At 45.3% G+C, this 144179-nt stretch overlaps 2 protein-coding genes across 4 annotated transcripts; one reads left to right on the top strand and one right to left on the bottom strand.

The window, feature by feature from the left end:
• The first annotated feature begins 17964 nt into the window (after positions 1–17964).
• On the top strand, positions 17965–76122 carry tnpo3 (transportin 3). Its single transcript, XM_084330830.1, has 23 exons — positions 17965–18223; positions 20406–20606; positions 26977–27050; positions 29567–29723; positions 31982–32125; positions 35679–35854; positions 44400–44538; positions 45426–45572; positions 48596–48703; positions 49934–50025; positions 51419–51558; positions 52091–52282; positions 52684–52775; positions 52921–52997; positions 55372–55432; positions 55720–55860; positions 57761–57877; positions 62404–62498; positions 63140–63296; positions 64465–64632; positions 67339–67451; positions 68820–68928; positions 72695–76122. Exons 1-22 carry the CDS (start codon positions 18104–18106, stop codon positions 68878–68880), a joined length of 2772 nt encoding a protein of 923 aa, XP_084186956.1. The 5' UTR covers positions 17965–18103; the 3' UTR covers positions 68881–68928; positions 72695–76122.
• Positions 76123–76170: 48 nt separating this feature from the next.
• irf5 (interferon regulatory factor 5) lies at positions 76171–100912 on the bottom strand. 3 transcript variants are annotated; one of them, XM_084330831.1, is made up of 9 exons: positions 100639–100912; positions 97108–97423; positions 81251–81443; positions 81025–81050; positions 80904–80931; positions 80306–80743; positions 78470–78859; positions 77525–77643; positions 76171–76368 (listed from the first exon to the last, which is right to left on the bottom strand). In XM_084330831.1, exons 2-9 carry the CDS (start codon positions 97279–97281, stop codon positions 76180–76182), a joined length of 1557 nt encoding a protein of 518 aa, XP_084186957.1. In that variant the 5' UTR covers positions 97282–97423; positions 100639–100912; the 3' UTR covers positions 76171–76179. The 3 variants fall into 3 exon arrangements, with proteins under 3 accessions (XP_084186957.1, XP_084186958.1, XP_084186959.1); XM_084330833.1 differs by having other exon boundaries at positions 76207–76368; positions 77493–77643; XM_084330832.1 differs by lacking the exons at positions 97108–97423; positions 100639–100912 and adding an exon at positions 83867–83968.
• Between the last annotated feature and the right edge of the window lie 43267 nt (positions 100913–144179).

Genomic DNA, 144179 nt, shown 5'->3' on the forward strand with positions numbered 1-144179 from the left:
GGGGTAGCGGAGCCCAATCGCAAACAACAGGAGAGAGAATGGAGCGGTTTAGGTTTCTTTAATTGTATCTTCCCCAAACAGACAGAGTAACATCAGGAATGTGCAACAGACATGGGTTAGAATTGTTCTTGGGGGAGAATGGGGACAGGTGCACTCCCAGTGCAGCTGTAGGCAGAGGACACCGGTCTTATGTCGAGAGAGAGAATGGGAACAGGTGCACTCCCAGTGCAGCCATAGGCAGAGGACACCGGTCTTGTGTCGAGAGAGACTGAGAGCAGGGGTACTCCTTGTGCGGCACGAGACGTCCCGGCAGGGAGGGCGCTGGAGCGGGAGTCCTGGGCACAAGAGAGACAAGATTAGGAGAGGAATAATCACAGAGCAGGTCTAGCAGTCTTCAGGTAGAGTCGTCGTACCTAGGTAGGCAGTTTAACACTGCGACGAGGAACGACAGGATCTGCCAGATGATATAGGGACCGCCTGATGATGTAATCGCTCACAGCCGCGCTGATTGAAGTCCCTCTGGCAGCGTGGGAATGCTTCAGCAGGAAGCTGCCTGTATATGGGCATGGCAGGATGAGGGCAGAGGAAGGCACGAGCCCTGATCGTGACAGGACCCCCCCCTCTACGGGCGCCTCCTGGCGGTTCTCCAGGCCTGTCCGGATTGTCCCGATAGAAGTCCCGGATGAGGTCAGGATCCAGGATCATCCCGCGGGAGACCCAGCTGCGCTCTTCCGGGCCGTAGCCCTCCCAGTCCACAAGGTACTGAAACCCGCGGCCGCGAGGATGCACGTTCAGCAGCCGCCGGACGATGTAGGCCGGGTGGTCGTCGATGACCAGCGGAGGAGGAGGCTCCGGAGCTGGAGGAGACAGGGTACTGGAGACCACCGGCTTCAACTGTGAGACATGGAAGGAGGGGTGAATGCGCATGATGGAGGGGAGCTGGAGTTTGACGACTGAGGGGTTGATAATGGACAAGATCTTATAGGGACCAACAAAACGGGGGGTGAGTTTGCGGGACAAAGACTTGAGTGGCAGGTCTCGGGACGAGAGCCAAACCATCTGACCTGGTTGGTAGTCGGGAGCCGGGGTCCGGTGGCGTTCGGCGAAACGACGGTTCTGCTCAGCGGAGCGGAGCAGCGCAGCCCTCGTGTCCTCCCATATCCTCCTGCAGCGGCGAAGGTGGTCCTGCACAGACGGGACGGCGATCTCCTCCTCCTGTGCAGGGAACAGCAGGGGTTGGTAGCCCAGAAAGGACTCAAAGGGGGAATGACCTGTGGCCGCGGAGGACAGTGAGTTGTGGGCGTACTCAATCCACGGCAGGAAAGTACTCCAGCCGGAGGGGTCCCGGGTCGTAACGCAGCGGAGGGCGGAACCCAGGTCCTGGTTGGCCCGCTCCGACTGGCCGTTGGTCTGCGGGTGGTACCCGGAGGAGAGACTGACCGTGGCCCCCAGGGCCCGACAGAAGGCCTTCCAGACTTGGGAGATGAATTGCGGGCCCCTGTCGGAGACAATGTCCACCGGGATCCCGTGGAGGCGGAAGACATGGAGCACCATCAGGTCCGCGTTTTTTTTTTTTTTTGATATTTTTGTACAAATCTTCCCATTATTTACAGCATATCTTTTCACAGCATAATATGCAACATCCAAGATTCGCCTTTTTCATTTTTGTGACAACATACAAAACATGCAAGAGACTCATACAAATACACTAATAACTGACATGGAAATTAAAGAAGCACTTACAAAAAAAAAAACATACTATACATTGTGCATATACATCCCTGATATATATATATATACATACATCATACGTTACATGTAGACCGATCTACCTGCAAGCAGGTATGTGCTGCATCTTTTTTTTTTTTTCTTTTTTTTTTTTTTCCTTTTTTTTTTTTTTACGTTTCAGCTATGTATGTGTGTGTCTCCTATATACTTGTGTATCCCCCTATGTGTCAGTGAAAGCCTATATCTCAACTATGTGTATATGTAGGTGTATGTATGTCTATTTCCTATACATGAGTATGTGCATGTATGTGTGCCCCTGACGTGTATACCTTATCCTTGTGTATATGAGTGCGTGTAAGCCTATTATGTACACATATGAATATGTGTATCCTAGATACTTGTATGTGGCTATATCTGCGCACATGTGAGTGTGATAGAGACAGTGACCGTTCCATAGACACACCATCCGGACATAAAATATATGTACATATATACATAATATATTATAGAGCACAAGTACCATCAGATCAAATCCCCTTTTTCATATTCATCCTTGATAATATTGTAATCCCATCTTACTCATTTGTCCTCAGATCGTTCAGTCAGGTGTAGAAAACTGTCCCATATCTCAGCGAAAATATCCTCTCTCCCTGCGACTCTATACGTCACCCTTTCATATGATGCTGTCCGAAACATTAGTTCCATCCATTCTTTAAAAGTAATATCAACAGGTGATTTCCAATGTCGTAATGCAATTCTACATCCTGATATCATGGCCATTCTATACCACATTCCCCGGTATTTAGGCAGCTTAATCCCTTTCGGTACCATACCCAAAACACATGCCATTGGGGTGTTATTTATCTTCACATTCAGGACCTTACTTAGGAATATCACAATTTGATCCCACATTTTCCGGACCTTCTCACATTCGTACAACATGTGCAGTAAAGTCTCCTTCTCACAACATGTGCAGTAAAGTCTCCTTCTCACATCTCCAGCAGATGTCACTGTCCCTTAATTTCAGTCTGGCCAGTTTACTAGGCGTCAGTACTTTGTAAAAAATAAGTTGTGATTGCGCCTCCCTAGAGAATTTACTCCATTTGGATACCAGTTTCTCCCACATTTCCTCAGTAATATCCTCATGTACATCGTTCTCCCAGCTCAATCTCAGACCCGCCAATTTGGGTGCATTGTATTCTCTTATAACATCATAAAATCTTGACGCACCGCCTTTCCTGCGCCATCCTTTATAGAATATTTCTTGAATTGCAGTAATTGGGCCGCACTTTGGTCCTCCTATTGATGACGATATACAATGTCTAATCTGTAGGAATTTATAAAAGTTTTTATTATCTATATCAAAATCCTCCTTAATATCCTCAAAAGGCAAAACCCCATCCTCCCCGGCTATATCACCTAGTACATGTATCCCCCTTTTAACCCAATCGTCCCATATGACTGATTTCTTCCCAATCTTTAGTTTCTTATTATACCATATAGAGGCTCTCGTAGTTAAGTATGGGCTATCACCAGTCATTTTGTGCGATTGATTCCAAGTTTCCCTGATAAATGCCATCAAAGGGTTTTTAAGAGGTATAGGTCTGTCTGATTGTGTCAGGAAGGATTCCAGAGATGAGGGATATATCATTTCCTCCTCCATCTTGACCCAAGCAGGTGCCTCCTCAGACGAGTGATTCAGTTTGGAGAGCTGGGAGAGCGAGAATGCATAGTGATACCAGTCTAGTTTAGGCAGGGATAAACCGCCATTTTCCTTTGCTGCATACATTTTGGCCCGTCCAAATAGCGGCCTTTTGCCCCCCCACAGATATACATTAATGACTTTGTCATACTGTTTGAGTAACTGGGTCGGGAGAGTCAGCAGCAACATATATAGGATATAATTTAATTTGGGAGCTAGTATCATTTTCACTAGGTTTATCTTTCCCAGGAGGGACATATTCATTTTGGCCCAATTCTGGGTCAGAGCACTAATGTGTTCGATTATAGGGGCAATATTGGCTTGCATCAACTCTTTCAGACCTGGGATCAGCTTTATTCCTAGGTATATCAGCCCTGACGGCATCCATCTGTATTGCCACCCCCTTCTGATATCAGGGGGACAGCATTTAGAGAGAGGCATTGCTTCTGACTTGCTCCAGTTGATTGTGTACCCAGATATTTCGGAGAAGGACTCGATAACATTTCCAATGATCCCAACTGCTGTTCGGGGGTTGCTGGATACCAATAAGATATCGTCCGCATATAAAAATAATTTATGTTCTACCTGCCCCGCTATTATCCCTTTGATGTCCTGATTAGTCCTCAGTGCGATAGCAAGTGGTTCGAGGAAAAGCGCAAACATTTGGGGAGAAAGCGGAGAACCTTGCCTCGTCCCCCGCCCTAGGTTAAAGGGCGAGGACACGATCCCGTTGGTCAATACTGATGAACCTTGCCTCGTCCCCCGCCCTAGGTTAAAGGGCGAGGACACGATCCCGTTGGTCAATACTGATGCCATCGGATTTGTGTATAACAGTTTTACCCACCCAGTAAACGATGGACCGAACCCGAAGCGCTCTAGCGTATGAAATAAGAATGCAAATTCCACCTTATCAAAGGCCTTTTCGGCATCCAATGAGAAGGCCACTGTAGGTTCTATATCATTCCTTACCTTCCACATTATGTGTAGGAGTCTGCGGATATTATCAGCTGAGTTTCTCCCCTTCACAAAGCCCACTTGATCTGAATGCACCAAAGTTGGTAGTACATCTTCTATTCTATTCGCAAGTATCTTTGCCAATACTTTTTCTTCCAAATTGCTCAGGGATATAGGTCTATAGCTTCCACAGCATTGAGGGTCTTTGCCCTTTTTCTGTAGTAATGTAATAGTGGCAGATCTCAAGCTAGTGGGCAATCCCCCCTTTAGGTCCGCGGTTTCTGAAGCAGAGGGGAGTTTGGGGAGAGCAACAAAATGCACTGCCTTCGAGAAACGGTCAACGATGGTGAGAATGACGGTGTTACCGTGTGAGGAGGCAGACCGGTGACGAAGTCCAGGGCGACGTGCGACCAGGCCCGACCGGGAACAGGGAGCGGACAGAGGAGCCCAGCGGGTGGTTGGTGGGAAGCCTTCCCACGAGCACAGACGGTGCATGCAAGGACGAAGGCGCAGGTGTCTTCCCTCATGGTGACCCACCAGAAGTGCCGCCTCAGCAGGGACAGGGTACGGTTGATCCCAGGATGACAGGCGAACCGGGAGGCGTGGACCCACTGGAGCACCTGGGAGCGGACAAGGTCGGGGACAAAAAGCCGGTTAGGGGGGCCGTTACCTGGATCAGGCTGGACAAGCTGGGCCTCTCGGACGACGGGCTGGATCTCCCAGGTGGCGGTGGCTACCAGGCAGGAGGAGGGGAGGATAACTGCAGGGAGAGGGCGCCTGGCTTGGTATTCTTGGAGCCAGGCCTGTAGGTCAAGGTGAAATTGAACCTGGCGAAGAACAGTGCCCAGTGTGCCTGGCGGGAGTTCAGGCGCTTGGCCGTCTGGACGTAGGCGAGGTTCTTGTGGTCAGTCCAGACCAGGAAGGGGATCTCTGAGCCCTCCAGCCAGTGCCTCCATTCCTCCAAGGCCAGTTTGACTGCCAGGAGCTCCAGGTTCCCGATATCGTAGTTGACCTCCGCTGGGGTCAGGCGGCGAGAGAAGAAGGCGCAGGGATGCAGTCTCTGGTCGAGAGCGGAGCGTTGGGAGAGGACCGCCCCTACACCGGTACTCGAGGCATCAACCTCCACCACGAACTGGCGGGACGCGTCCGGCTGGACGAGGATGGGCGCGGAGGTGAAGCGCCAACGCAGCTCGGCGAAGGCGGAGTCCACTCTGTCTGACCAGACGAAGGGCACGGAAGGCGAGGTGAGTTGGGTGAGGGGTGCAGCGACCCGGCTGTAGTTCCTGATGAAACGCCGGTAGAAGTTGGCAAACCCCAGGAAGCGTTGGAGCTGCTTGACGTTGGTGGGACGAGGCCAGTCGGACACCGCCTTAATCTTCTCGGGGTCCGCCCGGATCTTGCCACCCTCGATGATGTAGCCGAGGAACCCGATGGAGGAGACGTGGAACTCACACTTCTCCGCCTTGACGAACAATTTGTTCTCCAGTAGGCGTTGGAGGACCCGGCGGACATGCTGGATGTGCTCTTCCATAGAGCGGGAAAATATCAGAATGTCGTCCAGATAAACAAAGACAGAGCGGTTAAGGACATCACAGAAAACGTCATTGACAAGGGCCTGGAAGACAACAGGGGCGTTGGTCAACCCAAAAGGCATTACCTTGTACTCGAAGTGACCGAGCGGGGTCTTAAAGGCCGTCTTCCACTCGTCTCTCTCTTGGACGCGGACAAGGTGATAGGCATTTCTGAGGTCCAACTTCGAGAAAATGGTGGCACCTTGCAGGGGTTCGAAAGCAGAGTTAATCAATGGCAGGGGGTACTTGTTCTTGACCGTGATGTTATTGAGACCCCGGTAGTCAATACAGGGGCGAAGGGAGCCATCCTTCTTGGACACAAAAAAGAACCCCGCGCCGACAGGAGAGGAGGAGGGGGTAATAATGCCCGAGGCCAGGGACTTGTGGACGTATTTCTCCATAGACTCCCTCTCTGGGCGTGAGAGGTTAAACAGGCGACTAGCGGGCAGCGTAGCTCCTGGGAGCAGATCAATAGCACAGTCGTACTGGCGATGAGGTGGCAGGGAGAGGGCCTGTTGTTTGCTAAACACAGCCTCTAGATCGTGATAAATTGGAGGAACAGTCGAAAGGTCAATAGTTTCGTTGGGAACGGGAGAACACGTTGGGACCGCGCCGACCATAGACAGGAGGTGTGGCAGTGAGCACTCCAGCTCGTGACTGAGCCCGTTGGCCAATTTATTACAGGGTTGTGTAGCTTTAGCCAAGGCATGCCTAGAACGATGGGGTTATGGGGGGAATTAGTAACGTGGAAACGGATCTCCTCGCTATGATTCCCGGAGAGTCGAAGGCGGAGAGGCGTGGTGTGGCGGGTTATTCACGAGAGGAACCTCCCATTTAGACCCTGAGCATCGTGGGGAATTGGCAAGGCGTCGGTGGCAATGTGGTAGTGGGACACTACCCCAGCGTCAATGAGATTCTCGCCTGCGCCTGAGTCGACCAGCGCGGACAGAGGGAGCGATTGACCGTTGTGAAAAAGCGTGGGACTGAATTGTATATTTGGACCGGAGCTGGGAGCAAAATTAGGGCTTGTACATGCGCCCAGCATCACTGTCGAGCCTCGTCGTTTGGGCGAACCGAACATGAAGCGATGGAGTGGCCGAGTTGCCCGCAGTACAGACATGCCCCTGTCCTGAGTTTGTGACGGCGTTCGCGGAGATGGAGGCGAGAGCGGTCGAGTTCAATAGGCTCCGAGTCGTCGGTTCTGCGGCGGCACACTATTACCGGTGCGCTCCGGGTCGGCGGCTCTGCAGCGGAACACTGTTGACGGCGCTGGCTTTTTCATGGCGGCGTTCCCGAAGACGCGTGTCCAAGTCTCTGGCTAAGTTGATCAACTCGTCGAGGGAAGTTGGCTTCACCTTAGACGGCAATTAGTCTTTTAGGATGTCGCTGAGGCCCTGGCGAAAAGCCCCTCGTAACGGTGCGTCGTTCCACTGGGAACCAGCTGCCAGGATCCGAAATTCAATAGCGTACTCGCTCACGCTGCGATGGCATTGGCGGATGGTGAACAAGGCGGCCGTACTATCTGAACCACCGGGGGGATGGTCGAAAACTTTTCGCATGTCGCCGATCTAATCGGAGTACGAATCGCAGAGGGGAGAATTACTGAAGTGGAGGGCGGTTGCCCATTCTAACGCGGGGCCCGTGAGCAAACCAGACAGGTAAGAGATCTTGGATTTGTCGCTCTGGAAGGTTAGTGGTTGTTGCCCGAAAACTAAAGAGCATTGGAACAGAAAGGCACGACACTTGGAAACGTTTCCGTCGTAACGCTCTGGCGCGGGTACATGGGGATGCTACAGGTGGGGATACCACGGGTGGAGAGACAACAGGTGGAATTAGCTGGGCTGCTACATATGCATCGAAACGCTCAAATTGTCTGTCTCGCTCCGCGGAGCTGAGCGTGAGAGCGCCGAGTCGGGTAATGGTTTCGTCCAGTAGTCGTGAGTGTTGATTTACCAGAACGGCGTGTCCGTTGACAGCGGCCTGGATGTTGTCGCTCCATTCAGTGGCGTCCTGTGTTGCTGAGTCCGACATCATGGTCGCAGTGTTCTGTGAGGGTAGGGGGGTAGCGGAGCCCAATCGCAAACAACAGGAGGAGAGAGAATGGAGCGGTTTAGGTTTCTTTAATTGTATCTTCCCCAAACAGACAGAGTAACATCAGGAATGTGCAACAGACATGGGTTAGAATTGTTTTTGGGGGAGAATGGGGACAGGTGCACTCCCAGTGCAGCTGTAGGCAGAGGACACCGGTCTTATGTCGAGAGAGACTGAGAGCAGGGGTACTCCTTGTGCGGCACGAGACGTCCCGGCAGGGAGGGCGCTGGAGCGGGAGTCCTGGGCACAAGAGAGACAAGATTAGGAGAGGAATAATCACAGAGCAGGTTTAGCAGTCTTCAGGTAGAGTAGTCGTACCTAGGTAGGCAGTTTAACACTGCGACGAGGAACGACAGGATCTGCCAGATGATATAGGGACCGCCTGATGATGTAATCGCTCACAGCCGCGCTGATTGAAGTCCCTCTGGCAGCGTGGGAACGCTTCAGCAGGAAGCTGCCCGTATATGGGCACGGCAGGATGAGGGCAGAGGAAGGCACGAGCCCTGATCGTGACAGAAGGTGTAATCTGTAATGTGTGACCTCTAGGCAACAGAGCTCTGCTTGGTATTGTGCTTTGTTTATCTTTTTACTGATGTGTGGGTTGGAGTTGTTGAATGAATGAATGAATGAATGAATGAATGAATGAATGAAAACTTTATTTAACAGATTGCAGAATGGGTACAATACAGTACGGCTCAATACACACAATTGTTAAGGGGATGCAGACCAGAGAAAGACGTTTGTCTTGTTTACATCAGGGTCCCCCATTTTCAATTCATAGTGACATTTATGACATACACAACATACATGACATTTATGGCATAGGGACATACAGGTATTTAGTACTGATATATTTGTGACATAAACCGTATTCAAATATACAGTACTGTTACCCATAGATCCTGACAGAGTATATACATATGATGGGAAGGGGACTGTACATTTGGAGGGGGTGGGTGGGTGGGAGAGAAATATACATACGGTGGGGAGGAGACTGTACATTTGGAGGGGGTGGGTGGGTGGGAGAGAAATATACATACGGTGGGGAGAGAATATGCGGTGGGGAGGAGACTGTCTATTAGGAGGGGGTGGGGGGTTTGGACATTTACGGTGGCCAGTTTCGAATTGCAGCCTCCCGTAAGTGCTCTTTAAGAGCGGTTTTGAATGTGGGTAGTGATTCACATTCCTTTACAGCTTTGGGTAGGGCGTTCCACATTGATGTGGCATAATTGCGAAACGTGTTTAGTCCCTTGTTTGAGCCGAATCTGGGTTTAACATGATTTGTTGAGCTTCCTCTGGTGTAGTGGTCGTGGTATTCACTGACCTTTGGGAAGTATTTTGACATGTACATGGGTACCTTAGTCGTATAGTGTATCTTGTAGACCAGGCCCATTGCAAGTTGCTGTACTCTGTCGTCTACTCTAAGCCATCCTAGGTTGTCAAAGTGGGCACTGAGGTGGGTTCTAGGGGTAAGGTCAAGTAGTAGTCTGACCAGTTTGTTTTGTGATGTTTGTAATCTTGTTTTTAGCGCCTTTGAGGTGCTTTGGTACCATGAAGTGCAAGCATAGTCGTAGTACCCTTGAATGAGTGCTCCTGCCAGAGTCTTCAGGGTATTCTTGTTTACCAGAGAGGAGATCCGGTACAAGAATCTAGTTCGTTGGTTGACTTTTTTTTATTACATTGGATGCCATTTTGTCACAGGAAAGACTTGCCTCTAGGATGGAACCCAGGTAGGTAATTTCATCTTTCCTTGTGACAATATTGTCACCCACTGTAACTGAGAAGCCGTCGGTCTTGCTGAGTTTGTTATTTGAACCGAAGAGAATGGACTCTGTTTTTCCCATGTGTAATGATAGTTTGTTATCAGCGAGCCATATGCAGATTTTGCCTAGTTCCGAGCTGAGGGTTTTTTCAACCTGCAACTTGTTCTTGTCAGAGACCAGCAGGGCTGAGTCGTCCGCAAACAGGAACAAGTTGCAGTCACAGGCTGACGACATGTCATTTGCATAAATTAGGAACAGTAGCGGTCCTAGTATGCTTCCTTGTGGAACACCACAGGAGGGGGGAGGGATAGAGTACCGTTTACCTCCACCATCTGTTCTCTCCCCTCCAGGTAGGATTGCATCCAGCTCACTGATAAACTATCAAAACTAGGGATGCTCGATATTGGCTTTTTTACCGATACCGATATTCCGATATTGTCCAACTCTTAATTTCCGATACCGATATCAACCGATATCAACCGATACCGATATATGCAGGGTTTCCCCGTCCAAAAAACTGAATAATTTCAGGTAACTAATAATTTCACTGGATATATATATAACAAATATTGTTATTGTTTTTTTTTGTTTTTAAACCGATACCGATATTTTCCGATATCACATTTTACTGCCGATATCGGCCGATAATATCGGTCGGCCGATAATATCGGACATCCCTAATCAAAACCAATTGCTTTTAGCTTGTCAATCAGAATGGAGTGATTGACAGTGTCGAAGGCCTTTTGTAGGTCCAGCATGACCATACCGCAGTATTTGCCCGCGTCCACCTCTTGTTTGTTCTGGTCGTTCAAATAGAGAAGGCATGTGTCAGTGGAGTGGGACATTCTGAAGCCAGATTGGAATTCGTAGATTAGATTTTTTCCCGCCAGGTACTTTTCGACCTGTTCGTAGACTATTTTCTCCATGACTTTCGAGATGGAGGTAAGAATAGAAACAGGGCGGTAGTTGCCTGGGTCTAATTTGCTGCCCTTTTTGTGCAGAGGGGTCACTCTTGCAATTTTGAAGTCAAGTCAAGTCAAGTCAAGAGTTTTAATTGTCACGGCATACAGGTATACAATGAAATGCGGGTGGTCTTGCCCGCAACGATGTGCAATACTTAAGCATTACATCACACGCAGGAGTGGTTTGTGACCAATAAACCATGCCTAGGGGTGGTCGTTAGACCCCCCTAGGCATGGTTTATTGGTCACAAATCACGACTGCACGTGGTGTAAAGCTTTTATACAACTGCCAGATTCATCCAACCTTATTTCAATACAATAAACACACATTAATCGAAGATTTATTGAAAAAACCATCCGCCAGAAAAAGTAGTTCCCACAACTACAAAAAAGACAAGTTGCCTCCATGTGGAAGCAGCTTGAAGTGCATCCAACCAAACTAACACATCCAACTGTGTATTATTGGAATGATTGAGAGAAGTTGCCTCATGTGGAAGCAGCTTGAAGTGCATCCAACCAACTAACACATCCAACTGTGTATTATTGGAATGATTGATTGAAAATTTTATTACCAGATGCAGAATGGGTACAATACAGTACGGCTCAATACACACAATTGTTAAGGGAATGCAGACCTACTTTCCATAGAACTTCATTCTTAGATGCTTCTATATAAAGTAGGTAAAACAAATTAAAACGTTTTCTTTGCCCTATAGGAAAAAAACGTTTTCTTCGCCCTATTTTTTTATTTATTTCTTTTAGCCTAAACTTAACCAGTTGGAAACCAGGGGTACAGTAATAAAATTAGCAATCAACCAATCAATCAATTCAATAGACCATGCTCACTTAAAACAGCGCTGCTTCTCTCTCAGTCTGACTCCCCCGCTGTTGCAGACAGGAGTGTGTGTGTGTGTGTGTGTGTGTGTGCGTGTGTGTGTGTGTCACAGTGTGTGCGTGTGTGTGCGTGCGTGTGTGTGTGTATGTGTGTGTGTGTGTGTGTGTGTGTGTGTGTGTGTGTGTGTGTGTATGTGTGTGTGTGTGTTTGTGGGTACGCCAGCGTCGGACAGTGTGAGAGAGAACGCTGCAGTCAGTAGAAAGTAGGAAGGAAGAAATTTAAATCAATCAATTAATCTATCAATCAAACCGCGATTTTTCTTTTGTTCTAGATTGACTCAAGACCCATCAATTACATCATCCAACATTGTTTAAAGGACTAACACATTCCCCTTGACAGAATCGCTTCATATTTAGTCGTTATGGTGCTTTCAACATAACCATTTGTTGTCCGCGATCTTGTTTTCTCCCGGAGTGAGCCGGGGAGGGTTATGTGATTCGGTTGTGGGCGGGTCCTGAGCCCAGGACCGTGGATTGTTGCCAATAAAGACGTGTGAATGGCCAATCAGAATCGAGAAATTTGCATGCCGTTGTATAAAGTGGTACATATAATAGAATCAAAGAAGAAAACAACATTGTGCAGGAACAGGTAACAGGTAACATGGAGTGACATCTCGGTATCTGTACATAGTTATTTACAGAGCATATGGGACATGCTAGTTAGCTTTGGTAGTGCAATACACTGTTCCTGTTATTCTAATTTAAAGTGTCCTTTCCTTTGGCCATAAGTGTGCGTGTGTGCGACATGAGTGTGTGCCCGCTCATGTTAAAGTGTTAAGTGGCTGCTCGTCCTTGGGGACGTGTCCCTGTTTTATGGAGAGGTTTATTATGTGTGTGATGACTGGGGTGATGGCGGCTGCTGAGTCTCTGAGGAATTTGGAGGGGATGTTGTCATGGCCAGTGGCCTTGTTAGGTTGGAGGGCGCTACATTTTTTTGAGTACCTCATCAGTTGTTACCATTTCTAGTTTGAAGTCGTCTTTGCGGACCCCTAGGTTTTTGTAGTATGCTACTATGTGTTCTACCCCATAATGCCCTGAGTGGGAGGGTAGTTTGTTTACCAGTGTTGTGGCTATGTTTGTGAAGAAGATGTTTAAGTAATTGGCTACATCCAGCTTGTCTGTGATGAGCGTGTTGTCCGTCTTTATGTTTATGTTTGAGAATCTGGTTTTAAGTTTTTTACTGCAGCCTAGTTGATTATTGAGTAATTTCCAAAGTTCACGTGGTTTGTTTTTGTTTTCCTCAGTTTTGTCATTGATGAAATATTTTTTTGCGGTTTTGATCATGGTGTTATGTCATTTCTTAGTCTGTTTATTTGAATTTTTTGTTCAACCACGTGGACTTGGAGTTCACTGTTTGAGCTTTCGGAAAGCTTTGTCTGACTTTTATGAAGTTCAGAGCATTTTTTGTCTCTGGTTTTCATAGCGGCCAATACAGTACGGCTCAATATATAACCCTGATTTGTTCATTGCCAAACATTATCAAATTTGTGGACAATAGAAAATATGTTACATATCGTCGCCCTCTTAAAATAGTGGCCTAAGTCATAATTTCTCGTTTTTCAGGAAACATAATAAACTGAACCATATATAGAATATATTATATTTATTAATAATTTCACACAAAAATGTTATGACAATAGAAGACAATTAACATAAAAATAACGATGTCTATCAATTATGTAACATAAAAGGAATAAATGACTTAGGCCAATTTACGAACATGCCGTTGTGATTTGAGCCATTTTAAACCTGACTTAGGCCAAATTACTTCTTGAGTAAGTGACTTGGGCAAAACGTGTCACTTCTTTTATTCCCATTTCTTTGACAGACAATGGGGAAGGATAAGCCACACTAGCAGGGCACACAGAGACTCAGGAGACAGAGGGCAGTTTGGCCGTGGTTGGCCCTTTAAATTCAATAAAGCAAACTCAACAGTTACAACTCAAATCACTTATGAGGGCCGACGTTCCACTCTACTGGTTAAAGTTGCTTACTCGTGAGTAGTACGTTCGTTGATAAAGAAAAATACTGTCCACAGCCGCTCCAGTGTAAAACAAAGATATCCAAATGGTTTATTTCTCTTCCACAGCGAAGTCTTTCTTTACAGAAGTGGTCCTAAAGCTATTTTCCTAAATATTCACGTTACTACTACAAGGTAAGAAAACTGTCATCAGCTCGTTTGGCACCTGGACCCTCTGTGGCAGTGCTTCCCATGAGTTCTCTGAGAAGGATAGCTTGTAATGGACCTTGCCATCACTGCTAAACTGAAGAGCCCGCAAATTATGTACAGTCGGATCTCCAGCTTTTTTGCCTGGTCTGATGCTGAGGATGTAAGAGCCATTCAATTTCAGGATTTCATCATGCTTGACCACCTTCACATGGTAGGGTGATGGTCTGATTCTTGCAGTCAGGATCACGTAGTCTCTCGGGGTGATGATATCCGTAATAATTTTACGTTCAATGGTACTATGCATGCTGTCACACTCCATTTGTATGTGTTCAGCAACAAGGTACTTCTGTGTTATTAGTACCCCATATTTCCTGGCAAGCTCAGAAAATGCATTCGCCACATTTGCATTGCGGTTCTGATAACCACAATCATCGCTCCACACTACTATCTCCTTGATTTCTGGATGATCTTTGATCAAACCTTCAAAATGGCAATAATGAAGGTGTGCGAATACTTCGCTACTGAGATCGCCCTGAGTCTCGTCCCACATGTAGCAGTACCCTTCCTTTGATTTCAAGTCATAGAGGGTAAAGTTATGGACCTGCAGTTTTGTTTTATAATACAGGCAGCTGGCTTGGGTTTTTGGACACAGCAGCACGGCTTGCAAGTCCATTGTCCAAACGGCTTCTCATTGTTTGCAGAATCCTTGTTGTGTGATTTCTCTTGTCTTGCTTCATCTTTTGCCATCACATGTGCATCATATTTGGCCTTACTGATATTACCATGCTTGAATGAAACACAAACATCACACTGATCTTTTCGAGGAATGAATACGGAATACTTTCCTTCATGGAACACATCTGTAAAATGCCGTATCCTAACGGCCCTCACTCCAGCAGTTGCAGCTGCTTGTTGATATTCCCGATGTAGTTGGGAGATGGTTGTGCCTGGGTGAAGGAACTTCTTGTCTTTGTAGGTCGCTGTGCTTCTGCAGTAATGCGAATCAACAGTGGGCAGGTCCTTCAACCAGTCCTTAAGGAAATCTGTGACGTCAGTTTCCAGCTTTGCATGCTTGCCACTCTTAGGTCCAGATTTAGTTGGCAGGGCTGCTGCTTGTCTGTCATGGTCGATGGTGTCTTCATTCAGCCAGTGTCTAATGGTTCTTTCATGGAGACCAAGTGTAGAAGAAAAAAGTGCCTGGCACACTTTATAACTCGTTCCATCCTGAAGTTTAAGTTGGTAGGACAATGACACATTGCGCCTGGATTCTTCAGCAACTTTCCTTTGCTTTATGGCGACCTTTGTGACCAAAGTTTTGATGTATAACCGACGTTCTTCCCAGGTGTTCATCGACCAAACATTCTGAAATATCCACTGCCTCTGTTCTTCTGTAATGGATTGGCAGTTTCGAGTCTTGACTTGTTGACAACTTTGAATTGCAGGGAGGACACTTAGCCTTCGCAGGTATTTTGTTGCCACCTTTGCCCTTGTACGGCATTCCTTTGAGACGTTTTTTTTTGGATTCATTCACTATTTTGTGTTTAATTACCGTACTTTTCGGACTATAAGCCGCGGCTTTTCCCCCCATTTTTCGACCCTGCGGCTTATATAACGGTGCGGCTTATATGTGACTCGACGTGACCAAACCCGAAAATGTAAAAATAAATATTGCTTTTTTGACTGCATTGAAATGTTATTTATCTGTTCCCTTATTTGCTAAACTTAATACAACTTGTAAATGAGTTAATTCTTGTTATTTGTCCGACAGTATTGTGTCCCAATGCTAATTACATAGGTAATTAAACATTAAAACACCTGCGGTTTATAGTCCAGTGCGGCTTATATATGTACACATCGTTCAATTTAGCTGCTGCGGCTTATAGTCAGGTGCGGCTTATAGTGCGAAAAGTACGGTAAACTATAATTTGTGACAGTAAAAGACTAAATAACTACACATGTATAGCCTGGCCTATATTATAGTAAACCTTATCACTTACCAATAGTGATGTGACGTTTGAAGCGAGGCTCCGGAGCTTGTGTCGAGCAATCCATCTTTTTTTAAGTGGAGCCTGTATCGAAGCGCGTATCAGGTGACGTACTGATGACGTCCGAAGCCTCGGTCCGGGGGGTACCGCCCCCGAAGCCCCACTCCGGGGGGTACCGCCCCCGAAGCCTCACTCCGCGTCACTGATTCAGGAAATGGCTTCGGGGTTGGTGCGCAACGCGTCTCCAACACGGGATCATCCCTATGTTCCCCGGAACATCCCCGCAACACAAGTGTCGACATAGGAATTCATTACGAGTTTCTTTGCGTTGGAGAATCCTGTGGAGTACTGGGAAAGACAAATAAATGTGTATCCTAATAATCCCAACATATATATAACAGATGGTAGCGCGAGGCACTGTCAGTCACGATGGACTTCAAGCGTTGTGAAGTGACTGGCGAGTAGCGGTACTGCGAGTTAAACTCACTCCACTTAAAAAGACACACTTTACACGTCATGAAGAGTGAATTCACCTTGGTGTAGCGGTCTGTGCTGTCACCTGTCGCCCGTGTCACGGCAGACCAGGGTTCTAAACTCCCTCGGGGCATCGAAGAAAGTTAAACACAACGCAAAAAAGGTGACCATATGATATCATCTCCGTTAAATATAAACTTGCTGTAATGTCTAACTTGCTGTGCCTAATCTGATCACATCTGTATGATCCAAATGCAGGATGGCATGTCGATTTTGAGTTGCTTTTTCTGAATAAAAATGAATGAAGCAAGCACTTGTCCCTGCCATCATTCTGTTAGAAAAACACACTATATTAAATTATAGAATGTTGTAGTAACACAAGCACTTTCTCCTCTGTCCCTGCCATCATTCTGTTAGAAAAACAGACACATTCTTATTTGTTTATTGGCATCATCATCACTCTGCCTGTTCTACATTTATTGTCCACTTGATGGCATAGTAGAGCAAATGCACCATGAAGCTTCGACACATGTGTGGTACTATTGGATGGAAAGCCTCAATGCTTCATGAAGCTTCATCTCGCCATCACTACTTACCAATAGGGGACGAGACCTGAATCATGGAAATTACTTCATCCAGACTGTAGCTTTTCTTGCTTCTCGAAGCATCTGCCATCTTGAAAAGTTGTAAAATTGCCTAAAGTCGCATGTCTTGTGACTTTAGGCAAAAGATAAAACTGCCTAAGTCACACTCTTGACATAGGCAAAATTCTTCCAGGGTAGAAACAGCATGATCCTTTCAATTAAGGATGTAGGCGATTGTACCAGAGGGTGGCCAGCATCATGAAGATATGAATTAGGCAACAAAAAAATATCAAAAAAATGACTTAGGCCATTATTTTAAGAGGGTGACGATATTATGCGTTGTGTAAACAATATTCGGCTTTAAAAAGGGATACAAAAAACCCATTATGAATGATTTGTTAAACATTTAACTGGAAATCTGAAACAAATGTGAATTAGCCTACTGATCGTGCATATTGATAATGCTAGCTACATTATAACTTAGCATTTTGCAAGGTAACGTTAGCTAGGATGTGTCTACTTTCATTTTTTTTTAAATCGTACTTTATTTACAATGTCTGATGAATATGAAGCATTGTATCAAACAGCCCCATCCCGTATGCAACTCCATTAACACTTTCACTGCCGCACTACCAAAACGGTTAACCCTTTCACTGTGACTGATTGATTGAACACTTTATTAACAAATTGCAGAATGGGTACTGTACAGCTCAATACATACAATTGTTAAGGGGATGCAGACCAGAGAAAGACTTTCGTCTTGTTTACATCAGGGTCCCCCATTTTCAATTCACCCTTTCACTGCCACACGACAGAAGGTTAACCGTTCTTTACTACCACACAACCGACGACGACGGCGACGGTCGGTAGTGTCATAGTAAAGAAGGGTTAACCTTCTGTCGTGTGGGCAGTGAAAGGGTTAATGTCATTGTTGTGACGTCTGACGTGTCCCTTGGTCAACAGTCCGTGCATTCCGCGACGACACACGTAGGACTGTTTTAAGTCAACCGTGGCGAAGCAAGAAAGGTTCCTACCCAATATTCCACACGGAAGAATGTTGTCGGTTGCACGCGGGAAAACCCTGCGCGAGATGGCGGTGAGAGACTCCAGCAGGACCGACTAGATCTCTCTCTCTCCGGCTGAACAACACACCCAACGTTACAGTTATTATCATTACCGTATTCACCTTTAGAACTCGAACCCGCGACATAGCGTCGGCGCTACTATGGAAGGGGGCAAACCCACCCTCGTGCTGGTGTACCAGGCGGTGCAGGCTCTGTACCACGACCCGGACCCGGCCGGCAAGGAGCGCGCCTCTGTGTGGTTGGGCGAGCTGCAGAGATCGGTGAGGAGGCGCAGGAGAGGCCGGGGACCGGGAGGGGCCTGTGGGGGCTAGGGGTGTTGTTGATACTAAACTACTGATGATACACGAAACTAACCAGCTCGCCACCGCGGAGCAGCATGATTACAACACGTCCCGTGGGATCGAGACCCGATACATATCGTCTCTCGTGATGATGACCACCACGAATGAATGAATCAAAACAAACAGCTAGCTAGCAGCGTTAGCTTCACATTTCACGCTATAACTCAGGGGATCTAACGTTAGAGCGACATGATGATGGAAGCACACGGTCATCAGTTATTATGCAGCCTTTTGTAATAATGGGGAGAGCTTTTGCCTCGGCTCTCTTAACTAGAGAGAGGGAGGACTGTGGGCTCTGGGGGTTTAGGGCCCATAGCCCGTTAGCTTTAAGAGCTACAATGCAAAGGACTAGGAGCTAAACGCTGCTCTCCTGTACCGGGGCCACCGGCTTTTGTCCATTTCTTTCATGCATAATATTTCCTGCTTTACGATTTCGTTGAACACGGACTATAGCTAATGTGCATTATTATTTAGTGATGTTTTTGTAACTAACGACTAGATCCCTCGAATGACATGATCGTCTATATATAGTCCTCATACAATTTGGTCAACTAGTTGCGAGTTTTACTAGCTTTCACGTTTAATTGAATAATAACACTTTATTTGTATAGCACTTTTCAGACAGAAGTTGCAGTTCAAAGTGCTTCACAACAGTAAAAAATATAGGCATAAGCGAGCCTGAGCAAGGTAAGGTAAATCTCTGTTTCACATTTTAGGACCTAGTATCCCAATAGGTTCTCTGTTTACAGTTTCATTCAGTAATACAAATGACAAAAATAGTGTTTATATTTTGCTAACTCGCCGCTTGTTGATTATTTCCATATCCCAATACTAACACAGTGGCTTGTTCAGCAGATTCTAAATCTAGGCTCCTTGGTAACTTGAGACCCTGCACGCCAGTTGACCCTATGCCACCCAAACTCATGGCTGAAGTCCCTCGCCGGTGGTTCTGTGCAGTGGCCCAATGTGCATCTTCGGTGTTGCTGTCGTGGCCGACACGTTCGCATTAACGTCATTTGTGGATTATTAATTATGGCCGTCATGGACATAAGCTACCTGGCAAAGTCGAGTGCATTGATTTGTATCTCCCTCATTAAGGGTTGCAGTGCAATGAAAAGTTTATTTAACAGATTGCAGAATGGGTACAATACAGTACGGCTCAATACACACACAATTGTTAAGGGGATGCAGACCAGAGAAATACGTTTGTCTTGTTTACATCAGGGCCCCCCCATTTTCAATTCATAGTGACATTTATGACATTCATGACATACAGGTATATAGTACTGTTACATTTGTGACATATATGATATGCAAATATATAATGGAGCTGTACATGCCCACATCACAGACATACAGGGTAGCGTCTAGGGGTGGGAATCGCCAGAGACCTCACGATACTATCGGATACTTGCGTCACGATAGTATCGCAATACTAAATATATCGCGATACGCTGAGTATCAAATTTTATTTATTACCTTTTTTCAACTGCAAAGTAAGACTTTGTCAACATGTTTTATCTAATAAAATAAAGTTCAGTCTGTTCATCTCACTTCAATAATTTTTATTGCCGAACATGGTATTTTCTCAAGCAGACAGATGTCAACACTGTAATCAGTGTTGCATGTACCTGACAAACTGAACTGTTTGTATTACAGTCATATTCCAACTAAACTGAATCCAATGCACATGTGTGTGTGGACTACTGTACTATTACAGGTATTGAATTTGATTGATTTTTTATGAATAATTAAATATCGATACTTGGCGTCCCTGTATCGATACAGTATCGCCACGCAAAGTATTGCAATACTACGTATCGATTCCCCCCCCCACCCTTAGTAGCGTCTGTGTCCTGTCTGTACCTAACTCAAAACACACCCTGTGCAGTGATAAAGCAGATGCATTTCTGTCTGATGTTTTTGTTCTGTAAGCAGGTTTTGTGGAGCAGTGACATGCGTATTGGCCTTCTGCCAACTCTTCACAGAAAGTGAATACCTTGGATTTTGATATAGAGAGAGAGTAGAGGAGGTGGTAGCTGACTAACAGCCGTCTCGCTCCCTGTCTGTCTGGTGGTGGTGGTGCTGTCCTCCCTCCTAGATGTACGCATGGGAGATATCAGACCAGCTTCTCCAGATGAAGCAGGACGTGGAGTCCTGCTACTTCGCGGCCCAGACGATGAAGATGAAGATCCAGACGTCGTTCTTCGAGCTCCCGCCTGAGACCCACATCGCCCTGCGTGACTCGCTGCTCTCCCACATACAGACCCTCAAAGACCTCTCGCCCATCATCGTCACCCAGGTAACACATACAGACCCTCAAAGACCTCTCGCCCATCATCGTCACCCAGGTAACACATACAGACCCTCAAAGACCTCTCGCCCATCATCGTCACCCAGGTAACACATACAGACCCTCAAAGACCTCTCTCGCCCATCATCGTCACCCAGGTAACACATACAGACCCTCAAAGACCTCTCGCCCATCATCGTCACCCAGGTAACATACAGACCCTCAAAGACCTCTCGCCCATCATCGTTACCCAGGTAACACGGGCCGCCGCCTGCCGCGCGCTCTCCTTGCTGTCACCCAGGGACCCTGCCCCGTAGGGGTGGGAATCGCCAGAGGCCTCACGATACGATACTATTGCGATACTTGCGTCACAATACGATAGTATCGCGATACTAAATATATTGCGATACGCTGAGTATTGCAAATTCTTTTTTAAATTAATTTTTTATCACATTTCATTTATTACCTTTTTTCAACTGCAAAGTAAAACTTTGTCAACATGTTTTATCTAATAAAATAAAGTTCAGTCTGTTCCATCTCACTTCAATAATTTTTATTGCAGAACATGGTATTTTCTCAAGCAGACAGATGTCAACACTGTAATCTGTGTTGCATGTACCTGACAAACTGAACTGTATTACAGTCATATTCCAACTTAACTGAATGCACATGTGTGTGTGGATTACTGTATTATTACAGGTATTGAAATGAACAACGCAACTTCCTTATACAATTTTATTATTTTATTTTTTAATTCATAATTAAATATCGATACTTGCCGTCCCTGTATCGATACAAAGTATCGCAATACTACGTATAGATCCCCCACCCCTATCACCCAGGGACCCCGCCCCGGTGCCCCCCACGGCAGTAACGCAAACACTCTGGGATATTAATTTGATCGGTTCTCTTCCAGATTTCTATCTTTTTTTGTCAACGCTGCCGCATGTTAACTTCTAATGAAGGTTATGCTTGTTTCTTTTCACCGATTTTACCCTCTTATTTCCTGCTTTTGTTGTTGATGTTTTTTTTTTACGCTGTCCTCATCACACCCTTGAATCATGTCCCGAACAGACGGATTGTAATTAGAGCCAATCATGGCACTTTCATTGATCAGTATTTGCTCAATTAAGCCAGATCAAATTCAGGTCCTTTTTTGTTAACAAATAAATGAGAACCATTAAGGGAAAGCTGTGATTTAGGGTCTTATTTTCTTTAAGCAGAGCTATTCCATTGCCAAGCATTGGATTGGTTTTACTATCTTTAATATAGTGTGCACCATGCTGCTGTATTAAGGAAAATACAAATATCGGATCGGGACTCAGTAGAAACTGAAACGGGGGCAAGGCGGCTTGATCGGGACATCCCTACCCTCGAACCCACCCTCAGGCACCGCCCGCTTACTTACGATGTTAAAACATGTAGGGCGTGTTGGGCATGGGCCCCAATTTACCTATTTCAAACCCCACCCCTCCAATCACAGCCGTTGCCTCCCTCGGGACAAACTTTGTTTCGCATCACAAGTGGGCGGGCACTGCCTGAGGTCTGGGTTCAAGGGTGTGATAAGGACAACGTAAAATAAATTAAAAAGGAGATAAAAGCTTAAAATTCCTGTCATTGTCCTCCAGGTATTAGTGTCTTTGTGGAAGGCACCTGTCAATCAAAGCACCTTTCCTCGTATCTTGTGCGCTTTCTGAACCCCCTCCTCCTCCAAACTATCTAGGAATTTACCACCATCTAGCAACATGTCCCAGTGCTTTACCACCTTTGGTGCTTGGTCTTGTTTGTTAACCCTTTCACTACCACACTACAGAAGGTTAACCTTTCACTACCACACTACAGAAGGTTAACCTTTCACTACCACACTACAGATGGTTAACCATCTGTAGTGTGGTAGTGCCTTCTGTCGTGTGGTTGTGAAAGGGTTAACCCTGTCGTGTGGCAGTGAAAGTGTTAATGCAGAGAAGTAATGATGATTGCATGAGAACAAACTAGCATGCACAAGCTAGTATTGGGGCTAATGACATGCAAACTATGTTGTATTGGAATTTTGATATGAAGTGCAACATCACTTACTAAAGTGAAAAAAAAAAATTACGCTCTAGTTTTTACTTTAGAATCGACAATTGGAATATTGCAGGAATACATTTACCTCCTGCTTCAGCCCGACTTCTCAATCTCATTTATAATGCCTATGTTACAGTCTTCACAATATGGATATTATGGTTTGTTCATATTGCAATATGAATGCGATACATGGTGGCCCCATTTATATGTTTGTGTACCTGAGTTAAGGGCGTAGCCACAGTCATCCATCACAGAGAGAAAACAGAAGTTGGCTATAGTCCGTTGGTTTGTTTTGAAATGAGAACCGATGTAATTGTGCGTTTATAAAGACAACAGTTCAAGTGTCCTCATAGCGATTGGCCAAACAAGACTATGTAATCCATCAATCCACAGATTTGGCTAAATCGGCACGTCGTCCAAAAGGACATCCTTTGTTGAAAGGCGATTAGAAACAGCTGTAGATGGACAGACACAACAGATCAGGCCTAAAAGAAAAAATGGTTTGGTTCCGGTTGCCGACCGACCCTGCCGATTTAGGTGCGACCCAATTTATTTTATGAGTTAAAAAATATATATATTTTTTAATTTTTTTTAATAAAGTTTCATAAAAATCTTAGTCAAACCTTTAGTATTATGGATATTAAACATGCTGGCAGAGTACATGCATCCATGTTGTCGTGAACATTTTAATTAAATAAAGAAATTCCCAATCCATAGTCGCCGTGGGAAAAAATATAAAATAAAATAAATTCCCTAACTACCTGACAACCAACGGGAACCAAACAATATTTTCTTTTATGCCTCAGCATGTCCGCCTCCTAAAAAGGCAAATAGGCAATAGTGTGTGTAATCCAACAATACGCGACCACTAATAAAAACGTAACTGGGTCATTGACGGATAAGACTTTTCAATAGGCCAATTTTAAAATACAAAAAATACGGATATATTTGGCCATTTTTCAAACATTTGGAATGTAGTGTATACATGCATTTATGAAAAAAAAACAAATTAAGAGATGTTAGTGTTTTTAAAGTTGAATTAATAGGACATGGCCTTAATAAAAGTAATTTGGGGCGACCGTAATTTATCTCAAAATTAATATATTTCCTTAACATTACTAATATTTTAACAGGTATCAGTAATTAGATATACATCTTAAGAAAGACAGGCTTGTGTGCCCTTTAATTTTTTGTAAACCATGATTTCACAAGTTTATTCTATAATGGCAGTGTCTCCCTCGTAATGCAGTTACAATACCCATATTTGCTCTAAAACCCATAAAACTGATTTAAAATGTGTACAGATAGTATCCACTTAAGCATAGTATACCAGTGATGAATATTTGAGCCAAAACTGATGGATATTCTATTTTGAATTTAGTACAGTTATTGACAATCATTGGTTACCCCGCATGACAAATGGTCGCCCCAAATGATGAGAGTAGTTAAAAGTCTATTTAAAATGTTACACAATTCAGTTCAGACAAAAGAAAACTGAACAATGTTTTTATTACAATCTTTTCAAGTGGTCAACAAAAATATTCTTCAATTCATTCAAATATCACAAAAGTAAAACATGTTAACATGCGAGGGCCCACATGTGAACCTAGAATAAGAAGCACACCAAAAAACAAAACACTGATATTCTTTACATTTAGTTAAATTATTAACGTTCGGTTATGACATCATACGGTGACATCATGAATGTTCCAGAACGTTCGATCATGCCATCATACTGTGACATCAGAAATGTTCTAGAACGTTCGGTCATGACATCATACTGTGACATCACAAATGTTCCAGAATGTTCGATCATGACATACTGTGACATCACAAATGTTCTAGAACGTTCGGTCATGACATCATACTGTGACATCACAAATGTTCTAGAATGTTCTATTATGACAAATAAGCCGGTTCAATGACTATCTAAATCCAATCAATATTCCTAATGCCGTTTCAATGTAAGGTTATAAAAATAAACATATAAACATTCATACAATACAATATAGCTTTGGCTCCTACTGTCAACATTCCCCAAAGATATATCAAACACGAAACAAACTCTGATCAGATTATAATGGAGATGTTGCACAGTGCAATCCACTGAATATTTATTGTTGAAATATGTCACTGTTGATCATGAGCTGGATATATAACCTATGGTTTCAAGGGATGTTAAACCTACTGTAGAATCAAAGTAAATGTTAGTGATTCAAATCCTCATTTAGAGGTAGGGGATCCACCACAGCTTGCCCTGCTGCTCTTCTCTACTTCTACACCAGCCAGAACTGGTGGAGTGTTCTCCATGGATGGTGGTGTCAGGTTCAGCATCGCCTTTTCCATCTTTTTCCTTCTCCCTGTAACCTCTGGATGCAGCCTTCTCCCTCTCCGATAGCTCATCTGACTTCACATGGAATCTTGCCCTGTTGTTTTCTTCTCGCTGAAACAATAGTGTATAATGTGATACTAATTCTGGTGGGCTAAATTACATACAAACTTAAGTTCAAGATATTACAGAAAAGGTCATTCCTAATCCTACTAACATGACAGTTTGAAATACACCAGAGAAAGATATACTGCATGTTACCTATAGTTTTATTTTACCTCTCTCTTTTCCTGGCAAGATAGTCTACATTGACCCGCTGTCTGTAGTGAGTGTCTGTTTGCTTGTTTGTGCCATCTAGAAAATAGGTTAAACTAGTTAAACATGACTAATACATGTACAATTACCTAAATGGAATGTCATGCTATACCGTTTTAAAAATGTTCTCATAAGATGGTACAATACTCAAAAAGAAACGTTAATTCCTAAATAGGAATGAAAAATGACAGAAATGTTGAAAAATATATGTTAAAGTATACAAAGAGTTATGCTAAAACAAAGAACTTTATGTATATAAAACATGAATAAAATATAAATATACAGAAACTACAAATACAGGACATATATCTATCATCTAAAACACTCAGCAGTGGTCGCCCCACATGATACTCGGTCGCCCAGATGATGTTTTTAAGGTCAGTCAAATATTACAGGCTAACCATTAGCTACAGAAACCAAACTAGCTAGCTCTTACCACATGTCACTATCAAATTCATCATCAAAATATAGATTTTCAGATAAAACGTATTATTCACAGTTTTGGGGCGGTCGTCCCACAAGACATCCAAAAGTGGCAATTACATTACAGCAGTTAAAAAAGAGATTTATTTGCCAATATGAAAGAGACTTACTAACCTGCTAGTTGTTTCTCTGGGTCCCTCACATGTGACTGGCTGATGCAACATCCTGTCCTTGAGGTGGTTTCAAAATAAAAGTCCCACAATTGTGTTTTCTTGATGGTCGCCCCAGATGATATTTCATAAAATGAACATATGCGGACAACATTTGTTTGTATATTATGATGGAAGTATATGTGCAAATGCTTCATAATTTTGTCAATGAATGCAAAACATGTTTGAAATTATGCCAGGGCAAGGGAAATATTTAAATAGATTTAAAGTGATTTAAATCCGGTTGTCCAAATAGAAGTCAATGCTGGACGGTCGCCCCACATGGACATTTGACACTTCAGATAGCAATTACCAATAACTCGAATGTTTGGAGGAGTTAGAGTGGGTCTGTATATGGGGAAGGTATTAGAGATACATGTAATCTTTTTATGAATTTTAATGTTTTTTTTAAGGTAAGAAATTCAGTGGGACAGAAAAAATAGGCGTCACATCATTGACCCAACCCTACACTAACGTTATGAGAGCTAACATTGCTACCTACTGTACAAGTGCATTGGTTTAGTGCATTTCCTACTTCCGGTTGCTACTGAACGGACATGTTTGTGCGGACCTGTTCTCCCAAACTGGTCAGCAAATGACTTTTCATTTTTACGTTATTATTATTTAAACATTGATCTTAACTGATCACTGTGACTTTATTGCTTTTATCGTTATATATGCCTGTTTGTGTACAGCACTTTGAGCTACATGGCATGTATGAAAGGTGCTTTATAAATACTTACTTACTTACTCATCTCAGAGGTATCTCAGGTGAGGTAACGTTAAAAAAACGAAAAGATTTAACAGAGGTTACACAATTCTTAGTATTTGATCGCAGACAGATTGGTCGCAAACAACAGGTGATTGTTATTAATGACCATTGTGGCCAATTAGCCGTGGCCTGCTGGCACCATATTGTATGGCAAAATAATGTCATGAGAACTATAAATATAGTCCAGTTTCACATACATCTGCTCCTTTCTTCTCTTCCTCTTATGCAATGTCTAATATCTCTCTCTTCCCTTTCTTCTTTCAGCTGGCTCTGGCCATCGCAGACCTTGCTCTTCAGATGGCCTCTTGGAAGGGTTGTGTTCACACACTCATTGAAAAGTAAGACTTCCCACTAGGGATGTCCCGATCACGTTTTTCTGCTCCTGATCCAATCCAGATCATGTGATTTTGAGTATCTATCTACCGATACCGATCTTTCCCGATCCGATCAAAAAAAAGTTATATTTTTTTATTTAACACTTTAATCGCCGGAAACGCCGAAACTCGTCATTGCCCGCCATGCTCATTCTGCCGAAGACGCCGTAACACGTCTTTGATATCAATATTTCAAAAATCTGTGATCGAAATCATATTTCTCCTCCGGGGACCTGAGATATACTGCTGATCTCCACTTAACTCTCTAACGGTTCAAGAGCGCCATCTGGTGGCCGATCGGCAGATCGCCCAACAGGAAGTGACGCGCCAAACAGGAATATGTTCACCCATATTTCGTCCGGGCACTCGCGATCGTTAGCAGGACTCCATCTCGACACACTGGATAATCAATCGCTCGCCCTAACACCCCTTCCTGACAGGCAGCGACGCGAGCGAGCGTGATTGCGAAAATGATTAAAATGTATTCGTTTCAATCAGGCTATCCTGACCTGCCGTGAGCGACAGCGAACTGAGCGGCGATGTCGTCCCCCCCTCAAATATTCGCTCGCTGTGTCTCTAGTTGAGCGATTACGCGGCCGAGTCCCGCCCCTAAACACTTTTTATTGGTCAAGAATCGCAGGCTGCTTTCCCCCCGTGTGCTTCCAGGTAAACACACACACAGACACACTCGGACACGCGCCGCGTCATATCAGGACAGTGTCGCGCGCGATTTAATCTCCAGTTCGCTCGCTCGCTGCCTGTCGGGAACCGGTGTAACTCAATAAACAACGTTATTTGGACGTATATAGTATTATACAACCTGGAAATGGTTCATCTAGTGGTTGAAATTTTTTATCTGGCACCGATCGCTACCAAACTGTATTTGATCATCAATATAATGCATTTGGGGCTATAAATCAAGTTCTGGAGAAAGCTGCAGAAAACGATAAAAACGTACTTATACTTTAGACCGTATTTTAGTATGAATATGTGAATGAAAAAGTATAACGTTGCTACACCCTGAACAATAGATATAGGACATTGAATGGGCCATAATAATGTCAATTTAGCAATAGAATTTAAAAAGTTATAGCCCTGCAAAGAAGGGGAACTTCTCCATAGACAAATAGAGCTGGCTAGGGATGGTAAATTATGAATTTAACCATGGCGATCAAAGTGTTAAATTGTTTACATTTTTTTTTATTCAACAAACATGACCATGTTCACGTCTTAAACTCATACTGACGCCTTAGTTTTGGTTTTAAATTGCATATCATCATTCATTTATTTATTGTCACACAGAGCAGAAGAATTTTGCCAAAACAAACCAATAGTATCCAGCTGCAGAACGGCAGACCAGCCACACTCGGACCCAAACGCATTTCCTTTGATTTAATTATACATCAAATGATTTATGTCAAGGATTGCAATGCCTCGTTTGAATGAAGTTAACTTTTCACCTGGATAACGTCAACATTCAGGGTGAATGTAATGTGAGAAATTGGGATAAAAAAAAATATATATATTTGGGTCCGAGAGTGTGGCTGGTCTGCCGTTCTGCAGCTGGATACTATTGATACTATGTAAATGAATGATATGCAATTTTAAACCAAAACTAAGGCCTCAGTATGAGTTTAAGACGTGAACATGGTCATGTTTGTTGAATAAAAAAATTAAAGTTAAAAAAAAAATCCTGTTTTTTTTATTAATTATTTTTGCCGATCCCGATCTTCGGAAAATCACGTGACCGGATCGGGACATCCCTACTTCCCACCTTCCGTCAACCGCATATGTCCACTACTCACAAACGCTTTGGTGTCGGTTGAAAGGATCGCCAAAACCACCCAGCTGGGCGAGGCATCAGCTGACACTTTATTGTTTTGCAGTTGATGTGATCTAGCCTTGATCAACGTCTCCGGTGTAGCAACTCTCAGCTTCTCCGGGAAATGTCCTTTCTTCTAGAAGTGCACCAGTAGTATCTTTTAGTGTCAGGAATGCTACCAATCCAGCTCCCAAGTACTCATGCTTGTATTCGTAAATGAAACGTGTCTTGATAGCCATTCTTTAATAACACTTTTGAAAATGGGTCCAATACTGGTCGACATGAAAGACCGTCAATTGAGAAGTTTCAAGTTTTGTTTTATTTGTCTCATAAGGTACATAGTGAAATGTTTGGTTCTGTATGAGCCTCCTAAGATTGTGCTTCATACAGTTTAAGTAAAGACCAAATAAATAGATAAAATATGGTATAAGTGCGTGGCTCTGTAGTGTACTCTCATTTGCCACCCGCTCCAAAAAGCACTATGTACTCTTATGAGTTCTGGATAACAGGAGCACTTGTTACCCCCCCCCAATGTACTCACGGTAACTAGGGCTGGGCGATATGGCCTAACATTTTTATCATTAAAATAATTTAACCTAAATTAAATCGATTAATCGCCCAGCCCTAACTCATGGTAACCTTCTCCCTGCGCCACCAGGTACAACAACGACGTCAGCTCCATGACGTTCCTGATAGAGATCCTGACGGTGCTTCCAGAGGAGGTCCACAGCCGCTCGTTACGCATCGGAGCCAATCGCAGGACGGAGATCATCGAGGATCTAGCCTACTATTCCAGCACCGTGGTCACCCTATTGGTTAGAGATCTTCCTCTCTCTTGTCTTGTCTTCTGGTTCGCTTGCTCTCTCTCTGTCACTGTTCACGTCGGCAGATTGTTTTAAGGTTTAGGTCTTAGTCGATGTAAAAGTCTAATGTTTTAGTTTTAGCTTGAATCGTGTCTTGTCAATTTGTCGATCTTGGATAAAGTCGGACATTGTAAAAAGGTTGGAACTTGTAGTAGCAGCTAGGGTTGGGTACCGTACCGGTCACATTTGAACCGATACTGGTACCTAGAAACAGTGCAACGCGTGAGAGGAGTTCACACAGGGCTGAAGAGCTAGATGTCATAGCTTTTAAAATTGAAGGTCCTTGCTGGTCTGTGTCTATTATAAAATGACAATTGCGTGTCATTGGAATTCAGATTATTTTCTACCTGGGCTGCTCTTAATCTACCTGCTCTCAAGGTACCGAAAGGTGGCACTGATTTGATCTAATGTGAATCGGTACACGGTAGGACCGACATAAAGCACTGAGTGTCGGGGGGGGGGGGGGGGGTATGAGTGTGGCTGAACGTGCTTCTCATCTTGACTAGCTCGTCGTAGAGGGGGTGGGAGGGATTATCCAGGATAGCAGCCAGCTTCCTTCTCATCCCCCTCTCTGCCATCACCTCTAGTCTGACCAGCAGAGGCCCCCCCGATTCCATCACCATCCGAGGGGAGGAGGTTGAGGTGGTGGAGTCATATAAGTTCCTTGGGGTGCACCTGAACAATAAACGGGACTGGTCGGACAACACTGAGGCCCTCTACAGGAAGGGACAGAGCAGGCTGTGCTTCCTGAGGAGACTCGGGTCCTTCAACGTGTGCAATAGACTGCTGCAGTCATTCTACCAGTCTGTAGTGGCCAGCGTCCTCTTCTATGCTGTGGCATGCTGGGGAGGCTACATTAACTCTAGGGACTCCAACAAGCTCAACAAGCTGGTGAGGAAGGCTAGCTCCGTGGTGGGAGTCGAGCTGGTCAGACTAGAGGTGGTGGCAGAGAGGGGGATGAGAAGGAAGCTGGCTGCTATCCTGGAGAATCCCTCCCACCCCCTCTACGACGAGCTAGTCAAGATGAGAAGCACGTTCAGTCACAGACTCATACCCCCCCGACACTCAACTAACCGCCTCGCACAGTCCTTCATACCAGCGGCCATCAGGCTCCACAACAGTGGGCAGCGACTGCTGCCAGACATCCAACTAGAACTAATAGGAACCCAAGGAGGACAATAATACCACCCTATGCATACTGCACCTTATGTGAATACTGCACCTTATGTGAATACTGTGAATTCTATATATTTCAGTTAGTTAGACAGTAAATTATAACACTACCTTTATGCATGCTGCACCTTATGTGACACTGAATACTAGTTAGTTAGATAGTAAATTATATTGACTTATTTGTTTACACTGCTTTGTGTTGTTTTTACTACCTGTACCCCATCCCCCATGCTGCTATGATGCCTGAATTTCCCCAAGGGGATCAATAAAGGAATATCTTATCTTAAAGCGGTCGGTACCCTTAAAAGTACAGAGTTTGGTACCCAATCCTAGTAGCAGCTGAGTAGCTGGGGGGGGGTTGTGTCTGTCGTCACTACGGCCGGGTATCGTTTTAAAAATGTCGATACCGGTGCTAATAGAATACCTTGGATTCGATACCAAAACTTTTTTCGATACCATACTTTGCTGAGTTACGCGTGTCACGTGTGCTGTGTGAGCCAATCGGAGGCTTTGTTACGTTTTGGATGATTTTCGATTGTGGTTGAACAGAAGAAATGTTATATCTAGGAACAAACACGCTTATTGCCTTATTACTTTACTTTACAGCATTTGTTGATACTTGACAGGGTTGACGCAATTCGAGTTTTAACTCCAAACAGTCAACCCTGTGCTCCAGCCTTTATATGGGTGTTATGGACAATGGTGTTTTCAGTTGCTATGTGGTGACGTTGATTATCAACTGTCAAACTGATTTTGAACAATGGAAATTGTTTTAAATTAGTCGTAGCACCCTTACTACGCAGGGGTAGGTCGTTCCCTCCTCGACGGAGGGCTCACAAACTCTCTATCCAAAATCAAAGTCTTGTCGTTTTCCTAAAGGAACAACCCGAATGCAGCAGTCAAATGATTAGAACTGAACGCCCTCCTCAGCAAACGCCACTCCTCACTCTCGCTCATTTGATGGGCCTTTGGATTTGTTTGAAAGCGGTCTGTAGTGTCTCAGCTTCCTGATGGTGTGTGTGTGTGTGCTCCTCCAGACGACGTGTGTGGAGAAGACTGGCACCGATGAGAAGATGCTGATCAAGGTGTTCAAATGCCTGGGCAGCTGGTTCAACCTGGGCGTCCTGGACACCAACTTCATGGCCAGCAGCCAGCTGCTCATGGTGCTGTTCCAAGTGCTGGTGGGTCTCCCCTCGCCCACCGTCTCTTCCCACTGTCTCAGATCCTGTCTCTCTCCCACTGTCTCACATCCTGTCTCTCTCCCACTGTCTCAGATCCTGTCTCTCTCCCACTGTCTCAGATCCTGTCTCTCTCCCACTGTCTCAGATCCTGTCTCTCTCCCACTGTCTCAGATCCTGTCTCTCTCCCACTGTCTCACATCCTCTCTCTCTCCCACTGTCTCAGATCCTGTCTCTCTCCCACTGTCTCAGATCCTGTCTCTCTCCCACTGTCTCAGATCCTCTTTCTCTCCCACTGTCTCAGATCCTGTCTCTCTCCCACTGTCTCAGATCCTGTCTCTCTCCCACTGTCTCAGATCCTGTCTCTCTCCCACTGTCTCAAGATCCTGTCTCTCTCCCACTGTCTCAGATCCTGTCTCTCTCCCACTGTCTCAGATCCTGTCTCTCTCCCACTGTCTCACATCCTGTCTCTCTCCCACTGTCTCACATCCTCTCTCTCCCACTGTCTCAGATCCTCTCTCTCTCCCACTGTCTCACATCCTCTCTCTCTCCCACTGTCTCAGATCCTGTCTCTCTCCCACTGTCTCAGATCCTCTCTCTCTCCCACTGTCTCAGATCCTGTCTCTCTCCCCCTGTCTCACATCCTCTTTCTCTCCCACTGTCTCAGATCTTCTCTCTCTCCCACTGTCTCAGATCCTGTCTCTCTCCCACTGTCTCAGATCCTCTCTCTCTCCCACTGTCTCAGATCCTCTCTCTCTCACTGTCTCAGATCCTCTCTCTCCCACTGTCTCAGATCCTCTCTCTCTCCCACTGTCTCAGATCCTGTCTCTCTCCCACTGTCTCACATCCTCTCTCTCTCCCACTGTCTCAGATCCTGTCTCTCTCCCACTGTCTCAGATCCTGTCTCTCTCCCCCTGTCTCACATCCTCTTTCTCTCCCACTGTCTCAGATCTTCTCTCTCTCCCACTGTCTCAGATCCTGTCTCTCTCCCACTGTCTCAGATCCTCTCTCTCTCCCACTGTCTCAGATCCTCTCTCTCACTGTCTCAGATCCTCTCTCTCTCCCTCTCTCTCACATCCTGTCTCTCTCCCACTGTCTCAGATCCTCTCTCTCTCACTGTCTCAGATCCTCTCTCTCCCCCTCTCTCTCACATCCTGTCTCTCTCCCACTGTCTCAGATCCTCTCTCTCTCCCACTGTCTCAGATCCTCTCTCTCTCCCACTGTCTCAGATCCTGTCTCTCTCCCACTGTCTCACATCCTCTCTCTCTCCCACTGTCTCAGATCCTCTCTCTCCCACTGTCTCAGATCCTCTCTCTCTCACTGTCTCAGATCCTCTCTCTCTCACTGTCTCAGATCCTCTCTCTCCCCCACTGTCTCACACCCTCTCTCTCTCACATCCTGTCTCTCTCCCACTGTCTCAGATCCTCTCTCTCTCACATCCTCTCTCCCACTGTCTCAGATCCTCTCTCTCACACCATCTCTCCCACTGTCTCACATCCTCTCTCTCACACCATCTCTCCCACTGTCTCACATCCTCTCTCCCACTGTCTCAGATCCTCTCTCTCTCACACCATCTCTCCCACTGTCTCATATCCTCTCTCCCACCATCTCCCCCACTGTCTCACATCCTCTCTCTCCCACCATGTCTCCCACTGTCTCAGACCCCCCCCCCCCACCTACCCCTCTATCTCTCTCACCATCTCAGATCCTCTCTCCCTCTCTCACCATCTCAGATCCTCTCTCCCTCTCTCACCATCTCAGATCCTCTCTCCCTCTCTCTCACCATCTCAGATCCTCTCTCCCTCTCTCTCTCACCATCTCAGATCCTCTCACCCTCTCTCTCTCACCATCTCAGATCCTCTCTCCCTCTCTCTCACCATCTCAGATCCTCTCTCCCTCTCTCTCTCACCATCTCAGATCCTCTCTCCCTCTCTCACCATCTCAGATCCTCTCACCCTCTCTCACCATCTCAGATCCTCTCTCCCTCTCTCACCATCTCAGATCCTCTCTCCCTCTCTCTCTCACCATCTCAGATCCTCTCCCTCTCTCACCATCTCAGATCCTCCCTCTCTCTCACCATCTCAGATCCCCTCTCCCTCTCTCTCTCACCATCTCAGATCCTCTCTCTCTCTCACCATCTCAGATCCTCTCTCCCTCTCTCTCACCATCTCAGATCCTCTCACCCTCTCTCTCACCATCTCAGATCCTCCCTCTCTCACCATCTCAGATCCTCTCACCCTCTCTCTCTCACCATCTCAGATCCTCTCCCTCTCTCTCACCATCTCAGATCCTCTCTACCTCTCTCTCACCATCTCAGATGCTCTCTCCCTCTCTCTCACCATCTCAGATCCTCTCCCTCTCTCTCTCACCATCTCAGATCATCTCTCCCTCTCTCTCTCACCATCTCAGATCTTCTCCCTCTCTCTCACCATCTCAGATCCTCTCCCTCTCTCTCTCACCATCTCAGATCTTCTCCCTCTCTCTCACCATCTCAGATCCTCTCCCTCTCTCTCTCACCATCTCGGATCCTCTCCCTCTCTCTCACCATCTCAGATCCCCTCTCCCTCTCTCTCTCACCATCGCAGATCCTCTCCCTCTCTCTCTCACCATCTCAGATCCTCTCTCCCTCTCTCTCACCATCTCATATCCTCTCCCTCTCTCTCATCATCTCAGATCCCCTCCCTCTCTCTCTCACCATCTCAGATCCTCTCCCTCTCTCTCACCATCTCAGATCCCCTCCCTCTCTCTCTCACCATCTCAGATCCTCTCCCTCTCTCTCTCACCATCTCAGATCCTCTCACCCTCTCTCACCATCTCAGATCCTCTCCCTCTCTCTCTCACCATCTCAGATCCTCTCTCCCTCTCTCTCACCATCTCAGATCCTCTCACCCTCTCTCACCATCTCAGATCCTCTCCCTCTCTCTCTCTCACTATCTCAGATCCTCTCTCTCACCATCTCAGATCCCCTCTCCCTCTCTCTCACCATCTCGGATCCTCTCCCTCTCTCTCTCACCATCTCAGATCCTCTCTCACCCTCTCTCTCTCACCATCTCAGATCCTCTCCCTCTCTCTCACCATCTCAGATCCTCTCTCCCTCTCTCTCTCACCATCTCAGATCCTCTCTCCCTCTCTCACCATCTCAGATCCTCTCCCTCTCTCTCTCTCACCATCTCAGATCCTCTCCCTCTCTCTCTCTCACCATCTCAGATCCTCTCTCCCTCTCTCACCATCTCAGATCCTCTCACCCTCTCTCTCACCATCTCAGATAATCTCTCCCTCTCTCTCTCACCATCTCAGATCCTCTCTCCCTCTCTCACCATCTCAGATCCTCTCTCTCACCATCTCAGATAATCTCTCCCTATAGTTTCTCCTTGTTTTTCTTTCACTTCAGAGTGAAAAGTGTGTTAAATCCCTCATTGACCACGGCCAACGGTTTAAACTTTACACACATACACAACACGCTCTATTATTCATTTCCATTTCCAAGCAATAATGCATGATAATCAACCACGTGAAGCCATCCTCTAATGCACCCCCCCCCCCCCCCCCCCGGCAGCAGAGGGACGAGATCGCCACCAACCTGCACGAGGCGGCGTCGGACTGCGTGTGCTCGGCGCTGTACGCCATCGAGAACGTGGACACCTGCATGGGCCTGGCCCTGCAGCTGTTCCAGGGCGTCCTCACGCTGGAGTCAGCCTACCACATGGCTGTAGCACGGGAGGACCTGGACAAGTGAGGAGGACACTCGCACACACTCTCTCACACTCTCTCTCTCTCACACTCTCTCTCACACACTCTCACACTCTCTCACACACTCACACACACTCTCTCTCTCACACACTACCACATGGCTGTAGCACGGGAGGACCTGGACAAGTGAGGAGGACACTCACACACACACACTCTTATTCTCTCTCACACACTCATACACTCTCTCTCACACACACTCTCTCACACACTCACACTCTCTCACACACGCTCTCACACGCTCTCACATACACACGCTCTCACACACTCGCTCACACTCTCACTCACACTCTCACACTCTCTCACACTCTCACACACACACTCACACACTCTCACTCTCTCACTCTCACACTCACACTCTCACTCTCTCTCACACTCTCACACACACACACACTCTCACACTCTCTCACTCTCTCTCTCTCTCTCTCACACTCACACCATCGAGAACGTGCCCTGCAGCTGTTCCAGGGCGTCCTCATGCTGGAGTCGGCCTACCTCTCACTCACACTCTCTCACACACTCTCAGGCCATGTCCAGACTAAAATGTCGTTTTAGGGAAAGTATTTGATCGTTTGCACTGTTGTGCCACACGGAAATGTGTTCTGGCAGCCTGAAGACGGTACTTTCTGATACCAGCTCCCAGAGTGCACAATTCTGAAGACGCCCCCCCCTCCCACTGCGTCACCATCTTTACAAGCGATACGCGTCTTCTACCGGACCGATGACGCGTATAGCCCACCTCTCCCTTACCCGGATGTGCAAACTTAGCCAAACATCACCAACCACCGTCGACAACAGATTGACATCTCCCTTAACAGTGTTACAGAGCTTGATCGGGCTTTTACAGCTAAATGTACTTTTTCTGAAAACCCAAGTAGTAGCCAAGCATACTGTTCCATAGCATACCGCTTCAGTTGATCATGACAAATTCTCTCTTACCTTGACGATTAAAAAGCCTCGTGGACACCAACAAGGGCCTGGCCCTGGCCCTGAAGCTGTTCCAGAGCATCCTCATGCTGGAGTCGGCCTACCACATGGCTGTAGCACGGGAGGACCTGGACAAGTGAGGAGGGACACTCACACACACACACACACTCTCTCACACTCTCTCTCTCACACTCTCTCACACACTCTCACACTCTCTCTCACACTCTCTCTCACACACTCACACACACTCTCACACTCTCTCTCACACACTACCACATGGCTGTAGCACGGGAGGACCTGGACAAGTGAGGAGGACACTCACACACACACTCACACTTTCTAACCTTAACCCTACCACATGGCTGTAGCACGGGAGGACCTGGACAAGTGATGAGGACACTCACACACACACTCACACTCTCTAACCTTAACCCTACCACATGGCTGTAGCACGGGAGGACCTGGACAAGTGAGGAGGACACTCACACACACACACTCTTATTCTCTCTCTCTCACACACTCATACACTCTTTCTCACACACTCTCACACACTCTCTCACACACTCACACACGCTCTCACATACACACGCTCTCACACACTCGCTCACACTCTCACACTCTCTCTCACACACACACTCACACACTCACTCTCTCACTCTCACACTCTCACACTCTCACACACACACACACACTCTCACACTCTCTCACTCTCTCTCGCTCACACTCACACACACACACTCTCACACTCACACCATCGAGAACGTGCCCTGCAGCTGTTCCAGGGCGTCCTCATGCTGGAGTCGGCCTACCTCTCACTCACACTCTCTTACACACTCTCAGGCCATGTCCAGACTAAAACGTCGTTTTAGGGAAAGTGATCGTTTGCACTGTTGTGCCACACGGAAATGTGTTGTGGCAGCCTGAAGACTGTACTTTCTGATACCAGCTCCCAGAGTGCACAATTCTGACGACGCCCCCCCCCACTGCGTCACCATCTTTACAAGCTATACGCGTCTTCTCCTGAACCGATGACGCGTATAGCCCACCTCTCCCTTACCCGCATGTGCAAACTTAGCCAAACATCACCAACCACCGTCGACAACAGATTGACATCTCCCTTAACAGTGTTACAGAGCTTGATCGGGCTTTTACAGCTAAATGTACTTTTTATGAAAACCCAAGTAGTAGCCAAGCATACTGTTCCATAGCATACCCCTTCAGTTGATCATGACAAATCCTCTCTTACCTTGACGATTAAAAAGCCTCCATAATTTAGTAAATAGTATCCCCATGGCATGGTGTTGAGCTGTAGCCAGCAAGCTATGCTATCAATATTAGCTAAATAATTAGCGTCACATAGCTGGCCTTTTTCTGAAAACCCAAGCACATACTGTTCCATAGCATACGCCTTCAGTTGATCATGACAAATCCTCTCTTACCTTGACGATTAAAAAGCCTCCATAATTTAGTAAATAAAGTTCTAGCCAGCCAGCTAGCATTGATGCTAAATGCTATCCACATTAGCTAACCAACTAAATGCAATAGACAGTGGTATCCTGAGGTAACGTTAAATACAGACAACGTTTGGTAGTCGAAATGACTGGACACACACGGGGACAAGTTAAACATTAATCAATTAATTTATTCCCCCCCCCCCCCCGAGTCATACCGTATACCGGGGTATTATGTCATCAAAATATGACTGTGTGAAAAAAATGATACCGCCCAAGCCTACTCTCTCATACACTCTCTCTCTCTCTTTCTTTCTTTCCTTCCGTGTCGGTCACCTTCATGTGGAGGCCATTCTCTTCCTCATTTAGGTGATCATTAGATTAGATTAAAATGTATTGTCATCATACAGTACAAGGAAAATAAGTTTGGCATCCAACCAGAGTGCAAATGTAACCGTAAAGTGCAACAGCAATATACAATGTACAGGTGATTAAACTGGGTACAAAATATACAAATTGGTACTACTGCTGGGTGTAGTGCTAATCAGATGTATGACTAGAGTTGTAGTATAATACAGTGATACCGGTATAAAGACAGTATGGTAGTAGTCACACTGGCCAGCAGCGTAACTAGTAAGGTCAGCGCCGTAGTCAAAAACTGTTTTTACCACCTCAGACTCCTGGCGAAGACAAAGGCATACCTCTCCCAAAGTAACCTAGAGACGGTGATACATGCCTTTGTCACCACTCGCCTCGACTACTGCAATGCCCTCTACACAGGCATCGACAAATCCCTGCTTTGCCGCCTACAGCTGGTGCAGAACGCAGCTGCACACCTCCTCACCAAAACAAAAAAACATGAGCACATCACAGTTCTGGCCTCGCTCCACTGGCTGCCTGTTCGCTTTAGAATATATTTTAAATTAGCCCTAAATGTTTTTAAATTACTAAATGGCACGGCTCCTCCCTATCTATCCGAGCTCTTACACCCCCCACGATCCCTCAGATCAGCTGCCCAGCTGCTATTGGTGGTGCCTAGAACTAGGCTCAAGACTAGGGGAGACAGAGCCTTCTCCACCGCAGCGCCTAGACTGTGGAACAGCCTCCCCCTCAGTGTACGGGCCGCCCAGACCGCCTGAATACTTTGGGCAGCCGAAGAGTGTTTCCGCGTCTCTGATTGGCCAGGTCATTTCTGGTCATGTGACATGTACGCCCAATCGTGGGACCGCAAGTTTCTACCCTGGTTAAGCTTAGGCGGTCGTTCGAAGTTGGTTAAGGTTAGAGTTTGTCTTAGAGCATGGCGATAGAACGCCTTCCCTGATTCCGACGGTTAAGCTTAGGCACTCTTTCGAAGTTGGTTAAGGTTAGAGTTTGTCTTGGAGCATGGCGATAGAACGCCAGGTAGTTTGCAGGCTGTTGGATCCGGAAATAGGCGCAGAACTTGCTGTCCCACGATTGGCGCACATGTCACATGACCTGGCCAATCGGAGCGCAAAACTCGAACGCGGAAGCACTCTTCGGCTGCCCAAAGTATTCACGCGCCCAGACCGTGCAGGCTTTTAAATCACTTTTAAAAACCTACCTGTTCTCCCTGGCCTTCCCCCCCACTTAATCAGCACTAGACCTCTGGCCCTTCTATCCTCTTTGTTTTACTGTGTTCTACCTGTTTTTATTACATTAATTGTTTTACTGTGTTTTTAATTTTATATCTGGCATCGTATTATTTAGTTTTTTTATCAACCTGCCTGTGAAGCACTTTAGTGCCAGCTGCCGCTGCTTGGAAATGTGCTATACAAATAAAATGTACTTGACTTGACTAGACTAGTAAGAGTAGGATATGTATAGATAATATAGTAAAGGACTATGTCCTCATCTTTTCCATTAAAAGAAAGTCCCACATAAAAGTATCGCAGTGTCACAAAACAAGCCGCCACACTTATTGACCTGTAGACTTTTATGTACTGATCTAATTCAGTGACCTACAGCGCCTCCCAGGGGGCTCCAGCGGTTAAAGGTGCTGAGCAGCGTGAGAGGGCTCCTGAATCTCAATGAGATCAACACCTTGTGTTTCTGCCGCTGAGCCTCTCCTGACACCAGAACAGCAGGCCTCGCGCACCTCTGTGGAACGAGGCCAGAGTGGCCGAACAGCCCCACAGTACGGTCGCTCGATTATGATGAAATCAGAATCACGATTATTTTTTATTGATATTGAAATCGCTGGTTTTATTTTATTTTATTGAAGAGATTCTTTTTTGATATTGAAATCACAATTATTAAATGGTAGGGTTGGGTATGCTTTGGATTTCGGTTCGGGTTCTGCTTATCAAATCTCATTCTAATATTTCTGGTGGGAGAAATAATATTGAGAACCAAAACTATTCTACCTTTCATTCTTGGCAGATTTAGGGGCTGTCCACACGAACTCTGGGTTTAATGTAACCGTGATTGTATGTGCACAGTTGCACTGTTCGCCCACACACAACCGGGGTTTTGCTACACTGCAACCACGGTCTTTGAAAACCGGAGTCCAGGGTGAAGTTTTGCGCGCATCCCGGTTGCAGTGGTTGCGTGTGAGCATAGCAACCGAGGTTATTTCCAGTGTTTACGGCAGAGCTGTCGCAATTATTTCCCATGTTTACGGCAGACTGTCGCAAACAATAGCAAGTTAGCAACTGAACGCGGGGTAGAGATTAGAGCAGAGCCAGCTACACCAGTGTTTACAGCAGAGCTGTCCCAAGTAGCATTATATGAAAATTATTGTAACAAACTTTTGTTCGAAACGTATCGTCTGTGTTGAAGAGTGTTGTGATCGACTGATGATGTCTGTTGTCGCATTCCTGACCTGATGTTCAGAGTAAACCTGAAGCTGCGGCTACCAACTAAGCTCATGTGTGTTGTCAAGTTATTGTTATAAGGAACCCAGTCCCAACTATAACAGTCTGCACATCCTTAGCAATTGTTTGTATTGAGCCGTATTGTATTTGTACCCATCGCATGTAAGCTAACAAAATCTGCGATCTTTTTGTGAGACTAAACTCCGCTCTTGGTGGTAAATTGTGTCGATGTTGGTTGTTTGTTTCATCAACAAATGAGGCAGAACACACAGTGAATGTATCCTTTTTGTTTATTGCACGTTGTTCTAGCTGCAAACTGTAGAATTGTTTGGCTGTGAGCAAGGAGGGATGTTGTGTTCTAGCCAGGCTTCAGGTCAGTTTCCGGTATTAACCCTAAACCCGTCTGGTTGGTTGAAATGACCTTCATGTTTGAACTACATCGCCACCTACTGCTTTGGCATTGTACTACATGTATATACGTCACTCTGTGCAGAGTTTAAACCACGTCGTGTAGACAGAGTTTTTGTTGTTGTTGAATAAATAAATAAAAACCCGGTGTCAAAAATACCCGTGATCGTGTGGACTGGGCTTTAGCTTATAGTCAGTCAATTGTGAACCATGACACACCGGTATCTTTTTCTCTTAACCTGCTGTAACTTAGCCTTTTGTTTTTGTCATCCGTTTCTGATGCATTATGACAGGAATATATCAAAGGAGGCTTATTAAATTAATTAATATAGCTGTTGACTATTATGCCTTTTTCGTATCTATTACCTAATCACTGCACTGTGACATTCATCCACTCCTTCTGTGCTCATCTGTCCCTTCATGGCTAAAATTACGGGTTTCTTTAATAGGGGGGTCTGGGGATGCACTGTGGAAGGGTGCTTTGTGAACTTGCATCGTTCATTTGGATACCTAAAATATATAGAAGACGAATGAGTAAACCAGAGTCTCTGTTCAGTTGACATGACCACGTTAGTTGCAAATGCGAGTGAAGCGTGCGTACTGTTGAGCCCTGCATCATATGATGACAACGTAATTCGGTTGACCTTCTCAACCAAAGGCTGCCTTTCTGTCATATTCTACATGTTACCAAAGACGTTTCAAAATAACTCCCTCCTCCCTCTCGATTTGTTTAACTTACATTTAAATTTTTTAATAACTAGTATTAGTTAAACAATAGTTAATGACAATAGCATAAAACCACAAGTCATTGTAAGTGGTCTACAAATCTGATCCTGGAGATCAGAAAAAAAACTCCAGTGTTATTACATTTCAAAGTCCTTCTAAAGGAAAACGTTATTACATTTCCTGCTGTTACAAGCCTGTACAATGTAAATATATGTAGGCTGCCCATAATATTTGTGATTTTTCTGAGAACGAAAATGAAGTCGGATCTCCTGCTAGCGGCACATATTCAACATTACATTGTGATAAACAAACAAACTACGGTTAACAAAGCGATTGTCGGGGTGGGGGACAACCGTATTCCTGGCGTGTCGGTGAAGGCATCGTGTCAGTGGAGGAACTGGGGGAGAGATGGGGGAGGTGCGGAGCAAGCAGCTGTTTAGGTTACTAACACCTTTGTATTGTTTTATCCACAAAGTTTGCAAACCTTTTGTTCCAGAGACACATGCCACAGAGTGAAGAGTCCTCTGAGCTCTCGCTGAATGAGCGATGTGTGGGGGTGGGGGTGTGTGTGTGTGTGTGTGGGGGGGGGGGGGGGAGGTGGTTATGTGACCGAAACCACCGTGGTAAAGGCTAAACCTATCGTGTAACTAAATTCTAACACTGCAAGTGTCTAAATAACACATCTTTAGGAAAATGCCCAGCTATCCTAGTGGTGACGACTAAGAGCCTTCTCCAGTGGGACACTTGTGCTGCTGAGATGTAGTGCTCTTTTGTTTTGTCATGCACACATTGTGGGAAGTTGAAGAAATGGCTTGTGCTGTTTTGTGGGTTTCCTGTGGGTTTCCTGTATGAATCGCAACTTGCGGTGTCCTTAGATTGCGATCTTGTCTTGGCCACTTCTACAAGGCCATTTGCATATTCTTGCTATCTAGGGACATCTATGGACCTCAGTGAATGTATTCACAGTGTCAGAAATGTTGTGTCTATTACTAGGCTTGCTTAAATTGTGAGGAAACAAAGGAGAATATGAATTATGATTTTTCTTTGCATCTTTGACAGTGAATAACACCATGCTAATAGGGCTGGGCGATTAATATTCCTCAGCTAGTCAGATAGTAAATTATATTGACCATATTGATCAAATTGTTTACACTGCCTGTGTTGTTTTTTTTACTACCTGTATACTGTGTTGTTTTACTACCTGTACCCCTCCCCCCATGCTGCTATGATGCCTGAATTTCCCAAAGGGGATCAATAAAGGAATATCTTATCTTATCTTAATCGATTGAATGTAAGAACTTGTTACAGTCACTCACACAAGGGCTGAGGACTCGTACCCCCCCCCCCCCCCCCCCTCTCTCTCTCTCTCTCTCTCTCTCTCACACACACTCTCCCAGCTCTCTTTCTTTCTTGCCCCTTCCTCATCTCTCACCCCCCTTTCTCTCTATCTCTCTCACACACACACAGTCAGAAACAACATACCGGTAGTATCAATTAGAGTATCAATAATACATCTGAGTGAGAAGTCTAGTAAAAAAAATTATTACAAAAAAGTAAAATATATATTTATAAAAATACTGGCGTTAATAGAATCGGCCGTTAACGTGTTAATAATACCGCGTTAACTTTGACAGCCTTAAATAGAATAGATAATCGAATAGACATGATAAAAAGTATCTCGTCTCACAGCATAGTGTTTGTCAACCTAGTTTAAAGATGAAGGTCCTTTATAGAAAGAGGCCCTGACCGGTTAAACAATGTAGCCGCCAATAACTAATGACCTTGCCGATGGCTTTTCCCAGACTAAAAAATGGCTTCTGTCCATCATTCACGACCCTCAAATGGTTTGTTTTTTTAAATTAACCAAAGCAGGGTGCCACAAATGCCAATGCCAAATGCAGCACATATTTGGCCATAAATCAATTACTTGTTTGTCTTAATCGTCACAAAAGCCTCCCACAAGAACCCTCTGCCATATCTTCCATGGTTAACAACAACATTGAATCGCTTGAGTCTCAAAACTGACACCAATATCTCCGATATCTAATCAAATTCCACAGCGTAATATGTAGCGCAACTCTTCCGGAATGGCATTCTGTAGACCGTATCGATGACTGTCCTCCCATCTGGAGTCTCAGGTTTCACTCTGTCCCCGTCCCCCCTCTCTCTCGTCGTCCTCTCCAGAGTGCTGAATTACTGCAGGATCTTCACGGAGCTGTGCGAGACGTTCCTAGAGACCACTGTGAGGAGTCCAGGCCAGGGCATGGGAGACCTGCGCACCCTAGAGCTGCTCCTCATCTGTGCAGGGCACCCCCAGTATGAGGTACACACACACACACACACACACACACACACTACAGGGCACCCTCAATATGAGGCGCACACACACATTCACATTTAGGGCTGGGTACTTTTTATGAGAATTGCTTTGAAATTTGGCACGGTGTCATTCGATGGCCAAATTGTTAATCTCATGTTTGTTCCAAGATATAACATTTATCCATTGTTAACAATACCCAGCCCTTCCCTCAATGCAATGTACTCAACTTGTAATTTACTTGTATCTTCACTCCACTCCCATAGTAACTATGATTTGAATTTAATATTTTGTGGTGCTATACATCGTGTTTAGGGATGGGTACCTTTCACATTTGAACCGATACCGGTACCGGTACCTGTGAATCGATACCGGTACCCAACGGTACCTTTTTTCGGTACTTTAGTCTCAAGAAATTTTATTTACCTACCTCAGTCGAAGAAAAAAAATCCAAACTTCAAATAACTACAATTTTGACAGTTTTCGGCTTGTCATTGCTCCGACTGCTTTGTTGTTGAATCAAGTCAAATCCTAGGTAAGCATATATTGTGCGTGTGAACGTTGACATGAAAAGAAAAAAGTAAAAAAAAATAAAAGTAAATTTTTTTTTTCTTTTTTTTCCTTCTGTATCTCACTTGATTCGATACTCGGTAGTACCGACGTGTTTCGGTTCGGTACCTCACAAGTACCGAATTCGGTACCCATCCCTAATCGTGTTACATGTTTTATTGTCATTTAACGGAGCCTCGCTTTGCTTCTGCCGTCTTTATGATAGAAGGTGTGGTGAGAAATATTTGACTTGTATTTTAATAGCATTCCGTCACAGGGCTCTCTGTGGAGAATGAAAGAAACAAGCATGATGGAAATGTAACTCTTGTCGTCTCGCATCCCAGGTCGTCGAGATCTCCTTTAACTTCTGGTACCGCCTGGGAGAACACCTGTACAAAACCAACGACCCTGCACTCCACAACATCTTCAGACCTTACATACAGAGACTGCTGCACGGACTGGCCCGGCACTGTCAGCTGGACCCCGACCACGTAAGGCACAAACTCTATGATGACAACGCCACGTGGACATTTACGCTCTGTTACCCCATATGTCTTGTATTCACCCATATGTTTCTAGGCAACAAGGATTCTACTAGCCCCTGTAGATTAGATTAAAGGGGCTATGCATTGCTATTCCTAGCACTATTTGGGCAACTTTACACAATTCCTGTTGGTCTATTGAAGACATTTGTAAGTTTTATTTCAAAAAAATGCATTGTTTTATATTTCTAATCAAGTACTCAAAACCATCATTTTCCAGCCTCAAGAAATCAGGCTGTTATGGCCTGGCTCCGCCCATAAGCACTTTGAGTGACAGTGCCACACAGTCTGCACTGGTAGAGGGAGGGAGAGAGAGAGAGAGAGAGAGAGGGAGAGAGAGAGAGAGGGAGAGGGAGAGAGAGAGAGAAGTCCGCCAGCAGCTTGTGTTTCTTTCAATCTCCCGTTTGCGCGTGTGGCGCGCTGCAGGTCCCCCCCCCCAAGTGCTCTCTATCTCTCTCCCTTTCTCTCCCTCTCAAGTATGAGGCATTTTTTTTTTCTTCTTTCTTTCAATCTCCCGTTTGCGTGTGTGGCGCGCTGCAGGTCCCCCCCCCCCCCCCCCCCCAAGTGCTCTCTCTCCCTCTCTCTTCCTTTCTCTCCCTCTCGAGTATGAGGAAATGGTTTCGCTGTGTACAGTCAGTCTAGGTAGAATGGGGGCGGGCATTAGCTCCAACCACAGAGCCAATCGCATCTCTGTGCGCTACCCACAGCCCGAATGACATGACTCAGGCCTTCAAATCAAAATGACCCGATTTACTAGAGGACGAAAGGGGCTGGGCTGAATCGGAGCAATCCGCCAATATGGTATTTAGACCCTAAAACACATTGATACGAACTCCTATTACTATAATACAATGCTAGAGACTGAAAAATGACATTTATAATATATAGCCCCTTTAACATTTATTGTCATTCGGGCGGCTAGGTGGCGCAGTGGGCAAGGCGCTCGCCACCAACGCAGGAGATGCTGGGTTCGAGCCCAGCTCTCTGCGTTGCTACCAGCTTGGCTGGTCGTTCATACTAATACAATTGGCAGTATTAGGGGGTGGGAAGCTGGTGGGTGGGGATCGGACGTTGTGGACAGCGACTCCTACAAGTCGGTTGGTGCGCCTGCGCAGTAGAATCGGGAAACGACGGGGGCGGCGTGTCCCTCACACGCAGACCCGCGCCGCTGAGAGATCGCGCTGTGCAGGTGAAAAGATGCGACGGCTGCCTCCTCGAGTACCGGAGGGGACACGTGATGCAAGACTTAGTCCACATTGCAGCCGGCTTGTGGGAGGCATGGCCTAACAGCGTTCGAGACAGGGGAGGGTAGAATTGGACTATACGAAATTGGGGAAGGGAGAAGAATAGAAAATGGGGAGAAAAAGTAGATGTAAAAAATACATTTATTGTCATTATACAGCACCAGTACAATACAATGAAAAGAAGTTTAGCATCCAACCAGAGTGCAAATGTAACAGTAAAGTGCAACACTGGGTACAAAATGTACAAATGAGTACTACTGAGTGTAGTGCTAATCAGATGTATGTACAGAGTTGTAATATTAATATGTGATACAGGTGTAAAGACTGATTATGGTAGTAGTCATACTGGCCAGCAGCGTAACTAGTAACAGTAGGATATGTATATAGATATAGTATCTACAGATATGTAAAAGGGAAATACAGACTGGTGTGGATCTATATATGTACACGGTGAGAATAAATATCTATATACAGCATTATTGTACATGCCATCATACAGAGCTATGAGTTATATGCAGGTGTATAAGTAGGTATATAGGTGTAACAAGCTAGTGTGGAGGAACCAGTCTAATCAGTTATGTCATAGACTGATCTTCATTATAAATATAGGTTTAATAGTGAAACGCATGTACAAACAAGTTACATGTGGCCGGGTGGAGTGCTCTCGTCCTGGCCGCGTCTAGTTTTGTACCAACCCATTTCCAGTTCCGTGTTCGCGTTCTGCGATCTGATTGGCCACTGACGTTTCTGGTCGTGTGACATGTGCGGCCAATCGTGTGACGCCTGTTTCTATAACCGGTTAAGCTTAGGCACTCTTTCGAAGTTGGTTAAGGTTAGAGTTTGTCTTAGAGCATGGCGATAGAACACCAGCCCTGATTCCAAACTCTAACCTTAACCAACTTCGAAAGAGTCGCCTAAGCTTAACCAGTGATAAACTAGGCGTTAGGTAGGTTTGCAGGCTGTTCGAGGCGGAAATGGGCAAAGACACTGCTCGTCACGCGATTGGGCGCACATGTCACATGACCAGAACCGTCAGTGGCCAATCAGATCGCACCAGAAACGTCAGTGGCCAATCGGATCGCAGAACGCGAAACTAGAAACTAGACGCGTCCTGGCCAGCTGGGAGACACTGAGGTGCAGTACGGGATCCAGCCCTCTCTAGGTGTACGATTCAAGCTATTGTTGGTACAAAGGGATTCCTCCACACAGGCTAAAAGTTTTGTGCTTAAAGATGCATCATCTATTCTGTTTTCAGGAATATCCACACTGGCTAGCATCATTATCACCAAGTTCAGCTACAGGAAAATGGGTTTTGTTTAGGGATGTTCGATATTGGCTTTTTTTTACCGATATCCGATATACCGATATTGTCCAACTCTTAATTTCCGATACCGATATCAACCGATACCGATATATGTGGGGTTTCCCCCCCAAAAATGGAATAATTTCAGGTAATTAACATTACATATCTCTTGTTGTGGAATTAAGACAACATTATGCATACTTTTGACAATACATAAAATAAGAATTTGTTCTTACATGCTTGTCTGGGTAAATACAAATTTAATAAATGTAAAAGAAATATTCTTTATTTTTTTGATACGATAATTTCCGATATTACATTTTAATGCCAATATCGGCCGATAATATCGGACATCCCTAGTTTTGTTGTCATTTTGTGTTTGCGTCTCTCGTCAGTTGATTTGTGTCTCGTTCCAAACCACACAGGAGGGAATACCGGAAGACACGGACGACTTCGGGGAGTTTCGGATGAGGGTGTCTGATCTCGTCAAGGACGTTATTTTCCTCGTAGGCTCTATGGAATGTTTCTCTCAGGTACATTCTTCCTCTCTGACCGCTGACGTGTACCGGAGTCACAGGCCTGGTTTGTTGATCTGAATCTCATCGGTCTGCCGTGAGGAGAACATGTGATGATAGTCAGAAGTGAAACTCTGCCGCATCACCTCTAGCGAACTGCAGACGAAATGTCCTTAGCTATTTCCGGACTGATTTGCGAGGGCCTGTCCAGTGAACTTTACTTTCTCGTCACACAAAAGATCAATTTGCGCCTCCTGCTCAGACAGTGGGAGGCCTGTTATGTCATGCATAATGAACATATCTAGGATCCAGTTGTCCAAATTGTCCGTGCTCTCCGTGTACTAGTTCCGAAATTGTTCAATGAGCCCTTCTATGTGGCTACAGATCATGGGCTTCAAATAATTATTTGCAACATTCTGTTCCTCCAAAAAGCCATCAAGCTGAGTAAATAACCCCAAATCTCTGCTAATGATCCTGGAGTGCCACAAACGGAATTCCTTAATTTAATCCAGCTCTCCATTTTAGCTGCGAGTCCAAACGGGTCTGTGTCCGGACCTTGTAGTCCCAGATTCAATGCATTGAGGAGGTCAAAGATCTCTGCTAGATATGCCAGCTTTGCCAGCCATTCATTATCAGCACATTTCTCTGCCAATGGGTTGTTTTTGTCTGCAAGGAAAATCCACGTTTCTTCACTCTTCGCGCTTCTGACAACAAACCTATCCAATGCGAGTGTCAAGGTTACACACAAAAGACGAGACATGGTCTCCGCGATTATATTATGCGTAGGATGTAGTGAGAAATGTGTATTGGAATACTGTGTTGCCCTCCGTTGATGAACGGGCGAGCCATGGCAAATACAAACCGCTTCCAGGTGGAAATCTCAATCCCAGTTGGGCTCGTCGTTTTTTTTTTTTGGTTGCCAATGCGCTGTCACCTAGTGGGGTCGCGGCCCGTAGTTTGAGAACCGCTGCAATAGAACAATAGGATTAAGGTAAAAGAAATTGGCAACATTTCTTTTGAATGTAATTTTAGGGCCGTTCTCAACTGATGAAAATCTTTGCTGACTAATGGTTCTAGGATTTATTTACGAGTAATCTATTTAGAAACAAACAATCAGTTGAATATGTCTTCTTGTACGAAGGCCATAGCTGCTGATCATTCTGTTGATCGTCTGTGGTCTCTCTCTCCTCTCTGCTGATGGTCTGTGGTCTCTCTGCTGATGGTCTGGTCTCTCTCTCCTCCTCGCAGCTGTACTCTACTCTAAAAGACGGCAACCCGGCCTGGGAGGTGACGGAGGCCGTTCTCTTCATCATGGCCTCCATCGCGAAAAGTGTCGACCCGTGAGTATCTCCTCCTCGTTAAGTTAGATCATAAAGTACACGTTAGATCATAAAGTACACGTTAGATCATGAAGTACACGTTAGATCATAAAGTACACGTTAGATCATGAAGTACATGTTAGATCATGAAGTACACGTTAGATCATGAAGTACACGTTGGATCATGAAGTACGTGTTAGATAATGAAGTACACGTTAGATCATAAAGTACACGTTAGATCATAAAGTACACGTTAGATCATGAAGTACACGTTAATCAGACCTGGGCAATTACGGCCCACGGGCCACTTCCGGCCCTTTGGGCGTCCGTGTCCGGCCCGCGGGCAATTTTTACAATGGGAGATAATGAATATGGAGCAGAATTAAGTTCAACTTATCATTGGTTCGGCCCTCCAACACAGTTCAGGTTTCTCATGTGGCCCCTTGTAAAAATGAATTGCCCACCCCTACGTTAGATCATGAAGTACGCGTTAGATCATGAAGTACGCGTTAGATCATGAAGTACACATTAGATCATAAAGTACGCGTTAGATCATGAAGTCGTCTCGTTGTTGGGACCGTATTATGGTGAAATTCTGATATTGTCGGAAATTGGCAATTTTACTCCGTGTTGCACTTGGCTGTGCAGTTCAATTCGTTGAACATCAATTGGATTATTTAGCACATGCTTCTTGCATGCATAAGCAGAAATGTCATATATTTATAAGCGGTCTCCCTTCTAGGTTTGTTAGTAAATCCTACCTCATATTTTTTTTATTTTATTTTGATCTTTTTCCCCCTCCTTTTTCCTCCGATTTTCTCCCATCCCAATGTTAGTCGTTATGCCAATTCCCAATCCCTTTCCTGGTCGCTGCGCACTTACCCCCCACAGTCGGTCTGGGAGAGTGGAGGCTATCACATGCTTCCTCCGACACACGTCCAGCCAATCAACCGCTTCTTTTCACCCGGCAGCGCGGACTCTCACTGAGAGGGCGTAGCGTGTGGAAGGATCACACTATCCCACTTAGATCCTATCCGCGCTTAGCAGGCGCCCCGACCGAACTGTAGGAGTCGCTGTTTACAACGACCCGGACCCACCCCGCCAGCTTCTCCCACCCTCTAATTCTGCCAATTGTATTAGTGTGAACGGCCAGCCAAGCTGGTGACAACCCCGGAGCTGTGAGCTGGATTCGAACAGGCGAATCCAGCGTCTCCGGGGTTGGTGACGAACGCAATCTCCGTTACGCCACCTGACCGCCCCTACCTCATATTTTGTGTTGTACGTGGAGTGTAACCTCTAAATCCTTCCCTCTCATATTTTGTGTTGTACGTGGAGTGTAACCTCTAAATCCTTCCCTCTCATATTTTGTGTTGTACGTGGAGTGTAACCTCTAAATCCTTCCCCTCATCGACAGTGAGAATAACCCCACCCTGACGGAGGTGCTGCAGCAGATCGTGATGCTGCCGGAAACTATCCACATCGCTGTGCGCTACACAAGCATCGAGCTGGTGGGAGAGATGAGCGAGGTTGTGGACAGAAACCCCCGCTTCTTAGGTACGCGCTCGTCGGGTAACATTGTGGTTTGTGACAGTGTTTTATTTTTTAAAGTATCAGCCGCTACCCAGTTATTATCGGATCCATTACTTCGGATCCATTACTTCTACTGTGCAGTATTTAATTAGGCCACTCGGGAGTGAGAGATCTATCATCTGTCTATTTACCAAACACACTGAAAATGGTTTTGCTTGGATTTCTGGTAAATGGTAAATGGCTGCTTTTTTATATCGCGCTTTTATCCAAAGCGCTTTACAATTTGTTCCTCACATTTTACCCATTCACTCACACATTCACACAACGATGGTGGAGGCGACCGTGCAAGGTGCCAACCTGCTCATCGGGAGCAATTAGGGGTTAAGTGTCTTGCTCAAGGACACATCGACACGCTGCCCGGGAGGAGTGGGAATCGAACCGGGAACCTCCGGATTGCCAGACGACTGCTCTACCCCCCTAGTCCCCCTGTATCTGTCTGACTCCTGCCTCTCTCTCGCTCTCTCCCGCTTCTCTCTCCTGCCTCTCTCTCTCTCAGACCCTGTTTTGAACTACCTGATGAAGGGGCTGAGGGAGAAGCCTCTGGCCTCAGTGGCAGCCAAGGCCATCCACAACATCTGCTCTGTGTGCAGAGACCACATGGCCCAGCACTTCCAGGGCCTGCTGGACATTGCCCGTGCCCTCGACTCCTTCGCCCTCTCCACAGAGGCAGCCGTCGGCCTGCTCAAAGGTGATCTCTCTCTATCTCTCTCTCTCTCTCTCTCTCTCTCCCCTCCTTGCTCCTTCCCCCTGCCTGATCTGAGTGTCTCTCGCTCGCTCTCTATCTCGCTCTCTCTCTCACTCCCCCCTGTTCCTTCCCCCTTGCCTGATCTGAGGCGCTCTCTCTCCCTCCCCACTCCTTCAACCCTGCCTGATCCGAGGCTATCTCTCTTTCTCATCCCCCCATCCCTGCTCCTTCCCCCCTTGCTTGAACTGAGTCTCTCTCTCTTTGAATGGAGCTCCATGGGTCACGTGTGGCAACATGGAGAATCACATGAAAACGGCCAAAATTGAAGATGAGGTTTTCACCAGCAGCGAATATTCCCACATATCACAGCTTTCTAGTAATACTTGGTCTTTTCTCCCATGCAGGTACAGCGCTTGTCCTCGCCCGTCTACCCCTGGAGAAGATTGCGGAGTGTCTGAGCGACCTGTGTGCTGTGCAGGTCATGGCCCTCAAAAAGGTCATTGCTACTTGAATGGACAGTGGCACCAAGTGTACTTGGTGCCTACTTGTGTTCTTTTAGCCCAGTGCAGTTCAAACTAAAGACACAGCAACAACACAAAGGGGTCTGTCGAGGCTAACGAGTGCTTTTTGTCTCCTCGCAGCTTCTGGCTCACGACCCAAGCACCGGAAAGACTGCTGACCCCACAGTTTGGCTGGACAGACTAGCAGTCATCTTCAGGTAGGGACCACCTGTTGATTGATCAAAGGGTCTATGACCAGGGCTTGAAATTTAACGGCGTCCCCAACAGAAATGGTGTCTGACAGTGAAAAACGGATTTGGTGACTGACTGTCCCTGGATGGTAGATTCAATCATAATACGACCACTTTTATTTATTTTTTTATTTGTGACAGGTTTTTCAGTTTGGGACAAATTAAATAAGCTTGGGAAAGTTCTGAGACACTTGTGACTTCTTAATAAAGCCCCTACATGTAGAATTCTCAACAATAATATATCGTATTTGGTATAATTAACGTAAATAAATGAGACTATTGCCGAAACAATTGCTAACCTTATTCTTACGCTATGACCACATTTACCGTAAACCTGGTTACCTGGTGTTTTGTTCCCTGCATGGGATTTGTTTTGAAGAAGCAAGCAGCGGGTTAACAGCTTGCTAACCGCTAAAGTGAATATTTTTTGGTAAAGCACGTTTTATTTGGAAAGGCTTCCTTTGAGCCATAAAGCAGAACTACCGTAGATCCGCCCCCATAGCTGCCACGCCCCCTATACAATATTAGAGGCTACCAACTAGGGATGAGTTCATAGCTGCCACGCCCCCTATACAATATTACAGGCTACCAACTAGGGATGAGTTCATAGCTGCCACGCCCCCTATACAATATTACAGGCTACCAACTAGGGATGAGTTCATAGCTGCCACGCCCCCTATACAATATTACAGGCTACTAACTAGGGATGAGTTCATAGCTGCCACGCCCCCTATACAATATTACAGGCTACCAACTAGGGATGAGTTCATAGCTGCCACGCCCCCTATACAATATTACAGGCTACCAACTAGGGATGAGTTCATAGCTGCCACGCCCCCTATACAATATTACAGGCTACCAACTAGGGATGAGTTCATAGCTGCCACGCCCCCTATACAATATTACAGGCTACCAACTAGGGATGAGTTCATAGCTGCCATGCCCCCTATACAATATTACAGGCTACCAACTAGGGATGAGTTAGAATGTTAGAATAGTCGTGCCAGTTTCCACATTGAATAGTCGTGCCAGTCTCCACATAGTCGTGCCAGTCTCCACATGTTAGAATAGTCGTGCCAGTCTCCACATTGAATAGTCGTGCCAGTCTCCACATAGTCGTGCCAGTCTCCACATGTTAGAATAGTCGTGCCAGTCTCCACATTGAATAGTCGTGCCAGTCTCCACATGTTAGAATAGTCGTGCCAGTCTCCACATTGAATAGTCGTGCCAGTCTCCACATGTTAGAATAGTCGTGCCAGTCTCCACATTGAATAGTCGTGCCAGTCTCCACATTGAATAGTCGTGCCAGTCTCCACATTGAATAGTCGTGCCAGTCTCCACATAGTCGTGCCAGTCTCCACATGTTAGAATAGTCGTGCCAGTCTCCACATTGAATAGTCGTGCCAGTCTCCACATTGAATAGTCGTGCCAGTCTCCACATTGAATAGTCGTGCCAGTCTCCACATTGAATAGTCGTGCCAGTCTCCACATTGAATAGTCGTGCCAGTCTCCACATTGAATAGTCGTGCCAGTCTCCACATTGGATTTTCATGTCTGAGTCTAAATATATATATATATATATATATATATATATATATATATATATATATATATATATATATATGGGTGGCGTAGCGGAGATTGCGCTCGTCACCAATGCAAGCGACTCCGGTCTCTAATCCCGGTGTCAGCATTGCCTGCGGCTTGTCCCAGTCGTCATACTATCATTTGGCAGAGGTAGCGGGTGGAAGTCGATGGTTGGGGATTGGACGTTGTGGACAGCGACTCCTACAGGTCGGTGGGGTGACGCCTGCACAGCAGAGACAGGAAGTAGCGGGGGCAGCGTGAGCCTCCCACACGTTACACCTCGCAGCTGAGAGTCCGTGCTGGCAGGTGAAAAGATGTGACGGGCTGCCTCCTCGTGTACCGGAGGGGACGCGTGATGCAAGGCTTCTATCCTCACTACAACCGACCAGTGGGGGGCATAGTCTAGCAACGTTCAAGACAGGGGAGGGGAGAATTGGCCATACGAAATTGGGATGGGAGAAAAATAGAAAATAAGGAGAAAAACTGGATAAAAAGAAATATATACCTATATATTTATGATTTTTTTATAAAAAGAAAACATTCTCATTTAATACATTTTTATATTTGGGCAGTCTAATTTCCATAGCCTAATTGACTGACGATGATGGGGCTTTGAGGGTAAAGATGGTAACAGGTCTGTGTGCACTTTTGTGTTTTGTGTATCTTGATGTTTCTATTAAGCAGATGGTGGCAGAAAACGCCACACGCTTTATGTGTGACCTTCGGTCACTGACAATGTTCTTGTTTCTTCTAGACACACAAACCCCATCGTAGAGAACGGACAAACCCACCCCTGTCAGAAAGTCATCCAGGAGGTAAATGACCCGGGCCCATATTTATCAAACTTCTAAAAGAATAGGAGCGCTGATCTAGGCCCAGTATTCGGGTCACACGACCACGTACGCCTCACAATGACCCGTGAGCCAATCTGGTCTGGGATCAGCACTCCCTCCTTTTTAAAGGCACTTGATGAATACAGACCCCCTTGTTTTTGACGACTCGCTCCTTCCCCTTCTATGTTCTGTTTGACCTTCTACATCCACCCGTGTGTGTCGTCCTCGCTGTGTAACGACGAGGCTGTGTTCCCCGTCCTGCCGTCTAGATCTGGCCGGTTCTCTCTGAGACGCTGAACACCCACCAGGCTGACAACCGCATAGTGGAGCGCTGCTGTCGCTGCCTGCGCTTCGCCGTGCGCTGCGTGGGGAAGGGCTCCGCCTCACTACTGCAGCCGCTGGTCACACAGGTGTGTATCTGCTCCAGTGGTGTCGTTACTTTGTTTAGGAATATTGCTGTCTGGTGGAAACCATCTACCATCATCACCGAGAAGGGGTACAAGCATTTCTAAAAATAAAAAAGAAGCACCTAATTTTCAGATGCCTGTGTTTATGAGGGACACTCCTACGCCGAGAGTTGAATGATGTTTCACTAGGGCTGGGCGATATGGCCAAAAACGTTATCGCGATAAAATTATAAAATTATTTTCATATAACTCGATATCGATAATTATCGTCGATATAATTTCTGTCAAGTTTAATTAACTTCTTATGCCCGGCGCCGATGGACGGGCTATTAATAGACTTGTTTTGCTGCTGCGAATGTCTCGAGTTGATGTCGTCATCAGTCCGCGCGGCGCGCACGTTAGCAGTTAGCCAGAGCAAGCGGTGTATCCCATGACAATGTACTAACTATATCACCCTAAATTACTCCGTTCAGCCCCAATACATTGCAACGACGTCCACCGCATACCCCACACTACTCTAACCGTGGCCTCAGAATTCACGCCACACACCCACTCGGCACGCAAACTATAAAATAGTGGCGTGCAAGCTAATTATCCTAGCCAGCCTTGTTTACTACTGGAGTCCTACCTCTCTACCCAGAGGTGCAGCGCGGGTCTCCCTCACTGTCGGCCATCTCCTTCACTGATTGGTTGTTAGTGCGTGTGCTCATATCCAAGCTTGGAAAATCGATATATCGAAACTTTGCGACCACGTTTCATGTTTATTTCGAGGAAATAATTTATCGCAATAGTTATCGTTATCGTTTTATCGCCCAGCCCTATGTTTCACTGGCAAACACTAACCGCTGCTACTTATACTATATATTATTATGTTTCCCATAACATATTGGGTAAATACTATTTTATTAATTGTTCCCACCCATATTTTTTTGTCCTTTTTTTAAAAACAAGAAAAATTATATTATTTTTTTTATTATCTTTTCCCCCCCTCCTTTTTCAGATTTTTCTCCCATCCCACTGTTAGTCGTTATGCCAATTCCCAACCCCCTTCCTGGTTGTTGCGCACTCCCCCCTACTGTTGGTCCGGGAGGCCGGAGACTGTCGCATGCTTTCCTCCGACACATGTGCAGCCAGCCAGCAGCCAGCCTGTCAGCGCAGATTCTCACCGGGAGAGTGTAACGTGTGGAAGGTCACACTACCTCTCTCCAGATCCTTCCCTCGCTGAGCAGGCGCCCCGACCGAACTGTAGGAGTCGCTGTCCACAACGCCCAGGACCCACCCATCAGCTTTCCCACCCCTAACACTGCCAATTGTGTTAGTATGAACGACCAGCCAAGCTGATAGCAACGCCGAGAGCTGGGCTCGAACCCGGCGTTTCCTGCGTTGATGGCGAGCATCTTGCCCACTACACCACCTAGCCGCCCAAGAAAATTAGTTAAAGTTAAATCGTTTAATTTCACGGCGTCTGTGGACCCTTGTTTATTCACCGTGTCCATGGTAACGACTATGAACGCAGCCATAAAAGGTATGGCTTCCTTGTGCAGAAAAGACATGTATTTTTCTGATAAACTACATCACTGCATAACTCATAAATGTTCAAATAAATTATAGTCGCGTTATCTTTAAAAACTAATTTGGTCACGGAGGTCTGTTTTCCTTCCAGTAATGAGGCACGTCAGGGCAGAGCTGTTTGGCAGGCTGTGTGATGCTCTCGGCTCTGCGTAGGAGTGTGTTTCTGAGGTTGCATGTTGGATCTTCAACTGCATGGATAACCATGTAAACTTCAGATTCTAGTAAAAACTTGAAATCGCCCAACATTCAGAGATGTGAGTTTTTCACCTGTTAGCGGCGATATGGATGTTTACAGTTTGCAGTAATCATGTGATGTGTGTGCGTGTCCCAGATGGTGAGTGTGTACCAGGTGTATCCCCACTCCTGCTTCCTGTACCTGGGGAGTATCCTGGTAGATGAGTACGGCATGGAGGACGGCTGCAGACAGGGATTACTGGACATGTTGCAGGTAAACACACTGTTGTGTACGGGGTATCTGTGGGGTATTAACAAGTCTTAAAGTATAAAATTCATAATTCTCTATTTAAGACCTCTTAAAAAAGGTATTACAAAATCTTAAAATTCCATTTGCACACATGCTTTACCCTTGATTTGATTTGATTTTTATTTAGTACATACATTTTATACAAAAGTATAAAAACAAGGGGTACACGGATAACATGTGAAAGTCTGTCGACTTGTTTCCATCATGGTCCCAAGAAGAATACAATAAATCACAAAGAAAGAGTTAAGAAGCTAAGATAGATACAACAAGTAGATAAAATAGACAACACAATTTTCTGAAAGAGCCTCATTACAGCATGTCATGTTCCTGTTCTTCAAGAGTGGTGGCTAAGCACCCACTGCAACCTATTGTTGCAGATGTGGCTTCACACCCCTCTTGAAGACAGCAATAGTGGGGGAGTTTTGGATGGCCCTGGGCAGTTGTTGATTTTCAGTATTTTTTTTATCTTTGGCCCGAGCGCCTGCCCTCCTTGGTTTGCATCATGTGCTGCATATTTCTACTTATCTAGAACATTCATTGTCTATAGAGCAGCTTCAGACTTTATTCTTCATGACATCACGCATTTGAGTCTAGTTAAAAAAAAATTATATTTTTATTAGGAGAGTTTGTTTTCACTAATAATCCTGGACTGTTTTAGACCATAGCAATAACATGAATTGGGTGTACTTCCCCTTTCAAATTTTAAATAAAATCTACATTCGATGTGGTGAAGTGATACAGAAGAACACAAATGGCTCTGTGAACACTGGTTATTTGCATTTGCTGAGCAGTGGTTCTCAAAGTGAGGTCCGGGGACCCCCCAGCGGTCCTTGAAGGGGTTCCAGGGGTTCCCCAGCAAAATTAGCAATAGTTTAATTCCACTAATATTTTCTTCATTAGACCAACAGCTGGACCAGAGCTGAGAAGCCACTTTCACAAAGATAGGTAGTGCAAAAAATAAATAAAAAATTATATATATATATATATATATTTTTTTTTTATATAATTGTTTTTCGATTAGTAGACTAATCGAAAAAATTATCGACAGATTAGTCGACTACCAAAATAGTCATTAGTTGCAGCCCTACTCACGTGTGATGCGTTTACCGCGCAGCTCTCCGTTACCAGCAAGTGATTCAAATATATCATCCCGTTTTAGTGTTATCACCCCATAGGGGACGCTTATAGCTTATCCGCAACAGTAAGTTACTTCCGGGGTAGGCCTGATTGGCCCCGACAGGCACGTGACGCGCAACTTTCTCTGCCGCGCGGCACGCTCCGCGGAGCCGAGCGGCAGAGCTTGCGGAATTACGTAACCGTCCAAATACGCCATGACTTTCATTCGGCGCTTCAGCTCACCTGGCAGAGCAGCGGTCCTGCGATCCTGCGGTCCGTTGTTGGTGAGTTCGAATCCCATCAAATCTTTTTTTTTTAACGTGATTTTTTTTTTAACGTGTATTGTTTCGCCGGTTAAGGTTAGGCATGGTTAAGGTTAAGGTTAGGCATTGTTTCGGAGTTGGTTAAGGTTAGAACGGTTAAGTTTAGGCGCTGTTAAGGAGCTGGTTAAGGTTAGAGTTTGTCTTAGAGAATGGCAATATTCTTTCTATGGTTAAGGTTAGGCATGGTTATGGTTAAGGTTAAGGTTAGGCATTGTTTCGGAGTTGGTTAAGGTTAGAACGGTTAAGTTTAGGCGCTGTTAAGGAGCTGGTTAAGGTTAGAGTTTGTGTTAGAGAATGGCAATAGACAGCCTATTTCCGCGCGACAGCTCTCAGCAGCCTCGTTGCGCGTCCTGAGTTTGCCGCGTCACGTGCCTGTCGGGGCCAATCAGGCCTACCCCGGAAGTCACTTACTGTTGCGGAACAGTTACAGGCATAGGGGACGGGCCATGAGGCGAGGCGTCAGTCATGAGACCATCGCGGTCTAATGGAAGAGGCATGTTGATGACTGGTTCTGGTTGTCTCTCTCTCTCTCTCTCTCTCTCTCACTCTGTATGTTCTGGTTGACTCTCTCTCTCTCTGTATGTTCTGGTTGACTCTCTCTCTCTCTCTCTCTCTCTGTATGTTCTGGTTGTCTCTCTCTCACTCTGTATGTTCTGGTTGACTCTCTCACTCTCTGTATGTTCTGGTTGTCTCTCTCTCTCTGTATGTTCTGGTTGACTATCTCTCTCTCTCTCTCTGTATGTTCTGGTTGACTCTCTCTCTCTCTCTCTCTGTATGTTCTGGTTGTCTCTCTCGCTCTCGCTCTCTCTCTCTCTCACTCTGTATGTTCTGGTTGACTCTCTCTCTCTCTCTCTTAGGGCTGGGTGATATGACGATATTATATAAATATCGGGTACAGTTTATTAACGATACACTTTTTCAACGTATCGTGGATATCGTGATGTTTTGCCCAATAGGATTGTGTCGCGTCAATCTGGTCCACACGTTACTCGTTCATATCTCAGCCCGTGCTGAGATATGCCCATTCCGCGGTCTGTTAATAAAGTTTTCAATCAGACAGATGTATGGAAAGGCTTTTATTATAACATTCGTTGAGGTAAAATCATTATGGCTCATTTAGTCATCCTGTGGAGCACTGGTCTCCTACTAGTCGGTCGCGGGGAGCTAATGTAAGTAGCTTTGTTGATGTGAGCACACAGGACATTCAGGAAGTCAAAAACGAATAGCGCTTGCCGATTGGTGCTAAGAACAGCAGGGCGGGTGCAAGCGGTGTGACGTAATTGGCAGACTGGACTGTCAATCAAAATTATTCTGTTTTCCGTCAGAATGAATGAATGAGAACTTTATTAACAGATTGCAGAATGGGTACAATACAGTACAGGAGGATGAAGACCAGAAAAAGACTTTCGGCTTTTTTACATAAGGGTCCTCCATTTTCAATTCATCAAAACATTTAGAGACATACAAATATACAGTAGTTTCATAAAAATGCTATTGATTGATTGATTGATTGATTGATTTAAAACTTTATTAACATATTGCAGAATGGGTACAGTACAGCTCAATACATACAATTGTTAAGGGGATGCAGACCAGAGAAAGACTTTTGTCTTGTTTACATCAGGGTCCCCCATTTTCAATTCATCATATTTCATATCTAAATCATATAATATCTCATTGCTAAATATATGCAATATATTATAATCCAATAATCTAAATCTAATATATAATATAAAAATGCTAAATGCATGGGTATTTTATTTTGTCTTTAATGTTAGCTTGCAAACTCAAATACTGTCTTGGTAAGCCTCATAATGAATTGTTTGGGGTAAAAAAGAAAAACATTGTGATGTGTATCGTGTATCGCCGAAAGGTCAGAAAATATCGTGATATCATATTTAGGCCATATCGCCCAGCCCAGTCTCTCTCTCTCTCTGTATGTTCTGGTTGTCTCTCTCTCTCTCTCACTCTGTATGTTCTGGTTGACTCTCTCTCTCTCTCTCTCTCTGTATGTTCTGGTTGACTCTCTCTCCTCTCTCTGTATGTTCTGGTTGACCTCTCTCTCTCTCTCTCTCTCTCTCTCTCTCTCTCTCTCTCTCTCTCTCTCTCTCTGTATGTTCTGGTTGTCTCTCTCGCTCTCTCTCTCACTCTGTATGTTCTGGTTGACTCTCTCTCTCTCTCTCTCTCTCTCTCTCTCTCTGTATGTTCTGGTTGACTCTCTCACTCTCTCTCACTCTGTATGTTCTGGTTGTCTCTCTCTCTCTCACTCACTCTGTATGTTCTGGTTGTCTCTCTCTCTCTCTCTCTCTCTCTCTCTGTATGTTCTGGTTGACTCTCTCTCTCTCTCTCACTCTCTCTCACTCTGTATGTTCTGGTTGACTCTCTCTCTCTCTCACTCTGTATGTTCTGGTTGTCTCTCTCTCTCTCTCTCTCTCTCTCTCTCTCTCTCTCTCTCTCTCTCTCTCTCTCTCACACTCTGTATGTTCTGGTTGTCTCTCTCTCTCTCTCACTCTGTATGTTCTGGTTGTCTCTCTCTCTCTCTCTCTCTCTCTCTCACACTGTATGGTCTGGTTGACTCTCTCTCACTCTGTATGTTCTGGTTGACTCTCTCTCTCTCTCTCTCTCTCTGTGTATGTTCTGGTTGTCTCTCTCTCTCTCACTCTGTATGTTCTGGTTGACTCTCTCTCTCTCTGTATGTTCTGCTTGACTCTCTCTCTCTCCTCTGTATGTTCTGGTTGTCTCTCTCTCTCTCTCTCTCTCTGTATGTTCTGGTTGTCTCTCTCTCTCTCTCTCTCACTCTGTATGTTCTGGTTGTCTCTCTCTCTCACTCTGTATGTTCTGGTTGTCTCTCTCTCTCTCTCTCACTCTGTATGTTCTGGTCGTCTCTCTCTCTCTCTCTCTCTCTCTCTCTCTCTCTCTCTCTCTCTCTCTCTCTCTCTCTCTCTGTGTTCTGGTTGTCTCTCTCTCACTCTGTATGTTCTGGTTGTCTCTCTCACTCACTCACTCACTCACTCACTCACTTTGTATGTTCTGGTTGTCTCTCTCTCTCAGGCTCTGTGTATGCCCACCTTCCAGCTGCTGGAGCAGCCTAACGGCCTGAGGAACCACCCCGACACCGTGGACGACCTCTTCCGACTCGCCACTAGGTAGGCGACCGCCCCGCTGGGATGTGTAAAAACAGCGATGGCTTTTGTCCAAAGGGGGCGTGGCTCGCTGTAGTCGTGGGGAAACCCCCGAGAGGTCATGGGATTCGAGGAAAAATGACATGTGTCCAAAGAGGTTTTGGAAATGTGTTTTCATTTGGTGAGAGAATAAATGTGGAGCTTAGCTGCCGATGGATCTAATTTTCTTTCTCTCCACTTACCACCCCCTCTCTCTGTAACTCTCCTCTTACCCCCCCTCTCTCTCTGTAACTTTCCTCCCCCCCTCCCCCTCTCTCTGTAACTCTCCTCCCCCCTCTCTCCCTCCCTCCCCCTCTCTCTGTAACTCTCCTCCCCCCTCCCCCTCTCTGAAACTCCTCCCCCCTCTCCCCCCCCCTCCCCCTCTCTCTGTAACTCTCCTCTCCCCCTCTCTCTGTAACTCTCCTCTCCCCCCTCCCCCTCTCTCTGTAACTCTCCTCCCCCCTCTTTCCCCCCCTCCCCCTCTCTCTGTAACTCTCCTCCCCCTCTCTATAACTCTCCTCTTACCCCCCCTCTCTCTGTAACTCTCCCCCCCCCCCTCTCTCTCCCCCTCCCCCTCTCTAACTCCTCTTACTCCCCCCCCCCCCCCCCCCCCCCCCCCCCTCTAGATTTGTCCAGCGCAGTCCGGTGACCCTCCTCAGTAGCAGCATCATCGTTCACATCATCCAGTGTGGCATCGCCGCCACCACGCTGGACCACCGGGACGCCAACTGCAGTGTCATGAAGTTCATCCGCGACCTCATCCACACCGGAGTCAGCAACGATGTGAGTGACGAGAGTAAAGGTCCAATCTGTAACGCCGTCAAACGGCCACCTCTCCAGGCAAAAGAGACCCTCTTTGTGTTGGGCTTTGTTCAGAGTTCCTTGGTTTTGGTCTGATGAGTGGATGAGTTGAGTGGATGTAAACAAACGGAGGGGCCTCTTTGCCTAGAGGTCGCTGTTCGATGACATCATAGATCTACCTTTTTGAAAACGTCTCTGGCAGGCGGTTACTATTAAGTGTAGTCCTACAACCATGAGCAGGGATGGTACATTTAAAATGACCTGCTACAGATTATCATTAGCTGCTGAAAACTAATTACAATATGTAACCCCCAAGATTTCTCAGGATAATTGATGGAATCTGATTATTATTATTTATTTATTTTTGGATTAATTTGACCCCCATAAATACGGCAAAACAGGTGGCTTATTCCATTTTGCAGGCTGTAATTTGAATGGCCTTATCATAATAATCAACCACTTCAACTACTATTAACTATTATTTAAACAAGCGTGAGAAATTATGTTTATCTATGATCACTATATAATCAAAAGTAAAAATAAATACATAAATAAGTTACTGACTAACTGAATGGATGGAATTACCAATTTTTTGGGATCCGTCACAGGAATTGGATAACAACTGACTACGTCAAACCATTGATTTAATTCCCTCAATATCGGGGTTGGGGAGTAATGGATGACTTGTGACAGGATTACAATTGCCCTATCTCAAGCTCTGCCCTCTTTTATTGATCCTCCAATCACAACTGTTGCTTCCCTCACACAAACAGGGAAGCAGCAGTCCTGATTGGTGGGTCAAGAAAAGGGGGCGAGGCTCGAGATTGTAATCCTGGGCAATTGTAATCCTGTCACTAGGCAGCATCTATCACTCCCCCTGTAGTCAGCCGTTCAATCAATTTCTGCTTGATTAAGTAGATAAGAATAAACTCGACCACAGTTGGTGTTTTCCCAACTGTTAATAGACTGTTATGCTACCTGGCTAGCTAGCTACCTATACCCAGCATGCCATACAGTGGTGTAACATAATACAAAACAATATTTGCATAAACTATTAGATTTTTTAAAAAGATTTAATGATTTGAGTATTTGGAAAAGCGGTGTGCATCGCCCAGCTGTGACGCTCTTCTCCCTCCTGTTGCGTCCGCAGCACGAGGACGACTTTGAGCTGAGGAAGCAGCTGATTGGCCAGGCCATGGAGCAGCACGGCCAGCAGCTGGTCACTCAGCTCATCCACACCTGCTGCTTCTGCCTGCCGCCGTACACGCTGCCCGACGTGGCCGAGGTGCTCTGGGAGGTCATGGTGTTCGACAGGCCGGTGAGTACACGCTGCCCGACGTGGCCGAGGTGCTCTGGGAGGTCATGGTGTTCGACAGGCCGGTGAGTACACGTTGCCCGACGTGGCCTAGGTGCTCTGGGAGGTCATGGTGTTCGACAGGCCGGTGAGTACACGCTGCCCGACGTGGCCGAGGTGCTCTGGGAGGTCATGGTGTTCGACAGGCCGGTGAGTGGAGAGGTGCTCTGGGAGGTCATGGTGTTCAACAGGCCGGTGAGTACACGCTGCCCGACGTGGCCGAGGTGCTCTGGGAGGTCATGGTGTTCGACAGGCCGGTGAGTGGAGAGGTGCTCTGGGAGGTCATGGTGTTCGACAGGCCGGTGAGTGGAGAGGTGCTCTGGGAGGTCATGGTGTTCGACAGGCCGGTGAGTGGAGAGGTGCTCTGGGAGGTCATGGTGTTCGACAGGCCGGTGAGTGGAGAGGTGCTCTGGGAGGTCATGGTGTTCGACAGGCCGGTGAGTACATGCTGCCCGACGTGGCCGAGGTGCTCTGGGAGGTCATGGTGTTCGACAGGCCGGTGAGTACACGCTGCCCGACGTGGCCGAGGTGCTCTGGCAGGTCATGGTGTTCGACCGGCCGGTGAGTGGAGAGCAACACGCAGCTCACAATCACAAAGGTCTTTTGGAACAATTTCCTTTTTAAATCTTTTTTCTTTTAACAATTTCATCTCCAAATCAGCTGTCAAGGATACTATCATGGACATTTATACTGACACCTGCTCCTGAACTAGCACCTGTATCTGCCTGCGGTGGCTGTTTTGTTCCGTTTGTCTTACCATGTTTTAATCTTGTTCTGTATTTCTTTTACCCCCTGCCCCCTATCCCTCAACAGGCTGTGCCTTTTGCCAGGTCGCCATTGTAAATAAGATAATAAATAACATTTGTTCTTAATGAAATACATGGTTAAATAAAAGAAAATAATAATATATAAAAGGTTTATTGCCTTACTACTTATTGCCAAGTAAGCTTGCCCATACAAAGAATTTGTCTTGGTCCTTTGGTGCATCAACATTAACACTTTAATCGCCGGAGACGCTGTTCAGCGTCTTTCCCCGCCATGCTTATTCTGCCGAAGACGCTGGACAGCGTCTTTGATATCAATATTTCAAAAATCTGTGATCGAAATTATATTTCTCCCCCGGAGACATTATATGTACTGGTAAGCCCCTCTCAATTCTCCAACGGTTCAAGAGCGCCATCTGGTGGCCGATCGGCCGCTCGCCCAAACAGGAAGTGATGCGGAAGAAGTGGTGCTCACCCATATTTCGTCCGGGCACTCGCTATCATTAGCAGGACTCCATCTTGACACAATGGATGTCGATCGGTTGCAAATAACTCGATAAACAACATGATTTGGACGTATATACTATTATACAACCTGGAAATGGATCGGATATTTCGACATCCCATAATAGAAAAATTTCTGTTCCACGCTCATCTCCCAACGTCGCGAGGAAGCTACGGTGAGTTTCAGCGTTATTTTTTAATGTCTTCGATACTAACTGCTCTAATGATCATATCACCCACACTAGATGAATGATATAACGTTGCCCACGGAATTATAAACGACCCCCCCCCCCATCCGGTCAACATCAGATCATACGTAGTAACTCCTAGAAGCACGTCCAGTTGAATTTTTTTTTTTGAACAGATTCCTACCAAACTGTATTTGATCATCAATATAATGCATTTAGGGCTATAAATCAAGTTCTGGAGAAAGCTGCAGAAAACGATAAAAACATACTTATACTTTAGACCGTATTTTAGTATGAATATGTGAATGAAAAAGTATAACGTTGCTACACCCTGAACAATAGATATAGGACGTTGAATGGGCCATAGTAATGTCAATTTAGCAATACAATTTAAAAAGGTATAGCCCTGCAAAGAAGGGGAACTTCTCCATGTTAAATAGGGCTGGCGAGGGATGGTAAATTATGAATTTAACCCCGGCGATCAAAGTGTTAACAGACGATTAAAAGTAGAATAAATATTAAATGGAATATAAAAAAAAAAAATAGAATACAAATAGAATACAATATAGGCCAGGGTGATTATTTCAATTTATCACCATATCATGCCCGGGTATGGAAAAATAATACATCATTCATTTTGGACAACAACATTGTATCGCATTAACAAGAAAACCCCATTATATGAAAGGACGGATGAATCAGAATGAATATCTTATGTTGCCCAGCTCCACACACGCACGTCGTTGTGCACCACTAGATGGCAGTCTCTGCATTCCATTCCAGCGGAGAGACCCCTGGCAGTTTTGAACAGAGTTCTGTTGCTAGGGAACAGTTTGAACCCATGTTTATTTCCTGTCTGTTATCAAGGAAACCGTCATTACGTCAGAACACCAGCATTCTATGCTCTGCTTGGTGCCAGTTCTAGTATTGAAGCCTATGGGAGATGCATGGAGAAGCAAAATATACAAGCTATCTGAGGAAATACACATCAACCAATATATCAAGTGTTTGCTAGTTAACAACGTAACAAATTGCAGATGATTCTGACATCCAAGGTAATAACTTGTTTAAATGACTGGTCCTAAACAAGGAGATGGCTGATTCCATTCAACTCAATGTCGGCCGAACTGAAAGTTTCCACACCTATTTAGAATGTTTTACATTGTGGAGATGAAACCGCCTCTAAACATCTGTGAAATGTTTGTCCCCCCCAGACGTTCTGTCGCTGGCTGGAGAGTGCACTGAAGGGGCTCCCCAAGGAGACGGCAGGCGGCGGGATGAGCGTCACACACAAACAGCTCACAGACTTCCACAAGCAGGTCACCAGGTGAGTGACGCACTCCAAAACCCCCAGTTTCACCTAATTAGATGGTACACCTCCAGGACCGCCAGGGTTTTGACACCCGGCTGAGGAGATGAGTGATGCAGATTTAAAAGAACACGCCAACATTTTTGGAAATTATCTTACCGTCTTCTCCAGAGAGAGACAAGAAGATGGATACCGGTTTCCCCTCTGTGCGTTCAGTAGAAAGCTATCTGGCTGCCCGTTAGCCTAGCTTAGCACAATGAATGGAAGCGGACATGACCGGTTAGCCGGGAGAGGTGTTAGTTGGACAATGCCTAGGCTAACCGGTCATGTCCGCTTTCATTCATTGTGCTAAGCTAGGCTACGAACATGCATGTTCTACTGAACGCACAGAGAGGAAACTGGTATCTATCTTCTTGTCTCTCTCTGGAGAAGACTGTAAGCTAATTTCCAAAAATGTTGGCGTGTTCCTTTTTAAGTTTTGTTCCTCCTCGAGGCTTGGATCGGTTCAACCTTTTGGCTCGTTTTGAGCAAGTACTTCAGTCACCGTGAAGTGGAGCTGTGTGGGACCAGGTTTGGGACCAGGCGGGCGAACATGCCCAGGCAGGGTGAAGTGCCCTGTACTGAGGAACGTGGAAGAACTGGAGCGGCAGGGATTCCCTGTGGCGTGTTCAGGCTCGCTCAGGAACCAGCTCCCGTCCTGTACCTCCGTTCCCAATGTTGTACCACCTCAGTACTCCGCCATGTTCACACACCAGCTAGAGCACCGAGGTCATCAGATCAGTCTGGATGTTTTAGAATCTAGGCTCAAATCTAAAGGTGACTGAGCCTTTGGTGTGGCTGCCCCCAACTGTGGAACAGTTTACCTTTACATATTAGATCTGCCCCCCCACCCTAGAGATCTTTTAAGTCTTCTCACTGGCTTTTCATTCAGGTTGAGTCGTACATCCGTGCTTCTATTTTGACTGTGCATTTTATATTGTATTTGTATTGTTATGTGTGTAGTACTGTTTGCAGTACTTTCACTGTTTGTGTAAATTGTGCACAGTGTGTTTCTATTGGTATTGTATTTACAGTACTTTTCTACTTTGTATGCAACAATTTGGCCAACCTCGGTTGTTTTAAAATGTGCTCTATGAATAAATCTCACCTTGACCTCTCCCACTCCGTAGAGAGGCCCGACAGAATGGGTCTTGAGCTCCTAATGTGATTTTATAACAACCAGAACAGACTTGGAAGGATCTCTGTCAAAAAGGCTTTTCTCCTATAAGTTTGGCTTACATTCTTTGGAAAGAGGTTTGTGCAAGTGTGTGTCGTTCCATTCTGCTGTTGACGCCTTCTCTCTCTCTCTCTCTCTCCTCTCTCTCTCTCTCCTTTCCCGTGTTGCAGTGCGGAGGAATGCAAACAGGTGTGTTGGGCCATCCGGGAGTTCACCAGATTGTTCCGATAGCCGCGCCCCTCCCCCCCCCCCCCCCCAGGAGCTCTGCCAGAACACCAGGTAACATATCCGCCGACGCCAAACAACAGGGTTCCTGCGGGGTCGTGAATGTAATGATCAGAATTTTAAGTATTTTTAACCTCCTTAACCCTTTCACTGCCATACTACCAAATGGTTAACCCTTTCACTGCCACACTACAGAAGGTTAACTCTTTACTATCACACTACCAACCGTCGGTAGTGTGATAGTAAATGGTTAACATTCTGTAGTGTGGCAGTGAAAGGGTTAAGCCCTACTGCCCTAGCCATATTTTCAGAAAATTTGCCTAAAAATGCAAAGATTGTAAATGGAAGATTGCTCCACTTCTACAAGGTCCATTTGCAAGTTATTTAGCATCTAGGGACATCTATGGATCTCAGGGAATGTATTCCCAGTGTCAGAGATATTGTGTCTGTTACTAGGCTTGAGTAAATTGTAATGAACCCCCATCTTTGACGGTGAATAACTTTGACCAGACGTGGAAAAATTGCAACTGAGCTCATTCAGCACCTTCTTGAGATCAAGTGTACAAAAAATCTAATTAAATTAATAAATGGCAGATTTACAGTAGATACAGTACTGAATTTTGCCATCCGGACACATGCAATTTGAAATATGAATATAGAATATCAGGTCTATAAATTACCTTATTATGGCCAACTCGCACATCTATGGATTGGGCCAAATCTCCTCCATCCAATGGCAGAGTTCAATCTGGATTTAGTACCACCAGGCGGCCCTACAGGGCAGCAAAAACCATGAATGAAATCTACTGTAAGTACAGTTACTTTTTTGTAATGTAAATTGCACCGCCATTTTTCATCTGATTGAGCCACTGTTTTTTCCAGACATTCACAGAAAGGTAAAGAAACTAACTACGTTCTATTTTATGGCAATAAAGTTTAGGTTTGTTCGACCCGTGACATATGGTCCCCGAAAATGCCGTTGGAAAATAATTTCACGTCAGACGGCTCAAAGTTTGACAGGGGCTGGTGTGAGCTGGGTAGTGTAGTTCTTCGAAATTCGAAAGCCCCCGGTCTCATCTTTCAAAAGACTACTCACTTTTGGCTGTGCCACTTCCTCGCATCAATATGTGCCGGTTTCCGACTCAATGTGCTGAGATTTCTATAAACTCATATTTCACTAATAACACTTAAAACCATTGGTAAACAAACGTAGTGCTGAAAATATACACTTTGACTGCTGATTTGACAGGGTTAGTGTCTTTACTATTGGCTACATTTGAAAAATAAATTCAACATTAATTAATACGTTCTGTATTGATCGATTTATGGCGTGAAATGAATCTCAGCCCTGTACCGGGCCTGTCGGGCTTAACCTCTTAAGTCCGATGGGTCTGGTACCGGACCAAAAATGACATCACGCCATGAATCCATCTCTACAGACTGTATGAATTACTACATTTTGTTTGTAGTCCTATGAGGAGACCCAGGGTTTTCGATGGGTTTTGGAATTTAGAAAAACGGCACTACCCAGCTCAAGCCAGCTCCTGTCAATCATGACTTGTGGATTGACTTTTTTTATTTATCTTTTTTGGAATTATCTGCCACAAACCTGAACGTTATTGGCATAAATTAGAACGTAGTAGTTAGTTTCCCTACCTTTCTGTGAACGTCTAGCAAAAAACGGCATTGCAATCTGATGAAGAATGGCGGAGAAATGTACACAATAAAAAATGTACTGTACTTACAGTAGATTTCATTCACGGTTTGTGAATCACACCTGGTGATACTAAATCCAGATTGAACTCTGCCATTGGAAAGGGGAGATTTGGCCGGATCCATAGATGTGCGACTTGGCTATAATAAGGTAATTTATAGGCCTGATATTCTATATTCTATAATCATATTTCAAATAGCATGTGTCCGGATGGCAGAATTCAGTACTGTATCTACAAAACCTGGGTGACAGACAAAAAAGCTGGGTGACAGTTGCAGGTGTGTGTAAACAACTGTGATGGAGTCCTCAAAAGTAGTGCGGAGTCAATTTGTCCATTTCTAAAGTATTTTGGAAGGAGGCTTGACCAAAGGAAGTGTTAACACGGGGAACATCTAGGTCAGGGGTCGGCAACCTGCGGCTCCGGAGCTGCATGCGGCTCTTTAGCCAATCAGCTGCGGCTCCCTGGCCAAAAAAAATAAAAGAATCTTTTTATTTTTTAACTTTTTTTTCTTATTTTGGAGATCGATGTCATACTGTGACACTGAATGAAAAAATATTTCATCAACTAAAATATTTAGTCAACAAAAATATTTCATCAACTAAGATATACAGTTCGTCACACCCCGCGCCTCTCCCTGCCGTCTGCAAGTGGCTAATCTTGCGTTTCCGACCCCCCAGTAAGCTAACCATGGATAAATCCAAAAAAAGGAAAGTCTGAGGAAAATAGAGGGTTTAATTCAGCGTCGACAGATTAATTTGCTTTCACGACTAACGATGCAGGCTTACCTGTATGCCTGATATCTGGTGCGAAATTTGTGAACAACGAAAAATTAACTTTTTTTTTTTTATAGATTTTCCACAAATAAGGGAAGGACTCAAATAGAGCTGCATAGTTCAGGGTTTTATTTCAAAGTAGGTCTACAGATGCCAGTGTTTTTTCTCCTTTTCTGTGTTTTATTTCAAAGTAGGTCTACACATGGTAGTCTTTTTTCAAAGTGGACTACCGTACTTTTCGGACTATAAGCCGCGGCTTTTTCTCCCATTTTTCGACCCTGCGGCTTATATAACGGTGCGGCTTATATGTGGACAAAACCCGAAAATCTAAATATTGCTTTTTTTACTGCATTGAAATGTTATTTATCTGTTCCCTTATTTGCTAAACTTAATACAAATGAGTTAATTCTTGTTATTTGTCCGACAGTATTGTGTCCCAATGGGAGTCGTTCTCTGTAGAGGTGGGAACTTAAAGCTCAATAAAAGAACGGCCATGCACCACCACCCACAGAATTGAGAAAGAACAATCAATCTGTCAATCCTTTCCGTGTCCGGGCCAGGTGAGGTTTCCCGTGTTGAGTCAAATTAAGCCGCAGGCTCCACTCCTTACATATGGTAATTAAACATTAAAATGCGGCTTATAGTCCAGTGCGGCTTATATATGTACACATCATTCAATTTAGCTGCTGCGGCTTATAGTCCGGTGCGGCTTATAGTGCGAAAAGTCTACACAGCCAATATTCTTTCTCCTTCATAAGAGTTTGAGGTTTTCCTTTGTTATAACAGGTAAAAACGGCAATAAAAAGTGTTGCTTTATAATTCCATTAATGCAACAAACTGTGTGCTATAAGTATAAAGTATAATAAATCGCAAATTACTTTGGGTATGCAATTGTCAGGCGTTGTATGCTAAATGTGGGGTATGCTTGGGGATATATAAAACGTTATACACTGTTATCTTCATTTTAAGGCTAAATAGGTTGTGCGGCTCCCTGAGCATTTTATTTTGTGGGAGGGGGGAAAAGTGGCTCTTTTGATAGTAAAGGTTGCTGACCCCTGGTCTAGTGAGACTGTATGGGGAGCAGCTCTGGTGTTACAGGGAATAGATTACTTATTTCATAGTAAATGTATTCAATGTTGTTTGACCGTATAGCTGTGAAATAGGTAATGCATTCTATTCAAAGTCATCTTAAAAAGTCTCAAGTGTAACTTAAAACCTGCAGGAACCCTGAAACACACATGTCTATGGTTTGTCCCTTACATCCTCCCTCAATTCCCCCGGGAGGAGCGACGTAACAACGTTGTTGACTTGTCCATTCTCCCCCGTCCTCAGGTTAAATCTTTTGTTGGCTAAACGGTTCAGAGGTGACGGCAAAGACGCTGAGGACTGCAGCTGAGAATCTAAAGGGAACTCCTACTGGAAGTGTGTGTGGGCGGGACTTGGCGGCGGAAATGCCAATCGGATGCATCGCGCTGGAATTGGGAGTGACTGGGTGAAACAACGTTTGAGTAGCCTAAGAAGGAGCCCCGCCTACCCCCCTGCCCACCGACCCACCCCTCCCCTTCGGCTCCCTCTCGGCCCCCATGCCTCATTGTCGCCCCTGGCAACATGGCGGCACCTGGGTTGACGGGGGGCGGGGCGGGACAGGTGGGCGGGCCCCAAAGATGAGTGAGAGTGATGCTTCCCGACTCGAAAAAAAAAAAGAAGAGCCGAAACGGATTAGTTGTGCATCAGCTGGATTTCCTACAGGATCCATCTTCAAAAAAAGAACAAAGAAAGAAGGAACGGAAAAAAAGGTTGTGCCTGATTGCAAATCATGCATAAAAAAAAGAAAGACTTGTAAGTTTTTTTTAAAAAAAAAATGAGATGATTTATTTTCATGGACGTGTCTTTAACAGAACTTTAACATGGTCTTGCTGTCTGTGCCATAAGAAACGTGAATAGCAAACCCATGATTGCTCTTCGCAGGACGGCTGCCAGTGCCCCGTGGAGGCATTTAGGAGACAGGACGGGTAATACTTGAGGATTTGGCGTCACCTTTGACCTTTTTAACAATGTTGGCTGGAATTTTACTGTTATTCTTTTGCCAGAAAAAGAGCAAAAGTTGTGACATAGATTGAGTGAACTCTGGCAAATAAAAAAACAAAAACCATAATTTTTTTTTTGTTCTTCCAATTGGTACCATATCCCCTTTCCCCCCCGACCTGGAAGAGACAGAGCCCACGACATCACCAACGATGTAGCCATGTTGTGAACAATTAAAAAGAAAAAACTAAAAACACAACTGAGGAAGAAAACACGCTCGCTAATGCACCGTATTTTGGCTTTCGAGTCCTATTCATATCAACCCTGGAGGTTCTGCTACCACTCTTCACCCATGTTCTCTGAAAGAAACCAGTTGGACAGGGAGGCCCATTGTTGCACAGTAGCCCGTCAGGACCTTGGTAGCATTTTCCCAGTGTTCAGATAGCCGGTGATCATCACCAAGTCTCTTATGTTCAACCGTAGTTCAAGCCCAGTTGAGACCGCAGTTCAAGCCCAGTTGAGACCGTAGTTCAAGCCCAGTTGAGACCGTAGTTCAAGCCCAGTTGAGGAGACCGAAGGTCCGCTCACCGCCGGGCAACGTTGTTCGGCAGAGTTTCGGGGGTGTATTGTTTGGCAAAATGAATAATTTTGAATACTATGTTATTATAGATATACACTTGAGAGACCAGGGCTGTCAATTGTCTCTACGGATACCGTTCGAATACGGTCATGCTGAAATTAAGTGAAAATCCATAACGTGTATATATCGCCACATGGAAGCAAGCGTAAAATACTTGCCTATAACGTCAATTGTGTGTTGTATTTACTAGTATGGGTCGTACCGTAACCATCATTAGGCATGGGGGGGGTGCTTTGCGAACACCCATTTATTGGCTTGTATTACAGGCAAACATTTTCTAAATGAAAAAAATAACTGGTGCTGCGTTTAGTTTTTAGTTGTTTATTCAAATTCACATCGTTTTCAAATTTGAATGACATTTAGAATATTAAATTCATTCCGACAGCCCTACTCAAAGACGACCCAGAGAGAGAGAGCGCGGTGTGGGTGTGCGACTGAGGTCGTAGGAACGTTTGACAGCTCCTGGTTGCACATCATGCTTTCAGCCCTCCTGTAATCCGAGTCCTGTCTCCCCTGAATGTGCTGGTGATGTCACCCCCCCCCCCCCGGGGGCACTCTGGTGTCATAACCACACTCATCATCATCATCACGCTGAGACCCCATTCTGCTGTGTGTTCAAGTCCAACAGGTTCATGTTTGTTTAGTGCTCGTGGAGGTTGCAATCTGATATCCTGAGCTGGAGGGGGGGAATAGAAATACCTCTTCAGCAACCAAGACATGGTGCACCGTGCCAGATGCATGGGCATGGATTAAAGGTGGGGTAGGCAATTAAAGAGAAACTAGCCAGAGTGAGCTTACATGTCTAGCAGAAGCAGAGCAAGCCCTGCGCCGGGAAAGGTTTATTTTTTGTGGAAAAATCTATTTAAAGCTGCTGGTGCCTCTGGGGGTCTGGACATTTCTTTCCAATATGTGACAAAAAAAGAGCTTTCAGTGGGATTTCAAAAGGAAAAAAATCCTTAAGTCTATGACTCTGTTTTATCCATATCCATGAAACCAGCAACACCACTCCCATCTCAATCGTTGTATATTCACATGCCCTTCCCCTCACATTTTCTGGTAAAATTGCTCCCATTCACTACATATGCTTGTTTGTTCTTTTTAAAATCAGGAAAGAGGGTAACACTTATTTGAATGTTTGCATAACTAGTGTTTATTAAAAAAAGAAGAAAAGACATTCCAATACTTGGGACATTGTGCAGCTTTTGTACAAGTAGCATAACATCACTGTCCCAATGTGGAGAGGGAACCAGTAACATTGTATTTTGTTATGGTTGTATGTTGGATGTGGTTGACCGAGGAATTAAGTCAACTGGCAAATGAGGGAAGATGCCTGACCCCATGTAAAAATACTGCTATGGTATTGAAATCCTAAATAACAATTCTAAAAAGGGGTAAGACTTTACGAACAACAATTAAAATACAGTGGTCACAATGTAGGGGGGATACTCAAAACGACATTCCAGTGTTAAGATACGTTATCAAAGAGTTCAGGGGAACAACGGTAATTCTTTGAAAATGTATACTATTGAGAAGGTACAACATGTCAGAAAAAAGCCACGCCTCAAAGCCTTGTGAGGAGAGCATCACCAGGCACCTCAGCGAGGAAATGAATGGAGCACGGAATAAAATAAAACTCCATACAGATTCATTAACAGGCTGACTACCATTTTTATGGACGAGGAAATGTTTGTAAGCTATGACCTGCATTCTTTTGTAACGAGTGGTGCTTAATCTTGACATTTGGAAATCCGGAAGTCATGCTTACAAAATTGCAAAGCGCTATATAAATGCACCATTTACCAGTGTCTTTTAAAAATATTGAAAATATTTGTTTACATGGTGCTCCATGCATATCGTCGTTGAGCTGCCTGGCTACTTCGATGACGCACACTCCCCACAAGGGTTTGCATCATTCCAACAAATGACTGTTCCCCTTTTTAACAATGTTGAGCAACCTCACTTGTTCAGTAAAGGGTCTATTCAAGCTTCCCTCCCACTAGTTATTTACAGCTCAGGGGGAATTTCCCTGAATTATTGTGTGCAGCCGTGATCTGAAACCAGGTGCCCCTCCCAGCCCGCCATTGGTTCGGGGGCATGTTGACGGCCCAGGGCCCCTCGTTCGGGGTACGTTTGAAGACCCATGGCCCCTGGTTCAGGGTACGTTGACAGCCCAGGGCCCCTGGACGTGCTGGCTCTGCAGGAGTCGCTGGAGCTCCTTGAACTGCTCCACCGTGTGGTCCTTCACGTCGGGGTTGGAGATCTGCAGCCGGATGCTGTCCGTGGACCAGCTCAGCTCCCCGGAGAACATCTCCGTCAGAATCCGTGCCACAACGGGGACCACCTGAGGAGAAACGGCTATGAAACATAGAACAAGGGTCTCCCTTCTCTGTGCTGTTGCGGTTTGGTTTTTATGTTTTAAAACGTGGTTCTTACCAGACATAAGCCCCAAGTGATGATGAGAAACTCATTCATGCTTTTTATTTCGCCTTGTTTAGAGTGATATAACACTATACAATAAAATGTTCTCCCCTTTACATGTGGTGTAAATGGAACAGTGAGGTATTTAACCAACTCTTAAAACCCTAATTTTGGCCTCTGTACTGGCTGCCCATCAGTGTTAATATTTAGTTGTCAGACAAGCATCTCTGCTGTTCCAAGATTCAGACTAATGACTACAGGTGGTCGTCCCTCTGGTTGGAAAGCCCTGCCTGAGGAACTGGATTCAATTTACAGTTTATTTTACTATTCAGAAGGTAGAATCTGTAATTCCATCAAATGGTGATCTCTAGGCAAAATAGCCCTGTTTGGTATTGCACTTTGTCTACACTTTTTGCTTTAGTCTGACGTGTGGGTTGAGTAGGGATGGGGGAGGCGTTGCTATTGCCGCCCACAGCTCAAGCACAGCCTATATACTATAGGTAGGTCTTCTAGCTCTGGCTTGTTTACATTCACCATACTATGAGGCTATGCTAAATTACAGGTAATCTCTCAGTGGTATGCGTGCGCAAGTTATATTTTGGGAAGGAGGAAGTTCTGCACCCAAAAAAAGTGATCAGTTAGTGGTTAAAGTATAAGTGTACTGTTACACCCCTAATATATATATATAAATAATATATTGTACAGTAACTTATTATAGTGTGAATTTCTCCAGTCCTCTCTTGGCAGAGCCTGAGGCGTGGCCAGCAATAGCAACCCCTCCCCCCTCAACTCCAACACACGCATCAGACCAAAACAACAAGTGAAGTACCAAGAAGGGGCTCTTTTGCCTAGAGGTTTGACGGCATTACAGATTTGGGGTTTATTTTCCCCATTTATATTTGTTGTTTTAATATTATTGTTAATATTTGAATTTGATGGTTTTATTATTGTATTTGTATTGCATGTATACCACCACCGCTACCACCACTAAACTAAAACCCAAATCTGACCTCAGGCCAGCCAATGTAGGACACAATAATAACCCACCACCCACACACCACAGCAGCAGCAGTGCTGACCTGGACAATGATGAGCTTCTTCTCTTTGGGCTTCCTGTCCGGCCAGTCCTCGCCGAAGCAGAAGTAGAGTTCAAAGGGTGGAGGGTTGGGAGCTTCACCCTTCTGGAACAAGATCAACCCTGAGAGAGGAAGAGCAAGAGCGAGTGTGGCGAGACAAGGATAAAAGATGATAGTTAAGCCACCAAAGCGACTTACAAGTTCTGTACGACAAGTCAGCAGGAAGGGTACAACTCTTTCAGTTTCAGTGTTGAAACTTGGGTGCTGCAGTGTTGGGTGCTGCAGTGTTGAATGCATAGTAGTAGAGACATGTTAGTATAGTAGGCTGTAATATAGACAAGGAAGATTATTTAGTGGAAGAGTGCATGATAGAAGACAGTAGGAAGATAATTTTTCTTTTATTTCATTTCAGATATTGATTGAAGTGTATTTAGAAAGGGGTTGATTCTGAAGGTCCACAGATTAAAATGACAAACATTACATTTAGTCATTTAGCTGATGCTTTTATCCAAAGAGACTTACAGATTGTGAACAACAAGTCAGCAGGAGGGGTGTAAACAAGACGAAAGTCTTTCTCTGGTCTGCATCCCCTTAACAATTGTATGTATTGAGCTGTACTGTACCCATTCTGTTAATAAACTTTTCAATCAATCATCTCTGGCAGTTAAGGTTAAGTGGCGTTGTTCGTCAAATAGTGTCAAAATCGAGTGTTACAGTCTTGAGTGCATAGCAGTATAGACATATTAGCATGATAGGTAGTAGTATAAGTAGTTGCATAGTAGTAGGGTACATATTTAATAGTAAAAAGGCAGTAAGAAGGTTAGTTTTATTTTAGATATTGTTTGAAGAGGGGTGTTTTTAGCCAGGTTTCAGCTGTCCTGACTGGTGGGAAGTGGAGGAGTGAGGACGCTTCGTTTTGATGAACGGTGTCGACCAAAGCCTCCTCACCGTGCAGGAAGTCGTTGAGGCTGAACACCTTGATCTTCTTCTCCCGCTCCATGGGACAGGGCGGGCCCGGCTCCTGCACCCCCGGTCCCGACCAGTACACCTTGCACTGGCACAGGCGCACAGCGTAGATGTCCTGCTCCCAGATCTCCAGGATCAGGCCGCGGTCCATGACGTCCAGCAGGGCCTCCGTGTAGAACTTCTGCTTCTGGTTCTGGACGCCGGCCGCGCTGGGGAACCGGACCTGCTGGAGGGTGACCGGCCCAAACAGGTCCACCTGCTCCGGCGTGGGCTCCAGGTGGCCGTAGTACAGCCGGCAGCCCTGGGGGTTGCTGACGATCATGGAGTCCGCTGTGCGCCCGCGGTACTGGAACCTCAGGTCCAGGTCGGTCACTTAGAGGGGGGGGCATGCAGAGGAGGGAAAGGAGATATAAGACAACCTGGGAGAAATAACAGGCCTATCTTATAACAGCACCAAAAACATTCATGCTAGAACACATTAGGGATGCACCGAATGGGAAATTCTTGGCCGAAACAGATACCGAAAATAGGAAACAGTTGGCCGAAAACCGAATTCTGAAAGGCCGAAAATGATTAATATAAATATATATATAATTTTTTTTTTTCCAGCTACCTGATTATTATGGCAAAATACATGATTATGGCAAAACTTAACTTAAATAATATTAGTAATCACTATTATGGGCCCATAAAACATTTATTCAGCACTTTTGAATGCATTCCAGACTGACTGCTGAAAGATTGTACAATTTAAACATTTTCTCAGCATACAGCAAAATGTGCATTAAAGTCAAGTGCATTTTCTTTTCTCTGTAGGATAACTACAACAAAGTGCATTCAGAACAAAGCCAAGGTGCTTTAAAACTGCATAAAGACACACAGGGGGAGTATAGCAGACTTAATGATGTTACTGTAGTGGCTACTGTATATAATTCACAGCGTTCATACATGGAAGGACTGTTGTATCTCCCATGACTCTTAGCGGGGGATGACGTAGCTTACGAGAGACGGGTCAAAGAGGAATGGAAGCATTGTTAGCTAGCTTAACACTAACGTTAGTTAAAGGTTTTTAACCGCGACGGGCATATAGTAATGGCGAGGATATAAAGCATGTTAAAGACGCATTTATTGAATGCGTTGCTTGCGGAGTTTACATAGAAACAGCGCGACTCCCAAGAGGAGTTAGTTATCACAGGCTGCAGAACGCAGGAAGAGCTGCCAAGCTGCTCACGTTATACGTTGCGCATGCTTCCGGTATGTCTGTAGCCGCATTTTGATTACGTCATCACAACAACACTTTAGGTTACGAACGTTACGTAACCCTGTTCTTTGACATTCAGTGATATATTTTCGGTGCTAAAACCCTTTCGGCCGAAAGCCGAAAGAGCCTTTTTAACCATTTTGGGCCGATAATTTTCGGCGGCCGAATATTCGGTGCATCCCTAGAACACATGCTTCATGTTTGTTTCAGTCAGTGACAATGTATTTTGCTGTGAACCCAACTGCAATCATCTTTTGGCCATAACCTTATCTCTGTGAAACACCAGAGGAAGTGATTTCCTTGTAATCGTGTTTCGATAACGTAACCACAGAACCCGTCCTGCCATGCACCACACCCTCAGACATAATGCCAGAGTGTGCCGGTGGCTGGGCGTGTGACAGACGGGGTATGCAGCCTGTGTAGCAGTGCTACGAACTAGGCCACTAATTCCCCACATAATCCACACAATGAGACGATTAGGCCCCGGCCATTATGAAGCTCTGCACACGCTCGAGCCCTCTTGATGACACGTTGTGATCGCCAGGCCCTGTACTCACGCGGCAGGCTGCTCAGCAGGTCGTACTTCCAGGGCTGAGCCTGCACCTGAGCCTCCCCCTGGATCTGCACCCCCGGCACAGGGCTGGTGTCCATGGAGGCCGGCCCGGAGGGCGCGGGGGGGGGCATGGGCGTCATCTCCGGCAGGGCGGGGGGCGGTACACCCAGCCCGTTGGGGAGCCCGCCGCCGTGAGGCGCGAAGCCCCGCCGCTCCGCGCCGCCGCCCACCAGCCGGACGTGGGCGGGGAACTCCGAGAGAGGATGGTCAGAGGTCATCGGGAGGCCTCTGCTGGGATTGGTCTGCATGGCGTCCGGGTGGAGGAGGGGCATGGGGGCGAGGTGAGGCTGACCGAACTGGTCGCCCGCCGTGGAGCTGAAGTGTGCGACTTCCGAGCGAGCGGGGAACATGGGGAAGGAGGTCGTGTCACCGAGTCTGGAGTCTAGACGAGACGAGAAGGACATTAGTTCATTTAAACTGCAAATTAGAGTGCAAATCCCTTAGTGTTTAGAGAGGGTTGGAATAAAACGTTTTGCATCCACATTTTGGTCTTTTCTATGGTGACACAATAGCCCAGTGCGTCTCTGTGGACATTTACTTACCGATGGAGAGGCCGATGAGATTCGGCATCTGAAAATGTAAGAAAAAGATACGTTTGATAATAGATTTATCTAAAAGACAAGAAACAGGACTTCTAGAGCGTTACACATTCCTTTGTCTCACCTCTTCATCCTCTTCATCAATATTATCTGAAACCGAATTTAAAAAAGAAACACAATCAGACTCCCAATCGAGATGGAAATGCTCAGGATTCATACATGAAGGTTAGATTGAAAAGGTCTGCGTTTTTAAATTCTAGAATCATCCAATTGGATTGGAGTAGGTCAGGTTGAAAAACATAAACAGTCGTTCTCTTCTTCGACACTGGCCGGCGCAGACGGACACCTACCTCCTCCGCTGCTGCCTGGCTGATCGCACACCTCGTAGATTTTGTACGGCTGGACAGGAGTCTCCTTCGTGCCGTCGTACTTGAGTTTGAACTCCCGGCTCTTGTTGAGGGCGCAGCGCAGGTTGGCCTTCCACTTGGCCGGGTCCGGCCCGTCCACCCCTTCCTGATACTTCCCTGTCTCCAGAGCCCAGGCCTGATAGAGAGGGAGAGGGAGAGGGAGAGGGGGTTCACATGGTGGTCTACATCCAAATGAGTGGAAAACAGTGGCTCTGGGGGTAGAACAGTCATCTGGTAATCGGAAGGTTCAATTCCGGCTCCTCCCGGCAGCATGTCGAAGTGTCCTCGAGCAAGACACGTTTTACATTTAGTCATTTAACTAGCGACTTGCTAGTTCTGTACAACAAGTCAGCAGGAAGGGTACAACTCTGGCAGCTAAGGGTCAAGTAACATTGTTTGTCAAACAGTGTTGAACTTGAGTGCTACAGACTTGAGTGCATAATATTAGCATTAGTAGGTCATAATATAGGCAAGGTAGATTCCTTAGTAGCAAAGTGCATATTAGTGACACTTTGCGTGGTCGCCTCTGCCTTCAGTGTGTGAATGAATGGGTGAACTGTATTGGTTGGACTCTTATATTATATTATTACTTATATTATGCACATCGTTGCGGGCAAGACCCCCCGCATTCACTGTATACCTGTATGCCGTGACAAATAAAACTATTGTATCTTGTATGGTTAACAGGAAGAGATACAGCATCACTTCAGTCCATCATCCCAGATGGGAAACGTGGCTTGCAGTCAGGAGTTTAGCTAAAAACACAATGTGCCAAAAAACACCATAAGGACACAATATACTCAAGTACACCCCCGACAGCCAAACAAACCGCCTTGGCCAGTCCTTCGTGCCAGTAGCCATCAGGCTCAACAACCGTGGGCACGGACTGCTGCCAATAGTTGGATAACTTGAGAACTGTTAGGACAGCACAACTCTTATGTAATTACTAAACACGGCACGGACTCTTGACGCAGTGTGCTACTACTATACACCATTATTGATAGAATATACTGTCTTCTATTATCAGGGGTTTAAGCCTGAAGGGCTGGAACCCTATTGTTTGTGACTACTTTTTCTTCTTCAGAAATGTTTGCACAAATTCCTGCGAGATGGTAAATGGTAGCAACATGAAATTTGAGCCATTGATTGGAAGTAGTGTGTAAATAATGTCCCAAGAAATGATGACCCCAATCGGCCTAAAGGGGGCGCTATAATTAAAGGTAACAGTTTTATTTTTATTTTATATATTATAACTCCTACTCTGTAAGTCAGAATTACATTAAACTTGGGACAGTCATCCATCTATCCTCCCTTTACACCATTTCCTCAAAGACCCATAAAGTCGGCCATATTGGATTTTCCACAATCTTGAATTTTATGGGGGGGGAAAAGTTCAAGTTCAAGTTCAAGTTCTTTAATAGTTGTCATACAGAAGTACAGAATACTTTCATACAAAATGCTTCTTACTGTTACGCTCCAGAGACTGTGCTAGACAAGATAGTATCAAATAACATAATAACATAATATAGCATGAATTTAGAAGAAGAAAATGAGGTCACAGTGTTCGGTATAGACATATGTACAATGTTGACATCTCGGGTCCGATTACTACAACATTATCTGTGGATCATTACTGGATCAAGCTTATCAAAAGTTTTATAAGGAAGGATTGTTGATATCTTATTATAATAACACAATCAGACTATATATAAAAAAATTAATTGTCCAATCATTACAAAACGCATAGGACATATTTAATAACACTGCTGAACCATGCGTGTGAACTTATTCTGCATATTGGCTTGAACCCGGGAATTGCCGCTTGTGACTATATTTAATATTAGTAGTAGTATGTTCTATTATATTATTTCTATTATCTTTTTCCTGCCTGTACCTCCCCTCCTGCTATGACACCTGCATTTCCCCAAGGGGATTCATAAAGGAACACTTGACTTGACTTAAGTTACATAAGTGCAAATTAAGCAGGTTTATTGCATATGGAACAAAATAGTTTTTAAACTCCTGCACTTAAACCGGGTGTATTCTGAATCTACAGCCTGAGGGGACAGTGGAGTGTCTACAAACTCAAGAGTGAAGGGGTTGGTCTACGATGCGGTCCAGCATAAACATGGCCTTGCAGAGAACATACTGGTCAAAGATACCCATCAGATGAGTCTGTGGGACACCCGTCACCCTACCAGCCACCTTCACACTATAGCTCAGGTGGATCCGTTTTTTGATGTTCAGGTTACCGTGCCAAAGCAATCATGGAAGTGAGAACAGATTCAATAAATGACGTGTAAAAAGAAAGACATCATTGCCCCATTTACATTAAAAGCAATATTTTTGATTGATTGATTTTATCAAGAATTCACAGCCAGCTCAACCGGTTTTACTGCCGCTTTGAGAACCAAGAACTCAGCTGTGAAACTGGTTGCGTCATTCCATTCGATACCATCACCGCAATAACAAACAAAAAAAAAGAGAAAAAAGCAGAAGACCCCCCCCGCCCCGGTCCTGCTTCAGATCTACAGAGCAGTCTGTGAAAGGCATCCTCACCTCCTCCATCACCGTCTGGTTCCCCTCAGTCTCCAGGCTGCAGTGAGCGATCTGCCATCTATCCATCAAGCCAAGGGACTTTAAACCTTGAGAGCTGGTAGGATGATAGGATCCACTCTCACAACACAAATGGCCTGGTGGGAGATTGAAGGCCACACGCACCAGAATCACACGACATCACGGCGGCTTCTTCCTAGAGGCGGCTTCGCCCGCCGTACTGAACCAAGGCACCCGACGGATCATATGAATTATGCCTCACAGGGCCACAATGACCGAGCCTGCTTATTTATTTATTCATAAATACATAATTCAATGCAAATTAAATGCAAATTCCTTGTATGTGAAAAGTATACTTGGCAATAAAGACCTTTCTGATTCTGATAAAACATGAATATCTTCTCTCATTTATACATAATACTTATATATAATCTAATGCTCATAATTGCACGACATAATTGCATTATGTCGTGTACCCCGTCCTGTTTGAACTGTTAAGATCATTGTATGTGATAGTAGAGCAGATAGTATAGAGCAGGTAACCAAATAAAATTCTGATGTACAGTCAGATCCACAATATTTGAACATTGACACAATTTGTGAACAGTGTAGGAATTACAACAGTTTCTACATGTACCAAAAGTACCGTAATTGGACAAACCAATAATAATCCAACAATCATAAATCAAATTGTACTTGGTTGCAGTCGATGATAGTCTGAAGTCTGGAACTCATAGACGTCACCAGACGCTGGGTTTCGTTCCTGGTGATGCTCTAGTCTACTGCAGCAGTCTTCAGTTCCTGCTTGTTCTTGAGGCATTCTCCCTTCACTTTTGTCTTCAGCAAATTAAATGATGCTCAATTGGATTCAGGTCAGGTGATTGACTTGGCCATTGTACAACATTCCACTTCTTCATGCTGGTGTTTTCCTAGAAGAATGTTCATGAACCGTCCTCATGACCTGAACTCCCTAGAACAACTCTAAAAGGCTCAACTGGAGACTCATAAGAACAAAGCGGGGCTCACAACTCACTTGTAGTTCCAAGGTGATTTTAATAAACAAAAAAGGCAGTAGATGCAATGTTTTTATTCAGAAGGAAAACCATACTCAAAAGTGACAAACAAAAAGAGATCTGAGCCAAACAGAACTAAAGATGGGGAAGCAACTGGGCCCAGCCGTGCCACGGGCCATGTGAACCCAGCTCTTCCCCCTGAACTACCAAAAACTGTGGAAACTACACTAAACCAAAACAAGATCTGATCATTCGACAACCTGTGATCTCCAACCCAAACTACAGAGAAGGCAGGTAAAGAAAGGGAGAAAGGGAGAGAGAGAGAACTAAACACACCCACAACATGTGGGCAATAATGCACACACAGTACAGGACCTTTACCTAGTCACATAAAAACAAATAGCAACGCGACCACATGTCAGCCAGGACATTTTCTTTGCCCCTAACATGCCTGACCTCGATGTTGAAGGCTTACAAAACAAGAGTGCCCAGCGTCTCCGATTAGAATTTAGCATTTCATTTATAAATACAATTGTGGTCAGTATAAACTAAAGTGGCTAGCAGAGCAAACAAACTTCTAAAAATGGTTAAAAGGGCCAAAGCAAGGGCTCAACAGAACGGTGAGCGGAGCCACGACAGCAGAACCTGCCGCCCCCAAGAAACGACGCAGCTCACACGAGAGACGGGAGCAGGATTACGACAGGAGAGCTTCAACCGGCTTGACTTGCCCCCAAACCCAATGCTGAAGTGTAACTGGAGCATTGCGCATGCCAAATGGCATCACCGTACATTATTGCACACAAAAAAAAGCATCATGAGTCAAGAGTCACAATGTCAGAGATCTCTTTTGCCTGGAGGGGTTAGTGGCACCTGCCAATATCCCTTTAACAGGTCATGTTTGGTTACATAGTTTGCACTGCCGACATGATGAACACAGTCCTCTACCCGGGGAAGGCGATCAGCTAAAAAGACACTGGGAACATTTGCACTCTGGTCGGATGCCTAAACTTCTTTTCGTTGTACTGTACTTGTATAATGACTATACATTTGAATCCAATCTAATCTAATCTCCATGAACAAGAGCTAGGCTCTGCAATGCCATTCTCCAGCATGTAGTTCACCTGCAAACAGAGACTCTAGAATTCACTCTGTATACGTGTGTTTTACTGGTGGAGAATCCCCCACACCGACATCATGTTGTTTTACTGGTGGAGAATCCCCCACACCGACATCATGTTGTTTTACTGGTGGAGAATCCCCCACACCGACATGATGTTTTACTGGTGGAGAATCCCCCACACCGACATCATGTTTTACTGGTGGAGAATCCCCCACACCGACATCATGTTTTATTGGTGGAGAATCCCCCACACCGACATGATGTTGTTTTACTGGTGGAGAATCCCCCACACCAACATGATGTTGTTTTACTGGTGGAGAATCCCCCACACCGACATGATGTTGTTTTACTGGTGGAGAATCCCCCACACCGACATGATGTTGTTTTACTGGTGGAGAATCCCCCACACCGACATGATGTTGTTTTACTGGTGGAGAATCCCCCACACCGACATCATGTTGTTTTACTGGTGGAGAATCCCCCACACCGACATCATGTTGTTTTACTGGTGGAGAATCCCCCACACCGACATCATGTTGTTTTACTGGTGGAGAATCCCCCACACCGACATCATGTTGTTTTACTGGTGGAGAATCCCCCACACCGACATCATGTTGTTTTACTGGTGGAGAATCCCCCACACCGACATCATGTTGTAACACGTGGGTGTGGGCCCCATCAATAGGTGTAGCACTGGACAGCGCCAGAGCGGTTTTGACCTCCTCTCTGACGGGAGACGGGACAGATTCTCTATCCAGGTAGGGTTTCAACATATTGATATAAGATAAGATAAGATAAGATAAGATATTCCTTTATTGATCCCCTTGGGGAAATTCAGGCATCATAGCAGCATGGGGGGGGGGGTACAGGTAGTAAAACAACAACACAGTGTACAGGTAGTAAAAACAACACAGGCAGTGTAAACAATTTGGTCAATATGGTCAATATAATTTACTATCTGACTAGCTGAAGAAATATTCACATTATTAACAGTGTCACATAAGGTGCAGTATGCATAAGGTAGTGTTATAATTTACTATCTACTGAGTATACATTATTCACAGTATCACGGTATCCACTGAAATATACATTATTCGCAGTATCACAGTATCCACATAAGGTGCAGTAAGCCTAAGGTAGTGTAGGTTGTCCTCCTTGGGTTCCTATAAGTCCCAGGTCAATGTCTGGTAGCAGTCGCTGTCGCTGCCCCCTGTTGTGGAGCCTGGAGGCTGCTAGTCGCTGCCCACTGTTGTGGAGCCTGATGGCCGCAGGTATAAAGGACTGTCCGAGGCGGTTAGTTGAGTGTCGTGGGGGAATGAGTCTGTGGCTGAACGAGCTTCTCATCTTGACTAGCTCGTCGTAGAGGGGGTGGTAGGGGTTCTCCAAGATGGCAGCCAGCTTCCTTGTCATCCCCCTCTCTGCCATCACCTCATATCATGCACCGATGTGAAAATTGTGGCCGATACCGATAACCGATAATATTGCTGTTCTGGCCGATACCGATATTTACCGATGTCGATATCTCTGCATAGAAAACACTTTATGATAATCAAATAAAGAGCTATTTTCCAAAACGCTTATTTTTTTGTACTTTTGTAACTTATTTTCAGAAATGACTTGATATTTTGAACAGATACAAAAAAATGTATTCTTTTTTATATACTTGTTTTGGCCTTAAATTTTAAGGCCAAAACAAGTACCGGTATATAAAAAAGAATAATTTTTTTTCCCCCGGTTCATATCGGCCCTATCTAGATATCGGGCCGATACCGATGTGTAAAAAAATTGCCATATCGGCCGATATTATATCGGCGGCCGATATATCGTGCATCACTAGATATCACACAACCTACTTTGCTGCTTACACTCACTCTGGTGTGGTGATTATTATGTAGTCTCGGTCGTTCTCCTTTTTCTGAACCATATAGGGACCGCTGTAGCCTGCCTGAAGAGCAGGACCTGGAGTAGACAATAGCACCAACAATTTATCCCCAGGAGTGAAATTCCTGCTTTTTGCATCCTTGTCAAACCATCTCTTCACATTTTTGTTTGAACAACAGGCATTCACACACAAGCACAGTGAAGTTTGAAACGGAAGTTACAGAAAAATATTGAGAAATTAATCAAGCTAGTTTTGCAGCCATTTTTCTTGCAAGAGCTCGAGAGGTTCTCACACCGTGTGCACCAACACCGGCTCTGCCAGACTGAAACATAGGGACTCTTGAAGAACCGCCTCATGAGCAGCAAAGAGGAGGATATGGACCCCCCCCTCATCCCAGTCCTTGCTGGACTCTAGGCAATAAGCCTGAAGCCCAGAACATTTTCACCAACCCCCCCCCCCCCCCCCCTCCAACTCTAGTCTAGGCGGTAAGCTGGTAAGTGATGTCAAATTGTTTCAACTTGTCAAGCTACTGTTGAGCTATTACTGAAAACCACCATATTACTCTAGAAGTGAATTTGGGAACCATGTAAACTAAACTGCAAAACAAGGAAATGGCCCCATGCGAGCCAAGGGTTGAACACAGTTCAGATCATGAGGATGGTTCATGAACATGTTCTAGGAAAACACCAGTGGGAAGACGTGTGAAGAAATGTGAACTGAAACTAATGTAAGCCCCGTCACGTCCACACTCTCCTGGATAAGGAAGTTGGGGCAGTTTCTTCCTAAGGAAGTCTATTTAATATGCCTCTAGCTTTTCTGGCTGCTATATGAAGGTTCAGGTCAGTGCTGCTTTAGAACCCGTTATTGGACGTTGCATGGCTGCTGCTGCTGTGTGGAGTAGAGCACCTGCCCCATGCCACTATCCACTATGCACCACCAACCCACAGGAATATTGCTCCGTCCAGCAATTAGTTGTCGCATGAAGGTGGGATAGAACAAAGGCTTGACCACATAATAATAATAATAATAATAATAATAATAATAATAATAATAATAATAATAATAATAATAATAATAATAATAATAATAAGCTACATGGACTGGACTGCATTTATATAGCGCTTTTATCCAAAGCGTTTTACAATTTGTTCCTCGCATTCACACACAGACGGTGGAGGCAACCATGCAAGGTGCCAACCTGCTCATCGGGAGGAATTAGGGGTTAAGTGTCTTGCTCAATAAAGATGCACCTTTTACCTTAAACACATTGGTTGCCAGCCGGATATGGCGATTTATCGCTTGGATGCCACCACGTTAATGAATGGGAGGACGAGCACATTTGCGAACGCATAAACTATATCTTAAATTATGGCTATATGTCTAATACACCTGTCGCTTATCAATGACTTGCTTGCAGTCAACATGTACGAAACGGATTGTTTTTTCATCGGTACATTTCCGTTTTATACCGTTTTGAATAAGAGTATAGTTTCGGAGAGTTCTAGTAATTTCAGAGAAATTCTGCGAAAATAGCCATTTACTGGAATACACAAAACATGTTTTTTTTTTTTTTTTTTTGGTCTTTTTCCCCCTCCATTTTCCTCCGATTTTCTCCCCATCCCAATGTTAGTCGTATGCCAATTCCCAGTCCCTTCCTGGTCGCTGCGCTTTACCCCCTACAGTCAGATCATATGGGAGAGTGGAGGCTACCACGTGCTTCCTCCGACACACGTCCAGCCAATCACCGCTTCTTTTCACCTGGCAGCGCGGATTCTCACTGAGAGGGCGTAGCGTGTGGGAGGACCACACTATCCCCCTCACGTCCAATCCGCGCTTAGCAGGCGCCCCGACCGAACTGTAGGAGTCGCTGTTTACAACGACCCGGACCCACCCCGCCAGCTTCTCCCACCCTCTGATACAGCCAATCGTATCAGTGCAGACGGCCAGCCAAGCTGGTGACAACCCCGGAGCTGTGAGCTGGATTCGAACAGGCAAATCCAACTCAGCTCCGGGGCTGGTGACGAACGCAATCTCCGCTCGACCACCTAACCGCCCTACACAAAACATGTTGTAATTTTACGGCTGATTTATGAATCGTTTTCAAATAAACGCTAGATCAGGGGTGGCCAACCAGTCAGAGACTAAGAGCCACAAAAATGACTGTGGTACCACAAAGAGCCACACCATATACCAGCGTTTCTCATCCTTTTTTTTTCAGTCACGGCACCCTTCATGTGTTTATAGGTCTCACCCTCTGGCCTCTGAAGTTGCTAATATCTTTTTTATTTGGGCCTCACAGGGTAAAAAGTACCCTGTAAGACCCACGGTTGCAAAATTACAAAATCACTTTTAGCCATTTAAAAAAAGAATGTTTATTTAAAAAAATTTAAGCACATGTATAGTCAAGTGGTCCTGTTGTTCAGGCTCACAATGCTATTTGATAGTAAATGTGTTTATATGTCCCACCCTCTGGCCTCTGAAGTTGCTAATGTCTTTTTAATTTGGGCCTCACAGGGTTAACCTCTTAAGCCCGAGATATACAGTAAAAGTGTATATTTTCAGCATTACGTTTGTTTACCAATTATTTTAACTGTTATTAGTGAAATATAAGATTATAGAAATCTAAGGGCATTGAGTTGGAAACCGGCGCATATTGACAGGTGGAAGTGGCACAGCCAAAAGTGAGTGTAGTCTTTTGAAGGAAGAGACTCAGGACTTTCGAATTTCGAAAAACTACCCTACCCAGCTCACACCAGCCCCTGTCAATCATCTGACTTCTGGATTAACTTTTTTATTTCTCTTATTTTTTGGGATTATGTCCCACAAACCTGAACGTTATTGCCATAAAACAGAACGCAGTTCGTTTCTCTACCTTTCTGTGAACGTCTTGCAAAAAACGGTGTTGCAAGACGATGAAAAATGGTGGAGAAATTTACATTATAAAAAAGATGGCAGAATTCAGTACTGTATCTACAAAACCTTCTGTTTAATCATCTTCCCTTTATTTATTTGCTTCGATTTTTCAGGTCTGGTCAATTTTAGCATGGTTATTCACAGTCAAAGATAATTATTTTTTTTAAATAGAATTGATATTCTCCTTTGGTTCATTACAATTTACTCAAGCCTAGTAACAGACACTATTTCTGACGCTGATCCATATATGTCCCTAGATTCAGATACCAAGAACATGCAAATTAACCATTTGAAGAAAAAAAATTTAAATGTTTATTCTACGTCCTTATGGAATGAGTGACATACAAAAAAAATTTAAAAGTAAAAAAAGAATATATATATATATAATTTTCTTTTTATTATCATTTTTTTTATGGATGGAAGAGCCGCACATTGACGGGCAAAGAGCCGCATGCGGCTCGCGAGCCGCGGGTTGGCCACCCCTGCGCTAGATTATCGAGAGTATTTGTGCTCTTATGCACGATACAAAAGCGGGCTGAAAAATCATTTATTCGTGCCGCGCTCAGCGCCTAACGCCACACACACACTCGCACACACACGTTGTGAAATCTGTGAAAAACAACTCTGATTAACCCAAAACTGGTAACATAGATTCCTTATCTCAGATCAGATGTTCTGCAAAAAGATTAATCAAATTCCTGATCACCATTCCAAATATTGATCGCGTTTATTGATCCAACGTTATAGTCCGAAACGCATGATCCAAGCTGCTTCCAGCCTCGCCAGTGTATCTGGTAACGCAACACTGCTTGCCAGAGGTGGGGAAACCCTGGGGCGGAGTTTTTCCTCTGATGCACTTTTTCACTCAATCCAATCCAATGATGTGCATTACCATCCGGGAGACGATAGGGGGCGGTATTTGCCCTTTTCGAACTCAGAGCCATTCCCAATGATAATGTCAGGCTGGACGGATGAAAAATGAATGGATATCGCTAATAAAAGAAATAACGATTAAATAACGAGAAATCTCATTATTGGCAACCAACGCATCGCGGCCAACAACGAGATTTCTTGTTGTTGGCAACCAATGTGTTAATGAGTTATGGTAAAAAGCTCACGGTAGCCTACATAATCAACGTCAATCCTACACCAGCCTCAAGACAATACAGCAACACTGCATCATCTACTAACTTGACTGTTAAGATGGAGCCTACCTGGGGCAACACTTGTGGCCATATTCTTTGGAGATATTCCTTTAATTTAGACTCCCTGCTTATGATATTCTAAACCAGAAAGTTCAAATTTCAACTCTAATTGCGCACGTTTCAAAAGCCTAGAGAAAGCTCGTCTTAACTCTCATCATGACTTATGCATGTCACATTTATTATATTTATATCACCATTGGAGGTGTGGGATGGCCTATTGTTTTTTTATAAAAATATTTTATATTTAGGCATTTAGCTGACGCCATTATCCAAAGTGACTTACAAGTTCTGTACAACAAGTCAGCAGGAAGGGTACAACTCTGGCAGCTAAGGAAGTAACACTGTTCGTCAGAAAATGTCAAACTTGAGTGCTACAGACTTGAGTGCATATTAGCATAGTAGGTAGTAATAAAGGCAAGGTAGATTACTTAGTAGCAAAGTGCATGATAGTAAAAGACAGTACAAAGGTTAGTATTTATTTAATTTAATATATTTCAGATATTTATTGATGAAGTCTGTAGCACTCAAGTCTGACACTGTTTGACAAACAATGTTACTTACCCTTAGCTGCCAGAGTTGTACCCTTCCTGCTGACTTGTTGTACAGAACTTGCAAGTCGCTTTGGATAAAAGCATCAGCTAAATGACTAAATGTAAAGAAGTGCGTTTTTAGTCAACTTCAAATAAGCCTACAATGTATGAAGGAGTGGAGGTGAAAGTCGTTTCTCTCACCACCAAGCTAATTAGGGAGAAAATAACAAGATACCTGCTAAATACTTGCATGAAGAGCTGAAAATAGATGTGTTATTCTGTGGGGAGTGAGGCGGACCTGCTGATGACTGAGACTAGAAGCTGTTAAAGGATGTGTTTTGACCCACGTGCACGCGTTGAAACGTGAACATTAAATTAAGTAATCACTTTTTAACCATATGCACATAATATGCATGTGCGCTTGGAACAAGATGACACTTCAGCAATCCTCATACACACAATGAAAGTGTGTGTGTGGGGGGGCACACACTAATATGCATCGGTGTAGGATCAGTGAGAATGGTTCAACTCATTGATGGCTGGCTTTATGTTGACCTGAGCTCTGTTACTGTAGATCAGTAAGAATGGTTCAGCTCATTGGTGGCTGGCTTTATGTTGACCCGAGATCTGTTACTGTAGACCAGGCATAAAAAAAATATTGTTTGTTTTGTTTGCATGGGTAGGTAGGGAATTTATTTTATTTTATTTTTTTATTTTATTCTTTCCCAAGGCGACTATGGATAGGGAATTTCTTTATTTAATTAAAATGTTCACAACAACATGGATGCATGTACTCTGCCAGCATGTTTAATATCCATAATACTAAAGGTTTGACTAAGATTTATATGAAACTTTATTAAAAAAAAAAAGAAAAAAAAATTTAAACTCATAAAATATATTGGGTCGCACCTAAATCGGCAGGGTCGTTCGGCAACCGGAAACAAACAATATTTTTTGTTATGCCTCAGTGAGAATGGTTCAGCTCATCGGTGGCTGGCCTTATGCTGGCCTGAGATCTCCTAACTGTACATCAGTCGTTCTCGTTTGATGCAGTGCACCCCTAAGATGGTAAAATTACTTTTCGTGACCCTCAATATGGTCAAGCTCAAGACAGAAATAATAGTGAATTCTGACACCAAAGAATGACCATTAGTTCTCCTTCTCAAGCCATTTCACTTGATTAGTCATTATAAACATGAGGTATCCCGCCCATTTCAGGACCGGAGGCTGACGCGCCGCTTCTATCCACGGTGCATTTGACAGTGTAAACGAGCAAAGCCTGCGGGATGAGCAATATGCGGGATCTCTCATTTAGAAGTGGCTAGAGAGTAAACCACAGTGATCCACTTCAGTGTACCTTATAAAAGACGTACAATGAAATGAAAAATATGTGTGTGCTCCATTATCAAAAAGACAAAGGTCATTATGTGCCCAGCTCCGCTCTGGGATTTTGCCCCTGCACCTCGAGACCGGACGTTACCGGGGGGGGGGGGGGGGGGGGGGGGGGTCACAGAAGAGGAGCGGATCTGCATCTACTGTGGTATCGATATTGAGAATGAATTTAATTTTATGTTTTATTGTCCACTATACTATGAGTTGCGTAAAAAGTTATTCGACAGGTGTCAAAACCTTGAGTTGATGTGGTTTAGTGATGCAGATACTCAAATGGATTTTTGATCACAGGGTTTTTGCACTTGCTGAATATTTAGAGAAAGCTTAGGATAAACGCACGAAAATAACATATATGTGATGTATTTTGGCCTCTGATGATGTGCACGGTGTAGCTTAGAAACCATGGGAGGTGATTGTTATGTTCAATTGTTGTTTTTGGTGTCTTATAATCCCGTAAGGGATGGGTCATCGGACACGAAAATAAAATGTCTTTCATTCATTCATACAATGACCCCGCTAGAAGAAGAGGAACGGCGTGGGAACTAAATATTGTTTACATCTTGAGCCTAAAGGTTTAGTGCCACACATGGCATCTACGATATCGGTAACTCATCCTCAGTAGCTCATCCTCACCTGCATCTCTTCCCATCTATATTTCTAAGTTCAGATCTGCTGCAGAGTAAGCGTGCTCTTTTTCTACCAACACTGCACTCTCACGCAGTTCCATATTACACAGACACCTGGCAGCCGCTCCGTAAAGTCCCAGCCTTCCGTTAAGCCACTAAGCGGCTCCACTGTTGGCCTAATTCAAGAACACACCTGGATAATGATAGGTCAAGCTGGAGTGGCTGCAATGATTATCGTCCACCTCGTCCACCTCGTCCACCCCCTCCTGTTCAGATATGCAGAGGCAGTCTGGGGATGTGCACTCGCGACCTTCTGTTCGCAAGCCCGCTCCTCTGATCTTCCAACTACTATTAATGTACCTTGCGGTACCATGTACAAAATGTTAATAAAGTATGAGGAAAAAACTGTGGAAACGTAATAAATAAAAAGGCAGTGAAACAATAAAATAATAATAATAAAATAATATAATATAATATAATATATATATATAAAATAAATAAATAAAATTAAAATTAAAATAAAATAATAAAACCAAGGAGCTGATCGTGGATTATAGGAGAGGACAGCAGGAGACACACACACCACTGAGGATAAAAGGCGAAGCAGCGCCTCTACCACCTGAGACAGTTAAGGAAGTTCAGAGTATCTGGGAAGATACTCCAGTCCTTCTACTCCGGAGCTGTAGAGAGCATCTTGACTGGAAACATCACTGCCTGGTATGGAAACAGCACGGCACAGGACAAGAAGGCCCTACAGAGAGTGGTGCGCTCAGCCGAGCGTACCACGGGTATTGCACTACCTCCCCTGCAGGTTCTATACAACAAGAGGTGCAAATCCAGAGCCTGCAGAATAATGAAAGACCCTCACCACCCCAACAACAGCCTGTTCCAGCTGCTGAGGTCAGGCAGACGCCTGCGAACCCCAGCTACTAGGACAGAGAGGCTTCGGCTCAGCTTCTTCCCCCAGGCCATCAGAGCCTTGAACACTGAACACTGAACTCTCCACACACAAGCACACATGAGCACACACACGACACGCACGCTGTACACGCTCGCACACTAGCAGCCACTTTAACATGAGCAAGCACACACTCATGCTGCACACGCCCACACTTATGGCCACAAAGGAAAGGTCACTTTAAAAATAGTATAGCAACAGTAACAGTGTATTGCACTACCAAAGGACCTAGCATGTCCTCCATGCTCTGTAAATAACTTATGTACAAATACCGAGATGCCCCACTATGTTACCTGTTTATTGCAATGTTGTTTTATTGGATTCTATTATATGTTGTACTACTGTATTGCACATCGTTGCGGGCAAGACCACCCGCATTTCATTGTATACTTGTATGCCGTGACAAATAAAACTCTTGACTTGACTTGATAATCAAATAAACACCAAAATATATATTATCTCTATTGGAATGGAGACTTCAGCACAGGATAAACTAGGGATGGGCAAAAATAATCCAGATCGATTGATCACATGATGTACTCGAGTACTCGTGGAGGAAAATGCTGTACAAAATAAACGTCTTTTCCGGTGTTTTAGACTTTTATTTTGAAACCCACCCACCCACCCACCGACCGGAGCGGAAGTATTGTTGTTATTATCCTAGCAGCACCTATGAGCGGCCAACTTGTCTCGTCCGGTTCTGTGTTTTTGAGCTAATGATAAAACAAATGTTGAGATTGTTGGTGAACAACTAACTTTAGGTTAGTTTTAACGTTAGCTACTAACGTTAGATGCAGCTACTACAGGCAATCAACGATGAGGAGGAGGAAGCGTCAAAGCCGTATATAATAGAATAGTAGCCCTGTGGTGCGTAGGCACGACTCGAAACTACCTGTTATAATAAATTAATTCATGTTTAACTTGTCCCCGTGTCCAGTCCTTTGACTAGCCCCACCCGTTCATTGTAAACAATGATGCATGTAATTGTATTAACGTTATTCTGTGTTGTAGCTATGCTATACGTTGTATTTCGTTTGTTAGATATTTAGCTAATGTTGATACTTAGCATTGATTAGCATCAACGCTAGATCTTTAATCTTTATTTAGCAGTCCAGTTTCTCCGGGCAGTAGCGAGTAACTACTTGGGTCTAAAAATAGCTACACTACAAAGAACGCTACTTGGTTAAAAGGAGCAACACTATTGAGAAATGTAGTTAAGCTATGTGGTGTTGCTAGTGCCCCACGGCGCTCCCGTGCTGTACTCTGTAGTAAGGCCAGCGGCCCCCCACACGGAGTGTGACTGACAAGGGGTACTGGTTCCGCCTCATTAAAACAAACGCGCAAATAGCAATTAATCGCGCCCGTCAAAATCATTGCATTCATTTTAATTATTGCGCAGATTAATCGATTTATTGCTTATCGCAGCAGGCCTAATGCTGTGTGAATTTATGTGCCATTATTACTGTCAAATGTAATAATTGTGGAATATTCCTATAATGAGGCTGTATGTGTATGTCACAGAATAAAGTATCTATATCTAATAGTGTGGCCACCACGCAATGAAAGCAAAAAACACCTTTTGAAGAGCTCCCTTGGGCGTCTGACCTTAAAGATGGTGTTCTCCTCCTCGGACATGGGCAGGTGGCGCGTGGCGTGTCTCCACGGGATCTGGAAGAGCCGGTGGTCCGGGCTGAGCCACTGCAGGCCCGGGTAGCACCCGCTGTTCACCTGGGCCAGCAGCCAGGGCTTCAGACGGATCCTCCGCGGCTGAATGCTCATGGCGAGAGTCACTCCGGCAGGACCGGCGGTGGGTGACGGGGGCGAGGGGGGTAGAGAGGAGTGGAGTGGGACAGGCAGTGGACTTGTTATTTTGTGTCCTGGAAGGCGGCAGTCCCTGAAGCGGCCCGATATGGACTTGTGCCTGGAAAGCAGAGAAATGGATAAGTGATACCGTGTGTGTGGGGGGGGGGGGGGGGGGGGGGCAGAACAGACAGAGAAAAGTAACACACATACACTTGAATGTCAGTATTTGTGATGGCAACAGGCCTCTATTTAGGGAATGAAGAATTCCTTGGACACGGCAGCTGAAACCAGAACTTTTGAGTTGAGTAATACAAGAGGCACAGTGAATTCTGTTCTGTGGAACACAATGTACCACTGAACAAAACAAATGACGATCAAGCACAGCCTAATATTGAATAACACACTCCTCGTAGATTACATCTCAAAGTGCTACAGGGAAATAAAAACCCAACAGCAGCGATACAGAAAGTTCAATAAAAACACGATATACGATTTCATACAGATAAAAGTACAAAACCGTTCTCCATGTAGCCATGTTAACCTAATATCTGGTAGAAATCCCTCTAGTCATTTCCAATGGATGGACTCTCAGGTACTACACAACACCCTCTCTCACCTAGACCGCCAGAAGGGGGGCTATGTGAGACTGTTGTTCATTGACTATAGCTCAGCGTTCAACACCATTATAGTCCCCACCAGACTGGTGGACAAGCTGATTGAGCTGGGTCTGAGCTCCGCTCTGAGCGCCTGGATACTGGACTTTGAGTGAAAGGCCCCAGGCGGTCAGGGTTAGGGATGGGAATTGATAAGATTTTATCGATACGATTCCATTATCGATTCTGCTTACCGATCCGATTATTTATCGACTCCCTTATCGATTCCTGATACATTTATATTTTAAATAAATTGGAAATGCAACAGAACTAAGCTGGTTAGAATACCAACATGCAACTTGACATTTCTGATTGTCATTTATCATTTATTGTTGAGCCCCCAGGTCAGAAAAATACAAAAACTGTAAAAAATAAATTAACTATACACTTAAATAAAATAATGTATTTGAGAACTAATTTAATCTATTGAGCTGTATAGTTGCATTCAATAGGTCGTTATTGCAAAAGAGAATTTGTTAGCAATAACCTACCTGTATAAATAAAGGCCAGCTCAGTGTTCTCTCTCTGTCTCTCTCTGCAATGAGCATGGCTATTTAGCTAACTAGCGGCTAACGTTACTTTACCATGTAAATGAATGACTAGGATGCAAAGCACTTTCAATTTTCACTGCACACACAAAACAGTAGCAATATCGAGCCCTTTAGGTTTTCCTAGTCAAGGAATCAAAGCAGGACAACAGCAAGATTTTGGTGGGACAAAGTGGGACAGATAGATAATGTAAATTTCTTTATTAGAATAACTCATCTTCACCGAATAGATAAAGGTTAAATCAAAATAAATACAAATTAAATACAGTATTATATCTCTCCACATTCATCTTGGCACTGGCAGCCGGCTTGTTACCACCTAACATCCGTTTTAAATATTCAAACTTTATCACTTGACAGGAATATCTTGTGTTCGATATATTTGTTTTTGCTTCGAAAAGAGGGACATCCTCTCAATATGTGGGACGCGGTCTCAAATGGTGGGACAGTACAACCAAAAGGGGGACACCTGGTCACCCTATGCGTGGCGCTAAAGTTATTGTTTTTAAATGCGCAACTGTCGGAAAAACATGGCATCGATAAGAGGAATCGATAGTCACGGAGGCATGCGATTCCAGGAATCGGACAATTAGGAACCGGTTCCCAATCGATTCTGATTTTCAATTCCCATCCCTAGTCAGGGTGGGGGGTCAGACCTCCAACACCATCACCCTGAGTATCGGGTCCCCCCAGGGCTGTGTTCTGAGCCCCCTGCTGTACTCACTATACACACATGACTGTGTGGCCAGGTTCAGCTCCAACTCCATAGTGAAGTTTGCGGACGACAGTGGGGGTGGGGCTGATCTCTGACAACGACGAGAAGGCCTACCGGGAGGAGGTTGAGGTACTGGAACGCTGGTGCCAGGACAACAGCCTGCTCCTGAACATTGGTAAAACCAAGGAACTGATCGTGGATTTTAGGAGAACACAGCAGGGGACACACACACCACTGTGGATAAACGCTGCTACCCTGGACAGGGTGAGCAGCTTTAAGTACCCGGGGGTCCACATCTCAGAGGATCTGACATGGACAACACACATAGACTCAGTCGTAAAAAAGGCGAAGCAGCGCCTCTACCACCTGAGACAGTTAAGGAAGTTCAGAGTATCGGGGAAGATACTCCAGTCCTTCTACTCCGGAGCTGTAGAGAGCATCTTGACTGGAAACATCACTGCCTGGTATGGAAACAGCAAGGCACAGGACAAGAAGGCCCTACAGAGAGTGGTGCGCTCAGCTGAGCGTACTACAGGTATTGCACTACCACCCCTGCAGGTTCTATACAACAAGAGGTGCAAATCCAGAGCCTGCAGAATAATGAAAGACCCTCACCACCCCAACAACAGCCCGTTCAAGCTGCTGCGGTCAGGCAAACGCCTGTGAACAACAGTTCTAGGACAGAGAGACTTCGGCTCAGCTTCTTCCCCCAGGCCATCAGAGCCTTGAACACTGAACTCTCCACACACAAGCACACATGAGCACATACACAACACAACACACATACTGTATACGCTGGCTCACACACTAACAGTCACTTTAGCACGAGTGAAAACACATTCTTTAAAGTTACAAGTCTGAGTCATCAGTAGGCCTCATTCCCCAGAATAACACCCATTTTCAGCTCCATGCAACAAAGTGTGTGTAGTTGTAGTAGTATGCTCCAAGTCGCAACAAGCAGCACCGCAGCAGAACTTTAGGTCTAGCTCCTCTGGGGTCAATTGATATTTCTTCAAGGTTTTGAGAAATGGGAGCTGTATATCAGTGAGGCTCGTCTCATGTAGTCTAGACTTCGACTATTGCAAAACACCGACTGATTTCTTCTTGTGAAACTTGCATTTGGAATTGTTGTAGCCATTAGGAAGCCGGGTTTCCCCATTTGCCATTCTGATGGGGAAACGGTTTAGCCTGTCTTAATATTTGAGAGAGAAAGATAGATAGAGAGAGAAAGAAAAGTGAGTGCATGTGTGTATGTGAGAGAGATACAGTATTAGAGAGAGAGAGAGAGAGAGAGAGAGAGAGGGAGAGGGAAAGAAAAGTTCAGTGTGCATGCGTGTATGTGAGAGATATTTGAACGAATAAATCGTGTTTGCACGTCGTGGGTCAACTATTTGTTTCAAATAAACGGCGTACCCACCTGTCCGATCTTCCAAATCCACTGAAAGACACCGAACTGACGGCTCTTGTCTCGTCCAGGTCACCAGCAGCTGTAGGGATCCGGGTGGAGGGAGGGGGGTCCAATTCGGTGACCTCTCAACGTAACCTCGACAACTCGTACTACTTGGCCGAACAACAATCAAATCATCAGGCCATTTTCCAGAGAACATATTATGATGAAAGGCATCGCCAAGTATTACGGCTCGCTATGAGAAGAACCAGTGCAGCGGTGTTGCTGAACTCGGACAGGTACCTCCTCCCTTCCGGGTGTCGGCGGCACTAGTTGAGAAGCATCCAACTGCAGAGCCGCAGCTCGACGCTCTCAGATCTCCAATAGGCAGGTCCAAGAACTGTCGCGCCGCGCTGCGGCTCTGCAGTTGGGACGGAAGCGAGTAGTGCAACTTTGTTTCATTTTCACAAAGAGCACACATTCTTTGGTCTCTCAGCTAAAAGACGCATTGCCCTAATAATTACATCTCGGGTGATCAATTTGAGCATACTCACGTGAACTTTGGAAATTACTCAACAATCAACTAGGCTGCAGTAAAAAACTCAAAACCAAGTTCTCAAACATAAACATAAAGACGGACAACACGCTCATCACAGACAAGCTGGATGTAGCCAATTACTTAAACACTTTCTTCACAAACATAGCCACAACACTGGTAAACAAACTACCCTCCCACTCAGGGCAGTATGGGGTAGAACACATAGTAGCATACTACAAGAACCTAGGCGTCCACAAAGACGACTTCAAACTGGAAATAGTAACTACAGATGAGGTACTCAAAAAACTGAGCGCCCTCCAACCAAACAAGGCCACTGGCCATGACAACATCCCCTCCAAATTCCTCAGAGACTCAGCAGCAGCCATCACCCCAGTCATCACACACATAATAAACCTCTCCATAAAACAGGGACACGTCCCCAAGGACTTCAAAATTGCGAGAGTAACACCCCTGCACAAAAAGGGCAGCAAATTAGACCCGGGTAGCTACCGCCCTGTTTCTATCCTTACATCCATCTCGAAAGTCATGGAAAAAATAGTATACGAACAGATCGAAAAATACCTCGCGGAAAAAAATCTAATCTACGAATTCCAATCTGGCTTCAGAACATCCCACTCCACTGACACATGCCTTCTCTACTTGAACGACCACATCAAACAAGAGGTGGACGCGGGCAAATACTGCGGCATGGTCATGCTGGACCTACAAAAGGCCTTCGACACTGTCAATCACACCATTCTGATTGACAAGCTAAAAGCAATTGGTTTTGATAGTTTATCAGTGAGCTGGATAGATATCCTACCTGGAGGGGAGGGAACAGATGGTGGAAGTAAACGGTACCCTATCCCCCCCCCCTCACAGTGAGCTGTGGTGTTCCACAAGGAAGCATACTAGGACCGCTACTATTCCTAATTTATGCAAATGACATGTCGTCAGCTTGTGACTGCAACTTGTTCCTGTTTGCGGACGACTCAGCCCTGCTGGTCTCTGACAAGAACAAGTTACAGGTTGAAAAAGCCCTCAGCTCGGAACTAGGCAAAATCTGCATATGGCTCGCCGACAACAAACTATCATTACACATGGGCAAAACAGAGTCCATTCTCTTCGGTTCAAATAACAAACTCAGCAAGACCGACGGCTTCTCGGTTACAGTGGGTGACAATATTATCACAAGGAAAGATGAAATTACCTACCTGGGTTCCATCCTAGAGGCTAATATTTCCTGTGACAAAATGGCATCCAATGTAATAAAAAAAGTCAACCAACGAACGCGATTCTTGTACCGGATCTCCTCTCTGGTAAACAAGAATACCCTGAAGACTCTAGCAGGAGCACTCATTCAAGGGTACTACGACTATGCTTGCACCTCATGGTACCAAAGCACCTCAAAGGCACTAAAAAACAAATTACAAACATCTCAAAACAAGCTAGTCAGACTACTACTTGACCTGACTCCTAGAACCCACCTCACCCAGTGGCGGCTCGCCACTGGTGGCGCTAGGGCGCCGACCCACCTGTTAAATGAGAGAAGAAGAAAAAAAACTTTTTTGTTTTTTGTTTATAGCCCTATAAATAATATAAACATGTTTAAAATTAATAATATTTACTCATTTTAAGTATGTTTGTATTTCCAATGCACAATATAACGTTATTATCTAAATAAAAAAAACAGCGTTTTCATGGGCAGGAAGTGACGTTTTTTTTATTTTTTCGTATTTCTCGCCCGGGCAAGAAGCGATAGCGCTCTGCGTGCGCGTCACAGTTTGATCGCTGTCTCCGTCACAGCCAATCAGTGCATACGGCGTTGTGCGTTGAAATATGACTATTATGTTGGAATCCGAGCACGATTTGAAGCGGTCTAGCCCAGCCGCGTGAACTTCCGTGAAGAATTTTCCATAGCCGCATTTCGTGGAGACGCTCTCTGATTGGCCGACGCGATGCCAGTTTTTTTCCATAGCCGCATTTCTCGGGTTGGCTTACAGAGAGCAGTTCAGTTGACTCGTCAACAACAGCAAGTAACTACACTGAGGCTAAGCTTAGGCACTCTTTCAAAGTTGGTTAAGGTTAGAGTTTGTCTTAGAGCATGGCGATAGAACGCCAGGTAGTTTGCAGGCTGTTCGAGGCGGACATGGACAAAGGCACAGCTCTTCACTCACACAGCTTGCAAGCTATAATATGGATGCAGTCATGGAGGGACATGTATGGACAATGGATGGACATCAACACAGGCTGGATGGACAATGCCATGGAGTGGATATACTTTATCAACAACAACAAGCCAACAACAAGGTAGATTAGCGATCTTAACTCTAGTTTAATACATGATACGTTGTCTACTGATGCCGCATAACGTAACGTTACAGTACTGCTAGCTGTTAGCTCCGTTAGCCGGCCACTTTTATAATTCCTGCATGGAAACGGAGTAACGTTAACGTTTAAACGTTATGTCGAGGTCATACAATACTACAGTCGACATAAGGTTAACGTTACCCCGTTTCCATGAAGTGTTTAAATAGCAGCAATCTTGTTGAAAATGTAACTTTACTAGTAAAATGCTCTCGCTCTCTCTCTCTCTCTCTCTCTCTCTCTCTCTCTCTCTCTCTCTCTCTCTCTCTCTCTCTCTAATTTCGCTGCATGTGGGACATAACCACTCAGACAATGAATGGTAACTTGTTTAAAATAACGAGCTTTACAAATGTGTTTATTATTGAATGGTTCTGACATCATCTGAGAGAGAGTGAGAGAGCGAGAGAGAGAGAGAGCGAGAGAGAGAGAGCGAGAGAGAGAGCGAGAGAGAGAGAGAGAGAGAGCTGTGCGTGTTTGTGTTGCTGCTGATGCATAATGAATGAATGGTGAGTTGTTTAAAATGACAACATACATGTGTTAATTATTTGATTTGATTGATCCGAGAGACAGAGAGAGATTGCTCCAGAGCATCTCAGATCATTACATTTTCAACTCGACCTATTAACGAGAACTGCGACCTACAAGGCACCAGCGTCAGCGGCCGCTACTGTCCTCACCCCTGCCCACTTTGACAAACTAGGATGGCTTAGAGTAGACGACAGAGTACAGCAACTTGCAATGGGCCTGGTCTACAAGATACACAACGCGACCAAGGTACCCATGTACATGTCAAAATACTTCCCAAAGGTCAGTGAATACCACGATCACAACACCAGAGGGAGCTCCACAAATCATGTAAAACCCAGATTCGGCTCAAACAAGGGACTAAACACGTTTCGCAATTATGCCACATCAATGTGGAACGCCCTGCCTAAAGCTGTAAAGGAATGTGAATCACTACCCACCTTCAAAAACACTCTCAAAAAACACCTACGTGAGACTGCAATTCGAAACTGGCCCCTACAAATGTCCTAACCTAGTTGTACAGTAAATTACCAAGTAAGGCTTTGTCAATATTCCAATGTACAGTGTAAAATGTGTGTGTGTCCCCTTCCCAACCCCCCCCCCACCTCCAATGTACAGCCCTCACCCAACCCACCCCACCCAACCAACCTCCTCCAATGTACAGTTTCTATGCCAAATGTATATACACTCCTTTTCTGGACACTTTTGTATCACAAACAGTACTGTATTTGCAAATCTGATATGTCATAAATGTATAGATGTAGCAGTACTGTCTATCTGTATGTCATGTATGTCATATATGTTATGATGAATTGAAAATGGGGGACCCTGATGTAAACAAGACGAAAGTCTTTCTCTGGTCTGCATCCCCTTAACAATTGTGTGTATTGAGCTGTACTGTACTGTACCCATTCTGCAATCTGTTAATAAACTTTTCAATCAATCAATCAATCAACATTACAGCACCGTGTGAATGTGAATAGGCCCACTCTTTGAAGCTATCAATTCGGAGGTTCAATTTTGCATTTATTGATTGTATTCCATTTGACCCAATTTGAAACTTTTATAAAAGGGGGTATAGCCTACTTCTCAGTATAGCCAATGAAAATAGTGCATTTCAAAAATCACATGTAGATGATTTACTTTTTCTTAATTTTTTTTGGGTGAGAAGGCTTTTATTGAAATAGAAACGTCTACTATTAGATTTCTTTTTTACAATTATATTATTAATATTATTATTTATTTAGTTAATTCGTGCAAATCAAGTTATGAGAATAACTTTCAGACGTCTCTACTTATTTATGATACAATAATGCACTTTTAGTAGGTAGGAGGGGGACCCTGATGTAAACAAGACGAAAGTCTTTCTCTGGTCTGCATCCCCTTAACAATTGTGTGTATTGAGCTGTACTGTATTGTACCCATTCTGCAATCTGTTAATAAAGTTTTCAATCAATCAATCAAGGATAATGTCCACCAGGTGGTGTTGAACATAGATATTCTATATATATCTATGGCATAGGTGTCAAACTCACGGCGCGCGGGCCAAATGCGGCCCGCCACGTCATTTGATGTGGCCCCCCAAGAGCTCAAGTTAAATTTTTTTTTTTTTTTTTTTTTTACATTAATCTTGGGTTAAAAAATAGCAGTGTTAAAATAATTGTGGGTTAATGCGTTAATAAAGCTTTGACAGCCTTAGTTATTACACATTCTTACACATACATGTGTGTTGAACATCTGAGGTATTGATGAAGTAACAAAGGAAAAAAGCCAAAAGCACTTACTCCTCAGACATTCTTTGACAATTTTACAGCCCAAAATACAAAAAAGATCCAGGCGGAATAGGTAACAAAGGGTTGAAGAAATATTGTCTGAACTGTCAGATGCAAGCTGGCTGTGTAACATAACCGAGCATCTCGCTCAATTGAATAAGAAGCTGTAGGGACGCAAACAAGTCCCACCCAAAACTTGACCAATATAGTTGTGAACTGAGACAACCCTTATTTTGTTATTTTTGAGTACAGTTACAGTTGTGTGTTCATGCAGACACATAATAGCAATTTCATTACGAATTGAAAATGGGGGACCCTGATGTAAACAAGTCGAAAGTCTTTCTCTGGTCTGCATCCCCTTAAAGGGGAACTCCACTTTTTTTGGAAATTAGCTTATTTAACATCTTCCCTGGAGTTAGACAAGAAGATGCATACCTTTTTTGTCTCTGTGCGTGCATTTTAGCTTTGGGAATAGACGCTCCGTTAGCATAGCTTAGCTTCATCACTGGAAGTGAGGCAGGACAGTAGCCTTACAGTGCCTTACAGTGTATTGCAAGGTCTGACATTGACCAAACTTGATATGCATGACCTTGGTGGGCTCTAGGTCAACTCCTGAAAAGGGGGTCAATGTCAGACCTTGCAATCAAAAGTTAGGGGGCGCACTGAAATTATGGCAAGGGTTATTAGCCCCCTAACTTTTGATTGCAAAGTCTGACATTGAGGAGTTGACCTAGAGCCCACCAAGGTCATGCATATCAAGTTCGGTCAATGTCAGACCTTGCAATACACTGTAAGGCACTGTAAGGCTACTGTCCTGCCTCACTTCCAGTGATGAAGCTAAGCTATGCTAACGGAGCGTCTATTCCCAAAGCTAAAATGCACGCACAGAGACAAAAAAGGTATGCATCTTCTTGTCTAACTCCAGGGAAGATGTTAAATAAGCTAATTTCCAAAAAAAGTGGAGTTCCCCTTTAACAATTGTGTGTATTGAGCTGTACTGTACTGTACCCATTCTGCAATCTGTTAATTAAAGTTAATTAAACTATCTTCCATTAGTTGGATGTATGGCCTCTGCAAGGTTGTGTGCAGCCATTTGTTTTTGTAACATCTGCTACATCTGTCCCACGTGTTCTTTGCAGCTCACAGGTGTTAGTTCTGCCCCTCTTGACTGTGACAAAAAGGTTTTGAACAAACTTAATGTCATAGCTTGTATTTGATGATATTCTTCTTTGTTATTTACTTGAATGGTTTGATCATTGATTGATGGAGTAATATGGGGTTCTGATAAACTAAAATTATTTGTTAAAATAACATAAGCTAACATATATTTTTACATCTATGCAAATGCATATGCAATATGTATAACTTGAATAAGTAATAAATACAGAAACAACATGTTTAACAATATGTAAATGAGTAGCTACATTTATTTTACATTACATTAACATTTATACGGTCTTTGGCCCTTTGAGGGCAACCATAATGCTGATGTGGCCCTCTGTGAAAATGAGTTTGACACCCCTGATCTATGGTGTTGAAGGCCAGGCTATGTTTTCCAAAGGTCCAACCTCCTAACGTTCCAAATGGGTTTGATTAAAGTGACGTTGAGTTTTCTCTTGATTGATTGATTGATTGATTGAAAACTTTATTAACAGATTGCAGAATGGGTACAGTACAGTACAGCTCAATACACACAATTGTTAAGGGGATGCAGACCAGAAAAGACTTTTGTCTTGTTTACATCAGGGTCCCCCATTTTCAATTCATCATGGCATACAGATAGACAGTAGGCTACTGCTACATCTATTTATGACATACCAGATTTGCAAATACAGTACTGTTTGTGATACAAAAAGAGTCCAGAAAAGAGAGTATATACATTTGACGTAGAAACTGTACATTGGAGGAGGTTGGGTAGGTGGGGTGGGGTTGGGGGGTTGGGGGACTGTACATTGGAGGTGGTTGGGTTATTATTATTATTATTATTTATTTTCTTTAAAGTTAAATGTTTGTGTCTTTTGCTGTTGTTTTCGCAGCGTGGCCTTTTATGGGCGGTTAGGACGTCATAACCACATGATAGAGTCTATATAAAGTCTTGCAGATGGCAAGGGTAATTTTGTGTTTAATGGACATTTCTTCCATTAGCGAGCAAAGCTGTATGCCTAATTTGTTTATTCTGCCACAGAGGAATTTGAGAACGGATTTGCATAACGCATAAGCAGATGTAATGCTGACGCAGAGGGTATGGAATATAGAGACAGAGGCTCCCAGACCCCGTCAGTCCCAAGACAGCTCTCAAGTAAATTCATTTTCGGGAACTCAAACCTATTTTCCTGACATGTGGTTGAACTCAAAGCTGTCCATCTCAATCTCTGCACGGCATCATGTGCCCTGACTCCTGGGCAAATGAGATTAAAGACCCAATCAGTGATCCAAACGAGAACAAATCGGTAGCCCGACAATCAAAAGTAAGAAACAGGTATGGTAACCTCGTTCCCAGTTTTATCTCCAGACATGTCTTTTCTCTAGTTGATTGATTGAGGTTCTGACGCGGACTAACACAAAAAATTTAATATGAGTTTTTAATTGTATTTACTGTGATTGGGAGGGGTATTATTGTGTTTAATAGCCAGAAAACTTTCCAAAATAACAATTAGGCTATCAATATTTACTACTGAATCACATTACTATTACCCCTGTGCAGCTCTGTCATGCCTCACCACCTGTCTTGGGGAGATAAAGGCATGGATGAACAGCAACTTCCTCCAACTAAACAGCAAAAAAACCGAGGCACTCCTAATTGGCACCCCTCACCAGGTTCAGTCTTCATCCATATCACATCTCACCTTTGACGGCCAGGTAATCCCCCTCTCCCCCTCAGTCACAAATCTGGGGGTTCGATTTGACCCCCACCTGACCTTCAACACCCACATAAAACACCTCTGCAAGACCTCATTCTATCACCTAAAAAACATATCAAAACTCTGTCCCATTCTAACCCTGTCAGATGCAGAGAAGCTTGTCCATGCCTTTATCTCCTCAAGACTGGACTACTGTAACGGACTCTTCATCGGGATTCCTAGCAAGAGCATCCAAAAGCTGCAATGCATCCAGAACAGCGCTGCCAGGATCCTGATGAGAGTCCGTAAACACGATCACATAACCCCCATCCTCCACTCACTACACTGGCTCCCCGTCTCATCCCGGATCAACTACAAAATCCTGACGATCACCCATAACTGCATAAACGGACACGCACCCCTCTACCTTCAGGAACTCATCACTCCACAATCCTTCACCCGCACCCTCAGATCCGCAGGTAGCCTGCTCCTTCAGGTCCCCAATACCCGGCTCTGCACCATGGGTGACCGAGCCTTCTGCACGGCTGCACCACGCCTGTGGAACAGCCTCCCCATCCAGCTGAGGGCACCACAAAGCCTGGACTCTTTTAAAACAGGCCTGAAAACCTACCTATTCAAAAAGGCCTTTGACTGTTAGCTTTTTATTTTAATTTTATTGCGCTGTTGTTATTAAATTGTCTGTTTATACTATGTTGTTAATTAACTATGTTCTATTTTTATCTTACTTTTATTCTGTATTTTATTTTATTTGTTTTACTAATAACTATTTTATTTAAAAAAAATTTAACTATGTTTTTTTTTTTTTTTTATATATCTTTTTCCCCCTCCTTTTTCCTCCGATTTTCTCCCATCCCAATGTTAGTCGTTATGCCAATTCCCAATCCCCTTCCTGGTCGCTGCGCACTTACCCCCCACAGTCGGTCTGGGAGAGTGGAGGCTATCACGTGCTTCCTCCGACACACGTCCAGCCAATCAACCGCTTCTTTTCACCTGGCAGCGCGGATTCTCACTGAGAGGGCGTAGCGTGTGGAAGGATCACACTATCCCACTTAGATCCTATCCGCGCTTAGCAGGCGCCCCGACCGAACTGTAGGAGTCGCTGTTTACAACGACCCGGACCCACCCCGCCAGCTTCTCCCACCCTCTAATACTGCCAATTGTATTAGTGTGAATGGCCAGCCAAGCTGGTGACAATAATAATAATAATAATACTTCGTTTTATATAGCGCCTTTCAGAGGACCCAAGGTCGCTTTACATAAGGGGGGGGGGGGGGGAGATAACAAAATTAACAAACATAGTGGACAGACACAACATAGACATATATAGTGAGAAAGTTAGGGGTTGAAGGCCAGGTTGAAGAGGTGGGTTTTGAGCAGTTTTTTAAATCAGTCCAGAGTTGGGGTGGTGCGGAGTTCTGCGGGGAGGGAGTTCCAGAGGGTGGGAGCTGCCACACTGAAAGCTCTGTCCCCGAACGTCCGTAGTCTGGTTCGGGGGATGGAGAGCTGACCAGTGTCCGTGGATCTGAGTGTAGGGGTGGAGGAGGTCAGTGAGGTACTGAGGTGCCAGGGCGTGAAGGGATTTGTAGGTGAGCAGGAGGGTTTTGTAGGTGATGCGGGATTTGATGGGGAGCCAGTGGAGGTGGATGAGGATGGGGGTGATGTGCTGCCAGGGTTTGGTGCGGGTTAGAACCCTGGCAGCTGAATTTTGAACATACTGGAGCCTGTCCAGGGTTTTGCTTGGGACCCCGGACAGGACCCCGTTGCAGTAGTCCAGGCGGGAGGTGACGAAGGCGTGGATGAGGGTCTCAGCTGTGGTGTCGGAAAGTGATGGTCGGAGTCTGGAAATGTTTCGGAGGTGAGCTGGATTCGAACAGGCGAATCCTTTTAACTATGTTTTAACCCTGTAGTGTAGCACTTTGGGATTTATATTTTTACACCACTGATAACTTAAACCGTTGCACTGAAGAACCATATAAGTCTGTTTTCTGTCACTTGGAGTGTGAATGTGATATAGCACAAGAAACTACTCAACCTCTACTACTGTCTATGTGTAAACAACAACACTCTAACTTAGTTAGTTTGAAAACATTGTTCCTCAGAAAACTTAAAACTGACTTATACGGTTCTCATCATCATCATCAAACCTTTATTTGAATAGGCAGGTTAATTAAGAACAAGTTCTTATTTTCAATAACGGCCTATTTGGGGGTAAAAAGCCCCCTAGGGGAAAGGGGATGGGGGATAAAATCAAATAAATAAAAATAAAACACAAAGGAACATTATTAAAAAGGCAGGACATACAGAGCAACAACTGAACTGAACAACAACTGGCGGACAACAGAACAATAGTGGCAGCATGGTGTTAGCACATGGAGAAACATCTACATGAGTGCTCTAGGGAGTTTGTTAAAGTTTCCTTAAACAATCGAATTGAAATAAACGTTTCCATATTTAAGGTTTTTTGTAGTGTGTTCCAGCTATCAGCTGCTGCGTACTGAAAGGAGGAACGGCCTTGTGAGGAGTTGGCATGGGGGGCGTTTACCAGGATATGTGTGGCTGACCGGGTGTGGTAATTTGGGAGTGGACGAGGGTGGACTAGGCGAGTAAGGTAAGGGGGATTACGGCCTAGAAGTGTTTTATATACAAAGGCCAGCCAGTGGATGTTGCGTCTAATCTCCAGGGAGGGCCAGTTTACTAGGGAGTATAGCTCGCAGTGGTGGGTCCTGTAGGGGGCATTGGTAGCGAAGCGAATGGCGGAGTGATATAGGATATCTAAGCGCTCTAGATCACCTTTACGGGCCAAGCGGTAGATTACATTGCTAAAATCAAATAGCGGCAGGACAGTCATCTGGACCAGGGTGAGTTTAGCAGATCTAGTGAAGGAGGAACGGTTCCTATACAGAAAGCTAAGCCTTGCTTTGACTTTGGCCTGCAGTTTAGTTAGGTGTTCAGAGAAGGAGAGTTTGGTGTCGATCCACACTCCCAGGTATTTATAAGAGGTGACCAGTTCAAGCTTTTTGCCATCGGTTCTTGAGCGTCTGAAGTACTCAATTGACTCAACCCTACTACAGAGGAGTGGGGCCGGCTATAGCTATGGGCAGGGGTGGGCAACCATGTATTTTCGATTGACTGGTCAATCTCAAGGGGCCTCTGAGTAGATCTCTGGATGATCTGGGCAAGGTAAAGAGACAACGCGACTGGACAGCAAGCGCTACATTGAGCAAGTGAAGAGCGTCTTGGCTGAGTTTGAGAGACGGTTTGCTGACTTTGCTTCTATTCAGTCTGCTGTTGCCCTACATTAGCTATCTACAGGTATATAGCCAATGGATGTGGAGCGCATTGTACTCCTGGCTGAAAAGGTGGCATCAGTTTTTAGCATAAACATCACTGGCGTGGAATTGGAGACGACTCTGGAGTGTGACCTTGCTGTTAAAGCCCATGGAAATGGGTGAAGCTGCCGCACAGAAGAGCTATCCCTGCATCTACCTGCATCTACCTGCCTCTGTGAGTCGGCTTTTTCACACATGAAGGCGTTCAAGTCAAAGTTCAGATCCACAGTGACAGATGACCACCTTGTGGCCACATTAAGAATTGCTTCCAGCAGCTACAGCCCAGACATACATGGACTTGTTGGCAGGCCCCAGCGCTAACAGTCACACTGAAGGAGAGAGCTACAATGACAATATTGGACAGTTATGTGGTACTGCAATAGGCCAGGCATGCAAATTATAACCCTGATGCATTATATTCATTATTTTGTGTTGTGCAATTCTTGAGTTCTCAAATAAACATATTGAACTGAGAGATGTGTATCTTTCTTTCTTTTTTTTCAATTTTGACATTTAAAGTAAAGTGGGCAAAATTGTATTTGTAGAATATTTTGAATGCAATCAGCCATACAATCGGTGGTAATTATTAACTGTTTAGAAGTAATCAGCATGTTAAGTGTCTTTTTTTATTGTTATTTGATAATGTTTATAATATGTTTCTCCCAAGATAGCCAGGACATATTTATAAACAGAAGTTACTTATTAACTGAAGTAACCAGGAGCAGGACTGAAACAGAAGGGTATAGGGGCAGGTTGGTCAGAAAGTCCAAGAGCAGTTGAGTGTGGGGAGGCCGAAATCTCACAGTTTAATAACGAGAATGTCCCAGGAGGCTGAACCCGGTGTTCCAGGTGGCTCAGCGCAGAGTGGGGAGCTATGGCATTGTCCGTGGATCCGTTTGCTCGATAAGCAAGGCTTTGATGTGGCTTTCTGTTGTGAAGCACTTTGAGCTGCAGTTTCTGTATGAAAGGTGCTATACAAATAACGTTTATTATTATTAAGACCAGCCTTTCGAAGCACTTAGTGATGACAGGTGTGAGTACTACTGGGCGACAGTCATTTTCTTAGGTAAATGCTAAATGGACTGCATTTATAAAGCACTTTTATCCAAAGCACTTTAGAACTCATGCCTCACATTCACTCACACATTCCCACACCGACGGCAGAGGCGACAATGCAAGGTGCCAGCCTGCTCATTGGGAGCAGCTAAGGGGTGAAGTGTCTTGCTCAAGGACACTTCGACACGCTGCCGGGAGGAGTCAGAGCAGGAATCGAACCGGGAACCTTTCCGATTACCAGACGACTACTCTACCTCTAAGCCAAGGTACAGGTGTGAATCAGATTATCCAGGCTTAAAAAGCCCTGTTTAAAAGCAAAAGCTAAAAGGCCTGCTGGGTAAACAGGTAGGTTTTTAACCTTTAAAGGCAGACAGGGAGGGAGCACCTTATGTTGGGGGGAGGCCATTCCACAGCTTTGGGGCAGCGACTGCAAAGGCACAGTCTTCAGCCTATATGGAGGGACCACTGAGCACTCTAGGAACAACGTGGGGGGAAAGGAGATCCATTAAATAACAGGGAGCCAGAACACAGAGGGCTTTGAAAACAAATAAGACCTTAGAATGGATCCTGTACTGGACTGGGAGCCAGTGAAGGGAAGCTAAAACTGGGGTGATGTGGTCTCTCTTTTTAGTGCTAGTCAGCATTCTGTACAAGCTGCAGGTGGGATAAGGATGACTGGCTGATTCCTAGATACAGGGAGTTGCAGTAGTCTATAAGCGGGAGGTGATTAAGGCATGGATCACTTTCTCCAGGTCAGGAAAGTACAGAAGAGGCTGAACTTTTGCGATGGACCTGGCTGAATGAATGAATGAATGAATGAAAACTTTATTTAACAGATTGCAGAATGGGTACAATACAGTACGGCTCAATACACACAATTGTTAAGGGGATGCAGACCAGAGAAAGACGTTTGTCTTGTTTACATCAGGGTCCCCCATTTTCATATTCATATTGACATTTATGACATACTCAACATACATGACATTTATGGCATAGGGACATATAGGTATTTAGTACTGATACATTTGTGACATATACGGTATCCAAATATACAGTACTGTTACTCATAGATCCTGACAGAGTATATACATATGATGGGGAGGGAACTGTACATTAGGAGGGGGTGGGTGGGTGGGAGAGAAATATACATCCGGTGGTGAGGAGACTGTAAATTTGGAGGGGGTGGGTGGGTGGGAGAAAAAAGTACATATATGGCGGGGAGAGAATATATACATGCGGTGGGAAGGAGACTGTCTATTAGGAGGGGGTGGGGGGTTTGGACATTTACGGTGGCCAGTTTCAAATTGCAGCCTCCCGTAGGTGCTCTTTAAGAGCGGTTTTGAATGTGGGTAGGGATTCACATTCCTTTACAGCTTTGGGTAGGGCGTTCCACATTGATGTGGCATAATTGCGAAACGTGTTTAGTCCCTTGTTTGAGCCGAATCTGGGTTTAACATGATTTGTTGAGCTTCCTCTGGTGTTGTGGTTGTGGTATTCACTGACCTTTGGGAAGTATTTTGACATGTACATGGGTACCTTAGTCGTATAGTGTATCTTGTAGACCAGGCCCATTGCAAGTTGCTGTACTCTGTCGTCTACTCTAAGCCATCCTAGGTTATCAAAGTGTGCAGGGGTGAGGTGGGTTCTAGGGGTAAGGTCAAGTAGTAGTCTGACTAGTTTGTTTTGTGATGTTTGTAATCTTGTTTTTAGCGCCTTTGAGGTGCTTTGATACCATGAGGTGCATGCATAGTCGTAGTACCCTTGAATGAGTGCTCCTGCCAGAGTCTTCAGGGTATTCTTGTTGACCAGAGAGGATATCCGGTACAAGAATCTAGTTCGTTGGTTGACTTTTTTTATTACATTGGATGCCATTTTGTCACAGGAAAGATTTGCCTTTAGGATGGAACCCAGGTAGGTAATTTCATCTTTCCTTGTGACAATATTGTCACTGTTCACAGATTTGGCAATGGGGTGACAATAATGTATACAAAAGGCATGGTATTCTATCTTTGGCCTAGCTCTGCTGGCAGCGGTTTATTTATCATGTTGTCTCATAATACAGCAGCACATATGATCTCCTCTCCGGGAGGGGCAGAAGTGAGAAGAAGGAACAGTAGGAGGGAACCAAGGTTTATATAGTCCCAACCTGGTGTAGACAGTAGACGCTCCGCCTACAGCGCCCTCCAGCGGACACAGATATACATGCAGTCATGAGGGCAGTAGAGAGCAATTACAATCAGTTACAACCATACATACACCCTCTATATTCAACAGTCACCCACTGTAACTGAGAAGCCGTCGGTCTTGCTGAGTTTGTTATTTGAACCGAAGAGAATGGACTCTGTTTTGCCCAGGTGTAATAATAGTTTGTTATCAGCGAGCCATATGCAGATTTTGCCTAGTTCCGAGCTGAGGGTTTTTTCAACCTGCAACTTGTTCTTGTCAGAGACCAGCAGCGCTGAGTCGTCCACAAACAGGAACAAGTTGCAGTCACAAGCTGACGACATGTCATTTGCATAAATTAGGAACAGTAGCGGTCCTAGTATGCTTCCTTGTGGAACACCACAGCTCACTGTGAGGGGGGGGGGGATAGAGTACCGTTTACCTCCACCATCTGTTCTCTCCCCTCCAGGTAGGATTGCATCCAGCTCACTGATAAACTATCAAAACCAATTGCTTTTAGCTTGTCAATCAGAATGGATTTGCCCGCGTCCACCTCTTGTTTGATGTGGTCGTTCAAATAGAGAAGGCATGTGTCAGTGGAGTGGGATGTTCTGAAGCCAGATTGGAATTCGTAGATTTGATTTTTTTCCGCCAGGTACTTTTCGACCTGTTCGTAGACTATTTTCTCCATGACTTTCGAGATGGATGTAAGAATAGAAACAGGGCGGTAGTTGCCTGGGTCTAATTTGCTGCCCTTTTTGTGCAGAGGGGTCACTCTCGCAATTTTGAAATCCTTGGGGACGTGTCCCTGTTTTATGGAGAGGTTTATTATGTGTGTGATGACTGGGGTGATTGCGGCTGCTGAGTCTCTGAGGAATTTGGAGGGGCTGTTGTCATGGCCAGTGGCCTTGTTAGGTTGGAGGGCTGAGCTGAAAGAAACTGCGCAGAGTTGACCTGTTTATCAAATTTGAGGTGATTTCAGATATGGAGATGTAGAGACAGATGCTTTATGGAAACAGGGTTAGGACGTTCCATCAGAGGGGGGAGCTTGTGCCTGCTTTGGTGGCGAGTGCAAGATATACCCTACTCGGCCGGTGTCCTTTCAGCCGAACAGGATAATGGAACAATTATCCCACTCAATGGCCAGACGCGTCTTATGGCGACATCTACAATTACCTCATTGAGTCTCCAGGTAGATGGATGGAACTGATGGAACATTCTACCCGGTTTCGCGCCGCGTCGCGTGCCGTCAGAATACGTTGGCAATCTGCGCATGCGTATGGGGAGTAGGTGCTGAAAAAGGGACTTTATCTCGGCCGATTAAGTTCCGATCGATTAGGAATGGGTTGCGCCGTGTTCAGGAGACTCAGGCTGCAACCACTTACATCAAGGCTCTCATCCACATTCATTCATATGCTCCCCCCGCAATCTCCTCCGTGATTTCAGGATCCCGTGAATTCAGAATTTTTATTTCAACCAAAAATGCTTAAACAATAATGTTAGTGATAGAAGGGAACTCATTTTGTGCAAAAATTGAAATCTTTCCAATGTTCATGAGGCAGAATTTTTAATCCATTTTCCCAATGATGAATTCCTATACGGGTGGATCTCGCGGGCGGTCCAAAGTGATGTCAGACTACAACACCTCCCTATATAATGCATCACCGTGCCTCACTGCATCACTGAGCACAGAGTGACAGTACAACTCTGGCAAATCTTCCTGGACTTTTACTTTTTAAATCAACACTTTACAATATACAGTACTGTCTACCTGTATGTCATGTATGTCATAAATGTTATGATGAATTGAAAATGGGGGACCCTGATGTAAACAAGACGAAAGTCTTTCTCTGGTCTGCATCCCCTTAACAATTGTGTGTATTGAGCTGTACTGTATTGTACCAATTCTGCAATCTGTTAATAACATTTTCAATCAATCAATCAATCAATCACCTATTTTGGATTCAAAGCGGCGATTCCAAAGTTTGTATCCCTGCTCAGCCCCCCTCCCACTCAGATTTGCATTCAGCCAACTAGGCTTGCACCTGAGGAGTTTGACTATAGGTCTGTTGGTGCATGACTATAGGTCTGTTATGATTATAGGTCTGTTGGTCCATGACTATAGGTCTGTTGGTGCATGACTATAGGTCTGTTGGTGCATGACTATAGGTCTGTTGGTGCATGACTATAGGTCTGTTGGTGCGTGACTATAGGTCTGTTGGTGCATAACTATAGGTCTGTTGGTGCATGACTATAGGTTTGTTGGTGCATCATGACTATAGGTCTGTTGGTGCGTGACTATAGGTCTGTTGGTGCGTGACTATAGGTCTGTTGGTGCATGACTATAGGTCTGTTGGTGCGTGACTATAGGTCTGTTGGGTGCGTGACTATAGGTCTGTTGGTGCGTGACTATAGGTCTGTTGGTGCATGACTATAGGTCTGTATAGGTCTGTTGGTGCGTGACTATAGGTCTGTTTGTGCGTGACTATAGGTCTGTTGGTGCGTGACTATAGGTGATGTCATGACTATTAAGTTACAGATAGTTTCTTAAAGGTCTTGGAATGTGATTGCTGCCAGAAAACTGGGAAATCGTTGACTGCTGCACAGCCGTTACAGTGTATAAAGGTAAATGTGTATAGTGGTAATAAAGAAGTATTGAAAATGTAAAAGTAAATATTTGTTTTACCTTGATAGGTGTCTGCTGTCTGGGAGCTAATTGACATTGATCTAACTCGACCTCTTCCAAAGACTGTGGATGGCTTTCAGTATATTTTAACAGCCACAGATTAGCTTTCAAAATGGGTTGAGGCTTTCCCACTGAAGACCAAAACAGCAGCTGAAGTGGCACGTCACATCTTCTCTATTGTTCTCATGTTTCAGCTCAACAGCAGCCTCTGTAGTCTCCTGGCTATAGAACGAAGCGTCACAGCTGCCTATCATCCCCAAACCAATGGCCTGGATGAGAAAACCAACGACAACATAAAGCGTCAAGTTTTTTTTTTCAAGCTTTTCATAGAACTTTGTGACAGGCTTGTCTCGTTAAATTACCTTTAACATTCCACTCCGAATGCAGGGAAAGAAACTGTGTTGCTTTTAACCATGGATCATTTCTATTATTCACATATTCAATCTTACTATTTATTCACTATTTTATATGATTAAAGGTGCAATGTGTAGAATCTCGTGGCAGAAGTTTGTGTAGACTTGGTAGAAATGGAATGTGATATTCGTAAGTATGTTTTAATGAGTGTATATAATCCCATGAAAATAAGAATCATAATTTTTTTGTTACCTTAGAATGATCCCTTTATATCTACGTAGGGAGCAGTTCCTTCCATGGAGGGGAGGAATGTGTTAATAATATCAGTATGTTATGCAGTGCGTGGTTGGACTCCAAGACATTTTGAACCATTTCTGAGACGGGCTTAATTTAGTTTGTTCATCTCTTATTATACATCTTAGCGCTCTCACCCAATTGGTCAATGAGAAGCAGAACAACTGGGATGTCTTCCTGGACGCTACGTTGTTTTCATTAAGGTCAAAGGTCACACCACCACGAAACACTCCCCTTTTCTTTTCTCTGTATGGGAGCGAGGCAGTGTTCCCCTCCGAGGTTCCTGTTGACATGCCGGTCAGTTTGTTTCTGGAGTCTAGGGCTGTCCCCGACTAAGGATTTGGATGGTCGACTATGATTGGCCAAAATTTGACGTTAGTCGACTATTGGTCGACTAAAAAAATTATTAAAAAAAGTATATTTAAAACTTTCTTTTTAAAATGTTTAAATTTTTTTTAATTTGTTTTATCATTACATTTGGGCTGTGGGGGGCGCTTAATGTCTGAAGGAGTCGACTGAAGGCTTCTTGTCCTCTGCAAAAGCATGCAATTGGTCCACTGATGGATACATCTTGATATTTGTCTAGTCTAGTGTGTTCATTAGATGGGTGAAATCCTCTTTCAGTGCCTCTGTGCTTGTTTTCGTAGGCAGTTAGCCTCTGGTATGCGCGCCATTAGCGTTAGCCACGCTTCTAGGCCTCTTTTCTTTTGGAAAGAATTATAAAAAAAGAATTATAAATATATATATATATTTCTTTTTCTTTATATTCGACTAAGAGGTTGGCAGTCGACTACGGCTCCTTTCGACCGATTAGTAGACTAATCGACTAATAGGGGTCAGCCCTACTGGAGTCCTTTAAAAATAATCATAATGGCTTGTAGTTCTATGTTTTTAATCATATTCATCTGGGATTGGTGCTAGGACCACTCCTTTTTGCCATTTACATGCTTGCCCTAGGCCTCCTCATCAATAAATTCACCGGCATTAAATACCACTGCTACGCAGACGACATACAACTACTCTGCTCTTTTAAAGGGGAACTATCTTATAAATGGCCTTTTTGAGTGTTTAGCATTGTTTCCTAGCTATGTGAACTTATATTAATATGATCTATGTCTCTAATTCTCATATTGGCGCATTCTTCCAATTCTCCTCTCACAATATTCACCCTCACTGAACTGAGTCATTTGAAAATGTGCCCTATATGTGATGTCAGAAAGACACTGCTGCATGTTAATGTTCAGGCGAACACGACGCTGCACAGTGGTTTAGGAGCCCAGGCTCAAAACAGCTCGAGATCTTGAGGTAGAAAAATGCTGTTTTTGAGGACTTGATTAGAAATACAAAACAATGAATAAAAAAAATATATATATTACAGAGGTGTTCCATAGACTCACAGGAATTGTGTAAAAGTGCCCAAATAGTGAAAGAAATAGTAAAATAGTTCCCCTTTAAGCCCGACAATTTGGAGAAACTCAGCCTTCTCCAGGAGTGCCTGCTCGGCATTGAGAGCTGGATGGGGAGTAACTTCCTCCAGTTAAATGCAAAAAAAACGGAGGTGCTGATCGTAGCAGCTGAAAAGACTGCAGCTATAGTGGCCACTCACTTGGGGTCCCTTAAAGACAACATACGTCCCCACCTGAGAAACCTGGGTGTTGTCTTCGACCAGGCCATGAACCTAGACAAACATGTCAAAACACTCACACGCACCTGCTTCTTTCACCTCAGAAACATTGCAAAACTACGCACCATCATATCTCACTCTGAACTAGAACTGTCCGTGCATGCTTTTATTTCCTCTAGGCTTGACTACTGCAACTCACTTTTCACCTGTCTCACCAAATCATCCACAGACAAACTACAAATGGTCCAAAATGCTGCAGCCAGGCTACTCACAAGGTCAAAAAAATCATGTCACATCACTCCCTCACTCCCATTCTGGTATCCCGGTACACTATAGAATTCACTTCAAAGTCCTCACTTTCACTTTCAGAGCATGGTCAGGCTCCTATCTACATCACTGAACTCATCCATCCCTACACCAACACCCGCTCACTCAGATCTGCCGATCAGCACCTCCTGGTGGTCCCCAGGTCCAGGCTGAAAACAAGGGGTGATCGAGCCTTCGAGGTGACAGCACCAAGGCTCTGGAATGCTCTCCCCCTGGACCTGCGAACTGCCCCCTCTGAAAACTCTTTTAAAAAACAACTAAAAACACATTTGTTCAGACAGGCCTTTGGTCATACATAGGCACTTTTTCTTTTTCTTGTCCTCACTGTTCATATAGTTTTGTTTTAATTAGTGACTTGTAGTGATTGTTAACGGTACATAATTCACCCACGGAACTATTGTTAGGAACAAGAGTTCCGCCCGGACATTATATGAGGTGGCACTACCTGCCACCACGAGTCAGTCATCTGCACGCAACGTAGCAGTAGCTGGTTGTTATTTGTGTACTGAATAAAAGCTGTTCGCTCTACCGAGCTACCGTCTCCGACTCCCATCTCTCGGCACTACACTGGTGACCCCGACATTGGTCTCGCTGAAGTATCAGGGACCGGACCGAACATGGCAAACGATGCCGTTATTATTCGATTGCCGGAGTTTTGGGAGCATTCTGCGGCGGCGTGGTTTGCGCAAACAGAGGCGCAGTTCGCCCTACGAGGGGTTGACGACGACGCCGCGAGATATTACCACGTCGTCTCGAGCCTCGGGAGCACGACAGCGGCGAGGACGGTAGGCTTCATAACAGCTCCGCCTGCCCGGTATAAATATGAGGCGTTTAAGACGCACCTACTCAGGATTTTTGAGTTGTCACCGTCTGAGCGGGCCCGACGCTTGCTGGATATACGTGGCTTGGGAGACAGCAAGCCGTCGGCGCATATGGAGATGATGCTGAACCTGCTGGGCGCCGAGCAGCCGAACTTTTTATTTAAAGAGCTGTTCCTCAGGCACATGCCGCCACGGGTACAGACGGCACTGGCCAATACAAACATTGTGGATCCCCGTGCTCTGGCAGAGGAGGCGGATCGGTTCTACCTGGCCACTCGACACTTTACCCCAGGGCTGATAGCCTCGACTTGCGGTTACACGCCGCAGGGGGGAGGGGCGAGGAAGAACAGGAGCAGCGCTGCCGCAGGCCTGTGTTATTACCACGCACGTTTCGTGGGCGACAAGATGCCGTTCCCCTTGCACTTTCGTCATGACGCATAAACGCAGACACCTGCGCCCGGTAGCAGCGGTGAGCGCAGGTATGTCGAACCGGCTGCTTTTCATTAGAGACACACTCTCCGGTTGCAAATTCCTCTGCGACACCGGAGCTCAGAGGAGCGTCCTGCCAGCTACAAAAGAGGACATCGCCGGCGATGATAGAGGTCCACGCCTGACGACCGCCAACGACACCCCTATCCGCACCTACGGTACAAGGACCGTGGAACTGTGTTTTGGGGGCCAGCGGTTCACGTGGGACTGCATCACGGCCGACATTTCGTTCCCACTACTGGGGGCAGATTTCCTGGGTGCACACGGTCTCCTCGTGGACATTAGACATGGCCGCCTAATAAACGCACAGACACGGGCTTCGTTGGCATGTGTCCGCGATGAGGCGACATACGGCGGCCTTCTTACAGCCTTCACCGACCACGACCCCCTCACGTTTTCTGAGTCAAGACACGTCGCCGAGAAGCCCAACGTCGTCATCGGAGCTGTACAGCCGGACCTCGACTACGTCAACAGGGGCTCGGAACAGGCCTCCGACCACGACATCCAGGCCCTCGGGACTGCAGATTCCAGGCTACGCCTGGAGGACGTCGCGATTGGTCACGCGGGTCCGACGCTGCTGTGTGACCTGTCCACCGGACACCCTAGCCCACAGGCCCCTGAGGACTGGCGAAGGCTCGCCTTTGAGGTGGGGTACAACCACCACAAGGTTGAACCCGCCCACGTAGACATTTCCCAGCCCTTAGAGCTGGCCCTCTCCCCCCGCCGAGGCCGTCCGCCGCTACCCCGGGACCCGCCAACGACGGAGCCGCCGTTGGCCTCGTCGACGTCTGTGCCCCCGGGTGTCGGGGAGGACACGGGCGCTTGCGCCGCCCCTACCTCCCCCCCCCTGGCTTTCCGCACTCACCGTGGCCGGTTCATGCCCCCGGGCGCCGGGGAGGGCGCAATCGCTTGCACCGCGCCCCGGGTTGTCCGCTCACGCCGCGGCCGGGTCGTTGTCTCTCCCCGCCGTGGAGGTTTTGACCATGGTTGAATTCTGGGGGGGCTTGTGTAGTGATTGTTAACGGTACATAATTCACCCACGGAACTATTGTTAGGAACAAGAGTTCCGCCCGGACATTATATGAGGTGGCACTACCTGCCACCACGAGTCAGTCATCTGCACGCAACGTAGCAGTAGCTGATTGTTATTTGTGTACTGAATAAAAGCTGTTCGCTCTACCGAGCTACCGTCTCCGACTCCCATCTCTCGGCACTACAGACTCATGATTTTATCCAAATTCTTTTATTCTACTTTTTCTATCTGGTTTCACTGTCTTTTTTAACTACTGTCTGTTGTTGTTGTCATTTATTTCTGATTTTGTTTTATTGTGTTTTTATATTAAGCTGTAGTGTAAAGCACCCTGTGCATTCGTGCTGTGAAGGGTGCTATATAAATAAAAGTCATTCATTCATCTGGATAATTACCAGTAATAGTTGTTTTTCATTTCAGCTTTCCACCATAATTCTTCCTGAGGAGAGGACTTATGTAAAATGTTTGGAGGGGAAAAGAAATCAGCAGAGGAGAACATCTCCAATTGTCAGGAGAAGCAGAAGCAGGCCTATGTGCGAAACGGGTACAAAAGAAGTACAGAAATACAGTTTGTCAGGCTGAGGTGCTTCTGTTCAACGCAAGGAAGCGGGGAAGGAAGGGAGGAAGGATGGAGCCTGATTTCTCTGGACCTTATGTGATTGAGTTAATATGTGGCAAGCTTGTTACACTGTCCAATTCGGAAGGGGCTCTACTTTAAAGACCAAATACAATGTAGACCTAAGTCAATCATTAATCTCATTGTAGAGTTTTATGTGCCTGCCCTACAGTAATGCTCATTTAAAGGGGAACTATTTTACAATTTCTTTCACTATTTGGGCACTTTTACACAATTCCTGTGAGTCTATGGAACACCTCTGTAAGGTTAAAATAAAAATAAAAATCATTGTTTTGTATTTCTAATCAGGTACTCAAAAACAGCATTTTTCTACCTCAAGATCTTAAGCCGTTTTGAGGCTGGGCTCCAACCACTGTGTGGCCTGGTGCCAACTGCCACACCAACTGCCACATTATTATGCAGCTGAGAAGTCTCTGACATCACATATATGCAAATTTTCAGATGACTCAGTTCAGTGAGGGTGAATATTGTGAGAGGAGAATTGGAAGAATGTGCCAATATGAGAATTAGAGACATAGATCCTATTAATATAAGTCCACATAGCTAGGAAACAATGCTAAACACTGAAAAAGGCCATTTATAAGATAGTTCCCCTTTAACACTTTCCGTGCCACTCACGAGATTTCTCGTTTTTTTTTTATAGGTGGTTGCTAGCCACTCACGAGATTTCTCTGATTTTTTTTTTCTTTTTCTTTTTTTAGCGATCTGAAAAATTATTGCATCACCCGAGCCTACCCGAGTATAGCCGAGGGGCGCCGGCGATCACTGTGGAAAAAAGCGCCCCCTGTCGTCTCCCAGATGACATAAGTGATTTTGGAATGGACTCAATGAAAATGAATGGGGAAAAAAATCCGGTACTCCACATTTTCCAGTTCACTGATCCAGCCGGGGTTACCACAGTTCATTCTGGAACCTCAGATCCCCGTTGATCATGGAGATCTACAGTATCGCGTTGGATCCAAACACGTATCGATTTTTTCGAATGGTGATCAGGAATTGGAATATACCAGTTGGATACCATCTGATGTCAGGTAAGGACTCTATGTTATCAGTGTTAGGATAATCAGAGTAAGTTTGATGAAGTTATAAGTTGTTTTGTGAAATGTCCTCTTTCGGTTTCACTGTAAAAGTCCGTGAGGAAATCAACGGAGCGATTATCAGTGCGCGGCCGTAATGTGCTTGCGTGCACGTATAATATTGATCATCTAGCGTTTATTTGAAAACTATTCATAAAAAGGCAGACGAATATCAACGTTGTGGAATATTCCACTAAAAGACGATTTTCATAGAATGCTCCAGAATGAGCTGTTTTTTATATCAAAACGGGGGCTTTTCTAACTGCTCTGAAACGGAAACGACGCGATAAAAAAACAATCTGCCTTGACAGCACTGACTGGAAAATAGTCTTTGATAATGCGATGGGCAGATTAGACACATAGCCATAATTTAAAACATAGATTAGGCGATATTAACGTTAACATTGGCGCCGATGGTGGCATTCAGCCGGTAAAACGGAAAACCAGGCGTGGCGCTCAAAGTGTTAATAGATTTTATTTCCGGTAGGTGCAGTGTGATTCATGCAGTAGGTGGGCACATTTTGAATGAGCCCAATTTGACGACACAAAGTGGCTCAAAATATTTGTGCAGTAAATGTCTGAAACCAATGTCTCTCTAACCCCTGTCCCCATCTCCCTATCTCTCTGAGTGGTTGGTTGTACCTTTGCTGGAGTGTCTTGGAGTGTTTTGGATTTCATTGTTCATTTTGTTCTTAATTTGTTCAACAATGTACTGTCCTCACACAGACGCACGCACACACACACACACACACACACACACACACACACACACACACACACACACACACACACACACACACACACACACACACACACACACACACACACACACACACACACACACACACACACACACACACACACACACACACACACACACACACACACACACACACACACACACACACACACACACACACACACACACACACAAGGCCGGAACACCCACGGTTGAGATTTATCTGTGATGTAATTAAGAGATACATTTGAAGAAAAGCTTATCCACTCAGAATAGCCCTGCTGGTCTCTCAGAAGCTGCATCGATCCACAAAGATCTACCATGACACAATACTAGTCACACTGACACACACACAGACTTACTGACTGACTGACAGAAATAGGTGGTGGGGACAGATTGTTATTTTTTTTTTAAGATTTTTTTTTGGCGTTTTATCGCTTTATTTCTACTGGGCAGTCCAGTAGGGAGAGACAGAGGAGGAATGGGAGACAGAGTGGGGGGAAGACATTCGGCAAATAACGACGGGTTCTGGAGTCGAACCCGGGTTGGCCGTGTTGCGGCTGAGCGCGCTATGTGGTTCGCCACTGGGGCGCCCAGGGACAGATTGTTCTTAATGCATTTTGATTGTTTCTACCTGTTTGAAATACATTTAATTTGATTTGATTAGCTCATTCTTTAATGTGGATGTGCCCTGTAAACGTTGGGACTCACTGGAGTTTAGTGGTTTGTTACCTTTCTTATTTTATATTTATTTTATTGCATTTTACAGTGCAATTTTATTTACATGAGACCTATTTTTGCTGGACCACAGCTAACGTTACAAATGTGGCTCAGGCTAGCTTTCTCGCCTCTGACTATCGACCATCATAGCTAGCTAACTCAATAGCTAGCTATGCGGTTACCCGTACTGGGAGTAACCCGGATGTGGGACGTGAGACGGTATTCTGTATGCATGGAGAGAGGAGACAGTAAATGATAGAGTCGATGTTAAACTAAATCTGGTCGTCCTGTCAAGTTATTTCATAACACAAGACATATATCACACAAGGTTTATGTCCCACCTTGCAAAGTTAATCACTGTATAAAAATATGCTCCCCATGTGCATACAGTATACATGGAGTGTAGTGAGGTAATATAAAATTATTCTGTAGTGGGAGCATTATTTTGATAGAGATATTGGTCTATTGAAATATACTACCCCAGAAATCTTACATAAAGATGTTATGATAGAGTATAAAAATATGCTCCCTGTCACAAACAGGTAATTTATGACAAATAGGGAGTCCACACGTGATAACAATTTAACAAAGAATGATTTATTTAAACCTATCTAACCAAACAAAAGCATAAGCACATGAACAATGAAATGTTTTGTATTAGAATCAGTGGTGAGTGCAGTGTGTGGATGAGTGAGTAAGTATGCTGTGGTGTGTGTTTGGTGTAGTATCAGTGCTATAATATGTCAAAGGATGCAGCTTGGGTGTTGGTACAACCTGTGCCTGGGAGTGGAGAAAGCAGACAGAGAGGGAATTAGACAGAGACACATATATTCAGGTGCAGGCAGCTCTGCTCTGCACAGGTGAGTCTCATACAGTTCTGTATCACACTAGCTCCCGCTCTGCGTCTCATTGCATATATCTCGCTTCAGCATATATACACTGAATAAATTTCAAAATGTACCTTTAAATGCCAGCATTCATCTGGCCACACCCCCATCCGCTTACCTATATAAGCAGGGGTGGTGCCACACACTCATCTCCTTCTCAAATTTCATCACAAGCAACGTGTTGCTATATGCCCACTTGACGTGGAGACAAATATTTACTCTGAGGAAAGGAAGAACAAGGAGATACGTTGACATCATATCTTTATTTTCTCTCTCACTATTTTCGAGAAAATACGGCGATATTGTCTTCATACTGGAGTGTCTGGAAGATGATGATCATTCTAAAATCCTCCACCGGTTTTCGTATTGGGAGCACGCCGCTGCATGCCTCTCAACTGCAGTTCCTTTCTGTGTTGGTTGGGGTGAAACCTTTCAGGGCACAGCTGAACTGTAGGACGCGCCGCTGTTGTGAGAAGCGGTGGGTTTCAGGTTGGGTGAGTACTGTTTGCTTGCGGCTCCACTTGTCTGTTAGTGCTATGGGGGCTAACTGACAATGTTTACGAACACCGGCCCCAGTTTAAGGTCTTTTGGTTCAGCCTCTTGGGCAGCAGCGGAAGACCTTGATCTGAAGCCCATTATAGTTTGACTAGTGGGCCACGACCATTAACACTGGTGATCCCTGTGTTTTCTGGACGAGTGGATATCTCTCTGTCACCGTGTTAAGGCCCCATCTTTCATAACCAAATGAGAGTATTCCCTCACAAGGAGATATGGGCATAGATGTTCTTTAGCGGAAGATCTGTGTTCAAAGTCAGCTACACAGGCCAGTTGGGTATTGTGCTGGCTCCGTCGGGTGTTGGTAAAATCACCGTTGTAAAACTGTGTTAACATCTTGTTTCTCCTTTCTCTTAAAAAGTGAGGAGGGTTTCAGAACGGCGGCCTGTCTGGGTGAGTGTTATATCATTGTGTACAAGTTCAGGTGATAGCTGCTTAGCTTACGGTTAGCCAGTCAGCTGTTAGCTGCGGCGTTAGCCTGCTGTGATCACTGCGTGGCCTACATAGGTTGGGCCTACTGTTAGCCAGTCAGCTGTTAGCCGCGGCGCTAGCCTGCTGTGATCACTAGGAAACGTTAGCTTGCTGCTATCGGCCAAGGCCCAGCGCGGGGTAGCTCCGGCTCCTCGCGCGCCGCCGCAAGCTCCCCTCTGGTCGCGTGCGCCGTTCGCTCGGCGTCTCGCGGGCAGGGGCAGTAGCGACCGACGGTTGGAGCGGCCGTTAGCTTAATGTTACTCTGTTGAACGTGCTTTGATTATAACATGTTTTAAACACTCTTGACTATGACGTCATCTTTGACAGAGGATGTTCGTCGAACCTGCCCTGGGCCAGGACGGCAAAGCCTGCGTCAACAAAGGGGACCGTAGCGACGGGTTGGAGCGGCGACGCTGCCCAGATCGAACAACACAGGACGGCTGTGTTTTGGACCTCCTGTATGCTAACGTGAAGGAGGCTTTCAGTGCGACTTCCCTGCCCCCCCTCGGCCAGTCAGACCACAACCTTGTGAGGCTTGTATCCACATACACGCCTCTCATTAAGAGACAGCCTCCGACCACCATGTCTGTCCCACAGTGGTCTGACGACGTCGAGGAGGAGCTACAGGAGTGTTTCAGGTCGACAGACTGGGATATGTTTGAGAGGGCCCACGGTGATGACATTGATGGACTATCCCACTGCATCACAGACTACATCAGGTTCTGTGAGGAGAGCATCGTACCCACAAAGAATGTACGCTGCTTCTCAAACAATAAACCCTGGATTAGCAAGGACATCAAACACCTGCTAAACAGGAAAAAGAGGGCCTTCATGGCAGGGGACACTGAGCAGGCCAGGGCTGTCCAAAGGGAGCTCAAAAAAGAGCTAAGGGCAGCCAAGGTCAGCTACAAGGACAGGCTGGAGGGCAGACTACAGGCCAACAACACCAGGGAGGTGTGGGCGGGGGTCAGGAAGATCACTGGTTTCAAACAGCAGGGCACAGCTGTGGAGGGCCCTCCAGAGCGTGCAAACGAGTTCAACTCGTTTTTCAACCGCTTTGACCAGAGTGGCCTCCCCACACCCCTCCCCCCACCCATCGACACCAGCACCAGATCACACCTACAAAGCAGCCCCCCCCACCCCCCACCCACCCACACCCATCAGCAACGGCACCCCACCCCCAACACCAGCAGACTGCCCACCACCCCCAACCCTGACGATCACAACCAGTCAGGTCAGTAGGCAGCTCTCCAGAATTAACGTAAACAAGGCCAGAGGACCAGACAACACCAATCCCAGGGTGCTCAAGGTATGTGCAGAGCAGCTGGCAGCACCGCTCCAGCATCTTTTCAACCTCTCCCTGAGGCTGGAGAGGGTGCCCCAGCTCTGGAAGACCTCCTGCATTGTCCCGGTGCCCAAGAAGGGACGTCCCAGCACCCCCAACGACTACAGGCCAGTCGCTCTGACGTCACACGTCATGAAGACGTTTGAGAGACTGGTCCTGCAACACCTCAAGCCCCTGGTGCGTGACTCCCTCGACCCCCTGCAGTTTGCATACCAGGCAAACATCGGGGTGGAGGATGCCATCATCTACATGCTCCACAGAGCGTACACGCACCTGGAGAAGCCGCGCAGCTCAGTGAGGATTATGTTCTTTGATTTCTCCAGCGCCTTCAACACCATCCAGCCGTCACTGCTAGCGGAGAAGCTCTCTGCGATGCAGCTGGAGCACGGCTTGGTGGCCTGGATCAAGGACTACCTCACTGAGAGGCCACAGTACGTCAGACTAAAGGACAGTCAGTCTGACGTACTGGTGAGCAACACCGGCGCCCCCCAGGGAACTGTGCTGTCACCCTTCCTCTTCACCCTCTACACCTCAGACTTCTGCCGCAACTCCAGCGGGTGCCACCTGCAGAAGTTCTCAGACGACTCCTCCATCGTAAGCTACATCACCGACGATGATGAGGAGGAGTACAGAGCCCTGGTGGAGAGCTTCGTGGGGTGGAGCGACAGCAACCACCTCCAACTCAACACCAGTAAGACCAAGGAGCTGGTGGTGGACTTCCGGAGGGGCAAGAAGAGGCCCCCCCCGATTCCCATCTCCATCCGAGGGGTGGATGTGGAGATGGTGGACTCATACAAGTTCCTTGGGGTACACCTGAACAATAAACTGGACTGGTCGGACAACACAGAGGCCCTCTACAGGAAGGGACAGAGCAGGCTGTTCTTCCTGAGGAGACTCAGGTCCTTCAATGTGTGCAACAAACTGCTGCAGTCTTTTTACCAGTCTGTTGTGGCCAGCATCCTCTTCTATGCTGTGGCATGCTGGGGAGGCTACATCAACTCAAGGGACACCAACAAGCTCAACAAGCTGGTGAGGAAGGCTAGCTCCGTGGTGGGAGTCGAGCTACCTAGACTTGAGGTGATGGTAGAGAGGGGGATGATAAGGAAGCTGGATGCCATCATGGAGAACCCCTACCACCCCCTCTACGACGAGCTAGTCAAGATGAGAAGCTCGTTCAGCCACAGACTCATCCCCCCCCGACACTCAACTAACCGCCTCGGACAGTCCTTCATACCAGCGGCCATCAGGCTCCACAACAGTGGGCAGCGACTAGCAGCCTCCAGGCCCCACAACAGGGGGCAGCGACAGCGACTGCTACCAGACATTGACCTGGGACTTATAGGAACCCAAGGGGGACAAAGTAGACTACCCTGGTACTTTGATTAATGTATACTCAGTAGATAGTAAATTATAACACTACCTCATGCATACTGCACCTTATGTGACACTGTGAATAATGTGAATATTCCTCAGCTAGTCAGATAGTAAATTATATTGACCATATTGATCAAATTGTTTACACTGCCTGTGTTGTCTTTTACTACCTGTATACTGTGTTGTTTTACTACCTGTACCCCTCCCCCCTCCCCCCCATGCTGCTATGATGCCTGAATTTCCCCAAGGGGATCAATAAAGGAATATCTTATCTTATCTTATCTTATCTTTTCTACGGTGTCTTGAGACTGCACTTCGTTGATCTACGCTCCGGGTAGGCCAGGTCTGACCAGACCTTGTACACTTCTTCTGGCTTTCCCTTCTAAATGTTTTGTAAATAACGATGTTTTCCAAAACGAGTGTTACTGCACTACATTTAGGATACGACGCGAGTTGTGTGTGAATTGTCTTGTCACTAGGTATTTAGCTTCTCCGTGCAAATCGGGTTGTTGTTTCAGATGTGAAAATGATCTGGTTTGTTGTGTTGAGAAACATCATGTGTGTTTATATGTACCGTGTACTCACAACTAAGGGGGTTAACTAACCTATAAAGCTATGCTTAGTGACAAATGCGTAAAGAATATTCTTTTCTCAGCCTGTAATGACAATGAACAGTGTGTTCACATATTAACAGGTTTTCCTGTTTTAACTGGCCGTATTAAGGGTAAAGTAGGAGGATTGTGTTTCCCCCCGGTTCCCTGGGGACTTCTTCATCCTCCTATCAGACATGTTGTTGCACTACATTGTGTCTTTGTGTGGTAGGGATGCAATGTAACCCTTAGCTTGATTGCTGAGGTTGTGCTAAGACTGCTGGTGAAACTTTATTTTCCTAAAAGAAAAGATTGTTTGGTCGCTTTCGTGTGTGCTTAGCAAGGCCTGTGGCCGATACTAATCGAGAATTATGTATTCTCTCATTATGAAAAACGGCGTTCCTCTGTAGAGTGTTTTTGCCATTTTTTGTAGGTGATGATGGGTTGTGTGTGTCATGTGACCTACAACTGGGTTGGACTGGCCACAGAAGCACATGTGTAAGTTTGGTACCGGGGCTCTTGAAGAGCCCTCTCTATTCTGTGTTTTTTTCCTTAGGAAAAATCAGATAGCAGGTTAGCTCATGCGCTGTGTGAAGCTGTCAGACGCTTCATAGAGCTGACTATGACTGTGTCATACTCTCTTTTTGTCATTACATCGTATCATGGGTGTGGGGTCGTAAAGGGGTGAACTGGTAACCTTTCCTCTTCCCCTTTTTTCTGTTGGTCAGGGGTACACCCCCTGTCCTTCAAGGTTCCTGTCACGTTGCGGTCCCGCACGTTACGGGGTGAGGGGGGGGGGAGGGAGTTTCATGGTCCCACGGCCTGGAATATTGGGCGTGTGCACCGCAGAAATTCCCCCGCCATAGAGTACGTCACCGTGCGTGTCTCTGTTGGTAGGACTTCCGTGTGCTGTTCAGGTCCATGTGATGGATCTGTTTCGGGGGGTGGTCAGGGCTCCTCCTCACCAAGCTCCTATTCGGGCCTTCGGTGAGTTGGGACTCCTCCTTCCATGTGAGGGAGCCTCCTTCAGAGTACAGAGCCTCCTCCTCAGATTGTCAAGGTGAGTGGACCCTCTAGAAGGAGTCCTACTCTATTGTGTATGTATTCGATTCAATTCGATTATTGAGTGTGTATGGGTTCAGTGCCTCCTCCCCGGAGAGCCCTAAATCCAATTTTTTACATGGCTCAAGGTGCAATATATTCTTTTCAATCTGTACAGCTCGCGTGGGAAGTCTCTCTGGGGATTCCCGTCTCCTTCCTATGGGAGGGTGGTGGGATGTAAAAATTTGAAAAAATTTTACCCCCGGCTGTGTAGACTGGGATACATACTGTTGGTGCTTCCTTCTTTTCTACTAAAAAGAGTTGGAGTTAGGAAGTGTCACACCCCTCTTGTCGTTCCCCATGGCGCGGTTCGCCCGAATGTCTGGGTGGCGCCTTCTTTTCATGTTTAAGATCAACACGCATATCTGCCCCTTCTCCTGGAGTAGGCATGTCGCGTGGTTAGGGCATGGGACTGGTTCTGGTCACGCTGGTCCGGATCAGTTGAACCCGTTGTCCGCCGGGGATGCAGATCTGCTGTTCTGGTACCCTGAGGGACTTGGGCTTTTTTCAGGGGGAAAAATGCCAGGTTGGTCCGGGTGTCACAGGGTTAAGCACTATGGAGACCCTGGTTGGGTACGTTTTTTACTCAGCACTGTCGTAATGGCTTACGGCCATGCCAACCTGTACACACTCGATCTCGTCAGATCTCGGCCGCTACACAGGTTGGTCCTGGTTAGTACTTGGTTGGGAGACCGCCTGGGAATACCAAGTACGGTGTGCTTGGGGCTGGTTCTCCATTCTTTTTCGCTCCTCTCTCACGCATGGCGAAGAGGGGCCTGTTGGGGTGGTCTTTGACCTCCTCTGGTGACCCTGTGCTTCCCGTATCGCCGGGCCCGGTCCGAAGTAATGTTTCGTCGACCCGTAGGCCTGGGTTAACCCTTTTTTGGAAAACTAAAACACTTGTACTGCGGTATAGCCGGTGTATACCCGCAGGTGTGTTTTGGAGTTTTTTCTTAAGGGGTTATAGGAACAACCACCGCATTGAGTAACACCAAGGTGGTTGATTCCCTGGTGTGTTGGAGCAGTGTCAACTCCCGGGTTCACCGTTTGAGGGTGCCCCTGCACGTTCATGACGTCTGCCAATCGTGTCAGCCTTCTCTGCCTCAACCCCTCTGGGTGGTTTTTTTTTAATGGAGGCTTGGTCATGCAACACCGCCAGCTTACGCCCCTTCCGCCGGTGCGGCTGTGTTCAGCTGTCTCCTCTGGCGCCTGTCTCGTCCGCAGTCTCCAGGCTAGGGTTAACAGCCTGTTGCCTGGTTTTTTCCCCGGTGCGCTGCCTGCTTCCGTTGGTTAACCTTTTTTGTGTGCTTACGCTCGGCTGAGGGGCCTTTGTCCGAATACGCTGGCGATGTGGGGGGCGGGGTCACTAAGTGCCCACCTGGTGGGGTCTTGATGCTGGCATCATGGACTTCTCCGGGCCCCCGTTCCAGGGGGTCCAGTCCCTTTGGTGGGTCTGGGTCTTCCTTCGCGCTCCGCTGCTACGGCCTTGCCACGGGGTTGGGTTTGCCCTTGACCCCGTGATTCTGGGGGCAGTAACGAGGTTGTTTCCTCCGTTCGTTCCCGGGTGGCATGCGGGTTGTGCGTGTGTGTAGTCGTGGGGTCAAGCCACGGTCTGCTCACCCTGTGCGTTGAGTTGCTTGAGTGCCTCTTCGCACGGTCGGGTCCGTCGCCCTCCCGGGAAACCTCTAATAGGGGGGGGGTGCCCTCCATTAGGGGGGGTCGGGGGGGCTCGGTCCTCCCTGATCTGATGGCTGTGGGGGGCCTCAGCGGGGTGTATTTGTCGAGCTTCTAGCTCCCGCTCAGCTCCTATTATGCAATGAGACGCAGAGCGGGAGCTAGTGTGATACAGAACGTTAGGTTATGACTATAACCAAGTTCTGTTAACACTAGTGGACACTCTGCGTCTAGACGCCGCTGCGGCCCTTGATTTTTCATTGTGGTGAAATTTGTTGGGAAGGAGATGAGTTTGTGGCACCACCCCTGCTTATATAGGTAAGCGGATGGGGGTGTGGCCAGATGAATGCTGGCATTTAAAGGTACATTTTGAAATTTATTCAGTGTATATATGCTGAAGCGAGATATATGCAATGAGACGCAGAGCGTCCACTAGTGTTAACAGAACTTGGTTATAGTCATAACCTAACGTTAACGAGCCACCCACTCCACCATGCTTTCTGGTGAGTCAACAGACTCTCCATTAGCAGGTAGAGTGGGGGTCGTCACACCCTCCCCCTAAAGAAAAGGGTTCTTCCCTATTAACAAATTACATTTTTATATACAAGTGACTAACCAAACTAAAATCAATACATAAACTCAAGTAACACAATATTTTGTCCCATATATTCAAATCAAAATAAACATTGTTTTACCCTTCACCCATTCCCCTCACCATCCTGCCTCCGCTCTCAGCAACATAGGGCCCTAAGAAGCTATTTAAGAGAGCAGGAGACAGTAGGGATTGGGGAAACAAAGTATCCTCATGGGACCAACTTAGGGTATGCGGGACAATGCGTCCGCAATCACATTCTGAGACCCTTTAATGTGACGAATGTCCAAAGAATAGGGCTGTAAAAACAAAGCCCACCTCATCAACCTCTGGTTGGGATTTTGGAGGGACTTTAAAAAGGTCAAAGGATTATGATCCGTGTACGCCACCAGGGGAGTCAACCCTGACCCCAGATACACGTCAAAATGTTGGAGTGCCCAAATCAGTGATAACGCCTCCTTCTCGATAACTGAGTAGTTAAGTTGGTAGAGTTAAATTTCCTCGAGAAGAAGGCCACCGATTTATCCACCCCATGCACATCCGCCTGCAGGAGGACTGCCCCTGCCCCCACGTTGGAGGCATCCACCTGTAACGAAAAAAAGGGGTAATTTAAACGTGGAGCAGTTAACACAGGTTCAGAGCACAATAGGGCCTTCACATTTTCAAATGCCACTTGGCATCTGCCTGACCAGACATACTTGGAGTCCTTCCTCAACAAGTTAGTCAATGGCTCTACTACGGATGAGAAGTTGCGACAAAAACTCCGATAATAACCCACCAAACCCAGAAAACGCATCAAATCCTTTTTTGTCGCTGGGGGGGGGGGGGGGGGGGGGGGATCATTTACAATAGCCACAACTTTATCCTGAACCATGCGCACGCTGCCCTGACCGACCACCTTTCCTAAATAGGTGACAGTGGCTCTTGCAAATTCACATTTGGCCAAGTTAATAGTCAACCGTGCCCAGACCAATTTTTTTAATAGTGCCCGGATACGCTGAAGGTGTTCAGACCATGTGTCGCTGTAGATCACCACATCATCCAGGTAGACGGCACACCCATCCAGACCGCGTGAATATTTTAGGCAACCAACTTGTGTTTAGCGTTTCTCTGATTGGCCACTACGCCCATGTGACCGCGGCAGCGCGAGAGAGCTGCAGCGCGGAAATAGGCTGTCTATTGCCATTCTCTAAGACAAACTCTAACCTTAACCAGCTCCTTAACAGCGCCTAAACTTAACCCTTCTAACCTTAACCAACTCCGAAACAATGCCTAACCTTAACCTTAACCAACTCCGAAACAATGCTTAAAGTTAACATGCCTAAACTTAACCGGCGAAAGAATGCACGTAAAAAAAAAAAAAAAATTAAATTGAAGGGAATCAAACTTGTCACCAACGGACCGCAGGATCCACAGCAAGGCGGCGCTACCAGTTGAGCTAGTTGTCGATGTTAAAAGAGGGGGGATTACAGCTACATAATACTGCCGCGTCGCCGCGGGGGCGTGGCTAGACGCAAGTTGGGCGTGGCTAGACACAAGTTGGTTGCCTTTAATATTTAGGCATCCAGACCAGCCACTACTTTGTTCATAAGGCGCTGGAAAGTAGCGGGGGCGTTTCGAAGACCAAACGGCATAACTAAGTATTTCTACAACCCAGAGGGAGTGATAAAAGTGCAAACCTCCTGGCCACGCTTAGACAGCGGGACTTGCCAATAACCTTTTAAAAGGTCAAACTTACTCATGTAAGTAGCCGATCCCACCTGATCTACACAGTCTTCCATGCGGGGAAGAGGAAACACATCTGGTTTGGTAATGTTATTCACTTTACGAAAGTCAGTACATGGTCTATAGGTTCCGTCGGGTTTACCGACCAACAGGCAAGGCGACGCCCAACTTGACGAACATGATTCGGCAATTTGGTTGTCCAACATATACTGAACCTCATTGTCCAAATGCTTGCGTTTCTCGGGTGAGACACGATAGAAGCGCTGCTTTATTGGGGCTGCCTCTCCCACATCCACATCATGTTCAATTAGATGTGTGCGTGAGGGTACATCTGAAAATAAAGCAGGTTAACGGTTAATCAGAGCTATTAACTCAACACGCTTCGAGTCATCCAAATCTGCCAAAATCACATCCAACTTTCCCAATGACTCTGAATTTTTCAACCGCCCTTGCAACACCACATCCGGGTTTACTCCTTCCTCAGGGCCGGCTACTGGGGAGGTGGACCTGTCCACTGTAGTGGTACAAAGAGAAACCTTCTCAGTCTCCCCATTATTCTCCCCATCATTCACCCCCCCCTTCAGGATGGCCAGAGTAGTAGGGTTTTAAAAGGTTCACATGACACACCCTATTTGCCCTCCTGCCTTTGGCAATAACATAATTCAGGTCAGACACCCGCCGCACAACAGTGTAAGGGCCTGTGAACTTTGCCTGAAAGGGAGACGTTACTACCGGCTGTAAAAGCAAAACTTAAACTGCCTAAGCTCAGTGCGACGATCATAAAGGGATTTCATTTTACCCTGAGACCTCCCCAACTTCTCCTTCGCACACTCAACAGACAAAAACAACCTGCGTCTGAAACCATTGACATAATCAACCAATTTCCGAGGGGGTTCTGTCATGTCCCAGCTGTCTTTCAACACAGCCATGGGACCACGGACTTTGTGACCAAAAACCAGGTCATTAGGGCTAAACCCTATGCTCTCCTGGACTACCTCCCTGGAGGCCAATAGAAGCCAGGGCAGCCCCTCCTCCCAGTCACCCCCTAACTCCACACAATAGGAGCGCAGCAACGACTTCAACGTTTGATGAAAACGCTCTAACGCTCCCTGAGACTGGGCATGATACGCTGATGCTTTGTTGTGCCTGATGTGCAGTTGCCGGAGAACTGCCGCAAACATGTGTGAGGTGAAATTGGAACCCTGATCACTCTGAATGATCCTGGGTACCCCGAACACAGAAATGAACTGTGTCAGCGCCTTAACAACAGACTTTGTCGTTATTGACCTAAGCGGAAACGCTGCCGGGTATCTGGTCACCTGACACATTACCGTAAGCAAATACAAATGTCCCTGTTTGGAACGCGGTAATGGTCCAACACAGTCAATAATCAAATGTTCAAATGGCTGATCAACAGCAGGAATAGGAGAGAGCGGGGCCGGAGTGATGGTCTGACTCGGCTTCCCAGTTAACTGACACGTGTGACACGTTTTGATATATGCGGAAATATCACGTTTTAAACGGGGCCAAAAACAGTGTCTCAGCGCACGGTCATACGTTTTCCTCACTCCCTGATGCCCTGCCACATTGTCATGACAGGCCTGCAACACCAATGGACGAAATTTGCATGGTACCACAAACTGAAAAATGGGGTCACCCACGAAAGCATCCCCATGCGGTATCCACTTCCGAAACAATAAACCGTCATGAAGACAGTATCCCTGCGCCGAGCTACCTATGTCTTCAAACGGCACGGCTTTCTCAAACAGCTCTCGTAAAGCTGGATCATTTACCTGCTCTGCAACCAAATCAGCCTTCGACATGGACTGGAGTTGCTCAGGCAGAATCAAACCCACATGAACCGATTCAACACCCGTCGCCTGGGTAGCACCCGGTGTGTCACCCGCTGCTGTCATGGCACGTGTAACCGCACAGGCTGGATACACAATGACATCATGATGAAGTGTCTAACAAAGTTGGACTAGGTGACTTTTGGGTGACTACATTTGGGAGAGGCCCATCGGCCCACACTCGTACCCCGGCCAGATTGTTACCCAAAATGATGTCCACTCCATCAACAGGCAACTCAGCACGCACACCTATCTGCACATCACCATTCCCCAAACCTGAAACAAGAGAAATGTTATGCACAGGAACAGGGAACACAGACATCCCCATCCCTCGAATCAAGATAACATCCCCTGTGTCAGAATCAATTGAAAAAGGCAACACCGACTCACGCACAAACGAATCGATTGAGCCAGTGTCCCGCAGTATCTTGACCGGCACCCTAACGTCACTGCCCTGTAAAGACACAAAACCATCAGAAAGAAACGCATCATACTCTTCCAGGCACGTCTGTCCTATGGTCTTAGCAGACGGTACCGATGGCGACACCATCCTTTGGGTGAGGGAATTGGCCAGCAGAGCAGGTTTTACTTGTGCCTTAAACCCACCCTTCGAGCCAAGGGCACTCATCCTTCCAATGTCCAGAACGTTTACAGTAGTTACATGTTTTGACAGACGCCGGTGGCTGTCTATACCGTGTGTCAGATGCAGGTGGCTGTCTATACCGTGTGTCAGATGCAGGTGGCTGTCTATACCGTGTGTCACAATCACCCCTTCTCTCTGATCCAAACTTTGGACGAGGAGAAAAATTCTCTCTGCTATGAGCCTTCTCTATAGCTAAACCACCGAAGTTACCCTTGTGAATCAATACATACTCATCTGCCAATGCTGCCGCCTCCCCCGGCGTCACCGCTCCCTGCTGTGTAATGTAAGTTGCCACATTTACAGGAACAGAGTTTTTAAACTGTTCCAATACCAGCAGATCAGAGAGTTGTTCAAAGGTATCGACACCAGACGCTACACACCAACGGGTAAACTGGGTACTCAAATCCCGTGAAAATTCAAGATGAGACTGTTTGTCCCTTTTCTTCCACGTACGGAACCGCTGTCTGTACGCCTCAGGTACAAGTTCGTACACCTTAAGCACTGCCGACTTCACCCGTACATAAACTTTACAGTCCGTGGGACTCAATGCAGAGTATGCTTCCTGGGCTCTACCAGTGAGAACACACTGCAACATCATACAACTATCCTCACTACTCCAGTGCCTTGCATCTGTCAAACGTTCAAACAATGAAAAAAAAAAACATCTGGGTCCTTCTCATTAAACTGAGGAAGCAAACGAAGTTCACGTAAAACGTCAAATTTACCCCCCTGAGACGGATCCCCAGTACCATCAGTAACATCAGAACTGAGCCACTTTCCCTCTCCGACCAAATCCAGCTTTCTATTCTGCACCTCTACTTTGGCAAGCTCAGTCTTTTGCTTAAGTTCCTCCAAAGCGAACTCTTGTCTGTGCTTACAATTCTGCACCTCTACTTTGGCAAGCTCTGTCTTTTGCTTAAGTTCCTCCAAAGCCAACTGCTGACGCTGCTGCAGTAACAGAAGTTCCTTCTGCTGCTCAAAACTGAGAGGCGGTCCCCCAGCTGTCTTGAGAACACCTTTATCCACCAACTCTGCCTTTAAAGTGGCCTTGACTGCCACCTTTGACAGTCTAACAGGTATCTCAATATCATATTTCTCAGCAGTCGCTAACAACTGCTCCTTAGTACACTGATCAATCAGTTCCACTGATGGTGACTGCTCAAATTCCTCCACAACAGAGGCCATAATGTACCAGTGGCTACAAACAAACCAAACTTATGTCGGGACCATGAAGCGTGAACACCAATAATAAGACAGTCTGATCCAATGAACCTCCCCACCCTGACTAACTACAGGTCCTAACTAACTAACTAACTACCTCAAAACCTCAATCTTCGTGCCACTACATGCAGGGGGTACTAATGCACTAGAACTCTCTGGGCAGAAAAAGTACCTGTTATACAGCCACTCCTCTGAGCCAGAGACGTGCTCCCGAGAGGACAAAAGCGCCAATGCCAGTGCCTGTCTCTGCCTACGTTTGCGGCTGCCTAAAAAAGAAAATACCAAGACAAGTCCCCCTATTGGAAACCTGCCCTCTTTGCCTACCTGGGGATTTATGGTTCCCAAAACACACACTGTATTATTAAGGCATCAAACTCCAAAGCCACAACACAAGCAATAACAAACAAACAAACTGTAACCAAAACAAAAACAAAACAAATTAACAAACCCCTACCACAAGAAATCTGCACAAACAAACTGCTACTCTCCCCCAAATCCCAAACAACAAACACCCCCAAGAACAAATCACGTGCCAACTCCCTAACACTGGCATACAAATAATTAGGCTACAAACAAACACTAGCCAACAGGCCTCAAAAACTAGCTGCAAACCTACAGGTCACAGACACTAGTCCAACCAAGTAGCCTAAATATTCCTCCCAATGAGCCCTCCTATAGTCAGACAGAGCCCAAACAAATTGTCCCTCACAGGAACCCAAATACAAATGCCAGCCAAATTACACAATACCAAATGCTAACCAAACTACAAATACCAAATGCTAGCATGAATCCAACCAAAAATACAACCACACTAGGCCAAATACAAACAAATACACCAACTCCCACAAAAAGGCCCTACAAACGGACTGAGCCCCCAATTTGTCACAAACAGGTAATTTATGACAAATAGGGAGTCCACACGTGATAACAATTTAACAAAGAATGATTTATTTAAACCTATCTAACCAAACAAAAGCATAAGCACATGAACAATGAAATGTTTTGTATTAGAATCAGTGGTGAGTGCAGTGTGTGGATGAGTGAGTAAGTATGCTGTGGTGTGTGTTTGGTGTAAGTATCAGTGCTATAATATGTCAAAGGATGCAGCTTGGGTGTTGGTACAACCTGTGCCTGGGAGTGGAGAAAGCAGACAGAGAGGGAATTAGACAGAGACACATATATTCAGGTGCAGGCAGCTCTGCTCTGCACAGGTGAGTCTCATACAGTTAACGAGCCACCCACTCCACCATGCTTCCTGGTGAGTCAACAGACTCTCCATTAGCAGGTAGAGTGGGGGTCGTCACATCCCCATATGCATACAGTATACATGGAGTGAGTAGTGAGGTAATATAAAATTATTCTGTATAGTGGGAGCATTATTTGATAGATATATTGGTCTATTGAAATACGCTACCGCAGAAATCTACGCAACAGCAGAAATCGGCAGACGCGGCTATCGATTCGCACTACGGCATGCATTTTTCGAGAAAGCAGCAGAATTCGGCAGAACACCGGTACATGTTTTGTTTTTCATCATTCATCATTTGTTAACCATTGTGTTTGGATGAATACAGTTCTACTCCATGCTACCCTATGGCTGTATCACGCTGATCGCCTTGAGTCCTTTGATTAATTCATAGCTCTCTCTCTCTCTCTCTCTCTGCCATAATAACATTTTGGGACTCTCTTCCCAATGTCTTACCGCTGACGCAGGTTAAAGAGCTGCCAACGTAAGACAGCTCGAGGACACCGAGCATGTAAGATGTGCTTTTCGCCGCTCCGCCGTTTTGTGACAAACTTCAATTATAAATAGTCCTTTAACTACGTTTTTTCTTTTTGGACTTTGGACACTGGACAACGTATGTTCATCTACCAGTCAGGCAGACTTTTCGACACTTTAAATCGTCCATGGGTCCTGTTAAACCCAAATTAAGGACGACGCGTGCAGGACAACAAACAATCTTTGATCAGCCACCCGGGCCACCCCCACCGCACGCGCCAGCTGCTAACATGACCAGCGGCAGCGCCTTTGATCTAGGGGCCTTACAATCAATGCTGAACTCGCTGAAGGAAGATATTTGTGGCAGAATTGACTCATCGGCAACTAACCTGAGAGCTGAAATCCTTGCAGTGCGCACGGAGCTGGTGAATATTACTGAACCATTGCTGCTGAAAATAAATGAACACGGGCAAACTATCTGCGAGTTGGAACGTGTGACGAGCGACCACAGTGACCAGCTCTCCTCGCTTGACTCCACTGTTAAGGAGCTCACGTCACAGGTGAAATTACTAACCGACAAATGTGAGGACCTAGAGGGGAGATCGAGGAGGAACAACCTTCGACTCGTGGGGATACCTGAGGGCTCGGAGGGTCCGCGGCCAACGGAATTCATCGGCCGCCTACTCAAGAACCTACTGGGCCTGGATGATGAGCCCCTACTCGACAGAGCCCATCGCACTTTGCGGGCTAAACCCAAAGAGGGAGAGACGCCTCGTCCGCTCATCATCAGGGTCCACTTCTTTCATCTCCGGAACGAAATCCTACGTTGCGCCCTCCCGTGACACCCCTCTACTCTTCCAAGGCAAAAGGCACTCTATTTTCCCTGATTACACCGTCGCTGTTTCCAAGAAGAGGGCTGCGTTTGGAGGAGTGAAACGTGAACTCCATGCCTGTCCTGGTATCAAGTTTGGGCTGATGTTTCCTGCGGTTCTGAAAATCACTCTGCCGAGTGGTTCAACGCACACGTTTGAAGACCCGGCTGCCGCCTCAACTTTCATAAACACTAAACTCAGAAAAGCGGTTCCCCAGACTGTAACCATCAGCTGAACGGCAAGTTCATAATTCATGTCCATATGACTGAGCATATACAGACTATTTCATTTTGGGACTACGATATTTCACAATATTAACATTTGTCACTTAACCACGGAAGGGGTGGTGTTTATCTTTAGAGTTAGTAATAGTGGGTTATGCGCGCGTCCAATTTGAGGAGACGCATCAGCATGGGAGGGAGGGGGAGGGGGGAGGGAAGGGTTTGTTTACATTTACAGTTCTTTTTGTGCGATGTTTATACTGTTGTTGCTTTTTCTATGACTTGGCCACTGCACACAAAAAATACTATTAGGACATACTTTTCGATGTTACTCATTGTACACTCAACACCAGTCTATGACTCAACCTAAAACCTCACAGCAGATTGGAGGAGTGGTCAAATTTACTAGTTGGAATTGTAAGGGCTTAAATCAGCCAATCAAACGTAGTAAAGTACTGGGGCATCTTCAGAATTTGGGGGTTCATATAGCTTTCCTTCAGGAAACTCATTTCAAGCTATCTGATTATACCAGACTACGTAAACGATGGGTTGGCCAAGTGTACCACTCATCATTTCAGAGCAGAGCTAGAGGTGTGGCAATTTTAATCCACAAATCAATAAATTCTATTTGCTCAGATGTTCTCTCTGACCCAAATGGTAGATTTGTGCTGGTAACTGGAAAGCTCTGTGGCACCCCAGTGATTATGCTTAATATCTACGGCCCTAACTGGGACAATAGCTCATTTTTTAGATCTGTGTTCTCTTCGATACCTGACCTCTCCACACATTATCTGATATTAGGAGGGGACTTCAATTGCTGGCTTAATCCATCATTGGATCGCTCATCTACCAGAAATGCAGTACTTTCAAGCTCTGCTAAAACCATTCAATCTTTTATGGAAGAGTTTTCACTTTCAGACCCTTGGCGTTTTCACAACCCATCTAGCAGAGCATACTCATTCTTCTCTCATGTTCATCACACCTTCACTCGTATTGATTATTTCTTGATCGACAATCGGCTCATCTCATCAGTATTATCTTGCTCATATGATGCTATTGTCATATCGGACCACTCTCCAGTTCTAATGGAACTGCAAATTAGGGGATGTGATAACACCCGACCACCCTGGCGACTGAATACTAGTTTGTTATCGAACGAAGATTTTGTTACTTTTATTTCCAAGCAGATAGAATTTTTTTTGGATATCAATAAGACACCTGGGATCTCAGCTTCCTTACTATGGGAGACACTGAAGGCATACTTAAGGGGGGAAATTATTTCTTACTGCACTTATGAGACTAGAGCCAGAAAGAAGAAATTA

Source organism: Notolepis coatsorum, assembly GCF_963971535.1.
Source record: "Notolepis coatsorum genome assembly, chromosome: 15".
NCBI lineage: Eukaryota > Metazoa > Chordata > Actinopteri > Aulopiformes > Paralepididae > Notolepis > Notolepis coatsorum.

Bases quoted from the DNA above. Each gene is read 5' to 3' on its own strand.
- tnpo3 (XM_084330830.1), top strand. From the start codon at position 18,104: ATGGAAGGGGGCAAACCCACCCTCGTGCTGGTGTACCAGGCGGTGCAG. The intron at 52,776-52,920 runs GTCATTGCTACT...GTCTCCTCGCAG, and splicing joins AGGTCATGGCCCTCAAAAAG to CTTCTGGCTCACGACCCAAG. The intron at 63,297-64,464 runs GTGAGTGACGAG...TTGCGTCCGCAG, and splicing joins ACACCGGAGTCAGCAACGAT to CACGAGGACGACTTTGAGCT.
- irf5 (XM_084330831.1), bottom strand. From the start codon at position 97,281: ATGAGCATTCAGCCGCGGAGGATCCGTCTGAAGCCCTGGCTGCTGGCC. The intron at 81,051-81,250 runs GTAGGTGTCCGT...ATTCGGTTTCAG, and splicing joins GCCAGGCAGCAGCGGAGGAG to ATAATATTGATGAAGAGGAT. The intron at 76,369-77,524 runs GTCAGCACTGCT...GTTTCTCCTCAG, and splicing joins AGAAGCTCATCATTGTCCAG to GTGGTCCCCGTTGTGGCACG.